The 144,179-nt window shown below is 40.3% G+C and overlaps 2 protein-coding genes and 1 long non-coding RNA gene across 8 annotated transcripts; 1 reads left to right on the forward strand and 2 right to left on the reverse strand.

Annotated features, from left to right (window-relative positions):
- Nucleotides 1-5,433: 5,433 nt before the first annotated feature.
- LOC134212658 (protein borderless) lies at nucleotides 5,434-60,903 on the forward strand. Of its 6 annotated transcripts, none has more exons than XM_062690698.1 (9): nucleotides 5,434-5,854; nucleotides 18,166-18,602; nucleotides 58,535-58,757; nucleotides 58,819-59,103; nucleotides 59,162-59,310; nucleotides 59,363-59,623; nucleotides 59,688-60,123; nucleotides 60,184-60,411; nucleotides 60,473-60,903. In XM_062690698.1, exons 2-9 carry the CDS (start codon nucleotides 18,342-18,344, stop codon nucleotides 60,709-60,711), a joined length of 2,082 nt encoding a protein of 693 aa, XP_062546682.1. In that variant the 5' UTR covers nucleotides 5,434-5,854; nucleotides 18,166-18,341; the 3' UTR covers nucleotides 60,712-60,903. The 6 variants fall into 6 exon arrangements, with proteins under 6 accessions (XP_062546682.1, XP_062546683.1, XP_062546686.1 ...); XM_062690699.1 differs by having other exon boundaries at nucleotides 5,434-5,836; XM_062690702.1 differs by having other exon boundaries at nucleotides 5,434-5,836; nucleotides 18,260-18,602.
- Nucleotides 60,904-79,154: 18,251 nt separating this feature from the next.
- LOC134216788 (uncharacterized) lies at nucleotides 79,155-79,767 on the reverse strand. The gene is made up of 3 exons (XR_009980825.1): nucleotides 79,704-79,767; nucleotides 79,363-79,434; nucleotides 79,155-79,303 (listed from the first exon to the last, which is right to left on the reverse strand). It is a non-coding gene; the product is annotated as an uncharacterized LOC134216788 (long non-coding RNA).
- Nucleotides 79,768-124,692: 44,925 nt separating this feature from the next.
- Nucleotides 124,693-126,114, reverse strand: LOC134209884 (uncharacterized). The gene has a single exon (XM_062685907.1). The coding sequence runs from the start codon at nucleotides 126,112-126,114 to the stop codon at nucleotides 124,693-124,695; it is 1,422 nt and encodes a 473-aa protein (XP_062541891.1).
- Nucleotides 126,115-144,179: the final 18,065 nt, after the last annotated feature.

Below are 144,179 nucleotides of genomic sequence, written 5' to 3' on the forward strand. Positions count from 1 at the left end.
ATTCGCAATATTCTTGCATATATGAAATATTGCATTAGCCTCAGATCCCTCCTACCTACACCCAAGTTGTATTCGGCAACATTGTTCAGGCTGTCTAGCACTACAAAGCGGTGCTCAATATAATGAGCACTTCTTCCCATTTTTTAAGTTGTGCTATAAGAATATTTACAGTGAGGAGAATTCTATATATCGGAATATCTTGAGTAGTCTGAAAGAATGAATTCAAATATACCACCACCTGGCGACCAAGTTTTAAACTAATCAACGCCTCATGCCAAAGCACATGCCTTCTGCATAACCTTTTTGAAAAAGGTGCAGTTCAAAATGGGTAGGATTTTCGGATATAAGTAAAACAATCATGAAAAATCACTGTTTTGTACCCTTGTTCACTAAAACCTCTCCCGCGATGTACCCGCCCACTTTTAGTCAATCTTTGGTAACGACCTGAAAGATGATTAAATTATCTTTCGAAACTGCCCAAAAAAATAAAAAAATTGGTCAAACAATGAAAAGTTATAGCAATTTCAATTTGGGATCAATTTGACCCCAGAGCACAGACAACGTAAGTTTTTTTGAGCACAGACAGAAGGTTAAAGTAACCCGTAGCATGTTTCGGTGGAACGTCAAGAATCCGGAATACAGGCCATATTTTGGACCGATCAAATTCCTGATCAAATTTGGCATAGCTTATGCGTCGTTTCCAATCAAAATATCTGAAATAATCATTTCCCAAGTATGCGTTCTGGGAAATGGCCAAAAGCTAACACCCATTTTAAATATGGAATAACATCGGAACCAAGTTGCCAAACCTGGAAATCCATAAAACTCTTAAAACTTAAATAAATTCTGCTTCTTTTGATGAAATAAAAATGAAATAAAAAATGTTGAAAGACAAAAAGTTACAGCCAAAAAGATTTTTCTTTTCGTTTTCTAAAAGGGGATTGGGTAAGGGTTATAGACCATTGAGGATTGAGGAAGACTATTGGCACTGATGTGTAAAACAATATCAAATTCATCATCACCACCGGTCCCCTCGCATTTGGTGCATTTTCGAAGAAATTTATCGTTGAGCGTACTCCCCCCCCCCCCATATAAGGCTATCTGACGTTTAATCATCTTTCTCTTGCACGCGCACGGGAAGGATAGGATTTGTTTTCATACGGAAACGCTTCGGAAGCGTTTCCGTATGAAAACAAACCCTATCTCGTCTGTGCGCGTGCAAGAGAAAGATGATAAACGTCAGATAGCCTTATATTCATTTTTATATCGGTTTGTGATAAATGCCCATCACAATGTGCTTCTTGTCGTGTATGCGTGTACAGAAATTGCAAATGGGGAATTTTTCCTATTCGGATTCTATCAAAAATCCTATTTCATTATCCTTACTAATGATATCCTCACTAAATAATATCCACACTAAAAGATAGGGTTTGTTTACGCTGAAGCATACTCTTATATCGTGCTATCGTTGTAGTTTTGAACTGTTTCAAAATCATCAGATGAATTTATTTATTTCTTTTTTTTTTCAACTGGTGGGATTCTTTTTTAGATCATCCGCGATTTCCACATCTGCCAGACGTGTACGTAAACAGAAAATTGATAATAGCAAGCATAGGCCCACTTGAGGAATCCTCTGGCCATTCAAAACCGCATGAAGATAAAATCGGATTGTAATCCGAATGTTATGGCACTAGTTCGCCGGTTTGAAGGGAATCCAAGAATTCCTTCGATTAGAAGCCTTAAGGTGGAGGACCAACGCGCACTGGGAGTTTTTGAAAGGAAAGTGTTGCGTACCATCTATGGTGGGGTGCAGATGGCGGACGGTACGTGGAGGAGGCGAATGCATCAGCTGTTGGGAGAACCATCCATTGTTCACACCGCGAAAATCGGAAGACTGCGGTGGGCCAGGCACGTAGCCAGAATGTCGGACAGTAATCCGGTGAAAATGGTTCTCGACAACGATTCGACGAGAACAAGAAGGCGAGGTGCACAGCGGGCAAGGTGGATCGATCAGGTGGAGGACGATTTGCGGACCCTCCGCAGACTGCGTGGTTGGCGAAGTGCAGCCATGGGCCGAGCTGAATGGAGAAGTCTTTTATGTGCGGCACAGGCCACTCCGGCCTTAGTCTGATAATAAATAAATAAGAAGCCTTAAGGTCTTTACGCGTCACGAAAGATCTATTCTTGTTTAACTTTTCAAAAGGAACTACGTAACATTTTTTCATGAATTAATTTGATTACTGCAATCAAAAGCTTTCATATTGGTCTGTTGATTGCACTATTCAAATTAATTCGTGAAAAAATGTTACTTAGATCCTTCTTAAAAGGTCAGCGAGTTTGCACCTTTCAAAAATGAAACTCTTATTGATCATTTGAAGATTTGAATCAAATAGGATTTGATTTCATATTTAACGCTTATCCAATTTGATTCTATATATCACAAAGATGGTTCTATAGAACTTGAAGCATCTACTCCAGGGAAATCTGCGATGTGCTGGAACGGAATTGTCTTCGAAAGCGTCTCCAATTTGGTTTCATGGATCGAAAAGGCATGAACTATATAAAAAAAGAAAAGAAAACAGCCCTTTGGTTTTGCATGTAGACCTTGAGGCAAACTGTGCTCGGATGATCTGGAATGGAATAATTGTTGAAGCAGTATCCAATTGGGTTCTATGTTCTATGTGTCCAATAGAGCATGAACCATTTTAAAACCTATAATCTAGGGAATTCTCGGATGAGCTAGAATGGAACAATTGTGGGAGCGAAAAATCTACCAATTTCTTTGGGTTTCTATGTTTGCCTTCTTATATTGAATTATGTTTCAAAATCTGTTTACGTTACGTGCCGTAATTAAAAGGCCGTAAAGTGGAGTAACGTATAAAGGGGTGCCGTATAGAGTTTCCATCCCGGGACAAAAATTCCCGGGATTTAGGAAAATTCGGGATTTCCCGATTCCCGGGATATTATTTTTTGAAATCCCGAAAATCTCGAAAATCCCGAAAAAATGTGTTAATTAATTTAATTACCCGCACAATGCAGAGCCAAATATCTCAATGATCGTGCGATCGTTCTGCTTATTAGAAGAAACACGATCGGACGCGCACCAATATTTCATTTGCTAATTAATTAATGAACCTATACAAAGCAGAACAAAATATTTCGAAGATCGCGTGATCATGCTGAGTTTGTAAATTAAATTACTCGTTCGCACAACACAGAACAAAACAATTTGGTGATCGTTCTGAGCGCTAGATATCCCTACTATTAGGGGATGGTCCCCCAGTGCACATAAGCGAAAAACTCTCACGCAAACCAAGTGAAAAAAGTGTGTGTAGAATGGTTATTATTTTCGTGTGGATTTATCAATCGAATCATAGAGAAGGAAACGAAAAAAAGATAGTAAAAAGTAAATCAAACACCAATGATGTTTGAGAACATTGATTTGAATAGTATTATTAATTGTTTAATGTATGTATGTATTTATACCGAATATTGAGCATAACTGTGATTAAAACTTTTTATGATTCTTTAATTGTTCATCCATCGCGATGATAAACAATCAATCGCTCAAAGTGAGCTAGTGTTGCTACTAGAGACCAAGAATACCTCTGCATCTCCACAATTTACCACGGAAAGGAAGTTGCATTAATTGGGTCGGGCAATCAATAACATAGATCGGGATTCACCATGGAAAGTGATATGACCTATGCAACTTTTATACAAAAGTATTAGCATTTCCCTATCTTGTTCAATTGTTCATCCCTCGAGAGGACAAACAATCAACCGCTCAAAACGAGCGATTGGTCATTTTAATTTTGGATCAAGAGCCAGCGTTATCATTTCTTTAACGTAAGGAAAGTAGAAAAAAGTGGGATTGAAATTGAAAATAAGGAATTATTCACGATTGCTCAACCACATCGATAGTAATCTTGATTGGTTTTGGATAGTAATCTTGATTGGCTAGTTATTACTGTAAACAAGACTTGAATCTTTGTTTTTATTGGTACTGTTAATTGGTACTGAACATATTTTTATTTCCAAGCGTTTATATTTATGTACAATGGGTCTGGGGGTGAGAATGAGTCAGCGCTCTCACCGGCAGTCTGGAGGTCGTAGAGCAAAATCGTTCAAAAAGGTCTTTTATATTTTAGTCATCCCGCCCTCAGATACATTAAATCTATTCTACAAGCATTCTAAGTAGTTGAAACAGTGTCTCACTCCCACCCCCATTTGACCTGAATAGAGGACGAGGTTAGTTCACCAATTCATTGAGAGTATTTTTTCTCGGTGCTAGAATGCATTAATGCAGGTCGCTGCATCAAATATTGTTTTAGAGCTTTCTAAAACATGAACTTCACCCCTGAACATTGAATAAAATCGTTTTTAAATCAAAAATAAGTTTTCTAAGGAATCATCGAAAATCTCAGGATCCTGGATTTCCCGGGATGTATGAAAAAGTTCATCCTGAATCCCGGGACAGGAAAATGGTCTTGAAATGGAAACTCTAGTGCCGTAAAAAGAGGATTGAGTTTTTATAAAAATACAGCAATAATAGAACGTAGTTGCCTACTATTGAGGTATTTTCCGATGCTCAGTCCTATTCAGTGCTGAAAAAATGTCAATTAATTAATCAAACATTTTCCTTGAAGGTCTTATATTCGTTTGCTGATATTTCGACAAATGTATAATACATGAACGGTTTATCAATTTAATCCTCTAAATATTTTTGCACTAAAATTAGGAAAAGCACTGTGAACTTGCTTTCAACAAGTCGTTCCAACAAGAAATATTTATGAAAGATCATTCTTTTTTCCATCATTTTTACGAAATCATCATAAGTTTTAGCACGGTGGAACACCACATGTTGTTAGGACAAAATGTTATTGAAGTCTTCATTGCTAGCTTTGCTTCGTGAAGTCCTTTTCTAAGCTAATCAATCAATATAATTGAACCATTTTGTTAGCGTTATTTATGAATCATTTGTTCCTTTTGTATTTGATCCAAGCATCACAACTGCTTGACATTGTAGATCAAACTCAAATTTGTGAAAACTATAAGCAATTGCTTTGTTCAATTGAAATGATCTCAACTCAGTCAAATTGTAGTTGTCAGCTAGGTATGAAGCAACCACCATCACCTACATGTTTGAACCCAATAATTAAAATTATTAGATCCGCTGTGTTCTGCCATCTGTCCGAGCTATCATCGTCGGGATCATAGTCGCTCTGGTCCGTGTCACTCTGGATAACTGCTATATGCCTACATATGCGTCAAACATCATCTTGCCGTAAAGAATCTTCGCTTGTACCCCCGTTTATGGGGCTGCGAATATGCCGTCTACTACACTATTAGACCGGTACGATCGCTTGTTTAGTGGTTGTGATTATACAATTTAGTACGAGCATCATCTCTCGGTGGCACAGCTGACCCGAACAGACGACGGTGGATAACCCGTCCCAGTAGATGATCAGCCGCGACACTTGAAGCATCCCACTGCAAAACGGGAGCGATTCCGACGAAAACGACGACGTCGCGACGGACGTTTTGGAAAGAAGTCATTCTCGGGACTTTCGAGAGTTCGTTGCGGTGCAACATGAACGAAGGATATCCACAACTAGCTGACGATCGTTAACATATGCTGGACATATGCTTAGTGGGAGTTCAGTCGGTGATTTGTGAAGAAAGCATCAGCAAGTGACAAATTTATTGCGTAGTTTTAGCTAAACAACGAAGGGAGAAGAAACAAGTGGATAGTGAACATCACTATGATTTGCATAACGAGAGCAAGTGATTGAATACCAACAATAGAACGGTACGGGAAGTCAAACAAACGATAGTGAGCAAAGCTACGGAAGTAAAGCAATCTGAATAGCACCGACGCACAGCGGAAAAACGAATAATCAAGTGCCGAACAAAACCTAAAAATATGCGTTTTAGTTAACTAGCAGGTTCGATATAGAGTATTCAAAAAGAAAATAATTCGATATTACGAAACAAAAAAATGATTTAATTTCAACTATGTGAAGTGTGAAGCAAAAATTATGTACCGCCGGTCGGCTTTCATTAAAAGGTATCCAAGCTCGAACCTAATCATTGGTCTTTTCTGCCCCTTTCGTGCAAAAATGTTTTCTAGTAGTTATGGTTCATATGCAAAAATGTGATTTGAAGTTAGACGGCACAATTTATAGGCCTTGATAGCGATCTAGCGTGTAACGAAGTCATCAATATATCAATCAACTGAGGGAAAGCTCTAGTTTCTGTAAAACATCGATATTTCTCTCATGTGAAAAATACAAGCGACCTAAAAATTGCATTTTTGACATGCTTTCAAATCATTCGGATTATCTCCGGTATCCGGTAATCTAATTCGACCAAGTTTCCTAAAACTACATGAATTTCCCATCGAACCATGGAAGAACTAAAGAAATCATATGTGAATATGTACATTATGTGGAAAATTTTGATTTGAAAAATGTATAAAAATGTATCAGTACGCTAGACCAACTTTAACCATCGAAGGAAAGTGGTTACCTCCAATACATTTTTCAAATCAAAATCTACATAATGTACATATTCATATCAGAGTTTTCAGAACATTGTAAAATTGATGTCCAAGTCCCGGAAATAGGCAATTAACATTGATTGAACTAAAGAAATCGGTTGATATTTCACAGAGATATGGTCATTTGAATTTTGATAAAATTTTGCCTGTACCGATCATTCTGTCCAACTTCTGTATACATCAAAATGTTGAACAATTTCAATAAGTTTCTGCCATACGCTTATTGGGTGTATATTTGTAATTAACTAGAAAGGGTTTTTTTTCGGTCTGCAGTCTTCGAGAATAGCTAAACGATTCTTATAAAATCATCGCCAACGTTTCGGTGATTGATTCACACCTTCTAAAAAGTTTGAGTTAAATCCATTGGAAGTTGCGAACAAATCGGTTAGGAATAAGTGCATGCAAATACGTGATAATTTTGTACGTGTTTTACACATATACACACTAGGGCAGTTCAAATTTAAAAAATGTTCAAAAATTCCAACTCCCATGTGTCTATTAGCATCATTTTGATAATGTAGGAGTCCTGGCAAAATTTCAGGCAATTCGGTGGCCATTTAGAGGTGGCGCGAAGTCAATTTATGTTTATATGGAAATTTGTATGGGAAAAACTTAAAATTTATTCAAGTCTCCCTACAACTGTCAAATCGTGATGAATTTAAATAAACATCCCCAACCACCCTTTTTGGAATCTATATAAATGAGACCTCTGGATAACACATTAGTTATGAGTGGATTGAACGGTTCTATTGACAGTGTGAATATGTGATAAATGGCTAAAATGGTGTAATTAGCCTCAACGTAGCAGTGGAAATATAAATCAAAATTAATGAGTTACCCACTGGTTGAGCTCAAATAGATTCCAAAAATAGAGGTTGGGGATGTTTATTGGACTTCATCACGATTTAAGAGTTGTAGGGGGATTTGAATTAATTTTAAGTTTTTCCCATACAAATTTCCATATAAACATAAATTGACTTCGCGCCACCCCTAAATGGCCACCGAATTGCCTGAAATTTTGCCAGGACTCCTATATTATCAAAATGATGCTAATAGACATATGGGAGTTGAAATTTTCGAACATTTTTGAAATTTGAACTGCCCTAATACACACATACGTACAAACACGCAAAAACATACATCATTATAGCCTGTAAGTCTAATTATTCCTCTAAAAAGTTCATCTTTGGGGCGAACATATAGACTTTACATACACTTAGTATTCGAGAAGGCAAAATCAGCCCTTGCCTAGCTATTACAAGAATTCCTTGGGACCTATTCAGTTAATCCAACGGAATTATTCAAAAAAGATAGTCAGAGCAATTACCGTTTTGATTTTAATTTTATGTCACTACTCATCACAATTGAAAGTCAAGATAACTTGGGTTTTCCACTTACCCCGTTCCACTGGGGGCTTACCCCATTCCACTGGGGGCTTACCTCATTCCATTCCAGCCCCAATACAACCATAGTATTGAAATCTAGCAAATTTGTATTAATTTAATACAGTATTTATATAAAAAAGCTTTCACTTTTTGGTTTTTTAAAAACTTGTAGTATGGTATAATATACCATTGGTAAATTTATGTCAATATTTTAAACAATAATGGTAATATTTTTTTTACCGACGGGTGACTAACATTATTTACTTTTGAGCGTATTAATGGTAACCGCTATCTGCTTAGCCTTACTCGTGTTTTCAGCCTGATGTAACTTTTTCCATTTTCAATTTAATCAAATCCACTTTATATTTCCGTCCGAAATTCTTAAAAGAGTTTATCTTAAAATTTCTCCAGGCATTTAAACCAGGAATTCCTTCGAGATTTTTTCAGGAATTTCTTCAGAAAATCCCCCACGAAATGCTTTGGGAACTGCTTCGGATAATTCCATAAAACAATTTTATCCGAAAGTTTTTCAGAAAAAGGAATTTACTATAGCAGTACCTGGTGGATTTTTTTTTCGGAATAGCTTAAGGAAAATCCTTGAGGGTTTGCGGATGAATTTCTGAAGAAATTTCGAGGAGGAATTTCTAGAAGACTTCCGGCAGAACCATCCGGGGAATTTCGTAAATAATTTTCAGAAGAACTGCAAGGGGGTTTTAGGAGGAATTCATAAGAGGTTCTTGAAGAAATTTCCGGAAGAAATAGCTAGATGAATTTGCTGATGATTTTTTTTAGAATTTTTTAGAAGAATTCCTGAAAGAAAAAAAAATCCTAAATTATCTTGTCATAAGTCGAGTTCGTATAATTCCATTTAATTTTTGATTGACCTCAACAGTAAAGTCGAGTCAAGTACAAAACACTGAAGACGGCCTTACTGTTGAGGTAGGAATACGTATCTGTCAATGGTACAATCCAATGGAAGAAATCAATGGAATTGCACGAACTTGTCTTATGACATGTAAAGACATTCCGCTCAAAATAATTTTATTATCTGAATGATCTTCCGGGAGGTTCCTTGAAGGAACTTCCGGAAGAATTCAATGGCACGTGGGTGGGAGGTGGCTTTATAGAAATTCCGTGAGTTTCGAGGAAATTCGATAAGAGTTCTCGAGGTAATTTCTGTAGGGTTCTCGAATAATTTTATGAAGATTTTTTTTCCGGAGTATTTTTGCAATATTTCCTGGAGAAATTATTGAAGAAAGTTCGATAGGAATAATCGTTGGAATTTTTGGAAAAAATAACGAGGAATTTTCTAGATTATTCCTATTGGAGTTTCTGTATACAAGGAATTTCGGAAGATTTTCCGAAAGAATGCCTGGAGAAACCTGGAATTCCTGGAGAAGCTGCTGGAAGAATTCTTGGAGGAGCTTGCGGAGGAATTCCTGACCGAACCTCCGGAGGAATTCCTGAACAAATCTCTGGAGTAGGGAAATACTTCGAGGTAATTCCGTTGAAACTTCCGGAGTAATTCCTGGAGGAACTGTCGAAGCAATTCCTGGAGGAACTTCTGGAAGAATACCAGGAGGAACTTGTGGAGGAATTCTTTGAGGAATTTTGAGAAACAAAGTATCACTTCCGACTTTTGGAGGAATTCATGGAAGAATTTTTCGAAAAAGAAATAGGAAAATGGCTAATGCTTGACATTAGTTCTCATCGATCCACACCGCTGCCGCTGGCTGACAATGAACTATCACGCCGCCGCCGATAATTTGTCACAACCTGCGATTTAAACTAAGATCTGACTGAATGTTGAAGAACCAGATACTTGGGAATACTTCTGGGTGCTGCAAGCGCCCACTTTTCTACTTATCTGGAAAGACTTCTGGTCAGGAGAATGCTGATGTTTTATATGTCACATGATAAGAACCCAATTCCCAGGAGAAATTCTCACCGTGACCAATGTCAAAAGCAATTTTGGTGAATATGCTTTGTAAACTTGAAGATACATCGTAGGGTGTTTTTCACAGCTAATTGAAAACTGGCCATTTCCTTTTTGCCTTTCTCGTACATCGGCAGCATAATAAAATTTCCATTAAAAATTAGAAATTTTCCATAAACAATTAGGAAATTGCCAATAAAGAAATCAGGGTATGAGCAATAAATAAATATAAAATTTCCACAAATAAAACAAAATTTCCATAAACAATTAAGAATTTTCTACAAAATAAAAATAAATAAGCACTTTTAAAAGCAAAAATAGCAATTATAAAAGAAAAATTTTCCATAAAGAAATGAAAATGTTCCAAAATTTGTACAAAATTTCCATTAATAAATCAATATTAACAAAAAACAATTACAAAATTTTCCACAAAACAAACATTTTTTTTTCAAAAAAAAATTAAAAAAATTTCATAAATTAATCAAGAAAGAGCAATGAAAAATAAGAAAATTTCCATAAAAAAAATACAAGAAAGCAATAAAGCTGATGAAATTTTACATGAACTTTAAACGCTTTTAAAGAACGGATCATCTATGGAGAAAAAAGGATTGTATGTCATACCCCAGAAACCCATTGCCCAGAAAGTGATTCCCCAGAAATTAATTCCCCTGAATGCACTACTCCCCAGAAAACCATTCCCCAGAATACCACAATCCCCCGAAAGACATTTCCCAAAATGCCTCTATCCCCTGAAAGACATTCCCCAGAATGTCCTAATCCCCAGAATACCATACCCCAGAATGCACCATTTCCTAGCTTAGACTGAATACTTCGTAATTGCTTCATCCCGGGCAAATGCGTACTTTTAAAGAAGGAGTCATTTACTTTTCTGCTTTTTTCCATGCTTTTGAAGAAGTAGTTATCTACTCGTTTGCCTTTTTCCGGGCAAACGCATACTTTTAAAGAAGAAGTCATCTGCTCTTTTGCATTATCCCGGGCAAATGCGTACTTTCAAAGAAGGAGTCATCTACTCTTTTGCATTATCCCGGGCAAATGCGTACTTTAAAAAAATGAGTGATTTACTCTTTTACCTTTTTCGGGCAAATGCATACTTTTGAAGAAGTAATTATCTACTCGTTTGCCTTTTTCCGGGCAAACGCATACTTTCAAAGAAGGAGTCATCTACTCTTTTGTCTTATTCCAGGTAAATACATACTTTTAAAAATGGAAATCATATATTCTTACGACCCATTGAATTTCATACTCTTTTCAACGATTATGCCAAATGGTCATTATGCCAAATGGCATTATGCCATATGGGCTTCCCCCAATATGAACAAAGAGTATAATGAATCTATATTCTTCGTATTATATGTGGGCCCTAACAAACATATCAAATGGGCTCCATTCCGGGCAAATGCGTGCTTTAAAATAGGGCAGCATATGTCGTTTTGCCTTATTCCGGGCAAATGCGTACTTCAATATAAGTATTTTTGCATAGAAATGTAGTATCTAGTATTTTTAATTTATAGAAATGACAGTGAAAAACATAGTTTCTTAGACTGATACCTTTTTCTGGGGAACGGGTCATTCTGGGTTTTTGGTTTCTGGGGAATGGGTCATTCGGGCTTTTTTCTTCTGGGGAATGGGTCATTCTGGGGATTTATTTTCGGGGATTTTCATTCTGGAATATCATTCTGGAGAATTGGTCGTTCTGGGAAATGGAATTCTGGGAAATACCATTCTGGGTAACTGATTCTGGGGATTGGTATTCTGGGCATTGACATACAACCGAAAAAAGCACAGTTTGATTGCTTTTTTATATTTCTTTATGGAATTTTTTTTATTGCTCTTTATTGATCATTTTGTGGAAAATTTTGTAATTTTTTAATGCTAATATTGATTTATTTATGGAAATTTTGTTTTTTTTTTCGTGGAACATTTTTTTTTATGGAAGATTCTTCTTATATAATTGCAATTTTGCTTTTAAAAGTGCTTATTTATTTTTGTTTTGTGGAAATTTTTTAATTGTTTATGGAATTTTTGTTTTATTTGTGGAAATTTTATATTTATTTATTGCTCATACCCTGATTTCTTTATTGGCAATTTTCTATTTTTTTATGGGAATTTTCTAATTTTTTAGGGGGAGTATTTATTTTAGTCCTCGTACAACTAAGTTACTAAATGCAACTAAGTAACTAAATGCGAGGAAGGCACCACCAACGCTAGGTGGATTAATCTGGGTTTTTTTTAAACTTTATTAATGTGTTTTTTTAACGTTACATTAAGTTCAACACGGGGGCCAATTCCTTGAGAAAATCAGGTTTTTGTGAACAGTTGTACCAAATACTGGACAGAAGTTCCCTGTCTAAGTAAATTCGTGAAACTATACAGCCTCTTGAACGAAGGATTTTGAGCCTCTTGAAGGGAGGCTTCCGGGCCTCTTGAAAGGAGGATTCCGGGACTTTTTAAAGGAGGCTCTCGAACACCGGGCCTCTTGAAAGAGGATGTCCATAAACCACGTAGACTCTTTTGGGGGGAGGAGTTTTTGTAAGACTGCAATTGCAAGACAAGACGGGAGTTTTTTTTTTAATTTGTCCAGAAAAATCTAATGAATTTCACGAAAACTGGGGTAATATGCACCCTCGGGGCAAAACGACCCTTTGGCGTGTTTGAATATTTTTTCAGCAGTTTTTCAGGAGTATTTACTACAGTGAATGTAGTTCGGATCTTGAACTACCAATCCAGTAGTAAACATTCTTGAACATATTCCTGGAACACCGATAAAATCGCCAAAAGATAGCAAAAAAAAAAAAATAAAAAAAAAATAAAAAAGGACAGATAAAGCTCCACTGGTACTGTGCTTAATTTTTTTACAAACACTTTCCAATCGGCTATATTGTGCTGTAACCAGCTGAAAAAAATATGAAGGAAACTCAAGAAAAAAGAAACAATTTAAATGGATATAGGTAATGTTACTAAAAACTCGCAAATAGTCTTTTGTTCAACTTGATTTCTGGAATTATAAATGCTCACCTTCTTGGAGGTTCCAAAAAAAGTTTCGGAAGCGTCTATTGTTAACAAAAGACAAAAGACTTTCATATGTACACTCAACAAGCGGATGGCAGATTTTAATATTTTTCTGTATAAGATCCTTGCAAAATCTGAAGAAAAAAAATTGGATATCTTAGGTAGATCTTACATTAATTTGTATTAGGGGGAAAGACAGCTTTGGCAGGTTTTGTTCTATTATTGGCAGGGGGGTTTTTGTCGACCAAATTTTATGAAATTTGGCCACAATATTCTTTGATATGCAAAGAATGTTTAGGCCAAATTTGAGCCTAGTCAGTCATAAAAAACCCCCCTGCCAATAATAGAACAAAACCTGCCAAAGCCGTCATTCCCCCTATGTAAGCATATGCGGTATTTCGAAAAATTTCGTTTCAGGTGGTTCGAAACGAAATTCCGCCGAATTTCGCGGAATTTGAGCATGGCGAAATCTGATTTCTTGGTTTTGTTTCGTTACTAAATTACAAACATTTAGCTAGAAAAACTAACCTCTGACGAAATATAACGGAATTCCGCGGAATTTCGGAACAAATTTAAACTTAAGCCATAATTTATATTATCAAAATTTTTGGCTGCGCCGCTAAACAAAATCATGAAGCTGTTTTTAAATCGTTCTCTGTTAGCGCTTACTGTCTAATGTCGATTGTCGACAAATACGTATCTATTTTTCTTTTTTAAAACGTATTCAGTGGTTTGTTAGAAATATCTAACAGAAATCGAAAAGTGTTTAACTCCTATTTTTTTACAAAAGTTGTACGACTCAATGTGTAAATGTGATAAGATATGAATCAGATCAGTATAACTTTGTCAAAAAAGCAAAGCCGTGGCATGGAATCGAGGCCCCTCGTGAAGTCTTTTTGAACGACTCTTTCTTGTTAGAGGCCGATTTCTTCACCTTCGCTTAATCTGCCCTTGTACGCATAATTGTTCCTTGTTAATTTTTGTGGATTTTGACTTTCCACCATAGAGCATTCTATTTTGATGAATACTTCTAGAAAACTCTAACAGATTTTGAACTTTGTTCGGAAAATCATTGAAAACAACATCCAGTCTATTTGTCCCATTGCTTAATTTGTACGCATAATTGTCTCGCGGTGATTAAATTCATCATTATGGCGGATTCTGTTATTTTATGTAGCAACACACATTGAAATAGCATTTTCTGTTTAGATTTTCCAAACTTATCCTGTTGCCCTGGTTTAATGGGAGCAATTTGTACAATACTCGTTCTAAGCGACATAATCACTTTAACCACGTGGATGGTTCACTTCCATAGATAAAGCATGTGGAGATATATATCAATCGCAGTAGTCATTCCCAAAATCATGCACTGAACGGGGCTGATATGCGTAGAAATCACAAAAGAAGTGCTCTATTTCTCAGCTTAACTGTCCCGCTAAACTATTTTCATGATCGTTGTCGCAAATTATATTTGTGAGTAAAAAAAAGAATGATTTCAATGAAATTAAGTCTTCTGAATGGTTCTGTGGTGTAATAATCTTATATTTCATTATATATCAGCAATGGAATTATTATGTGTCAATATGAACAATTATGAACATGATGAACAATTATATGTCAGCAATGGAAATTAGTGTTCAAATTCAAATGTCATTTTCTCATTTGTCGTTTTTTGAATTGGGTACAAGCATGCGTAGAACGGCAGACTTAGACCTCAAACCAGGCTTAAGAGCATGGGAAAGCACCGCTTTAGCGTTAGGAAGGCCCTAAGGCAAACAAAATGCAACATTTTACGTTCAAACAACAATTTGAATCTTACCTAAAAGTAAGAATAAAAAGTTCAGAGGATTGAAGATACTCACCAGTCAATATTCGGCGAATCATCAAAATATACATACAGCTCCCAAGATTTAAATTAACATTTTGTGATATTACCGTGCACGCACCATACTTTGCGCAGTTAAGGAAATTCAAAATTTAATCAACTCGCACAACTTACAAAAAGTAGCTATCCACCTGAAATAGTTTCCATGCTGTTGTATTATTATCATATTAATGTTCGAGAACTAAATTTGGTACAAAAATTTGTAATAAATAGTAAATTGAACTTCAAAGCAAACCCCTTATTATATGCCTAACTTTGCGCACATAGCTTGGAAAATTTCTAACACGAAGCAAGCGTCTATCATAGAATTTTTCAACCAAATTTTATTTTTTCAACTAATACTACTATTACAAATCATGTTCATTCTATTTGTAGGCATATATGAGCATATTTAAGAAAATGAGGATGCTCGGCATCATTTTCTCATGATTCGACATACTTAGTATGTTTTCACGTCTGTTGGTGTATGTACAGCCTCATTTATGTACATTGACCACAGCTAACAAAAGTACTTTTCTGTTCAAACTCTTTTCCGATGAGGTATATCATAAATGTTGAAAATATCGAAGAAATACGAGTTGTGCGCAATATTAGGTACACTGTATTAAAAAACGGTTCCTAACATTGCGCATAATATATTTTAACGAAAAATATAAATAACAAACCAAATTCTCATTAGATGGCTTTAACAATATTATAATTATTCGATCCATGTGTAATAAGATGTCACCGAATGTAAAAATTAACAAAAATACAATTTTTCGGGTAGACCCGAAGTGTCCAATTATGCTAAGAACACGCCATTTTGATCATTTTCACTGTTTTCAGTAAAAAATTTCAACTATTAAAATAAAAAATCTGTCTTTTAACAGCGGCAAAATGCATGCGCTGTTATAATTACATGTATATTGTGCTGACTAGTTGTAATTATATTTCGAAATTCAATTTAAACGCATTCTATATCAAAAATAACCGCAAAATGCGCAAAGTTAGGAGCTGCGCAAAGTTAGGTGCGTGCACGGTATTTGACTATTTGCACAATATGAGTGCGAAATCTATCATGTTGCTGCTGGTGGGACGCAGATAATCCGAGAGAACGCGAACTTCGTTCACAATACATATTTAGTCGCCAAATTTTAGTTGAAGCCAAAGTTGCTAAATATGTTAGAACATATTTAGTTGAAGCCAAAGTTGCTTTACATAAATTACCTTTTAAACTAACCAACGATTCCTTTCCCGTGGCGCTCACAGAGATGCAGAGCATTCCTCGGTCTCTTATAACAATGAGTATCAAATTTCATGCTAAATTGACTGTGAGGACGTGACCAGCATCGTTATTGGTCATGAATTGGAAACTCCGAAGCAAGTACAATGAGAATAATTTTTATTTAACCCAAGAAGATTATTCAATTCAGGGTTGGTAGCGATAAATGCCGTTCAAAATAGTGACTTTAGTGACCAACAATGACGAAAAAAGTGACCAAATAGTGACTTACAGTTACAGCAAAATTGATCAAATAGTGTCTTTTGTACGAAGTATAGACAGGTACTGAGTATAAAATTGCATTAGCATTATTACGGTGTAGTTCATACATTGGAGACTAGTAGTACTCATATTTTCTTTCTATATCCTTACCGAGAATGCTATCAGAAATCAAGAAAAGACAAATATAACAAAATCATGAGGATTTCTATTCCTGGGCACACTGATATTCTTCCCTCCCCCTTCATACGGGAGTTTGGCAGAAGGAAGGTCGTGCGATATGTGCCATCACAAATATTGCCCTCCGCTCGCTTTCAAATAGACTTCTATAAAAAAACATTCTTCATGCCTGCCGTACCCTAACGGAACCATCAATTCTATACTTTCGCCTCTAATTCCATCATGAACATTTACGTCTAAGTTTGGAAGCTGATATTAGCATTTCCATGTCATTTTAAATCATTTAACTTCACGTAGAAGTAATACACTCAAATCATTAAATAGAATCATTAATAATTATAAAGTGTTCCGTCATCGATTTGTTATAGCTGATTATTCTTCCTGACGTAGAGAAACCTCGCTCGATGTCGGCATTGTTGCATCAAGTAGCTAAAGCAGTTTTTTTTATCTTTGTCACAGGAGGATATTTAGACCTACCTACAACCGTTCTCTTAATTAATAAAAATTGTTTCAATACTCCTCAATTCAGTATTGTGTATTCGAGGTCAGTACTTTGCATTTTAACAAGACTCATTCGTAAAAATGAAAATCATAGTTGACCTAGCGATTTTCACTATACATATGGACCTTTTATGGTATACTCACCAAGATTTTTTTTTGGTTTCTCAAATTTCATATATTACTATCAGATTTACAGTTGATTTGGTTGTCAATAATAGTACCTAAGTAAAAATGATTTTTAAAAAAATTGTTTGCAATCGTCGGTGCGAAAATAGTGACTTTAGTGAGCTGCACAGAAAAAAATAATGAAAAGTAAACAGCGCGTAAAACTTGACATGCGGAAATTTACGCTATTCTTCGCTGAAATGGTCCTCTTCCTAACAAGATTGCTTACAACTTGTGTGCAATATTGACGATTCACGTCAAAAATTGTATACATTTAGGCTGTATCCCGCGTGGAATTACGCCAACAATGGTGTTCCATTTATGTGCATGATTTTTGGCGTAAGTTTCAGTGGATTTTTCTATCTGTGTGTTGCTCGACCAATCATGATGAGCAACTACGATGTGTACAGTTGATCAAGCTAACCTGACCAGTAGATAGTAACAGATTTATATCAGACCTTGTTATTCTGTTACAACAATTTTTTATAACAGCGGTTGTTATAAAACATGTACCATTAGTAGTTAAAATAACAAAAATCGTAACAAAATCCCTTCTATGCTTAACAAAATTATTACTAAATATGTTATTAATTGAACAAAAATATAACTTGTTGTGTTACATAAAAAGTGGTGGAAACCCGACTAGTTAGTCCTAACAAATTTTTATCACAATTATATCAATATGTGTTACAAATAACAAAATTTGCAATAATTTTGTTATAAATTCTCTGCCAAAGATGGAGGTATAACTTGAATCTACATTCAAAGTTGAACCAGCTGGACAAACTTAATTGCCTACATTATGGATAATCATAATCTTTTCAGGAACATAATTCACCCGGTGGTTCTGATGCCCGGTAGTTCATATCCAAGAAATAATGTCGAATAATAAATAAATGACAGATAAACTTTAATTGAAAGTGGTTTTGTTCGGATTTTTTTTCCACTGTGCGACGAGTATACAGACAACATTCAGACTGCTCTGCCAGAGAAAAATAAAGCGCAAACTAATTACCCAATTTGAATAATTCCACGCAGCGGAAGTGAAACTTGCTCGGAGTCGGTTTCATCGCTGTTTGTCGACAAACGGTGCAACAGGTTGTTCATATTGTTTCATGCTTAATCCGATCAGTGTTCAAAGTTTGACCGAGAATGCGCAATTAAATTGAAGTGTATCACCAGACGGCAGTGTGTTCAAAGTGTAAAATAGTTTCATGATTGTTCAATTAGTTCGCCGCAGTATCAGTCCCACGATGGAACGAACCGCCCATGTGCTAACGAATTCACGAAGGATGACCCTTTCGGCGGTGGTAGTACTAATCGCTCTCGCAGTAGTACCACAAAGTTCAGCATACCTGGAGGACCGGCCACCTGTCTATCTGGAGGCCAAAGTTGGATCCTACGTCATTTTAAACTGCCCAGTGGATTTCCCGAAAAACGATCCCATCCCATATGTGCTGCACTGGAACAAGGATGTAAGTTTGCGGAAAATCACAAAATCACCACTAACTATGATAAACGCCCTGCTGTATTAGGTAATTATGTATTCAGAAAATTTTCTGCCGGTTTGTCTAGCTGACTACCACGCCAGAGCGTTTATGGTATTTAAATGTGTACGATTGATGTCCTTCTCATATCTGTAGGAATTTCGGTTCACTGCAAAGAATGAATATATAATATCAGAGTTGTCTAGCATTAAGAAATTAAATTTTATTGGATGTTGTTTTGTGTGATTAGCAAAAAAAAAATCATACCTATTACTCTAAGCATTTGGATCAGTGAGAAGCAATGAAGCTCTACGTGATGGATTGTTTAAATACAAAAGCATATGAACTTATGGTAGATATTCAAATCAATAATAAAATTGTAATTGTTATATGGGGTAATACAACATGCTGAGCACGAACAGCACAAGTTGTATTGATTGAACCTCTTTGTGTACCCCGTGGGGAGGCACTGAGCATGTCATCGGTGAATTCTTCCTGCTATGTAGTGCAAAACCGCTAATGCAGTTACAGTGCGGTTGGGATCATGTGTTGCATAAGTGAACCGGTCAGTTGGATGATGGATGCACTAACATAGAGACAAGACCAACTTACCGTGTCAAGCTTAGCGTGTATAATGCGGCATATCGTATCACGTTGTAATAACCCTGACACACGGGACAGTATGGTAGAGTTTAAGGTCGAATCTATTATGGGATTTACGGTGGATATTGTTTTATCCGCAATGCCCTCACATATGGCGACATGTATGATGTGTGCATACATCGTTCTTTGTTTGATGGAATGCATGGTGGTGCGTATCGAGTGCATCTTCTAGAGCTGATAGTTACTCAATTACTTGCTTGTGAATTTTTTGGATTAATATATTACACCAAGAGCCGTAGCGTGGACTCTCAGCGCCCTTGGCGAAACCATTGTTATGCGCCCTTTATTTACAAAAAAATATCAATTTTTTATATTTGTATCGATTGTAACAATTGGCAATAGCTTAAAATTCCTAAAAAAATAACTCTTGATATTTTTTACAAATTTCTCAAAGATTTAAAAACCATACGCAAAGAAAGAGATTTCGTGTCGATAAAATCCAATTCGGAAATGCATGGATCGAATCGCTAATGGACTCGACTCATTCCAGCTAAGAAAAAAAAAAACAACTCTAGACCTTTAGGCCTATTCGAAGTTTTGAACCACTATTGGACCTAGTTGGGCCAATAAAATCCAACTCTGAAGTGAGATGGTTGATGCATGATGGTAAGAGTTGTTATTAGACCTAGCCGGATCAAAAACCCTGTGGCCGGAACCGCCAGCGAACCTATTCAGATCGAGAAAAATCCAAAGCCGGTCGGATGGTTTGAAGGAATTACTGGACTTCGTTGCGTCAAAATAATCCTACTCTGACATGAGTCGATGAAAGGAACCACAATAACCCAGTTACCCGTCCCTGGAATGGGTTAGTTATTTCAATGAAATCCAGCTGTGAAGTGAGAAGATCGATGATCGGAAAGTCGATTTGGATTAAGGAGGCACTACTGGTCTCTGGAAATAGTTGGGTTAAGGAAATTCAGCTCTCAAGTGAGTAGGTTGATGGTCGGAGTTGCTATCGGTAGCAGCAGGGCACATAACTTTCTAATCATCTAATACCAGCCAACAATTTTACAAAACAAATATTTTGTTGACGAAATCCTTCGCTTCGATCTTTTTTGATGTTTCTATAACCACTAGTTCAAATACGCATTCTCGTTTTAAGCTTTTTAACTCTTATTGGCCCCAATGAAGAAGTCAAATTCTAACTATCACTGCTAATCTAATATTCAACGGCTTTGCTTTGTTTTTCTACCGCCGCGCTAGTTCGTCGGTGGTGCTAGTACAAGTTTCTGGTTTGCTGGGGTCCAAAAAGTCGAAAAGTCAAATGCCCCCGAAATGATCAATTTTCGGATCACTTAAAGATTTTCTGAATTAAAAAAAAAAAACAAACTTATCTTGAATCAGACATGAGCAGGCCTAATTCTGGTAGTCTCTATAATAAACGTTTCCTGGTATTAGCTATTAGAGCAAAATGATCCTTTAGAATTTGGTTAACCAGCTGATCATTGGGGTGTAGTCCCTAAAAATCTACTGAGAAAATATGAGTTATCTCAAACCAAATCTATATAATAAAAATGAAATGGTCTGTGTTCGTATCCGCATAACTCGAAAACGGCTGGATGGATTTTCTTCATTAGAGAATAAATTCTTCTCACTGCTGCATTATACCTATTACGGTTTAAGAGCTCCCGGGTAATATTGGCAAAAATGGAACTAATCCGATCACGCATATGGGTATCAAACTTCAATTAAAACTTAAAAATCCACTACATATGACATGTGGAAGTGGAATAGATGAAATGTTTTTGTTTGTTCTACATTACTCAAAATATCTCTTCTATAGATCTGTGGACTAAACCGTTTTTTTTTTATTTTTTTGGCCCTTAAATTCATACAACTGTTTTCTTTTCATAGGGTGATTCTTGATTTTGGCGCCCCCTTAAGGCTGGCGCCCTTGGCGGGGGCCAACCTGGCCAACCGCACGCTACGGCGCTGATTACACCGTTTTGGTTCATATTTTGAACAGATATTTCATATTTCTACAATTGATTTTTGTACCGTTTACATGAGTTCTGGAATGTTTTACGTGAGTTCTGAATATGATGATACCTAACTGGGTATGTGGAAGGCTACAGCGTCGTTACACATACGGTTCTGGACAAAACATATGCAACTAATATCAACTTAAAATAATCTACAAAACTTTTATTTTCAATAAACTAAATATAGTTTTACATCAATAATTTTGTATTTCCGCTATCTCCTACCATTGAAAACAGTTAAAGATTTATTCTAAATGCTGCCATTTACAAAATTTTGCTGGTGAAACGTCAGTTTTGGATTTAAAATTTAAAAGAGAGTTATGAATCAGAGAGGTGAGAAACCAAATTCCACCACTGCTAGAGAGGGCGCTTTGATGGTTCTGCTTAGTGATAAATCAAAGTTCATCATGATTGGAAGCGACGGGAAACCTCGTATGCAAAGAGCCATCAGAAAATGTTTGATTCTTTGATACTGTCGGAAGATCGTCAAACACGTGGAAGCAATTGTATGTTCTAAGGATGTTTTTTTCTAATGGCCCTGATTCCATTCGTCAAATTGTGGAATTTAGGAGTCGACTTATGCGATATGTCGATAAATCATAATGGAGTCATAAATAAGGATCAATTATTTTAGCACATTCAAAAGATTGCAAGCATACTCAGAAATTATCATTAGCAACCTGAGAGAGTCTCTGTCACAATGCAGTTCTCGGAAACAATTGATTATCTACTAAATATCAAAGAGAAGGCAATTTTTAATATACGATGTACAAATTCGCATTTGTTTTGTTCATGAAGAAATTGTATTCTTCGAAGTTTCAATGATTCAATTCCGTTTTATTCATTGTCTCTAGATCTGCTCAACCCATAGTTGAAGGTGAACAAAATAGAGAGAAAACATATAAACCCATACTTACTTGATACTTGATGGGCTACAGCTCTTCGATGAACCTACGCCGAATGGAGTATCCTTCTCCACTGGACTCGATCCTGGGCCAATGAAATCGTTTCCAGTCGCCCTGAACATTGAGCGCCCTCAGGTCCTCTTCAACTGCAAAAAGCCATCGTGTACGCGGCCTTCCACGGATTATTTACTAAACATTATCTTTGCTTGACGTTCTTCCGGCATACGAACAACGTATCCAGCCCACCGTAGTCTACCGTGTTGTATAAGCTTAATAATATCCAGCCCTTTATATACCTCGTAAAACTCGCGATTCATGCGACGCCGCCAGATACCGTTCTCCTGTTTACCGCCGAGTATTGTCCGCAGCAACTTACGCTCAAACACTCCAAAAGTTCTTCGATCAGCCTCCTTGAAACCCCATGTTTCATGGCCATATAAAGCCACCGGAAGAATCAGAGTAGTTTACAACTCACTACGGGACTACGGGACTCAAACTGGTTACGAAGCTGCATCTCCCTCTTGAAAGGCGCAAAAGCCTCTTCCACGGCACGGCGATCAATCCCGATAATATCGATATCGTCCGCCAATCCCGAAGCATATGCGATCTTGTGATAATGGTACCGCTTCTTTGCACACCAGCTCTCCTAATCGCACCCTCGAGCGCTATATTGTACATATAAGGTTTTTTTTTTGTTTAGGCCTAGAACCACTGCGTCCATTGAGTTGAACTTTTGTGGTATACCCCTGATTACTCTTAACTATGTATTCGCATCTTGTAGGTTGATCACCATTTGTCAAGTAAACAAGTAAACAACCTAAGACGCGTCTTTTCCCAGTCCGGTATAATTGAGTTAATAAAACCCACTACCTTTCCAGGATTTGCAGTCCAAATATCTCCTGGTTGCATAAAGCCACTATTTAGAAATTTAGATCTACCCTTGTACAATGCATCGCAACTGCAAAGCGTTCCATGTTACAAAAACGACAGATATCATTCTGAATCTGGCCAATATTTTTCAAGTGATATCTGCTCGGGCAGTGTCCGGTTATTAGGCCAGTGAAGGTGCAAAGAGCTCTCTTGCTGAGCTCCAAGAGCTTTTCGGTTACTTTAACATTGGGAATTATGAATCTCTTTGATTGAGCACACTTTTCGGCAGCCAACCAGTTGGTCATCAACCTTTGTGCTTCCCAGGATTTCAATTCCATTTTTATAGTACAGTATGATATACCGCAGAAAGGTTCTGGGCCAATAAACTGTGTGTTTGAACCTCGTTTTGCAAACTCGTCTGCCTTTTCATTACCTTCAATGCCACAGTGTCCTGGAACCCAGTACAGATTTACGGAGTTCTCTTGGCACACTTTTCGCAATGAAAGAATGCAGTCCCAGACAAGTTTTGATGTACATTTAAAGCTACTCAATGCTTTGAGTGCCGCTTGATTATCTGTGAAGATACAAATATTTGCATATCTATATTTCTTCTCTACACAGATATTAGCACATTTCATTTTAGCAAAAATCTCCGCTTGGAACACAGTTGGATAGTTTCCCATTGCCACTGAGATCGATATCCCAGGGCCGAAGATTCCTGCTCCCGTTTTTGTTCCTATTTTTGAGCCATCTGTGTAGAATTTTATGGAACCGTCCCGAACAGTGGGACCTCCGACTTCCCAGTCCATACGTGATGGCTCACGTATGTAATAAGGAATGTCATAGTTCTCCACAGGTTTCATCCAGTCTCCACTCATATTCATCACTGGCCCATATTGAAAATTTTGTGAGATACTCAAGTGGCCCACTAAATCGCCTGACTTGAATAACTTCTATCGTTTAAGTTTTAGCATATTCCTTTCCGCTTCTAACTGCACGAATTCATACAATGGTAGCAGATTTAGAATTGCATCTAACGATTTTGAAGGAGTGCTACGCATCGCTCCCGTTGTAGCAATGGACACTAACCTTTGCAGTTTTGTCAGCTTCTTCTGTGCAGTAGCCTCTTTTGTTTTTGGCCATCATACAAGAGCAGCATATGTCAGTTTTGGACGAATAATGGAAGTATAAATCCACTTTATCATTTTTGGTCTTAAGCCCCATTTTCTTCCAAATGTTTTAGAGCATATCCAGGAGGCACAAGTTGCCTTTCCGATCGCACACTCAATATGAGCATTCCAGTTTAGTTTAGAATCCAGAATGACTCCCAGGTATTTGACCTGTTCACTAAGCTGAATTTCTAGTCCTCCAAGCTTTAGAGCTTTTAGATCAAGTTTCCTTTTCCTAGTGAATGGTACAATTACAATTTTTGACGGATTAATGCTAAGGCCTTCCTGAATACACCACGATTGGGTAAAATTTAGAGCCCATTGCATTCTTTCAGAAATGATATTGTCGAATTTCCCCCTCACTATGATCACAATATCGTCAGCAAAGCCTACAACCTCGAAACCTTTTTCTTCTAAGCTTCCTAGAAGATCGTCTACAACTAAGGACCACATTAGTGGTGAGAGGACCCCTCCTTGAGGGCAACCTTTTGTTGCCCATACTGTAAGAGACGAACTTCCCAGCTCTGAAGAGATTTCTCTTTTTGCAAGCATGGTGTGAATCCATTTGATAATGTTCGTGTCGAAGTTTCTTTTCTTCATGGCACGATCCATTGACGAATAAGAAGCGTTATCGAAAGCTCCTTCAATGTCCAAGAAAGAACAAAGTGCTATTTCTTCTACCGAAAGCGCTATTTCCACCTTAGATACCACTGTATGAAGTGCCGTAATTGTTGACTTACCGGACTGGTAAGCAAACTGGAACTTAGACAGTGGATGTTTAATCATGTAATTTGAGTTGATATAATCACTCAACACCTTTTCCATAGTTTTCAACAGAACTGATGAAAGACTAATGGGCCTGAATGATTTAGGATGCGTCTTATCTCGCTTTCCTACTTTTGGTATGAAAATAACTTTTACTTTCCTCCATGAAGATGGAATATAATTGAGTCTTAGACTTGCCTTGAAAATCTCAATTAACGGCGGAATCAGCACCGTTTTAAAGTATTGCTGGAATTATTCCGTCCGGTCCGGCAGATTTATAAGGCTCAAAAGATCTCACTGCATTCTCTACCCTGGCTTTCGTAAAGATATCGTCAGCCAAGGCTTGTGCAACATTTTTCGCATCATCAGACATTTTAGTTGTTCTTGCTGAACATCTATGACTTTCAAACAAACCACTTGTTGTTGGGTCTACACACATAATCGATCCAGGAAAATGGGTTTCCATAATCAAATATAAGGTTACAAATGATGTCGATATTTCCTCCGCAACCCTTACACTTGATTTCGATCCGTCCAACGTTATGCGTTTCGCCGGAAAACCATGTTCTAGCATAATTTGCCATAATTCATTCCGTTTCACTGAATCGTACGCCGCCTTGAAATCAATGAACAGATGATGTGTCTGCAAGTTGTTCTTCCGGAATTTATCAAGGATTCGTCCCAGGGTAAACAGTTGATCGGCCCTCACGAAAACCATCTTGGTAGGCCGACGAAGGACTCTTCAAGGGGTCTCAATCTGTTGAACAGAATACGGGACATACTTTTGTACGCCGAATCAGGGAGGATTATTCCTCGGTAATTGGCGCACTCCAGTCTGTGCCGTTTCTCAAAGAAAGGGCAAATGAGGCCGTCGAACCAGCTAGCAGGCAATTCCTCGTCTTCCCATATTTTCGACATAATATGGTGCAGAACTTCATAAAGCAGCTCACTGCCATGTTTGAGAAGTTCAGCCGGGAGCTGATCCTTCCCCGCAGCCTTATTGTTTTTCAGCTCTTTAATAGATTTTCTAACCTCATCTAGTGTAGGCGACTCCACAGCTTGTCCATCGTCGCTAATATTTATTCTGTTCATCGATGAACCGTCACTTCCACTATTCAACAAAGTCTCGAAGTGTTGCTTCAACCTGGCAGCCACTTCGATTTTATCTGTCAGCAAATTCCCATCTTGGTCGTTGCACATGATGGGAGATGGCGCTGTTTTTCTCCGCACGCCATTGACAGTCTCATGGAACCTCTGCTTATCGAATTTTACTGACAACGAGGTAGTGATCAGAGTCAATGTTCGGACTTCTGAATGTCCGCACATCGATAGCATCCGAGAAATGGCGCCCATCTACCAGAACATGGTCTATCTGGTTGCAAGTTTCACTATTTGGGTGTCTCCTGGTATGCTTTCGGATTTTCTTTCGTACAAAGTAGGTGCTACTGAAGTCCATCCCTCTAGCAGCAGCCGTAGGCCGTTGTAATTGGCCATCACTCCAACCTTCTGCAATTCACTGCAATCTCAATTTTCGTGGTATTTGAGAGGCTTCAGTAAGCGTTACCTACATCGCGCTGGTGGGGCTGCCACCTTAGGTATAGCTGGCGCGATACAGCATTTCGTTAATCAGCCGCTGGATATCAGGCAGACCTTGTTTGAGCCGCACCTCCTGGTGAACAGACGCTCGAGACGTACCTTCTCACTCTAGTTGATGTCAGAAGGGCAACAGTCAGTGCCCAGGCTGCACTACCAGTTAAGTACAAAATCCTTAGCTGGCAGTCTTTTGTCATCGGACGACCCGTGGAAGCGTGAGATAGGAACTTGTGGGACCAGAGCTATGTTGGGCGCTCCTTCCTAGATGTCAACCCACCATTTTGCAGCCCAAGAACATTGATAAGCCCGCCATCGCATAAATGCATCGACATCTCTTGCTAATATTGACTTATGCAAACAGATAGCAATAGTAAAGAGGAGCCAACAAAATTTCACCGTCAAGACGGCTGACAGACCTTATCACCTTATATGGCATCTCAATTTCGTCGTCATTCTGCATTCAAAGCTCTAATTTATAAGGTCTTTTCCATCAAATACAATGAAAACTTTCTGAGGTGAAAAATCAAAAATAAATCCTCCTTTTATTTCAAAAAGGAAGATTCGTCAACGTAAACTTTTATGCGCCTTTTGACCTATTTTCAGAAAAAGCTTGAATTTTGACAACTGATGAACTTCCGTGCAAGGGCTCTCAATTTCAACGAAGAACTATCAATTAGATGATTGCAAAATCCAACCAGCGGATGGCAGATGTTAATGCAGTTCTGTATTAAAACCTAGCATAATATGTAATCATTGCATTTAAATCTTACAATTTCGTATGAGAGTAATAAAGTATCTGTATAAAAAGCTTAACATTTTTGTATCAAAACCTTGCAAAATTGTACATGCAAAAATGTACATGTACATGTTGTATAAAATTATACAATTGTGAGATTTGTTTTATGCGTGAGATGTAAAAAGCGTTTTCTCATGCAATTGATGTTGTCACTTCAAAATGTTAATACAATAAAGGCTAAGATGGATTATGGTCAATAGGCAGAATGAGAAGGGAGAATTTGAAAAAATGCGAAGTAAGAAGTCAGTTCTTCCCTCTTCCGTCGCACTTGTTCCTTTTTTCTTTTTCCTTCTTCCAACTTTATTCTTCCTTTTTTCTTCTTCTTGCTTTCATCTGTTTTCTTTCATCTTCTATCTCTCTCTTTTCTTTTTAATTTTTCCTTATTCATTCTATCTTCTTACTTCTTCCTTTTCCTTCTTACTTACTATTTCTTCCTACACTCTTGTTGAAACATCAATCAGAATGGGTTAATCTTGAACGTCACTTTCATGCAAGTTTTATGTAGCTAAGGCTCCAACACGGTGTATAACAGTTAGCATGACGTTTACGAATATTTCGCCTGATAAAACTAGCAACCAGGATACAAAAAGACCGTTGGACGTTCCTTTACTCGCCGTCCCAGTTAGTTCATAATTAGTAGTGCAGTTGAGCAGAACGGAGAAATAAAACTAAGTGTTGATAGTAAGACTAAGTGTTTGAAGATTAATAAAATAAGTGCATGAATTCAAGTCTTACCTGTGTTCTAAACGTCCGCGTATCGAAACTTACCTGTGGATCCACCGTTGTCCCGGTACTGTGCCTCCGTCGTCCGTTGATGCTCCGTTGCTGCTGCTGCTACCTGCGAAAGAAAAGGGAAACCCAGACCCCCCTGCTGCATACACTACTACCGACCGGCAGAAGTGTCGGAAATTGAATTAGAAAAGACACAACGTAGGACTCATTCGGGTAAGCGCCCTACATAAAAAGTGGTGTGGTGACCAGGATTCGTCGACACCGTCCGGGATTCAACATCCGTGAAGCACGTGGGACGATCCCACTGGGCGCTGCCATTTTGTTTTCGCCATACTTTGGAATCGAAGTTATTAGATTCAAGGCTCGTTATATCGGGCCACAGGTAATTACCTGTCCGATTAAGTTGCGGGGTCTCGCAGGTGCCCTCTAGATTCCTGTTTTTTCTTTGCATGTTTTCTGTCGACGGCGGACGCGCTATTTTCCGGTCGAAGTGCATCAAAGGACGACGTGTCATCGTAGGGCGATCGCCCTTCTCTCTCGGCCATTGTATTCCATTGAAGAAATACTGCTCAAACCACAGCATTCCGTCATTGTACTTGGCAGGATTCTGGAAGAATCAACGCATTGCTCAGCGATCTTTCGGCATTGTCCTCGATCCACATCATCCACCAGTGACTGCCACCAGCCGGCATCTGATCTAGCGCCATTTTGCTGCGCCATCGACTCGGATTAACACAGACGCTGCCGTGATTTGTCACAGGTTCCAGATCTCAAAAAAAAAAAAAATACAAAGCATTGTTTTGCCTTGGAATAGGTGAGTACCTTTCCAAGCGCTTATATTCTCTCTCTCCGGATCTACTGTGGTCGTTTTTGTTCAACAGATCCCTCGTTGTCTGGAAACACAAGCCGTATGCCATTCTGTGCATCGAAGATGGCGCTTCCGCAGCACATTCCAACGTTGATGTCGAGGAGGACTACCGTGATCGATGCTTTGGGTCGGGCAGAGGCTTTCATCGCATCATACGACGAGCAACGCGACCAGGCCCAGGTGCCAATTCGCCTGGAATATTTCAACAGCATGTGGGCGACTCTGGAGGAGGTTCAGGGGCAGCTGGAGGATCTGGAAATGGCTGAAGAAGGTAGGCAAGCCCATCGTGACGTCCGTTCCAACTTCGAAGCAAGGCTATTCGCAATAAAAGCCGCTCTACTTTCTAAACTTCCTGTTATTACTTAACCTGCTCGCATCCCTGAATCTGGTTTTCAAGCTTCCGCTCTCTCTGGGTTAAAACTGCCGACTATTTCGCTTCCTGAGTTTGATGGCGATTACATGGAGTGGCTGGGGTTTCATGATACATTCTTGGCATTGATTCATTCGAACTCGGAGGTACCAGCGATCCAGAAATTCCACTACCTAAGGGCAGCACTAAAGGGTGAAGCGGCACAGCTGATTGAATCCATAGGGATCAGCCCCATCAACTACAACTTGGCCTGGCAAACTCTCGTCGACAGATACGCTAACGACTATCTGCTGAAAAAGCGGCATCTTCAAGCATTGTTCGTGGAAACCGCTGCATCGCTGCATTCACTCGTGGACGAATTCCAGCGGCACACGAAAATCCGCTGGTAGTTAGGAGAACCTACAGCTTCCTGGAGCATCTTCTCTGCACGAAGCTTCCGGATGATACCATCAAGGCCTGCGAGGACTACGCGTCAACCAACAACCAACCGAACTATGATTGTTTGATTGAATTCCTGCAGCCACGGATGCTTGTATTGGAATCTATTCAGGTGAACCATCAGCAACCATCCTCGGTGCCATCTGGATCTGCTTCGAACCCCAATAAACAGTCACACTTCCGCTTTTTATCCTACGCATCGACAGCTGGATCGAGCAGCAGTAAGTGTCCAGTTTGCCATCAGGAACATATCTTAATGAAGTGCCCGAAATTCAACCGTTTATCAGCTTCCGAACGTCATCAGCTCGTCTCAAGCAAGCGCTTGTGCCACAACTGCTTGAAAGGTGACCACATTGCCCGTAAATGCTCATCAAATTTCAACTGCAAGCATTGCAACCAACGCCATCACAGCATGTTACATTTTGGTGACACTTCTAGTTCTGCCAACGACGGCTTTCCAGCTCGTGTTTCCGCTTCGCCTCGAGCCGCACAGGCCACTGCTCGCTCAACGATAGAACACATCTCCTCAATCAACCGTTTCAGCTACTCAAGTCGTCCCTCGTGTCGTTGTCGCTGCATCTGCTCCACAGTCTCGTGAGGACGTACTTCTCCTGACAGTGTTAGTGAAGGTTATCGATGCTTATGGTCAGGACCATTTAGCTCGTGCCCTACTCGATAGCGCCTCTCAACCAAATCTCATAACCAATCGTTTTGCACGCAGGCTGCATCTGAAGAGAAACCCCGTCAACGTTACCACTCAGGGGGCTGGAAGTATGTCCAAAAGGGTTCGTGAATCAATTTTTGCTCGCATTAAATCAAGGAATGACAATTTTGAATGCGGCGTAGAATTCCTGTTGATGGATACCGTTACTGCAGATCTGCCCACACAAGACATCTCAGTGAAGGATTGGTGTATTCTGCAGAATCTAAATTTGGCTGACCCCTCATTCAACAAGAGTCAACAAATCGACATGGTCCTGGGCGCCAAGCACTTTCACTCGTTTTTCCCTAGCACTGCTCGTCTTCAGGTGACCAACAACCTTCCAATCATGGTGGACAACGTATTCCGCTGGGTCGTCACGGGGTCTGCTAACACAGTTCATCCTGCTCAGTCGGCCGCTCCCAGCATTGTTGCTGTTTCGATGATGACACTCGAAGAGAATTAGGAGCGGTTCTGGAAGACAGAGGAATTAACCATAGGTGATAATTACTCCGTGGAAGAGCGACGCTGCGAGGAGGTCTACGTAAATACTACGTCTAGAGATTATACAGGCTGCTACATCTTGCGTCTGCCACGGAAACCAGACTTCGATGCTATGCTCGGAGAGTCCAAGGTTAGCGCCCTCCGACGGTACGAGCAACTCGAACGCAGACTGGATCGAAATCCACAATTGAAGGAAGATTACAACAACTTTATGAAAGAGTATCTCTCCCTCGGCCATATGCAACTGGCCGACACGGACGATGGAACGATCTCACAAGCGTATTACCCTCCGCACCACCCCGTCATGAAGGAAGAAAGTACGACCACCAAGATCCGAGTTGTTTTCGACGGTTCGGCTCGTACTTCAACTGGCTTCTCGCTGAATGAAGCTCTATGCGTGGGTCCAGTGGTGCAGAATGATCTTCTTTCAATTATCCTACGATTTCGGACCTATCAAGTGGCACTCGTTAGAGATATCGCCAAAATGTATAGGCAGGTGCTGCTACACCCCGATGACCGTCCTCTGCAGCGCATCATGTTTCGTTTCACAAAAAACACTCCGGTTCAGACGTACGAACTGCGTACAGTAACTTATGGACTAGCTCCATCCTCCTTTCTCGCTACTCGCACACTTCAGCAGCTTGCGACAGATGAAGGCGATGCATACCCTTTGGCTGGGCCATCGTTAAGCAAGAATTTCTATGTTGACGACTTTATTGGAGGGGCCAATTCAGTTGAGGAACCTATCCAACTTCGAGAGGAGCTATCTGAGTTACTCACCAAAGGAGGTTTTGAGCTGAGGAAGTGGACCTCGAATCGTTTAGAAACTCTGCATGGGCTAGATGATGATCAGATTGGAACGCAATCAACCTTGCAGTTTAGTCCCAACGAAACCATCAAGGCACTGGGCGTTAGTTGGAAGCCAGAAATGGATCAACTACGTTTTGACTCGCAACTTCAAGCACGCGATGATCCTCCTACGAAGAGATCTATTCTATCTGACATTGCCAAGCTTTTTGACCCCCTTGGTTTAGTTGCACCAGTTGTCGTAACTGCGAAAATTCTCATGCAGGAGTTATGGTCGTTGGCCTGCGGATGGGACGACCCGGTCCCGGCTGCTACTCGAATAAAGTGGGAACAGTTCCGCAATGAGCTACCGAAGATTTCCGTTTACAGAGTTGACCGTTGCACACTTCTTCCAGAATCCAACGTAGAACTCCATACCTTCGCCGACGCTTCAACAGCTGCCTATGGAGCATGCACTTATGTTCGCTGTTCAAATGCCAGGGGAACTGTGAAAATCACCTTACTGGCTTCAAAAAGCAAGATCGCACCCTTGAAACGTCTGTCCATCGCTCGCTTAGAACTGTGTGCCTGCGTACTGGCGGCGCATCTCCACCATCGCGTGAAGGAATCTATCGGCGTAAACGTGTCGGCATCGTTCTTCTGGTCCGATTCAGCAGTATGTTTGCACTGGCTTCACGCATCATCGAGCACATGGAAGACGTTTGTAGCCAACAGAGTCTCTGAAGTCAAATATTATATATTAACAATATAGTCCACTCTTGTTAAAAACAGGCGCTCTAACGAATGGCGGTCGAACTATCGAATCAAAGCAACGCGTGGAGGAAAATCATTGCTTCTATATCAACGAATAGAAGCGTTTCACTGCTTCCAAAGCAATAAAAACAAAACAAAATGTTAAACGTCATGCCAAACATTCGATTATCCAGAGCCACCGTGAGTAGTTCGTGAGCTCCCTCTTCCCAACTAACATGATCCGGTCATCATCCCGGCAGGTTTTATCAAATGTGTTTGCTGAGGAATCAGTTTCATATGCGAACATTTGATACTGTCGAATATGAAAATGCCCGTAATAATGGTCCAGTGCCCAAATGAACTCAATGACGTTTGAGCGGTGCCGTGATTACTAAAAATGAAAACTTTTTCATGCATCGAGTTAATTTCAAATGAATTTCGGCAAAGCCCAAACGTCAAATAATAGGCTATAACCTTTTGACCAGCTCATGGAGCAACTATCCAACAACATGTAAGTAATAGACAAAACAAAAATGAAACGTAGGTGAACCCTCGGGTGAACCAACAGGCATCCAGATAATTCCAATATTACCCAGCAGAATGATTAAATATTACACAACACAGCAGCATAATCTTAAATATATATATTTATTCATTCATACTTAAAAATAACTAGGAAAGCATTGGTAGTTATCGAGTTTCTCTGGTTCGTTTCTGATTCAGGCCCATCCGTTTTCGGGTTCTAGCTAGCGAGGGTAAGCCCGCGATATCTTACCAGATCATCATCTGTTAGATTTTTGTAATCCCTCCTCAAAACGAGGCAATTGCATATAGCACTAGGAACACCAGAATCGTCGAAACATTTGCTCAGGACACCACATTTCCAAGGGTTCTGGAGGCCGAGGCACCCACCTGTTCTACCGGGGTTTCAAGGAATACGTTTTTTGCACAGAAACCATTCTAGGGTGACAAAAGACCAAATCGTTAGAAACAATACCGAATCGGAGGAACTGCTCCCACCAACAAGCTTGAAAAGTGAGTTTATTATGAAGCAATGACATTCCATTAATAATTGAAATTCAGAGGTTGCTTGATAGTTTTTACTAAAATGGTCTGACTTTTCACCACCAGTATGCGCTGCTATAATAAAAAAGATGTTCGCTAATGGCATGTATGTGATATTGAAGAGTGGACTATCTTGTACTTTAAAATCTTTGCTGAAGTGCAGCATTACACCCGCGGTGGAAACTGGAATCACGTATCCGGATCAGAAAACCCAGCAGATCTTGTTTCTCGAGGGATGCCAATTGCGGAATTCATTAATAGCGCCGTATGGAAGCATGGTCCTGGCTGGTTAGTTCAATCTCAACAATAATGGCCGATTTCTAACCCGGTAGTCGTTCCAGAAGATGAATTAGAAGAAAGGTCCGTCGTCGTATCAGTGCAAACCGCACGCTGCATCAATCCGTGGTTCCTAAGATGGTCATCGTACGCACGATTGCTTCATACCGTTGCTTACTGCCTTCGCTTCGCTGCCAAAGCTCGTTCGAAAGCCAGAACTCAGCCACATGCAACACCTGAAGAGAGGGAGATAAATTCAAAGGCATTAACCGTCGAAGAACTTGTCAATGCGAACACAATCTTAGTCCGTTTTGCCCAACAAGATGCGTTCAAGGAAGAACTCAGAAAACTGCTTCGAGGAAAACCAATCCCAAAGCATTCGTTCACTCGGCGTCTACACCCGTTCATCGACCCAATGGGAATCATGCGAGCAGGTGGTCGGCTTAATCTATCTCAGCTGCCTTACCAATCGAAACACCCTGTCCTCCTCCCTAAGAACCATCCGTTGTCCCAGCTCATCGGCGAGCGTTTTCACCGCCAATTGCGTCACGGCGGCGGGCGTCTTCTGCTGTCCACGATCCGTGAGAAATATTGGCCACTTAATGGCAGGAACCTTGTCAAAAGCATCGTCCGGAACTGCTTCCGCTGTACACGTCATCGGCCGGTCCTAGCACGGCAACAAATCGGTCAATTACCATCCTCGAGGGTTACCCAAAGTCGTCCATTCTCAGTAACAGGTGTGGATTACGCAGGACCAATTTATCTGAAGCTCCACACAAGCGTGCTGCCCCTGCCAAAAGCACACTTTTGTGCGTTTTTGTTCGCTTCGCCACCAAGGCCGTGCACTTGGAATTAGTGGGGGACCTCTCAACTCCAGGGTTTTTGGCTGCCCTACGCAGGTTTATTTCTAGAAGGGGAGTCCCAAACCACATCCATTCGGACAATTGAAAGAATTTCGAGGGCGCAAAGGGGGAGCTCGCAGAAATGTTCGGCCGATTCCGCAGCGAAAGGGATCAAGTAGAAATTACCTCCGCCTGCGCCCTAAGAGGGATCACGTGGCACTTGACACCCCCAAAGGCACCGCATTTTGGTGGCCTTTGGGAAGCCGCGGTCAAAAGTGCCAAAAAACATTTATTCAGACAACTCGGTAGTACTCGTCTCACATTCGAGGGCTATTACACGGTACTAACACAAATAGAAGCCATGATGAATTCTCGTCCTCTGCTGCCCATCTCCGACGACCCGAACAATCTGGCTGCGCTGACACCGGCGCACTTCCTCATCGGAACATCGTCCACCGCCTTGCCCGACCCAGATTATCAGCATCTCCCGACTGGCTTGCTCGGAACGTATCAAAACTGGCAGCAGCTCGTCCAAAAATTCTGGGTCCATTGGAAGAGAGAATATCTGCAGGAGCTGATGCGCGACACAAAATATGCAGCTGGCAACAATCAAATTCAGCCTGGTCGCCTGGTCATCGTTGCGGATGACTCACTACCAGCAATCCGTTGGCCACTTGCCCGCATCGTCGCCGTACATCCTGGAAGAGACGATTTATGTCGCGTCGTTAGTCTCCGAACAGCGAAGGGAATAATAAAACACACCATCAACAAAATATGCCTCTTGCCGCTTGCTGATAATCCCGACGAAGTTCAACGAAGCGAAACATCATGCCTGGTACCGCAATCCGCAACAGTTTTCGATGATTTCCAACGATGTAGCACCAGAAATTCAACCAACAATCCACATGCCAGCGATTTGTGAATATTTGTACCTAAAATTATAAGAAAAACAAACAAAATAGTTAAGATAATCATACTTACCTGTAACGCGAAATTAGCTAGACTATTTATTATTGTTATGATCACTGAATTTGTAATTGACGTTTGTTGAACGACACAATCATTCAAGGCGGCGGGTATGTTGAAACATCAATTGACGATTAAAGGTTGCATGAAGAAGAAGAAGTCGAAGAATGATATTAGAAAAATATTGCACGGGGAAGCATACGGGAAGTTTTTTAAAACTCTTCTCAAAAATTCTAGGAGCAATTTAATTAAAAACGGTTAACAGTACGGGGTTGGACTTTCATTCTACTGCATAATAAACGCAATTTTTCGATTTTAAATTTTATTTTATGATATCACACTTAGAACACAGTATAAGAAAAGTCCAACCCCGTACTGCTTTCCGTTTTTAATTAAATCGCTTCTAGAATTTTTGAGAAGAGTTTTAAAAAAATTCCGTATGCTCCCCGTGCAATATTTTTCTAATATCATCCTTCGACTTCTTCTTCTTCATGCAACCTTTAATCGCCAATCAGAATGGGTTAATCCTGAACGACACTTTCATGCGTTGAACGTTCCTTTACTCGCCGTCCCAGTTAGTTCATAATTAGTAGTGCAGTTGAGCAGAACGGAGAAATAAAACTAAGTGTTGATAGTAAGACTAAGTGTTTGAAGATAAATAAAATAAGTGCATGAATTCAAGTCTTACCTGTGTTCTAAACGTCCGCGTATCGAAACTTACCTGTGGATCCACCGTTGTCCCGGTACTGTGCCTCCGTCGTCCGTTGATGCTCAGTTGCTGCTGCTGCTACCTGCGAAACAAAAGGGAAACCCAGACCCTCCTGCTGCATACACTACTACCAACTGGCAGAAGTGTCGGAAATTGAATTAGAAAAGACACAACGTAGGACTCATTCGGGTAAGCGCCCTACAACTCTTCTTTCTTTTTTATTTCTTCTTCTTTCTTATACCTTTTTCCTTCTATCTTCTTCTTTCTTTATTCTTTCTACTTCTTTTTTTCTATCGTTATTCTCCTTTCTTTATTCTCCCTTTTTTCGTTCATCAGGCCGAATGAGGAGTGATAGTTCAGTTCCTATTTCTGCATTCTGCTTCTCCCTTCTTGCTTGCTTCTCATTTTTTATACCTTGTTTTTTCTACCTAATTACTTCTTCATTTTTTCAAGACTTTTTTTTTACTCCTACTTTCCTTTCCCTTTTTGTTCCTCCCTCCTCCTTTGTTGCTCCTTCATTTCTTCTTCTTACTTCTTCCTTCCCACTTCGTCATTCTCCATTTTCCATTCATCAATTCCTCTTTCAAACCCCCTAAATTTCCGGATGACCATTTTTCCTAATTTCCGGTGGACCATGGTGAACAGTTTCACTTAAGAGTTCCTCGCTGGCACTCGGACGATGATCAGCCGTCCCTAACATGGAGAACGCTCAGTAAGATTTGCACCTTCGAAGAAGAGCAAACCCCCCTTCCCTGTCAGCATACGACCAGAGTTTCCACCGGGGTTTATTAACCGATCTTCCCTAAGGTTACTCGTATCCCGGCCAGCGCCACGAGGAGGTAGGGATAGGAGTTGCTGGGTAAGAGGGTAAGGACCGCAAGATGGGGTCTATTTTATTCCTTCAGGTACGTGAAGTACCAATGGTACGCTTTACCCAGCATTTGCCAACCTTCCATTTGTGTAATAATATTAAAAATCGGTGGTTGCAAACCAAGCGGAAAAAATAGTTTTCAAAAATAAATCCAAATTTATAATGGCTGCCTCCATTTTTATCATCATAAATTGAGGACACACTCTTCCTCTTCCCAACGATATGCTGATCTCTAAGATCGGTTGAGAAACGTTGGAGTTATGACAGTTTTGGTGAGTCAAGAATTGACAAAAATCGAGGGGTCCATAAAAGTGTTTTGTTGTATAACTAACGAGGGGTCCATCTTTCAGAAGAATTTAACTCGGATCCCTAATATACTCGCCGAAAGCTTTCGAATGAACATAAATTTAGGCTTTTTTAAGAACCTCGTGCAAAATGTGGCCTGGTTTCAGCGAGAATTACTCAACTTCGTAATCGGTGACGAACCGTCAACCCGTGCTTATTCTGTTCGAGATCTTGGAGTCGTTCTCGATGCCAAGCTGACGTTCAAGAAACACCAAGAGGAAACCCTCAAGCGAGTCAATCATTAACTCTCTAAAAAAAACCCGGATTAATCCACCTAGCGGTGATGATGCCTTTCTCGTGCGGTGAAAAATAGTATTTTGGCCATAACTACCAAGCCTATTGTCCGATCCGTCCAATTTTCAATAGGAAACAATGGGGCAGTATACTGCGTCGAATGCAGCCTGTTGTGAGGGAATCCGTTCAAGGTAAGTGCATTAAAATGAGCTAGACTTTTTTACGCGCTTTTTTATGAGAAAAAGTATTTTGGCCATAACTACCAAACCCATTGTCCGATCCGTCCAATTTTCAATAGGAAACAATGGAGTAAGATACTGCGTCGAATGCAGCCTGTTGTGAGGGAATCCGTTTAGGGTAAGTGCATTAAAAGTGAGCTAGACTTTTTTACGCGCTTTTTTATGAGGAAAAATATTTTGGCCATAACTTCCAAGCCCATAGTCCGATCCGGCCAATTTTCAATAGGAAACAATGGGGCAGTATAATGCGTCGAATGCAACCTGTAAATTGGTTGCGAGTAAATTGGTTGAGGGTAAGTGCAAAAAAGTGAGCTAAACTTTTTGCTCTTTTGGTGCGCACATACACACACACACACACACATACACACACACACACACACACACACACACATACACACACACACACACACACACACACACACACGCACACACACACAGACATCACCTCAATTCGTCGAGCTGAGTCGATTGGTATATAACACTATGGGTCTCCGAGCCTTCTATAAAAAGTTTGTTTTTGGAGTGAATATATAGCCTTTACGTATACTTAGTATACGAGAAAGGCAAAAATAGTGACAAATTTACGCAAAAGTCCATGTACATTGCGTTGGTCCGTTTTTAAACAGCCTCGTTGGTATGGGATTCCTATCAAGCAATAATGATTAAAAGATTTGAATGGGTGCAACTAAAATTCATAAGAAACGCCCTACGTTTTCTGTTCTGGAATGACCCATCCGCCGTATGCAGTCAGCTGTCAATTGTTTAGCATCGAAACTCTGAAGCAGCGTAGAAAAGACGCGAAAGCGAAATTTGTTGCCAAGGTTCTGGTTGGTATGCTCTAAATGGATATTTGCTTTAACCCAGTCTCTCTTCCTATACACAAGCGTGAACATCACAGCACCAACTCCCTCTCCCCTGAGTTGTCCGTATGATAGGGGAACTCATCCCATCTCGTTCCAAAATTCATCACACCTCGAATCAAAGAAATAAAGTACTGATGCCATCATTTCTCGCTTAACTTTTCAAAACGACCTAAGTAAAACTTTTTTCATGTATTAATTTGAATAGCGCAATCGAAAGCTTTCATGTTGTTCTGTTGATTGCGCTATTCAAATTAATTCATGAAAAAAATGTTACTTAAGCCCTTTTGAAAAGTTAAGCGTGATCTATTTTTCTACATGCGTGCTCACCGCTGAAAAAAAAAATCACAAAAATGAAAAACAAATTGATATGAATTTCATTCCTATGTTTGAGATAAATGTATACACAAATATAGTAGCTATGAGATGAATGATAGGAACAGTTACCCTATATAGACGCATTAAGCATTACCTTTTCACTATCTACGGGCTAATCTCTAAGAAAGGTTAAAATACTGGACCCTGAAAACAATGTTCGTTGTGCATATACCTCTCATGCATTCAGCCATTACCCAAATTGGAGTCAATTTGTTGCAAGCCTTCCAATGAATTTATTGTCCATACAGTTACTTAGCAAAATTAGAAGTTATTGCTCTGTGCTCGAAGCTCCGAACTTGCTCGTTGTCATCGTCTACAATTTTACGCTAATTGATGACGGAACATATCGTCACCTCCAACCAGCGGTTCCGACAAATATCCAACATGTTTTTCCCAGCGATATCAATTATCCCCATCTATACAGCCAAATAAAGGTTTAACATGATGCAAACACACCGTAGCTGGTCAACGACAGCGCGACTACGGCAGGGTGGTATGATGTAGTGCAATATTGCAGCGCTTTCCCAACTGATCGCGATATAGGATAAATTAATTGGAACTGTCATCGTGATAAATTCACCCCCTACAGCGTGAAGTATAAAGCATGGCCCGTCCTTGTACTAATCCTGTAGTGCAGCGCGTTTACATTCACCGTACTGCAACCATATTTGAAAGCTTCGACGCGGTTTCGCTGGTTCGGCCATCCTCCACCTTCGCTCACTCGCATCCTCTAAATTGACGTATTAGTATAACTCTTTAATTACAGTCACTGCCCCTTGCCCTACGTGATGAAGTCGTGGGTGGTGAGAGAGCGCTTGGTCGTTCGTTTGATAGCGCAGACAGTTATGATGCAGCGTAACTCGGTGATGTTCATAACAACTTGTGGATATTAGCAGCCACTAGATGAGACATGATGAATCATCCCAACTTTATGGTGGAATTTAACAAGGGAAATTATTGGTATTTTATGTTCTCTGCTCTGCGGTGAATAATGTTGAGGTGCCAATTTTGTACTTTTATGCCTGCGAAATGCTGTTAAAGTTTTTGACAAAATATGTTTTTCGCAGTAAGAAAAGCAGCTATAAAATTTGCTTGTTAAATGTTGAAAATTATAACAAAAGTCCTTCTACATCATACAGCGTAAGAATCATAATTACAATAGAGGATAATATTTTATATCCATATTTTTACAAAACTTTTATGTAATCATTCACGATGTATTTTGAGATGTCTTGTGTTTTCGCCTTTCTCGTACAACAAAGTTGTACCGAAAGGCTATTATTTCACTCCGAAAGCAAACTTTTTGTAGAAGGCTCGCAGACCCATAGTGTTATATACCAATCGATTCAGCTCAACGAACTGAGCAAATGTCTACCCATCCGTGCATTTGTGCACAAAAGATGAAGAAATTTGTAACCAACTTTTCATATAGCAATCCTAAACCGATTTGCTCGCAACAAGTTGCATTCGAATGATGGTAAAGTCTTATTGATCGCTATTGAATTCGATACCAATCAGTCATTATGTTCAAATATTTGTTTTAGGAAATTGTGAACCAAACCGAAAATTTTGGTGTCTTGGCTAGATGCGAGAAAGGCAGTACCAATATCAGGTGGTTTAATATGGTTTTTAAATATCTAACTTCTAACATCTAACTTTTTGACTGTTTTTTTACATTTGTTACATTTTTCCATGACTTTTGATTCGGGTTGGCATGATATAAAAAATCAGATAATCAGAACAGCCTGAATCTATAAAGGTATTTTCCTAGCCTTAGGTAATATTGGAAATTCGCACAAATTCGTAGACGGCACAAGCATAGTTTATTGTATGAGAGTAGGGTAAAAGTTCCGATAGTCGTGGGTGTTCCTATAGTTGCGGTAGTACGGTTTGTAGGGAATCAACAAATTCAACGCAGTAACCCACATTACCAGTCAATAAGTTGACCTGTCATAACACGATAGAGACAAAAACAACATTGGAATTCCATTTAAACTGGTAAAGTATCTTTAAAATACTTTATTTTTTTCTCTCCCTTGCGCCAATAGTTGCGGTAGTGTTCCAATAGTTGCGAATCCCATATAAAACTCATGAGATTCGCAACTATAGGGACACGAATAACAAAATACCACAACTATTGGAACACGGCACCAATAATTGGAGGATTAATTTCAGATAACCAGAAAGTATTTTGATACAATTATGGCAAGCTCTGGATAAAATTGAAATAACGAGCTTTCGGATGCACTCTCAAGGTAAGGGCGATGAAATATAGATTAGAAGTAACCGAGAAATTAGTGTTGGAACGTGCTTAGTTCCCCCACTATTGGGCCTTTTACCCTAGCATTATCTCCATACGTTAGCACAGATAGTGATTTGGGACTAATCACAATCTCTCAGATGGTCATCGGGGGCAGCAGGGACTATGTCCAAGGGCTTGACGGTCTCTCCCCAGGCCAACTGCGAAATGTGGTGCCTGTTTAAGATGTGATAGGGTTTGACAGTGCAAATATTGAATCCGATCTGCGGTATGCATGCGCTTAAAACTCTCGATGGTGTACAGCACGTGCCGAAGTAAAATGCCGCGTCTTAACATTGCACAGTGGCTAATATCGTTTGACTGATCAATCCTGATCAATCAACAGTGAGCCGAAAAAAATATATTTTCCACTTGGAGTCAACATTTTAAAGTTTGATAAAAATTTCATAAAAGTTGTAACAAAAGCATTTCTACATTTTTTGTATGTTCTAGAAAGTTCTAGATAATACTAAAATGTGACTTAAAAATTTGAAAAATAAAAAAGTTAAAACTGTTGTATTGGATTTTTTAGTCATTGTTTGCTTTAACTGCCACTTTACAACGGGCAAATTGTGGCACACAATCTCATACACACAACAAAGTACAAGTTGGTGCGAGGTGCGCAGTGAGCAAGGTGGATCGATCAGGTGGAAGACGATTTGAACCAACCGCAGACTGCGTGGTTGGCGACGTGCAGCCATAGACCGAGCTAAATGGAGATGACTTTTATGTACTGCACAGGTAGGGTGACCATATGGTATCCTAAAGGAGGATATGTCCTGCTTTTTCGATGAAAATTGGATGTCCTCCTTGCGTCAAAATGTCCTCCTTTTTGCATACTTTCATGAAATTATTAATAAAACAGGACAACGATTTCTGATTAGTGTTTTACTTTATCTTGCTCAATAAAATATTAAAACAAAGATAGATGCACATTTGCTTTCTAATCAGAGGCATTCGCATTGAGTTTTCAAATAAAATCAATGTAAATAACGAACATCCAATGAGTCAATTAGAAAACCTCAAAAGAATATCCGGCAAGTTGATTTGAAACAATCGTTTGATATTTTCTCGGACGGTACGTTCCCTCGCATACCCACCTGGTTGGCTACAGCGTCGATACACCTATGCCTCGCGTATTGTAGAGCTCCATAACGGTCGGTCTCGGGCGATGTTCCTCCAGTTTCCCCGAACGTTTAGGGTCCCCAAGTCCGATTCCACCGTGTGCAGCCAGTGTGTTCGTGGCCTTCCACGAAGTCACCGGCATCTATCTGGTTCTCTGTTGAATGTTGTTCTCGCTATTCTTTTTTCCGACATTCGCACCTGCTCACTGAAGTCTGCCGTATTTTATATGATTCACAATATTTTCTTATTTGTATACTTGATACAGCTCATGATTCAAGCGTCTGTATCACACACCATTTTCTAGTTTCCCTCCGAGTATTGTACGCAACACTTTTCGCTCGAAAACCTTGAAAGCTCTCCGGTTCGCCTCTTTCAACGTCCATGTTTCATATCCATAAAGGGCCACTGGTAGAATCAGAGTTTTGTGTAGAGCAAATTTCGATTCCGTCTGCATGTTGCGGGACCTCAGCTGGTTACGTAATCCGTAAAAGACCCTATTTGCAGCAGAAATACGTCTTTTCACTTCACGAAAAACGTCATTATCACAACAAGCACCAACACCACTAGGTCTTCCTCTATCTCTACCTGCCACCATGTACTTGATCTTGGTAGAGTTGATGCTCAAGCCTATCCTCGCTGTCTCCCTCTTTAGTAAGACAAAAGCTCCCACTACTGCTCTGCGGTCGATCCCAATGAGGTCGATGTCGTCCGCAAAGCCCAGGAGCATATGCGACCGTGATATGAATGCGGCGCCGGGAGTGGGTAGGACAAGTAGGACATGTCCTACGCATGAATGTTCCTGGGTAGGACATTCAAGGCATTGTCCTACCCATGATTATGGTAAGAACATATCATCTAGATAATTATTTCAGTTGCAATACTGTCTGATAGGTCTCCTTGTTAGGTCTACACAAATATCATCAAATATTCTGTATTGTCATTGCCTAACTATATCCATGCGTTACCAATGAGGTTAAAACACTAATAATAAAGGTTTTTGGGATTAAAGAAGAAACATTCTAGTAATTACTCGGTTTTTTATATAGTCGCAAGGCCCGAAAGACTAGGCCCAAATTATATACCGCAGGCATCTGTTGATGAACACCTGCAGTCGCGATACACTACCATCCCAGCCAAACTACTATCCTTTTCTTTCCTTACCCTACATTGTTTGCGAACAGTATCGTTTCGACAAAAAGAGCAAGCACGAAATGAACATTCATTCTAGTTTCTACCCGGAAGGTCTTTTGAAGTACAAATATTTTTGATTTGCACGGATTTCTCAACATCTGATTTTTTACCCTAATCGGCGTTTCCCCTATTTGTCCTACCCACGACTTGGAACGTGGATGCGCCTCTGGATATGATAGTGCGGTTCCTCTGCACGCCAGATCTGTTAATAGCGCGCTCGAGCGAGACAATAATTTCGAAAATGCATGACCCTGCTTCAATCCGTCTAAGGTCACAAATGAGGTTGACACTTCGTCTGCAATTCGAATACTTGATTTCGAGCCATCCAGCGTTCCACGTATCAATCTAATCAGTTTCGCCAGAAACCATGTTTGGACATTATCTGCCACAGCTAATTTCTTTTCATTGAATCGTACGCTGCTTTGAAATCAATGAAAGGATGGTGAGTGTGCAAGTTGTACTTCCGGAATTATTCAAGGATCATTCGCAGGTTAAACGTCTGATCCGTCGTTGATTGGTCCTCACAAAAACCTGCCTGGTATTCGCCGACAAAGGACTCATCAAGCGATCTCAGTATGTTGAACAGGATACGCGACAGGATTCTGTACGCCGAGTTGTGATCCCTCTGTGATTGGCACACTCTAGTCTGTGCCCTTTTACATAGATTGGGCATATGAGGCCATCCAACCAGCCGGCAAGTAGTTCAACCTCCCATATATTTTCTAGATAATGTGGTGGACGGATTGATGCAGCTGCTCACTTCCCTGTTTGAGAAGCTCGACCGGGATCTCGTCCTTTCTAGCAGCTTCACTGTTTTTCAGCTCGTTTAGAGCTTTCTTCATCTCGTCCATCGTTGGTGGTTCCACAGCTTGACCGTCGCCCACTATGTCTATCCTGCTCCTCAATACATCTTCATTTTCATCGTTCAACAAATCTTCGAAGTGCTTCTTCCACCTGGCTGCCACCATAGCCTTGTCTGCTAGCAACTTCCTCGCTTGGTCACATGGCGGGCACAGGCGTAGTCTTATGCCATTTACAGTTGCGTAAAACCTCCGCATATCGTTTCTATCCATGTTCTCCTGCCCTTCAGCTCTCACACTCTCTTCGTGTTGCCTTTTTTCTGCGATGGATTCGTTTCTCTTATGCAGGGCTGGTAGCAAGTCACTTTTTAGTGACTTGGTCACTATTTTGAGCCTAGTCACTAAAAAGTCACTATTTGCATCCAAAAGTCACTAAAGTCACTATTTTTCGAAAAATGGTCACTAAAGTCACTATTTTCGCACCACCGTTTGCAAAAAAAAAGTTCAAAATAAAAATCATTTGTACCTACCATTATCATCAACCAAATCAAATGTAAATCTGTTAGCAAAAAATATAAAGTTTGAGAAATTGCTCCAAGGCCGTCTTATGAAAGCAGAGTGGGTTCGAACCATGGACTTCGGGATCAAGAGGCCTGTATGCAGACCACACAGCAAAGCTTGGGCTTACGTTTAGGCAACTCCGTTTATAAAGCGCAGGATTGTTACGACTACGTGGATTTCGCGATTTTCACTGTTTTTGCCGTTTTCGCGGATTTGATGCGGATTTACATAACGGTTTTGAGGCTTCGCGCGGATTTAGTTTTGGGTGGAAATTTAATAAATAAGGAGCGAATGCTTTTGTTTTCGATAGCAAAATGTTGTTGAGAAGGGACTCCACATTTGATGTCTATGCTTACCCAACGACGAACCAAACAGCATGACTCTACGACGAACCACACAGCATGATATTGTCGGCGTAGCACCACATTAGAATTCGGAAGTCGGGACTTCGGGATCGTAGCGCTGACCGCAAAATCTTTGTGTAAAATTCCGCCTTGAATTTGGTAAATAATTTTTGGAAGGTTTTACTTAGGAATTCACCAAACAATATCTACAGGAATTCCCAAAAAGATTTCTACCGGAATTCATGAAAAAATCCGCTTGTATTTGAAGAAGTTTTTTTTTCAAGGATTCGCGGAGAAGTTTTTACAATAATTTACGTGCAGTTCCCGCGGAAATTTCTGAAAGACAGCAGGAATGTCTACAAAATATTCTGCCTTGAATTTCTGGTATGAAAGAATTTCCGGAAGTTTTTGTGCTGAAATTCCTTCAGTTTCTGTTGGAATTTCCGTTTGAACTCCTGGAGAAAGATTTCACAAGAATTTTCCGCACAATTTCTAAAAAAAATCTTCACATTTTCCGCACAATTTCTGAAAAAAAAAAATCCTAGAAATTTCCACAAGGCTTTCCACAAAAAAACAACTTCCGCTGAAATTTCTGAAAAAAAATCAGAGTTTTCCAAAGCAATTTTTGCATCAAATTCAAGATTTTGGATCACATTTTACGAAACTTGAAATTTAGGAAACTTAGGTGTGGTAAAATTCATGTTATATATGAGTTCTGGTTAATGTTTTTAATATAACCGAGATCAGGGTCTCGAAAAAACAAATGGCAAATGGACTATGTATGTATTTGAATTTGTTACGATTAAAAATTATTAAAAATTAAAAATCCTATTTTAAAAATGTCATCATAATTTTTAATTCTTTAAGTTTTTTTTAAACAATTCGTCCTAATAAAGATTCATAAGCTTTGTGATTCCAAATAATTCTCTGTCTAGTAATTGATTAGATCTTTTTTTTTTTTACCGACGAATCGTGCTAATTTTTCAACGTGCCAAAACGATTGTTCACACGTCTAACTACATAAAAATAAAGGAAAGCCTTTTGGATTGGGCTTCGTTCTAGCACTCTTTCACACTGTCTTGCAGCTGAATAATTTATATATGGTGAAACTTTTGGGAATATATTTTGACGAGACAATGTTTTTTGAACGGTAGTAAAAGACAGCTTAAAATTTGTTATATTTCATTCTGCCTTTTTCATACACAAACTGCAGTTTCACGAAAAACTTCGAGCTCATGTTAAACTTCATTACCACAATGCTGTAGAACTTGATTTACCCGTGACGCTAGGTAAATACCATTACGTGGTGTGTTACGGAATAAGGTTTACTATGGTCATATTGCTAGCCTCTGGATGTCCCAACTTATATCTTCCTCAATATTCAACTTCGTGATATTTATGATTGTGTCGCCAAGTCGGTTGTCCCCTGCTAAGATCCATCATATCCCTAGTTACGGTGAAAATGCACACGGCCAGCAGTAGTAATCCTCCTGCTTTTGTAATTTTTGTCTTTTCTTGATTTCTGATAGCATTTTAATAAGGATTTGAAAAAAATATGATATCCCTATTTCCCGATCTACTACGAGTTACACAGTGATAATACGAATGCACCTCAGCTCATACAAACATCACTATTTGGTCACTTTTTCTGCTTCTGAAAGTCACTATTTGGTCACTTTTTTCGTCATCGTTAGTCACTAAGTCACTATTTTGAACGGCATTTATCGCTACCAGCCCTGCTTATGCCTTTGCTACACTGTACCGCTCTGTTGGAACGGGTACGAGCCACTAAGCATATGCGGTATTTCGAAAAAAAAAATGGTTTTAGGGCATTCGAAACGAAATTCCGCGGAATATGAGTATGGCGAAATCTGTTTTTCTGATTTCGTTTCGTATCGTTAAATTTCAAAAATTTCGACTGAAAAATCGTTCTTTTAACGAAATTAAACGGAATTTCGCGGAATTTTGAAATTATTTTTTAATATTTCCAATTTCCATAAAAAAAAAAAAAAAATCGGCTGCGCCGCTGAATAAAGCCATTCAAATTCTACTCAATATTTTATACATATAAATTCTTTCACTAAATCTCACTACGTAATATAATTCTGTATCTTCATCAGAAACGTATTTAGTTTTCCATTTGTTAATTTAAATAATATTGTTCAGTGAAGCAAAATAATTTGTAGATCTCATCGTTTTGGTATGCTATATTTTTATTTAAATTAACTGATTTGTGTATGAAATATATAATGTATTATGAGGCGTTTGTTCGATTTGTGCTCTTCTAGTTGTGGAAACTCTTCGATAAGCGAAATAATCCTCACTGGACTAAAGTACACCGGGGCAAGTTGAAATGGAAGCTGTAATTAAGATTGGAAATGACCGAATGATCTGATTATTTTTTTCAACATACTACTCTCCTAAACGCATCTTCTGACTACCATTCCCGGAAGATTGCAGCTTTCAAAAGCAATCCCTGCCAATGTTTATTTTTCGCCCTTTGCAAAATCCAAACCAACTATTTGACGAGCCAATGAAACAGGTCTCAAAACGATGGTTGGAAGAGTTTTTTCATCAAATTTTCACGGTGGGTAATCTTTCATTTCAAGCATAATGATTATGAAAAATCGATGAAAGACCTGTTTTAATTTTTGTATTTTGGTTGATTGCTATTGCTTCACATGTTCAACTCATCGGGGCAAATAGAAATGCGTGATGCGAGACATGTTGAAACAACAATACAAAACGCCCCCCTCGTAATTAAAAGTAATATTTTTTCAAAATTCAACATGGTCCATAAATACATGCGGAAAACATATATTTATAAAAACATGCAATCTTCTGGAAATAAATTTAATACATTTCCGCCTATTTCGTCATACTTAAATGCAACCTTTCATGTTTAAACTGCAGTTTTGAGATTCTTAATCTACTGAGCACTCTCACTCTCAGAAAAATAAAACTCACTCTACTCACTCTCAGAAAAATAAAACATAGAGTATGTAAACATTTCGTTAACTCCACCTTTCACTTCCCCAGCTGTCCATTTCTCTAATCTAAGAGTTTATGAGAGATAAGCCGGCTGGTTAATTAATGGCGAATTAATCAAGTGCACAATATACAAGTGAACCAAATAGTCAACCATCCTGAATAGTAATCTAAGTGGTCACTAGTAGGAGGAAATCAATTTGATAAATTTATACGCTAAAATACGCTTGTGACTTTGTTGTACACTGCTCTTATTCGCATAAGAGTCCCATGTCATTTTCTCCGACTTGAGTAATTTGCCTTTGAATTTTTCAAGCTTGTTTTACATGGAAAAATACGAAAAAATCTAAAAAAAATTAAAAAAATTGCAATCAAAAATTTGCCATAATATTCTTTATCTGTATTTATTGCTGTGGGACAATTAAATAGATCATACCTAAGTTTATTTCTTGGGTTAAAGAATTCCGTCCACTTCGTAAGATATCACTAAATTAAAAGAGGTTTAAGGGAATACATTTATAAATCATTTATCTTATCCTGATATTATACTTGACAGTAAGCTTTCTGGCCGTTGAAATGGAAATTATGCTTTGAAATTAAAATATCACAATTGAAAAACAAATCGCCACCCAGAAAACGCAAAGTTTCTGGCGCCATTTTGTCGCGTACCAAATATAATTTTACCATAATTAAAAGTGACTGTGTTTGAATTGCAAATTGCAATTAATAGAGTCAGATCAGCAGAATACAAATCAAAGGGGTCGTTTCTCAAGATGTGTATTGAATTGGTAGTCTGGTCAATCGGTCTGCTTTAAATTAGGTATTTAGTTAGAAAATAGCTGTACGGATTATGATCCTAAGATTCGAAATCCGTCCACGGTATCAAAATCTGGAATGTGATTTATATGCGAGTAAATATCAAGATAAGAAAACAAAAGTGGGATTTGTTTTCAAATTTCTAGAACAAAGCCCACTATTTTATCAGTTTTTCTTAAACAGGAGACAATTTTAAGCTAATTTCTGAAAGAAAATCAAAATCGCCAAAAACCCATTGGCGTAACTAATGAAAAATTCTAGGGGGGGCTAACTTTTTTTAAAACTTTTCCATTTTAACACTAATAACACAGAAAGTTTACCATTTTCGCTCGATTCAACTGATGTATATTGTTGGTCTACCAGATATCAATGGACGACTTAAATATTTCAAATGCATCGACGCTCAGCCCTGTTACAAAAATATTTATTCATTTATTTAGTTTACATCTAAACAGATAACACTGAATCAACAATTTGACGCCACAATACACGATTCGAGGCCGCATCTCTCCATCCTCGGATGCGCCCCACGCTCGCCAAGTCGTTTTGCACCTGGTCTGCCCATCTCGCTCGCTGCGCTCCACGCCGTCTCGTACCTGCCGGATCGGAAGCGAACACCATCTTTGCAGGGTTGCTGTCCGGCATTCTTGCAACATGTCCTGCTCATCGTACCCGTACAAAAATATAGAAAGCTCGTAGGATTCCCAAAATCCTTGATAGGTTCAGAAAACCATAGGTGTTGCGCTCGCCGTAAATAAAATGTGAAGCACAATCCTGATTTTTGAAGGATTTTTTGATTTGCTTCGAACCTAGAATACATTATAAATTAAATATTGGATAAATTAGTTAGTTAAACTCCTTTCGCCAGCTTTCAATTCAGTGGCCTGACAATTCCTACGAGCTTTCAAACGGCGATCTGACCACAACAAACTAACCTTTCTTTTCTGTTAGAATAACTTCTAGGATGATTTAAAAAAATCAGTTTTACATCCCAATACAACTTATTGGTCGTTAATTTTCAATTTAGTTAAAAAAATGCAACAAATTAACTTATAGGAGCATTTGTCAACACATACACTGAGGAAAATGGACGTATGATTTTCAATCAAACGCCTTATGAAAATTTGCCACAAGGAATCGGTATGAATTTCAATATGATGCCTTATGAATGATGATTTTCATTTGAAAAAAAGTGAAGTGTGGCAGACTGGGTTCGGACCATGGACGTCGGGGTCGGGAGGCCGGTATGTAGACCACACGCCCATCGGCGCTTGATTACTCGGGAAGGTAACTGCGTATAAGAATCACTACTGGTGGAATAATCGGTCGAAGATTCATAAGGCGCCAGTTATGAATTTCGATAGTTCAGTTCGCTGAGTGTAGGAACAATTAACACATCTTTTATCTCTGTAGATCTGTTTCACGCCTACTGAGACATTTTCACTGGTTTCATTGCTGCAGCGACAACAGGAGTTTAGAAAATTAAATAGTATGCAGAGTTTTTTAAAACCATCCGAAAGAATACAAAGGTCTTTCTTATTCAACTTTTAGTTACCTATACTTGAAATCTAAGAGTTTTACCGAATTTTTCTCAAAAAGCCTACAGTGATAATTAAAATGCGCTGCAGCTTTTAGGATTGGTATTAGTTAGGAAGGTTAAGATCATACGCTCAATCTAGATAACAATTACTTACAAAACCCTGGAAAAACTAGAAAATCTCAAGGAATTGTCTATTATCCATTAAGTACTTATAATACTAATAAATAATTGATGAGGTATTTCCTTTGGTATTTCATAAGTGTTTGAAGGTGTTTTGAGGGGTCCAGATTTTGTCGTGAGCAAGCCCTTATAACAATTGCTCGAAATTCAAAAACTTGAGGGAATAGATTCAACTTGCTGTAGTGTTTCGAAGAGAGGGATTGGGTAATGAAGTCAATCCTTTCTCTGCATTTACCCCCTAGACTTGATATGTGCAATACTTATACAAAGTAACAAATTTTCTAGGGGGGGCTAGCCAGATCCTAGGTGGGGCTATAGCCCCCCCTAGCCCCCCTGTAGTTACGCCAATGCAAAAACCTACATGGGACTCTTATACGAATCCTGGCAGCATTATAGTTACTGTTACAACTTCGTGCTTCTTAAGCTTCACTGAGTACATACATTTTGTTATTAATACGGTAGAATTAGCTTATGTCTGTATATAACGCAGTGTTTCAACTTGCCCCGATACGCAAGTTGAAACGATGCATATAAAAAATAATTCAAATATACAAAATATTTATAGAAAAGTTTGTTAAGGTTTCTTATTTTTTATGTATAATCTTTTGAGAAAACAAATTTGTGTTCGAAATGTGAAAACCATGTTTCTTTTGGATTTCCTAGTGATTTTCTCCCAAATTATCAGTTTCTTCAAATTCAAATTACAATTAAGTTAAGTCGAGTATCTGCTTTGAAGTGTGTGAAAGTGTGAAAGATATTTGTGAAACTTTGGAATTATGGAATGTTGAACGAGTTTACTTCGGAGCTTTGGTGTAATAATGCACTACTCGCCTCATTACGCTGTTTCAAATACGGAGCTGACGCCGAACATCTTTTGCAAAGGAGGATATGCAAGGGTTCAGGAAAGAATTAAATCTTATCAAGACAAATTTGTTGTTCCGGTTGAAGAAGGTTGAAGTCGGAAAACGATGAATTATCCAATTACAAACGGCCAAACAGGTTTCTCGGAATAGGATCACGGTGAGCTCTTTCCAATTTGTTTCCTACTGCAGTTTTTCAAACAGAATTTTAATAAAAAGTGAAAATACGCGACCGACACAAGATCGTGCATGCTGGCGGTGGATGTGCGGGGTGGAGACGATTTAAGATCGAACTTCCATTCGTTTCGTAAACTTGCGCGCTATGATATGCGATCTTGTATTTGCTGGGGACTTATACTTAAACATTTCTATTTCTTATACTTAACTTAAACTTAAACTTATACTTAAACATTTCTATTTCTTAACATTTCTATTTCTATTAATGTACAGTTACTGCCGTTACGGACTGATTGTCCTGTACCGTTTTTCTGTGTTGGTTTTATCGCTACACCGTAGAGGGGGCAGTTATGCCCTTTCTCAAAGAAAATACGAAAGAGATTGACCGGATGCCAGAAATAGTATACCCGAGCAACACACATGTTGTACATCAGTCTATTATACTCACATACGACTAAATTTGGTCATACATGAGTTATTTCAACCAAATCAACGTGAATTGTGCTGCTAGGGTAAGATATCACATAATCGTTTATTTCCGTGATTACTAATATAACCTAATTTTGCGTAGTGGAGATTTCCTTTGCTACTTCACTGTAATTCGGCTGCCGGTGTGTATCGAAGTTGAACAACAGTCGATCGCGTTTGAATCACAAACATGTGCTTCTGCCTGTCGTATTGAGGCGGGCTTGCTTCTGCTACGACAATAGAGGCTTGTTTGCAGCCGTTTGATCATTTATTCATCCATTTAGAATTCATTTGTTGATCAAAATCATTATCATATCAGGGGGGAAGGGGAATTTAATTTTTTTTTTGCTCTTTTTTCGTTTCAGAGAGCGAGCAAAGGCGCTTAAACCTAGGCTATTAGCCAGGGCAAGGCTAATACCTTCGCCCCATCCGAGGAAAATCGTCGGCAAGGATAATGGAGTGACATAAATTTCTTAGCAAAGTCACTCCCAACGTATTTCCACAAATTTTCTATCATTTGCTTATAATGATACTCCTAAACCACATACCTTACCCACCATCCAATTCCTTGACATCTATGAGGGCGTCGGTGAGTCGCTGGCCTCTCGTTAAGTAGATGTCATATCATCATTTCCTTTCCTTTCCTAGTAACGGAGAAGATGGGCGTGGCCGGCAATGATAGCTTTCATGTTTTATCATTTTGGACCCCCAATTGGATTTCCATTGAATCCCAAATGGAAATCCATAAGCAATTGGGGTAAGAAAGGTAAAGAATATACATGACAACTATCAGTATGCAATCTACGAAATACTCCGTTACAACGCAACGCAACGCAACGCAACGCAACGCTTATTTTTTATGTATAATCTTTTTCCCGAACTAGCAAACACCGCAAACGGATTCAAAATATATCAAAGGGTGATTTTTTTACAGCACTTCGAATTTCAACTTTTAAAAAACCGTTTCAACTTGCCCGGTGTACCTTATTGAGTATTGTCCGTTTTCCGTTATCTTTTGAAAGTATTCAGTTTAAACAATCATTGTTTGAAAGCAATGAAATGGAGATGGTGACGTTTCATAAATTTTCCTGATTTAGTTAGATTGTTAGATATTTGCAGATTTAGGAATGCTCCAGATTTGAGACATTCTCTGATATTTAATTTATTTCGGATTCTGGTACTGATTCATATCTTTCCGATTGAGATCATTGTCATGACCTAAACTTCTACCTTTAGATATTTTTGATTCCGTACATTATGGAAATCTATAATTTTCTCACATTTTCTAGATTCTTCAGATCCAGATTATTCAAGTGTTTCAAAATCGTTCCGATTTTCTGTCACAATCGTGCCGGTGCGGTGCGTTTTCCGAAGGGCAGTTTGTTGTTAGTTTGGACGTGCTGCTGCTTTTAACAATTAATATTTAGCAATAATCTGGTCTGCGTTCGAATTATTGGCATAAAATGAGTAATGGCCAAAATACTTTTTTTTGTACAAAAAGCGCATAAATAGTTCAGCCTTTTTTTGGACTTATTCTCAACCAGCAAGTTGCATTCAAATGGAAATCCTGTCTTATCATTTCATATTGAAAGTTGGCTGGATCGGACTATGCACTAAAAAGTTATGGCAAAAATACTATTTTTCCATAATACACCAGAAAGTCACCGATGCCGCAGGTGGATTGTTCAGGGTTTTTTTTCTAAATAATTTTTGACTACACCACTGCAAGTAAAATAAAACATAGTTTTTTTAATTGCAGATTCAATTTTTTTACGGTTATTCGATTATCCGGAGTGAAAATAGAATCGATACTCCGGATAATCGAGTCCGACCTGTATTTGGAAGATTCTGTGTCAAATTAATTAGATTACACTGGCGATCACCTCTTCAGAGCTACCGACTGAATAGTAACAAGGCAGTCTCAATTGAATTTTTATATCATGTCCTAGCTTTCATTTTATTGCTAAAATCAGCAAATAACCGTATTTTTTACGGAAATTTCCTCTTTATTTTGCTGAGCTGCAGAAATAACGGCTTTACAGATTCATCATGGAATTCTGAACTTTTCCAGGGCACCAGGAAATGCGAGACAAGTAAACTGTTCCACATAATCCGGGACGCTTAGCCACTGTAAGCTAAGGCCTGTATGCAGATAGCGTGAAAGTGTTGCTAGAGTCAGCGCATCCCACGAACCAAAGAATTTGTGAAAAAGTCATGAAACAAAAAAAGGTTTTCATCTAGCAGTCACGATTTTCGTTTATCTTTCAAGGCTAACTCCATAAAAAAGTGATGGATGAAAAATGGCCCTTATTATAAAAAACTCACAACTTAAAAACATTACTTTAAATTAAAAAAATAATATTTCCAACAGACCTTAGTAAAAAAATTGAAAAAGTCGAGTTTTGTATTGCAACCAACTGACCATTTTGAAAAGTTTTACAGATTCAATAAATCTTCATGATTTTGGTCGAAAATTTACCTGGAAACATTATTTGAGATGTTAATTGAAATGGAGGGGTGGCACTTGGAATCTGTAGTACTTTTCAAAATGGTGAACAGAATTCAGTTTCATTACAAATGTTCGACCACTATTCTAGTTTAAATCTGGAGCAAAAAGACTCGCTCGTTTCCCCAGCAGTCTTCCATCCATGTTTTTAAAATTTTCAATTTAATGAAATGATATGATATTTAATGATAAAATGACGCATTCCTACACCAAAACAATTGAAAAATATTTGAATCTTGTGATTCATTCGTGGTTCAAATCTGCAGAAAATAGAACTAAGCGTTATACCAGTTTTATTTTTTTGACAGTTGACTCATATAAAAAATGAATCTAGAACAGCTGCTGGGAAAATTAATGTTTCAAATTCATATTTCAACTGACAGTCCTGAACGATTTGAATCACTGATAATTTTACTATAAGGCCGTTACATTTAATAAAAAACTATGTTCTACTGATGCCGGAAAGGTCAAGGGGGAGAGGTAATAAAAGATAAATATTAAAATGAAAAAAAAAAAAATAATCAAAAACCTCCTTGGATTTGTTGAAGAATGTTTTGGAAATCCTAATAATTTTCCAAATTTTTTAATGTTGTCAAATCAAAATTTTATTTTAGGGTAAAAAATCTATGACCTTGACTCTAAAAATATTAAGGTGATTATAGAATGAAGTCCGTGTTGAATTTCAAATTCACCACACGTTTATCTACATACATTTCCAAAAGCCCAAATCTGGCGTAATAGTTTTCATACAGTGCCGAAACTCAAATTATGATTGTTCAGCATAACTAAGCAAACGATCTACAATTATTTTAGCACAATACGCGTTAAGGTTCTTTCATCTAGTGCTCTTGAAAACAATATTGGAAAAGCACGTAGTTTACAAAATGGCCGATATCTGGCTTTGTTGTATAATCACCTTAACAACAAACAACAAAATTATTTTCTCCGCGGATTTTTTTACTCTTATTTATATAATGCTAAAAAAACTATTTAATTAAAATTTCGCGGACAAAAATTAAATTTCGTTTCGTTTCGTAAAATTTTGAATCAAATGGACCCGGATTTCGTTTCGTTTCGAAGTTTCAGAAGAAAATTTGAATTTCGTTTCGTTTCGTTCCGATCCAACAGTTGCATTTCTATTTTCGTTTCGTTTCGTTTCGTCAGGAAAATTTGTGTTATCGCATACCCTTACGAGCCACTAGCTTTCGACACCTAGCAACATTTTTCTTGCTGGCACTCCTCATCAAACCTAACACTTCCGGCGCTGTTGTAGTCACAGCTTCGTGGATATTTTCCCACAATCTGTTAACGTCGCCGTAATTCAACAATTTGTAGAGTTAGAATATCATGAATTAGAATCCATCTCCTATTCGTTTGAGAACCACTGATAAGAACGCAGTTTGCAATATTTGATTGTTAGCTAATTATTGCGTTATCAGCTCTTTCGTCAGATCCCTTTGATCTTTCCTTTGTACTTTTTCGATAGCTATAGAGTCTAGACCGGTCACCCTCGTTCTGTGCAATAAAGTTCTGAAGTTTGTATATCGTGCTTTGCCTTGGTTCAATAAATTGATAGTTTAATTGACTCCCAAATCCACGTCCTGTGTTAAAGTGAATTTTTCCGAAAGTAAGCTCGTCATTCGATACCCTGACGTAACAACATCCCCAATGACAATCTTAACATCGTGTGTTGGGCACTCTCCGTAAGCTCTCATAGAACTCATCATTCACGTTATCAGGCTTATTATAGTTGAAGAACGTGCCCTTCATTCTCAACACGCAAATGCGGCTTCCACCGGATAACACACTTCATCTGCTTCCCGATCACCATGAAGCCAACTCCTCGTTCTGCTCTATCTCCGCTCCTATAGTAGATGTGGTACTTGAATGAAGTGTTCGCTATGGGATCCACGGCCCGGAATTTACTATCTCCAGTTCTGGGCCACCGTATTTCCTGCTTCCACGCTCACGCCGACCTTCTGCAGCTTACGAGCCAGGAGCCCAACACGTACGGGTTTATTCAAAGTTCTCACGTTCCAAGATCCGACTTTCCAATCGTTGTCCTTTATTCGTTGCCGGGTCTGTTGCCGATGAATCAATCCGTTTGCTCTACTTTTGCCTTTCTTGGTAACTGTAGAATCTTCGGTAGGCTACCTTACCAGGGTTGCGCTACCTACATCGCGCGTTGAAGGGGCTGCCTTCTCGATGCTGACACGATGCAGCATGATGTGCATAGTTTAGTTTAAAGTCCCTCGCTGGCATTCGGGCGATGATCAGTCGCCCCTAACACGGAGAACAGACGCTGTTGTCAGCCGCTCCTATCATTGAGAACAGACGCTCGATCATATTTGCACCTCTGGAGAGGAGCAAATCCCCCCTTCCCTGTCAGCATACGACCATAGCTCCCACCGGGGTTAGTTTATCCGATCTTCCCTAAGGTTGTTCGTATCCGGCCAGCGACACGAGGAGATAGGGATAGGAGTTGCTGGGTAAGAGGCTAAGGACCACGAAATGGGGTTTATTTTATTCCTTCAGGTACGCGAAGTACCAATGGTACGTTTTACCCAGCATTTGCCGTGCCATACAGTCAGTATACAGTGGCGGGGGTGGTTTTGGACAAAATTTTTAGAAGACATTTTTTTTCGAACCCTCTCATATAAAAGAAAAGTTTTTTAACAACCCCCCCCCCCCCTCACCCCCCCAGACCTATTTTCTGGCTACGCAAGTGACAGTATACAATAAGGTTTTAAAACACAATTGTAAGGATTCAATACAACAGTTGTATTGAAATCTTCCAAATTTGTATATGCCAAATTTTATACCAATTAATCAGCAATACGGGTTGCTGGCTGCTTTAAATTAGTAGATAATAAAACTACCCAACCGCAACTATATGAACAACCACGACTATCGGAACGTTGACCTTACCGCAAATTGTTCGTATTCAAAATAAATCAAATGCCCACAATTCACGTTATTCTGCAAATACCATACATTGCCTTGTTACACACACCCAAGCTGTGACGACGACGCCACAACGGATATACATGATGAACGGCGGTCAGAAGGCGCACAAATAACCAACACGTGACCGTCAGTGACATTTTCGGAATGAATTATTTGCATACCTCTGTGTACATCGTAAACAGCATAAACATATTGGGGTCAGCATCCATTCATTATTTGTGTCTGCTGCTGTTGATTCTCCCGGATCCTGATGTGACGAAGAAACGCCTTCCAAACTAAGGATGTGTGGATGCTAGCTATGTAGTTTTGAGATCAAACCAATGCTTCTTGGAGTCAATTTAATTCTTCTTGTCGTTATAAAGTTGTTTTCAAATTATGGAATCTAATAAATTTCGTTATTTGTTTTACTTCCCACTTAGAACAAACCCGTCTTCACGCTATACGATGGCATTCTCAACACGTACGAAACCTACATCGGTCGAGTGACCCTATTGAACAACGATCTTGTCTATGGAAAGGCATCCCTCAACCTGACATCAATACGGGAAAGCGATAACGGTTGGTATGAATGCAAAGTAATCTTCCCAAATCGGGTTCCAAACAAGCGAAACAATGGAACTTGGTTTCATATTTCTGTATTAGGTAAGTATTACTACAGATATGGTTTTGGGTTGTTTACGAAACAGTTTCTTCAAATCTGTAGGAGGCACGTTGCTCAAAATACCTCCGGTTAATTCGACGGTTTTGGAAGGAGATCCAGCCTTCTTCCACTGCACAGCTCAGAACCCTGAAACAATGTTTGTTGAGTGGTTCAAAGATGGCACACCGCTGCTGGAAATGTTCGATTTGATTAACAGATCTACCTTCGGACCGGATGGAAGTCTTACAATTCTTCCGACTCAGATGAGCGACTTGGGGTACTACATGTGCCTAGTTCGTAATAAAGCGAATGACACTCAGGATGCGAGTGCTTTTTTGAATGTTCAATGTAAGTCATACGAATAGGTCCTTGTTGTGATGAACTTGATTCTAATTTCTTCCTCCAGATGCTGCGAAAGTAATATTTGCGCCCAAAGAAGTTTACCTACCATTTGGACAACCGGCTGTGCTGGATTGTCACTTTAGGTCGAATCCACCGTTGACGAATCTGCGCTGGGAAAAGGACGGCTTCCTGTTCGATCCATACAACGTCCAGGTATACCATTTGACGTTCGGGAGCATGACCGAAAACTGAATTTATATTTCAGGGTGTATTTTACAAGCGAAATGGAAGTATTTACTTCGAAAGAGTTGATGACTCGCATGCAGGTCGCTATTCTTGCACACCGTACAACGATTTGGGAACTGACGGTTCATCCCCAATGATCAATGTTATTGTGCAGAAACCGCCAGCCTTCGTCTTGAAGCCCAAGATCCTTTACGTGACCAAAATAGGAGGCACCGTGGAAATGCACTGCGATGCTCGAGATCAAGACGGTACGCATACTCCGCAGATTAATTGGATTAAGGTATCGGTGCTGTGAACGTTTTGATTTTGTTCATTCTGATTACTAACTTCTAGTACAATTTTAGAGAGACGGTAGTCTTCTTCCACATGGACGATATCAGATAAGCGGAGCAAATCTCACCATTGAAGACATCATTGAGTCGGATCGAGGTATCTACGCCTGTCAGGCAACGAACGAAGCAGCGACCATTTCGGCTGATGCGGAGATCATGATCGAAAATGTATCCCCGAGAGCACCGTACAACTTGACCGGTAATAGTTCCGACACGGCCATTACATTACGATGGGCTCCAGGCTACATTCGACAGTATCTGGAATACATTATTTGGTACCGGTTAGCTGATGCACAGGAATGGAGGACGTTCAAGGTGAACAACAAACATATTTTAGAAGCAACGATTACAAATCTGTTGCCTGCCAAAGAGTACGAGTTCATGGTGCTTTGCCAAGATAGCTATGGGGATGGAATGTTCAGCAAGGCGTTCCGATATTTCACAAAACGTTAGTATTGTTTGTAAATATTAGTTAAATGCTTTACCATAAGTTGTGATTGTTTTCCAGCTAAGGAATTTGAACAACCGGAGACTTTCCAAGACACGCTACTGCAGTTCAACCAAATTGGATCGCCAATAAATCTTACCATAGAGAAGCGCCACAGCAATTACGAGGCGCGCTGGAAACCGCCGGAATTAGGTCTTGATCAACTACGTTACTACATTCTACGGTGGTGGGTGGAACCACAACATAAGTTGCACGGCAGCCGAACAACTCCCGAGACAAACTATATTCGTATGTATCGGTCGTGTTACTCTCATTATGGACTTCACGTCAACTCTTTATCAATTTACAGTCGATGAGCTGAACGAGGACGAGTTGTACACGTTTCAGGTGTTTGCCATGTCCACAACCAACTACACCAGTGGCAGTAACGAGGTCGAAATTTACATTCATCCTTATCAGAAGGTCAAAGTCATGACTATTGCAGGGGTCCTTCTGCTACTTGTCTCCCTGGCGGTTATAAGTATGCTTCTGTACGTGAAAAGAAATCGGATAAGAAAATTACGGGAGGCGGAGAATGTGAAGATTTGAGCAAATTTGGTTTCCAGTCAACGCGAATATGGTTGACGGCGTTGATGTAATTTCGAGATAGCATAAGATTGCATAGTATTATTGTAGATTATATCGAGCCTAACTCATCTGTTCATAGGATTAATGAAACATGTCTGATTGATAGGATAAGAACTACTGTAGAGGTATGCTTAATAAACAGTTGCAATATTAGTTCGATGAAAATGTAAAAAGTTGTCACAATCCTTACGCTGGATTGGAAAATCCGGAAGTTTGTTTATGGATCCATTATCCAAAGGAAAATGACCTCCTGCTGGCCATGTAATACCAGATAGTCTGAAATGGATCATTGGAGCTGCAGTAGACCTAGCGCTCATGCACTTCTTCTAGAATTCCAGCCCCTAGCTTATGCCAGATCACCGACTGACTGGTTGATCCACTGTTCCGCTGTAACGTTGTCTCGATCCCTCAAATCCTCCTGATTCTCTCCGGCGTCGAGGGTGGTTCACCAGTGAAGAAAACTTCCGCACTGATGGTGCCCCAGCTACCGGCGGCTATCGCAGGGGACGCTTTCGCACATTACGCTGCCTTCGGGTTGCAGAGGTGGTCCGACAGTTCCGATGGTGGATGACGTCCGCAACCCGAGAAGCTTCCTTCTTTTTTTCTTCGTTTTTCCGCAGGTTGGCTGTTCGAGTGCCTAGGTCGGTCCCACGATTCCGTGTGGCAGAAGACTCCTGGAGGTGGAGAGCACTGCTCACTGTCCTGCACTCTCGAGACTACGCTTATTCACTGGTCACTTCTCCATCTATGCTGCTGCTCCGACAGTATTTGCGTCACGACTTTGCTGACCGCATTCCACGTGCCTTCTTCGTGATATATTTGCTCTACGATGTTTCCGCCCGTAGGGCAGGAAACGTACTTCCATGTACGTACTTCCGCAACGTGAAGACCGCTAGTGACACGTCGTCTGCAAAACCCACGATTTTCACTTTCCTGGGTAGCTGCAATGTCAACACTCCGTCATACATCCCATTCCAAAGAGTTGGACCGAGCATGGAGCCCTCGGGAACTCCCGCTGTAACGCGCATCGATTTATGTCCTTTGTTCGTGTCGTACATCAGAACTCTACCCTGAAAATAACTTTTTAGGATATTGCACAGATAGTTGGGGACTGGCGCTGTTGAACGCGTTCTTCACGTCAATCGTGACCACTGCGCATTGCGCAGTACCGATGTCCTCGTCTGTTCTGCTTGGGCGCCTTGTCAGCACTCTCGAGCACTGTTCGAATTGTATCCACCGTCGATACTGCTTTACGTTCTGCCCTTTCGCCAGCCTATTAAGGCTGATTTTTTCCAGTAGCTTCCCGAGCGTGTCTAACAGGCAAATAGGCCTGTACGCAGCCGGATGGCCAGGTGACTTTCCTGGCTTTGGCAGCAACACCAGCTTCTGGATCTTCCACATTTCTGGAAAATTGCCTTCGTCTAGTCACTTTTACAGCGCCTTTTTGAACATTTCCAAGTATGCCAGAATCGCAGCTTTTAACGCAACTTTCGGTATTCCATCCGGGCCGGGGGCTTTCTTCGCTTTCAGGCGTTTCGTCGCTACTGCAAGCTCGGTATTGGACACTTGTCGCTCTACGGGGTTTGCTTCTCCTTCTTCGCCGTACGGTACTGGCGGCCACATGGTCGGGTTATGTTTCAGGAAAAGACCTTTCCCGTCAAAATTTGTATCTCGTTTTATTGTCTCAGTTTTTGGTTTATTTAAGGTCAACTTTCCCAAAGAACTCATATTTTTTTAAGCCTCTAGCTATTTTTAAAATCGAAAACAAAAACCAAAAAGTGCTGCACGTGTGAACCGGGCGGAAAAATTCACCCGATGTTTGTTCAAAATCAACAACGATCCGACGGGAACAAGAAGGCGAGGTGCACAGCGGGCAAGGTGGATCGATCAGGTGGAGGACGATTTGCGAACCCTCCGCAGACTGCGTGGTTGGCGAAGTGCAGCCATGGACCGAGCTGAATGGAGAAGCCTTTTATGTGCAGCACAGGCCACTCCGGCCTTAGTCTGATAATGAATAAATAATTGTTCAAAATCAGGCCAATCTTAAAAAAACAGCACTTTTTCGATTTTTTTTAAATTTCAAAGATACTATAAGGCGTAAAAAATATGGGTTCTTTGGGAAAGTTGACCTTAACCACAGATAACAGATATTAGGGCTAGAACAAATTTTATTGAAAAACCTGTGTAAGCTTTTGAGTTGATATACGTTGGCCCACTACTGCAATCTACACAACTGATTGCGGAAGTAGATACGGACGCAGCTAATTAGTAACCGTCGAACTCAGCCAATGCATTCGACAGCCGCATTCGGGCTGCGTTTTCCATAACAATGATCCTTGCGCCATCTTCAATCGATTGCCAAACGCGGTCCAAATTTAAAATACATTTGAATTAACTATTGTGGATATTTACACACGTATCGGATACCAGCCTCAATATCTGTTATCTGTGCCTTATCCCTTTCAGGACGGATGGGTCATATATGCCCAGTAGAGTGATTCAAATTTTGACTTTTTCGCTCCCCTGTGCTTAAACGATTGTTTTTGCTGTTTTAATTTCATTCATTTATTTAGTTAACATCTAAACAGATAACACTGAATCAACAATTTGACGCCACAATACACGGTTCGAGGCCGCATCTCTCCATCCTCGGATACGCCCCACGCTCGCCAAGTCGTTCTGCACCTGATCTGCCCATCTCGCTCGCTGCGCTCCACGCCGTCTCGTACCTGCTGTTTTAATAGTCCTCCCAAATTTGTAGCTGATTTGGATGTAATTTGATTGTGCACGTGCCATTTGAAGGTTATATAAAAAATACTATGAGAAATGCCACTTATGTAAAGGATCGTTTCGTGAAGTAGCCCAGAATATATTTGAATATATTTAACACATCGCTATCATAGAATAGATCCTAAGCTGAAGGTCAGTTGTCGCGAAGCAATCTGACTTGTGAGCAAAATTATAAAGAAAACAGAAATGCTCATTATTGATATTGATGTTATTCTTTTACGTGTTAAATTGAATTTCCCACAATTCAGTATTTCCCTTTCGTTTAGCAATAACGACGATATTTTCCTTTGTTAAATTTCCCATGTTGCTAACGTAATCATACATTTTTACAGCTTAAGGTCACTCCTGACGGAATCCAATTTTCAAAGTACTCGCGTTTTCAAGGGCACACCATTCGATACGGAAGCAACGCACAACAGTCATTTTTATTTTTTCAGCTTTGCTGCGTCGAGTCAAGTACAAGACACTGAAGACGACCACACAGTTGTGGTCGAAATACGTATCTGCAAAGATAACGAAAATTAACTGGTGGAATTAAATGGACAGTACTTAATTCGCCTGCTGTGATGTTTAGCGCTTAACGAATAAATCGTTCAGGGCTTGGTTGATCGGATAGATCACATATTTTGAACTCCCGGACGTTTTGGTGAGCCAGAAACGCATGTAGTAGTTTGTAAAAGTAATGAGTGAAATCGTATCGGCTCAATGGACCTGCCGGGATGTTTATCGCTGCATGCATACATCGTTCAGGGCTGTGTAGATCTTATGTTCTGAACTCCAGGTCGTTTTGAAGACCTTGAAATAGGTTACGTTAGTTCAAAACTCGATAATTTCATGTTTTATGATCCAATAGACAATTTTGAACATAATCTCAGCTTTGGACATTTTGTTTCTAGAGATATCTTCTGATGCATTCCAGGATATGTACTCTAGAACAGTTCGACAGCCTAGGAGATCCGAAAAAAAAATGTGTACACCTTTTTGGTCCTTTCTATACTAGTTTTAGCAGGATCGGGCTGAAAAATCCAAATCTGTATGTTAAATCCATGTAAAAAAAGTCACCCTGAAAGGGTTAAGTAAGCCAAAGAATCGATTGAGCGAATACATTTTTTTGACGGGAAAGGTCAATTGTTTTCAACTGGGCACATTTCAGTTGGCGTCGACGGGTCATTGATCTTCGCCATCACAACCCGATACGCGTCATCCCAGGGGTTGGCGACTGCTTCTTGGCACAGCTCCCTGTAGCACTCTGACTTGCTAAATTGGATAACCCGTTTCAAATCGGTCCTAGCTTCACGGAACGCCGCTTTGCGTTTTCTCTCTCTGAATCTGTCCTTGCTCTCTGTGCCCGCCTCCGAGATTTGAGGCAAGCAGCGCGTAGCATACTTAGCCTGTCGTTCCACCGGTAAGCAGGACGCTGATTACTTCTTGGTTCTAGTTTTCTGGGCATTGCAGCGTCGCAAGCCGTAACCATCATTCTTGTTAGCTCGGCCGCATCAATGATTGAAGTGCCTCAACGAATAGGTCTTTGTTGAAGGCTTTTGTTTTCCACCTCCGTTAACTGATAATCCTTCTTCATGTTGTACCAGGGTTTCGTTGGCCAATACGGTAGCGAATCGCTTGGTGGTCGCTATCTTGCTAACTCTCCAGTTCATACTTGCCGTCAACGAAGGAGTGCAGAGCGTGGTGCCAATGATAGACTCTCTCCCATCTCTTCGAAATGTGCTCGCCAAGCCTTCATTGGACAATGGTACATCTAGCTTCGCTAGAGCTTCCTGCAGAATATATCCTTTTGTTTTGGTCACTCGACTGCCACATATCACGGCCCAGGCATTAGAGTCACCTCCTATGGCTACCGGCCTTTGTCCGATCAGCTTGTCGGTTAACTGATCCAATATCTTATTGCTTCACGGCCCACCTTGGAAGTGCATAGCAGCTGCATATGAAGACGCCGTTGATTTTGGCAATCACGATGCCTTCGCATGAACTCTCCACCACTTCTTGAATAGGGAATTCGCCCATAACTTGTATCGCAGCCATACCCGTTTTATCTGTCACCCAGTTGCCGTTATCAGGGGGAACTCGATACGGCTCTGCAATTATCGCGACATCACACATCGTTTCTGCTGTAGACTGTTGCTGTGCGGCTTCACAATGATTCACATTAATCAGAATTATCTCCACTACTGGTGGCCTGCGATCACATTCTTTTAGGGTGGGCTTTTGTAGCCACCCGTCTGATGGTCATTTCCGTCCTCTATAGTGCAAATCATACACTTCGGTCTTTGTGTGCAGTCTCTCGCAAGATGACCTGTTTCCCAACATTTCCAGAACATGTTCTATCTGTCTGGGCCTTTACAAGCTCCTGCTCGGTGTCCAAAGCACAAACACTTTAAGCATCTCTCCGCAAATTTGCTCACTTCTGGGGCCGCTTTCAATGGGCATTTCGACCATCCAACCATCAGTTTGCCTACTTCCAGTTCCTTATGAGTAACGATTACTGGCAGACGAATCATCGCTATCTGTGTGCCTCCGTATGCCTTCCTAATCAGGATCGACATTTGCACCTCGCCTAGATTGCACTGCGCCTGTAGTGCACCCCGCAGCTCTTCTTCCGACGTGATGTCGTCTAGGTCTCTGCACAAAATTACCATCTTTGGAGTTAAGACTTCGACTTCCGCCTCTCATTCCACGTCGAGCATCCGAGCGAGACGGTTGTAAGTCCGCGTACGGTCTGCTTCTCTTTTGGTTTTTTTTCCTGAAGTACAGGTAGAGGTTTTTTTTCCGAAAGTGTTTTGAAGCATAGTGCTTGAGTGGAAGTGGTGCTTAGCTGAAGCAGTTAAGTAGCCATTTCGTTGCGTTTGCAAGACAACGCAAAGTTTTGCAGTTTCTTCGGCGTCCATCGCAGGCGCAGGCATCATCGCCCCACGCCGACAGTCATCATCCATCGTGCGTCTCCACCAACACAGACGCTACCGTCCTGCCGCCATCCATCCACCCAGTTGCAGTGTTGTCTGCGGCAAGAACACCAACAACAGCGTGGTTCGCTTCGACCGCATCACCGCCCCGTCGATTGTCCATCCAGCCAGTGTGTGCTGCCAGAACCGTTAGCCGGCGACACAGCAGTGTGAACGCAAGTATTTACTTGAGCTCCCTCTCGTTGTTCCCCTCTCTTCTCCATCTTATTGGAATAGTTTTTTTTCCTGTTTCTTTAACTCGTCTTCCCCTCTCATTGATTTGTGTGTGTGTGTGTGTGTTTTTTTTTTTGCAAGTGTTAAAGGCCATCAAAAATCTGCGCGACAGACACCTCGAGCATCCACACTATGCTCGAAGGCGAACAGGGATGGGCTGCTCCCGACCTGCTAAAAATGAATGTGCCTCCCGGATAAACCGGGTCCCTTATCCTCCTTGCCTCGATCCCCCCGGGACCACTGGATGCTGCGACTACTTCGGGGGGGGGCTGTGCTCATGCACTTCTTCTAAAATTCCGGCCCCTAGCTTAGGCTAGTTCGCCGACTGGCTTGCTGAGATCCACTGCTACGTCTCGATCCCTCGGCGGTTGTGCCGCAAACCTCCTCACTCGAATCCTCCTGACCTCCCCCGGCGTCGAGGGTGGTCCACCAGTTCCGGTGAAGGAAACTTCCGCACTGATGGTGCCCCGACTACCGGCGGCTATCGCAGGGGACGCTTTCGCGCATTGCGCCGACTTCGTCTTCGGGTTGCAGAGGTGGTCCGACAGTTCCGGTGGTGGATAACGTCCGCACTGGCGGTGCCCTACATACCCGAAGCACTTACTTCTTCTTTCTTCTTTCTTCAGCAGGTTGACGGTTCGAGTGCCGAGGTCGGTCCGACGATTCCGGTTGGCAGAAGACTTCCGGTTCGCTGGCGCCCCGACGACTCGAGACCCAACACTGCTCACTGTGCTGGATTTTGCTCCAAACCGACGCTTACTTGCTGGTCCCTTCTCCATCGACGCTGCAGCTCTGACATTATTTGTGTCACGACTCTGGTTACCGCATGCCACGTACCTTCATCGCGACACATTCGCTCTGCGATGTTGTCCGCCCTTATGGCAGGCATTCTCCTACGTGCCTCCGCAAACCTCGGGCAGTCGAATATCACGTGCTCTGCAGTCTCCTCTACGTCGATACACGCCGGGCAGAATGGCGATGACGCATGGCCACACCGGTGCAAATATTGGCGGAAACAACCGTGTCCGGACAGGAACTGTGTGAGGTAAAAGTTCACCTCACCATGCTCCCTGTTCACCCACGTCGACACATTGGGGATGAGCCGATGAGTCCGCATTGTCCCACTCCTGCTGCCACTTCACCATAGAGTCCAGTCTCACCGCCTTCCTCACATTTCTGGTATCCCTCCGTTGGTAGCACTCGATGTCCTCTGCTAGGGTTATGCAGACTGGAATCATCCCTGCGATAACGCAAACTGCCTCCGACGAAATAGTTCGGTACGCACTCGCGACTCGAATGGCCATTAGACGAAACACGCTATTCAGCTTCCTCTGGTTACGTTTCGTCTTGAGCGCAGCTCCCCAGGCTGGAACTCCATACCTTAGTATCGAGGATGATACTGACGCAAGAAGACGCCTACTGCTGCCTTTCGGACCGCCGACGTTCGGCATGATCCTTGCTAACGCACTGATCATTTGAGCCGCCTTTTCACAGGAATAGTCCACGTGGGTGTTGAAGTTCAACCGGTCATCAATCATCACACCTAGATGTCTCAGAGTCCGCACCGACGCTGGATTACTTTGCAGTTGCTGACCAGCATCACTTCCGTTTTGTGATGAGCCAGCTGCAGCTTGACTCCATCCATCCAGGTTTCTACTGCGTCGGTCGCTTCCGCCACCAGCATTTCCACCTCCTCCAGTGACTCACCGGTAATCGTTAGGACGACATCATCCGCGAATCCGTAAATCTTTACACCTTTGGGCAACTTCAGCATCAGCACCCCGTTGTACATCACATTCCATAACGTCGGGCCTAGTATGGACCCTTGTGGAACGCCCGCCGTAACCCTGATCGACTTCTGCCCCGAGTTCGTGTCGTAAACCAGAATCCGGTTCAGGAAGTAGCTCCTAAGGATCTTACACAGGAAGTCGGGGATTCGCATTCCATGCAGCGCTGCGGCGATGGCCTCCCAGCTGGCACTATTGAACGCGTTTTTGACGTCAATCGTCACTACCGCGCAGAACCGATTGCCGCTCCTCTTCTTCTTGGACGCCCTCTCTGCATCTTCAATGACTGACCTGATTGCATCCACAGTCGATCTGCCCTTGCGGAATCCGAACTGTTTTCCGATAAGCCAGTCTCACCCTCCGTGAACTGTGTAAGCCTATTAAGGATAACCCTTTCCAGAAGCTTCCCCAGTGTATCCAGCAGACATATGGGCCTATACGATGCTGGATTCCCGGCGGTTTTCCTGGTTTCAGCAGCAGCACCAGTTTCTGGATCTTCCACGTGTCCGGAAAATTACCGTCTACTAAACACTTCTGCAGCACCATCCTGAACAGATCCGGGAACGCCAAAATCGCGGATTTAAGAGCCACATTTGGAATTCCATCCGGACCCGGAGCTTTTTTCAACTTCAAACCTTTCGCCACTGATAATAGCTCGCCATTGGTGACTTGCATACCTGCAGCGGTTACTCGGTCTTCATCTTCGTACGGCGTACGCGGCCACGTCGTAGAACCATGCTGCGGGAAAAGACCGTCCACGATGATCTTCAGCTTGTCTGGACACATTTCGGCTGGCGTCGCTGGACCCCTAATCTTCTTTGTCACAACTCGATAAGCGTTACCCCAAGGATCAGCGTCAGCTTCCTGGCACAACTCCTTGAAGCAGTTAGACTTGCTGATTTGGATCGCCCGTTTGAATGCCGCTCTAGCTTCACGGAAAACTATCTTTCGCTCCTCTCTGACCATTTCAGACCGTGCCCTCTGAACGTGTCTCCTAGCTCTGAGACAGGCAGCGCGAAGGTTAGCAAGATTTTCGTTCCACCAGTAACTTGGCCGTCGGCTATTCGTTGGCTCAATTTCCTCGGCATCGTCGCATCGCAAGCCCTCGCTAGCGTTTCCGTCAGTTGGTCTGCGTCAAGGTTTGTAGCGTCGCTGTTCACTCGAAGTACTTCGATAAAAGATCCTTATCGAAGTCCTTCGTCTTCCATCTTCGCCAACTAGACCTTGTCTCCCGTCGTACCGTCGGCGTTCGCGTTCCAACACTATATCGGATCGCCTGGTGATCGCTATGGGTATATTCTTCACAAACTCTCCAGTTCATGTTCCTCGCCATCGACGGACTGCAGAACGTGACATCGATGATGGACTCCCTGCCATCTCTGCGGAATGTACTAACGGTACCTTCGTTGCACAATCTTACTTCCAGCTTAGCCAGCGCCTCCAGCAAACTGTAACCTCTGGCGTTAGTCAGTCTGCTTCCCCAATCCACTGCCCAAGCATTGAAATCGCCTCCGATGATCACTGGATTTCGGCCGATCAGCTTCTCCGTGAGTGAGTCCAGCATCCGGTTATACTGCTCCAAAGTCCACCTTGGGTGTGTGTGTGTGTGTGTTTGTGTTTTTTTTCTGTCCTTGTGATAATTGTTTAGTTTTAAAATAGATTGTGCCGCGCTGCAGCGGCGCATTTCGTGTCCGCAATGCGCAAAGGCGAAGTTGGCGGGGGTACTTCGTATTCCATGTCAGATGTTTCGTTGCATTCGGGTGTTCCAAACCAAAACGAAATGGACACCAGGAACGCTAAAATTTCCTCTACGAGCCCCCGTCCCTGTTGGAATAACAGGTAGTGTGCGACGCTTCGCTTTAGATCGAAGATGGATAAGAAGCGGGCGCCGGTTAGTTGTAGTTGCTCTTTGGTATAGATTAAGGAAATTTGTTATGGATTATTGTATATACCTGTTGTTGAAATAAAGAGAGCTGCAGCTGCTGGCAGAAGTATCAGTCAGTAGCCTGCCGTGGTGTAGAGAGGGAACTCTAGTATTGTTTTGTTCTTCGTGAGGTGGTTCCCTTCTCTTGGCCAACAGGTTATGGGCCCAGGAACGATCGGCCGCATAAGTCGCGTGGCGCAGTGGGATCATGGATCAGCCACGTAAGTCTTGGGTAGCGCCGGACTGAATTCATCAGGAGGTTGGAACGTTCGGTAGGATGCTGGCTGGTCAGCAGAACTCCAGGAGGAGCGTCGGAACATTCAGGAGATGGTCAACAGAGGGTGCTGTGTAATGTCCGTATGTTGTTTTCTTTCGACCCAAAGGCAAACGTTTGAATATCAGCCAGATCAGCAAAGATCTGGAAAAGCGATTTTCGTCTGTCACGACCATTGACATGGTTGGGTCCAGTACGCTTCGCGTCACGGTCAGTGATCGCAAACAGGCCAACGAGATTGCCACCTGCGAGCTTTTCACTCTCGAATATAAGGTGTATTTACCGTCAGCAGTGTGTGAGATCGCGGGGGTGGTGACGGAGGGAAGCATGACATGCGACGATTTGAAACAAGGTTTCGGTCGTTTCAAGAACGTTTCTTTGCCTCCTGTTGTAAAACTGTAATCATTATCTGCCCATTCTCTGCCTGTCTGTCTGTCTGTCGTACCCCATATCGAACGTCTTCCTCTTGTTGTTCATTTCCATGTCTGTCGTTAATCCGTTCCGTATGTTTTCCTCTCGTCGTTGTCTCCCAAAAAAGTTTGTTTGTCCCGTCACAGATGTAAAAATGCGAGGAATGTCAACTTTGTGAACATCAGCATCGTAAATACTTAAGCACCCTAAAATCCTTTCCTTTCCTACTGTATTATTGTATTCCCTAACCTCGACTAAACCGCGAGTCTTTCGTTTCCCCAAAACTAACACTATGTATAAGAATCAAGAAATGTATTGTTAAACTTGATTTCGGCTCCGTAACGCTTCACGGCAAATGAGCCTTCCAAATAAACGAAAGATTAAAAAAAAAACTTCCGCCTCTGAGCCTAACGATTTCGCAATACGCTCCTGCATAATCCAGCTATCCTTCTTTAAATCGAAGAGCATCCCGGATAAAAATTTACAGTAACTTGTATGACATAACCCATTGAAATACAATAGATTGTGTGGCAAACAATACAAACTATTGTATGCTTATTGTAAAATGTTCACGGTTGTAAAAGATCTTTATTGTACGTACATTAAAATAACAATATATTTAAATGTTTCCGATATAATCTGTTTGGATGATCTGAAAATCCGTCTAATGTTATTGAATTAATATAATTTTGGAATATTTCATGGATTTATTATATTGATGAAATAACAATTGAAAACAATAAAATTACAATAGCTTTGTTTGTTAAATAAATAAAAATGTTATACCGATTCTCAAGTATATATTTTCATATTGCAGGTCTAGAAATGTTATGCAATACAAATTTGATTAAAAAAAAATGAAAGGGAATAAAAACTTTTACTTATCATTTTACTCGGAGAATGGCTGGATTCATTTGAGCGTGTACAGTTTTGTTTATAATTAGTGAAGACATGAAAATAATGAAATTACAGTTATTACAGATTCTGCTGCTGGGCAAGCGGTAGACCACTATGGCTTCTGTCCCGTGGTAAGTATCTAAAGTGTTGAAGCGCGTTACAGCATCATTACTGGGCGCGAGAATTTTGATCACCCTCACTGTACTGTCATTTAAGATTAGTCACTCTTTTTCGCATCGGTCACTATTTTCGGTTATCATTTTGGTGGCTGCATTCCGTATCGGTGACGTTCGACGTTTGATAGTTCATCAAATAGTAGCGCTGTTATTCGGTCGATTTGGTCACCTGTCAGTTGCGCTACTGTTTTAACAGCGCGTTTAGTAGCGACCGATAAAGTGTCAAGTAATGATACTGCGCTGACAAACGGTTTATACGCACCACCGGTAAATCGTTATCTTATACTACAAAAGTTCAATGTACATAATGAACGCAGTGGTTCATCCCGAACAAAAAATAAATGAAAATTTTATCATCATAATACCTGATGACATGCCTGGTAACATGTACCTTTGTTCCTTTACAGAAATGAAGCTTATGGTAAATAAAATACTGCTGCTTGCTGGTCACTGATTCAAGATCGTTCAGTGGCTTCCATTGGCCAATCTCACCAACGGGAAGAATTATGAAGAAAAACGGAAAACCAATAAGAACTGATGCAGGTATTTTCTTCTTTTCTTCTCGACGTATTTTTTCTAATAAAACTGACATTCTTTTATAATTTACATTTTTCACAGGTTTATATCTATATGTACACCCAGGTTTTTTTTACACGTTTTGGTTTTGGTCGTTTAAGACCTTCAGCTTCAATGAAGCAATGAGTTAACCGCACGAAAAAATTCACAAAAAACCAAAGAAAATTCTGGGGGTAGGGTAAATCACTACTTGGGCCTATGGACCCGGTTCCCGGCTCACTGCACAGAAAACTAATGATTTAAACTGTTTGGAAGTCGTAGGTTTATGGTTGATAATTTTTAAAAAGTCTCCCATTTATTTTTCACAATACTCAATATTTTTCTATCACTTGTTTTACTCCTAATTGATTCAATTGTAGAAAATGTAGAATTCAAAATTTCACTCTCCGATGCCACACCACTGAGCCGGAGTGATTCTTTCCACTTTTACAAAACGGTATAATCGAATAAACACCTACCTGAAAATCGTCACAGTGCTCGATACAACCATTGCATGAAGCTGTTAATCACCACACCATAATTCTAAACACCCACACTTCAATTATTCTTATTTGTTCGTTTCACTAGAACTTATTTAAACATACTAGAATACATTTTAAAATGTATTCACAAACCGAACAAAATTCACCTCGGCCCAAGAACTTCTAGCCGCACCGTGCTGCCAAAAGGCCAGGATTATAAGAATGATCCTTCATCGTTAATAGGAAAATTGTCTAATATGTTGACGTTATCATGTTATTTATAGTTCTCTCGATTTTAAAAGGTGAAATAAATATTGTTTTAAAGTATTTGGAAGAAATTTGGATGAGTTTATATATCTTCTCAACCAAATAAAAATGATTATGAATAATACCATCTGGCATCTTGTTGTCGTGGAACGTGCATATTTTTGTTTACATCGCATTTTCTACCGTCCCGAGAGAGAATGAGAGTAAAATGTTGAGAGATTGAGTGAAATTTTGCTTAGGCCGGGAACTGGTTTTTTTGTATGCCGAATTGGGAATCACTATGACTGAAATGAGTGCTGCACCTCGTTCATTTAAATCAAATAAAAGCTTCTTTGAATGATATTTAGCACGAATAGCTATTTTTTAAGCAGAAGTGAACCCCAATGCAGTATTATACAGCCTACAAACTTTAGAAAAAGTTGCTTCCTGTCATAAATATCAATTAAATAATGCAGTCGTACGCATGTTAGGCCGGGAATGGGGTAAGAAACCCTATTTACAAAGCTGTGAAAGTTCCGGTTAACCGAGAAATTAATGAATTCCAACCGTGTAAAAAAAAACCTGGGTGTATTGTCTATTCGGAACAAAGTTAGTACGCTTTTTAAACCGATGTTGGATTTTTCTCCAGATACAGGCAACCCACTTAACTTTGGAAGTAGTGCGCTGGATTCGTCTAAAGATATGCTAAACAACCGGAAGAAAATAAAATAATTAGTAAAACAATTAATTGTATTGTATTTTTATTGTAATACTGGAGTATAATGTATTCTAAATCCTGTTGTATTTCTATTGTAAAACAATAGAAACAGTAATTGAAAACATTTAAAACACAATGTTTTCTATTGTTTTGTCGCTCGAAATCATCCCATTGAAGAACCGTAAAATCAATTGTTTTGCTCCGAATTTTGTATGGAAAATTTTCGTTTTTTTTATTGTAAAGATACATAACAACCCCCCTTTTTAATTGTAAAAGTCCCATTTACCATTCATTTTATCGTGGAAAACCATTATTTCTTATGTGATTTTATTGTCAAAATTCCATTATATTCAATGGTAAAAATTATGTTTTAAATGGTGTTGTAACAATAAAATTTATGATATTTTAATGATATTTTTTATCCGGGATCTCTTCGGTTTGTGTGCGCCTGGTCCTTATCACGTTTTTACTCAAGTCTCTCAACTCAGAATCTTCTCTAACTTTTGCGTATGTGAAGCGCTGCATACGTCGTAGCGTCGTTAGCTTTGACTAGTACAGCTTCCCCCTTCAGCGTCTTCATACGAGATGGAGGCTTTTCTTTCCTGTTCTACTCAATTTTCCTTGCAACTTTTCGCTTCAGCTGTTTCTCCTGCAGCTGCAGTTGTTCCTGTTTCTTCTGCTCCTTTTCTCCTGCTTCTGATGCTGTTGCTGCTGTAGCAATACAAGCACTCCCCCAGGGCTGCAATCAATCAATACTTCAGGGTGCACATTTGTTGTAGGATATCCTTAGTTATGGGGTAATGGAAAACCAATACGATTTATAATCAATTAAATTTGTTAAGCGAAAGCTTGGGTAGAAAATGGGTAATTTTTTTTAATGCTTGTTGCGATACTTTTTTTTATCTATATTAACGAGACTTTCATCCCAGGGCTGGTTCGTCTCGTTGCGTTGGTGCGATACTTTAATTACTGCTTTGGTGAATAGGAGCATAGGAGTTCATGATCCGTTTTACCTCGTGTCAGACCAGCTTCCCGAGCAGCACAAGTCAGACATAAATTGTTGCAGAAACTTAATTGTTACTAAATCATGTGTGCTGCTCGGGTTATCATTTGGGAGCAAGTTCTAAACCAGTTTTCCTATCCAGTTCAGAATTTATTTTTAAATTCTGTTTTCCCTTCCGTGAGAGTAAATTCTTCGTACGTATTTATTCGCTTAAACAAGCGTTTGAAATAAAAACACGATTTCCAAAGTTCCAAGCAGCACCCACTCGTACGGATACACTAACCAACTCACAAGTAGAGGAAATCCACCCAACTTTGCAATATGTTTCCTTCGGATTGCACACACAGCTCAGTATCCGCTTGTTTTGTGCATTTTTCTCGACATCCGGGTGGTACCTACCTATAATACGTGCTACTGCTTTTCAATTGATCCTACTTTTGTGTGCTGTGCTGCCTTTTTATGTCGCCGGAACTGGGGTGAATTGATGAGGCGCAGAGGTTGGCCTCCCTGCTGCTGGGGTGGGTTTGTATGTGCGGTAACTACATGCTCGTGCTGTGCATAAATGAATAGGTTACAAACGGTAGTTTACAGCAGCATTATTTATTTCTGGCTTTGTACTGTTAACATCCAGTCAACGGTTTAGAATGATGTATAGGTTGCTGTTGAGAGTTAACCATGTTCACACTTCTGCTAGGCAGTCAGTCATTATGAAATAATAGTTAGAGGTACAGTTTAGACTTTTCAAGACAAAGAGAAATAACATTACTTACACATTAATTGGTGTAATTGACTGAAATGGTCTGACAAGTGACTTTTTTCTAGAATAAGTCATAATTGGGAAGTTTATTATTTGCATTTTTCTAATTTTCTTATCTAAATTACAATTTAACGCACCGAAGCTTCATTATATGTTTCCAAATCTAACCAGTTTGGAATTGGTTTATTTTTGTAACAACAAATGTGACAATGGAAATGGAACGATCCTCTAATATCCTTCCTGCTATTCCCATGTCCGGTTTCTAAGGAAAAAAAAACATTGACGTTCTGCGTGTATTCAACATGACTGTAAAATCGCATATTGACTCAGAATAAGCTACCGAAGCGAGGATGCCCCTGGCTGGAAAATGGGAAACACGTTCTTATTTAACGGAACGGATTTTCCGAAATCCCAAATAATGCGTCACATGTTACATATGGAACAGGAAATACAAAGGGAGAACAGAACAATCGACCCATTTTTAATTGGCACCGCGTGGGATTGACAGGAAGCCGTCTTCTTCGTGGCTTTGGAGATATGGATTATGAATTTCCAGTTCGTGACTGCCGCTGAATTGATTGCCAAGTTTCAGTAGCGAAGCGCGAACAAAAAAAGAAGCGGAGGTGAAATCGAAAAATTGAAATCATTTCATTCGGAATCGGATTCATATGACGGTGGCAGCGTGCCGGCTGGCAAACTTCCGATGAGAAAAGCTTTCCCCGGAATGGAACCGCGACGCGAACAGCTCCCGGCATGGAAGCCATAGGATCGATACTGCTCATTTTTATCTTTTATTGCGGAAACGAGCCGGAGTTATGTGCTCGGAAAATCTGACAGGGCCTCCAGGTGTGATGGGAATTGATTGCCGGTCGCTGATGCAGCAGTCGACCAGTTTGGAATGTGGTTCCAGGTAAATCATTCTTTATTGTTTTCCATTGCCATCTAGTATGACAGCTTAATTTAATACAGAGGGTATAAGCTTAGTTTGATGATAATTACCTGTAGTAATAGAGTGACAATTTTTTCTTGGGATTCCATGCGCCGTGAATCGTAAGTCAGTCCCATCTGTATATGGACGCCATATACAGATGGGAGTGACTTGCGATTCACGGCAGCACACAGGTTGTGTATTAAGGACCATGCCAGTGTTCTCCTGTATAGTAAGATTGTTTTCAAGTGGTTTTGTTTTTTATTATGACAATTAGTTTCAGTGTGCCTAAAATACTCTCATTTTCTTTTTTTGAAAACCTGAAGAATTAATTCATTGTGGTTGTAGATCTTATTTCTTGATTTATAAAATGTAGTATTTTTGTACTGTGAGAAATAATGCATTTGGATAAAACATTCATTTATTTATAATCGAACTTATACCGAAGTCACCTTCTTCTTCTTCTTCTTCTTCTTATTGGCATTACATCCCCACACTGGGACAGAGCCGTCTTGCAGCTAAGTATTAATTGAGCACTTCCACAGTTATTAACTGCGAGGTTTCTAAGCCAAGTTACCATTTTTGCATTCGTATATCATCAGGCTAACACGATGATACTTTTATGCCCAGGGAAGTCGAGACAATTTCCAATCCGAAAATTGCCTAGACCGGCACCGGGAATCGAACCCAACCACCCTCAGCATGGTCTTGCTTTGTAGCCGCGCGTCTTACCGCACGGCTAAGGAGGGCCCCAACCGAAGTCAGAGTCTATTATATAGAGTTGCGCAAAGAGGATCTTCTTACTCTTATTCTGAATAATGCTCTTGTTATTATGTTGAAAACTTTCATTTTTGTTCAACCCTTCAAGTGACTTCACGGGAGTGATCACTTCTAAAGCTTTTTAATTCGATAACCAAAGTCACCTACAGAGTACAAACACGTGAGTTTCTTGTTGCAACTTTATTGGGGGGTGTATTGAAGTTTTTTGAAGCTGTTTCTAGAACAAATCTAATACATTTCAATTCATGAGTTTTAATTCGCCATAATAATCATCAGGCGATAACAATACTTCCGCCTCACCAACAAACATTTGTTTACTTTGCTCGATAGGTAGACGGTTTGACAGTTCAATAGGTAGATTTGGCTTCACTCTTTGCGTAACTCTTTATATAATAGACTCTGACCGAAGTCACCTATGAAACATGTTAGGGTTGTCTTCATTCGGTCGGAACTGCTCCTGGACTTCATCTCATGGCTTCGATGTTCATCAAACATAAAGCAACGGAAAGGTATTTGATTTGTTTATTATTCTTGAGATTTCAGAAATGAGCACATCGTGCCGTATTTTTTTGTTTCACGATGAGATGAATATATATTCAGTGAGATGGAGATTAGAATAGTTCCCCTATGTGTACTAAGGTCAGTCATCCATATTTTACCAGATTGATTCACTTTGCCAGCTAGGGTTTCGGAAGATATTTACGTCTGAGTTTACCGTTGAAACTCCGAAATTTTTTTGATGAGAATTGAGAAGAATTTCCCGTTGAGATTCCAAAGAATTTCCTGTTTAAAATTAATTTTTTTAATGGAAATTTAAAATAATATGATGCATGAATTAAAAAAAAAACAATGTCTGTCCTGGGATTTTTTAGAGGAAATTGGGAAGGATTCCAGAAAATTAATAAAGTGGTGGTTATTCCGAATAACTCTCCACGAAATTCAAAAACATTTTTTATGGCATTCTATTTCTGTGTGTACGTGACAATCAAAATACATGAGATTTTAAAACAATATTCATCCATTCTTATAGCTCAATTTGATCTTAGTTGTATTATCAAACTACTTTTGCAGAATGTATTTTAAAAAAATGCCATTTTGCCAACATCCTACCATTATGCTCATGTATTCATGCTACTATTTAGTTGGAATGGAAGCAGCTGCCATAACAACCAGCCGTTAGGCAGCCTTTTCTGATCCAGCCAGGCCAAGGCCAAGTCGTCCCATTATAAATTCTACTGATGTAGAGTCAATTTATAAATTTTAATGAACACACTTGGGATGGGCTGAAGTTCTGTCTGCTTCCTCCCACACTCTCGCAGAATACAAAACAACATGGCATAAATAGCAATGCGAACCACCTTCGTTCCCAACGATCACATGTCGTCTTCATCTTAGCTGATGCGGTATACCCGTCGTAGTTTTTGCTGTACCAGATGTTGCTTTCATGCACCTAAGTGGCAAGGATATGTTCCAATTTAAGCCTAACGCCTCCCGTAGCAACAAAAATAACAGTTCTGTCTTTTATTTCGCCAAATGATGTCTCGACGTTTTATTTTCTGGTGTGCTTCGGTGGGGTCTAACAGATGATACGAAAATAGCTTCAACGGGGCTTGTGGAGGAAAAACACGGATAATCTGGAAAAATAACAAATTTAAACATGGAAATATTTATTTATTAGTACACCATCTTCGACCATGTCGCACAGATTGCTTCCTTAATAGCTAAATTCTTGATATTGCTGCATAACGTTATTGTGTGGTGAAAACTGCGGAATATGTACAACTTTAATTTATCAAGTCAATTTATACACTTAACGGGGGTAACTTGCCCCAGTGTACCTCATGAATTCTAAAAACTAATGTGTGTATAAATTAGGCAAGTAATGTAGTGTAAGAAGATTGGAACATCCTCACCGGCTTATCCTGAGCAATGCTGATTGTAGATCAGTCTGTAGTGTGCCGAGTAAAATGCATTTGATTTTTGGCGCCTCACAAGCGCATTCAACACGGCATCCGTTCAATTACACTTACTAACATTGCATTTTTCTGTAAAGTCCGCGTTTTTTTAACGTTTTCATATGTGCACAAATTGAATTCTGTATTGCTGTTCCAGAGAAAGCTTTCCATTTTCCGGTTCAATTTATAAACTACCGCATCTGTCACTTCATACATTTTCTCCGTCGTTTCGCATCGCATACTACGATGACAACAACAAATATCTGCTTCTTGTTTCAGTGATTCGAAGGTTTTCAAGCCTGCGGAAGAACTTTGACAGCTGCGGAAGAACTTTACGGAATCCGCAGAATGGAAAATTTTCAAAAGATCCGCAATATTACTCGCGTAACCATATGCCGGATGGATGGCACTAGTAAAAATGCCAGCAAAAACTTCAGCAGAAAAAAATTTGCCAAAAAATCAAAACTTCTTCCGTTTATAATCACGGCCTACTTCGAACTCAGCCTGGTGACGAGCTTCATCATGTAGACTCATATGCTATTATTCATTAATCTAAGTTTAAAAACGAGCAATGGGTAATGTTTTTAACATAACTGCGAGTAGACGTAGGACTTGTATAAAAGTAACGTATTTACATTTAACTATTAACTTTTGGATTTATGGAATTTGATCAAAGGTATTACCATGTTTAAATGTGCGTTCTGTTTAGCACCAAGCACAACTTAACAGATGGTCAGTCATATGCAATGACACATACCCATCCCGGTATCATGTAATGTGGAGTATGAAACCAATCAGTTTCAGTGAATGAACAGACCAAATCTCTATGTGTTAATTTTATTCTTCTTCATCCGCCACCGCTGGCTGCCATCTCTGCCTCAGCCATCATCGGCCTCTAGCCGCGAACTCCGAGCGATGCAATGGACGATTGCATCCATCGCAACCTATACCACTGCATCCGACTATGATAAAAAAAAAGTCCTCTTCTTTCATGCATATTCGCAGACCCACCACCCACCGGCAGCTCTCCCGCTGGCGACTGCATGCAGTGTAGGTGAACACAGCGAACGAGCGAACGAAACGAAAAATGCGCGAGCAAAAAGCACGTCAGTACGCCCTGCTGTCACGAATTGTAATGACTCGCACACGGCACGCACTGCTTCTTTTATACACAAAAAGTTGCGGTGGACCCGAAGGCCCGTGACTCAGCGCATTCTGATGTCCGTGTTAGGAATGCACGAGCTTAGTCACATATGAATTTTCTACAGGCTTTGACAAGAATTGAAATTTTCAATAGCTTATCGTTTATAACCTTAAGTTTCAATGAAATTGGCAAATTGCTGGAGAGTGTCCGAGTCGATTGATATATAAATCTTCAAAATCCATCCAAAGATAAAGGCGCTAGTAACGTTAGAAATCTTCCCTTTCAGCGTAACGCTCTCGATTTCCAAAAATCTAAATGACACCCAGTATAGTAAAGAAAGACGTAAGTCCTACGTCAAAACTAAGGCATACTCTATGTATATAACGTATATCACATTGAACTGTACTTCTTTGTAGTTTTCTTCCCGAGCCAATCTTTTCATTCCCGCTATTTAGTGGCCACCCGTTATGTTCAGCTCAGAAAGAATACCCGGAGCATCGAGCTCGCCTCTCAGTACTTTACCGATAAAGGCGGCTTGCATTGCAGATCTTCTATTTTCCAGCGTATCGAGGCCAATTAAGATACACCGGTGTTCGTACGGAGGAAGACGCACAGGATCACGCCAAGGAAGGTCCCGAAGTGCCAGTCGAACAAATTTCCTTTGAACGGCCTCTATACGGTCAATCCAGTTCCTGTTGTATGGGCACTAGGGCAGTTCAAATTTCAAAAATGTTCGAAAATTCCAACTCCCATATGTCTATTAGCATCATTTTGATAATATAGGAGTCCTGGCAAAATTTCAGGCGATTCGGTGGCCATTTAGAGGTGGCGCGAAGTCAATTTATGTTTATATGGAAATTTGTATGGGAAAAACGTAAAATTTATTCAAGTCTCCCTACAGCTGTCAAATCGTGATGAATTCAAATAAACATTCCCAACCTCCATTTTTAGAATCTATTTGAGCTCAACCAGTGGGTAACTCATTAATTTTGATTTATATTTCCACTGCTACGTTGAGGCTAATTACACCATTTTAGCCATTTATCCCATATTCACACTGTCAATAGAACCGTTCAATCCACTCATAACTTATGTGTTATCCGGAGGTCTCATTTATATAGATTCCAAAAAGGGAGGTTGGGGATGTTTAGTTGACTTCATCACGATTTGACAGCTGTAGGAAGACTTGAATAAATTTTACGTTTTTCCCATACAAATTTCCATATAAACATAAATTGACTTCGCGCCACCCCTAAATGGCCACCGAATTGCCTGAATTTTGCCAGGACTCCTATATTATCAAAATGATGCTAATAGACATATGGGAGTTGGAATTTTCGAACATTTTTGAAATTTGAACTGCCCTAATGGGCACCATACCAGCACGGAAGATTCCAGAATAGAGTGAACCAATGCATAGTAGAGTGATTTGAAATCTTAAACATAAAACTAAGCTGCTTGTTTGCTTTTGAAATCTTCAGAAATCTTAAACATAAAGCCAAGCTGCTTGTTTGCTTTTGAAATCGCATTTTTACAGTGAGACCATGTTACCGACGATAACAATTTTCAACGATTATCCGCCAGAATGCACTAAACGGTACGTCTTATTAACCAAACACTAAAAACAAAATATTGAGGCTTTGCATGAAGCACCTAAGTTAGCGAATAGGCACATAACTAAAATAGTTATGTGGCTATTCCGGCTTGACCGTGTACCCGACTATCGCCACTGGTTCACATCTTCAATGCAGCGACGGCGAAATAGAAATACATCCGGAGCGAATTGACAACCGAAGGAGAAAAAACGTATTCGCGAAGTCGAAGCTCCCGTGCATACATACACACATGAAATTCAAGATGTAGCAGAATAGAAAATTAAATTTAAAATACTTCCAAAAAAATTGTAAAACTTTTTAATTAAAAACTAATTAACTTTTGGTAGTAGAAATTTAATAATCTACTGAATAAGCACTTTTACATGAAATTTTGTAATTTTCATATTATTATGTTTATTGTGCAGCTTATTAAGAGTCTAATCTAGAATACCAAATAGTTTTTAATTAAATATTGTTTAGAATTTTGAAAATGCATTTTAAATTTCATTTCCTATATATTCCGTGTTGAATTTCCATCATCGTCACTCATACTCTAAACTTTTTCCAGATGTCGCATCGGAGCTTCGATTGCCCGGATGGGGAAACGGGATGGGGGTAAAAAGGTGGAAAAAGAAAAAGAATGAAGCAGCAAGGTAGTCGACGCTAGGCCAGTAAGGAGAAAAGGTCGAAAACTAGAGACTTTCCGCGTGTATATTTCTCGAGATCCAAGATCACGATCTAGCCGCCGACGTTTAACCGGAAAAAGGTGAGGACCCCGTTTGTCAAGGTCGAAATAGAGGTCAAGGCACGCGGTGTAAAATAGCAATGTTTTGAGGTTTATTGAGCCCGCTTGGGCAGTAGTGAAGCTGTGGAAGACCGCAACCCTTCCCGCCAGTCGGTCCTGCGCCGACAAGTCGCTGGTGGCTAGAAGCGTGTACCACCCCAGCAGGAGTGCAAAGGAGCCCAAAACGATCCCTTTGGCAGCTAAAGGAAGCCACACTCCAAATTGTGGATTCCTTTTGGTCGGCAAGCCGCCGATGAGCAAGCAGCGCCACGGGTAACCTACAAGTCAGTCATCAGCCAACACGAGGTTTTCAGCCAGGCGAGGCCAGCTGTGAACAAACAGGTCCAACTATAGACCGCTCCGTGCGCCGAGGATCGCTCTTACCTGTCATCGTCCCGATCGACCGAAGGGTGTTGGAGCAGGCTCGATACGCCCAAGCCGGAACATCAGTCACCATCGAAACATCGATCCACCGCTGTGGCTAGGCTCGCTCTCGCAGAGGCCGCCCGAAGGCCCTAGTACCAGCCCAGTGTCGCCATCCGGGTGACGTAGATCGCCTTTCTTCGCTCCATGACCTTCTGAACGAAGAGGCTTCTCCGGTTCTCTATGATCATCATCATTGATCCAACACTTCAAAGGGTCCAGCTCCAAGAACTCCGACGATACCAAACGAACGCTTTAGCATTGTCCCGTTTCTGCCACAGAACAATCACTAAGACTCCGGTAATGACCATCCCCTTCCCCCATCCCGGAAAAGGTATGTTTAAACGCCCACCTACCCTACCTGTAGCATGCCACCCATGGGCTCCAGCTACACCGATCGGCCGCAACGTCACTAACATTTAATTCTAACCCACGATTTAACTTTAAATAAAACAAAATGAAATAGAATGTATCTGTCCGTCTTTTCAATTACGGAAGCTATCCCTGTGCTATTTTCTATTCGTTGTTTCGTCTACCTGGGAGGTTGCGTGTGCCCCTTAAGCAGGAAGTTAGTCGACCCTGAGAGAACCACAAGGTGAGCTAATTAGGGACGTCAGGACGTCCACTCCACAGACGTGAGGACGTCAAGGGAGACTGTTGCAACCTAAATGTTTATTGCTGGTCCATTATAACACCAAGATCCATGACTTCATTCTTCCGCTGTAATATTTCACCAGACAAGGAGTAGTCGAATAAAATATAGTCGATGCACTCTACAGAAAGTGATTGTGTTGCATTTATCAACACAGAGCTCCAAACTGTTCCTTATGCTCCAGCTTGCAAAAGAATCTAACGTAGCCTGCAATTCCAAGCAATCATCTCTGTTGGTCACGATCATATAGATTTTTACGTCATCCGCATAAAACACTCGCCTACCGTGAGGCAATACGAACGCTGCATCATTAATAAATAATGAAAAAAGCAGTGGTCCTAGATTAGGTACTTCCTTGCGGAACTCCCGAAGCGATTCGAAAAGAATTTGAATATTCCAACCCAATTCTCACTTTCATGCATCGGTCTGATAGGTATGATTCGAGCCAGCGTGCTATTTTTATAGCAGGGACGATGGAATGCCGTCTGGTCCGGGCGACATGGAGTACTTGAGCTTTCGCAATGCCTGTAGTACGTGGCCTTCAGAAATTTCAAAAATCCAAACTCGAAGCGGTTCACTGGAGTATCTTGGAGAGCTTCGTCTATTCGAGGTGGGAGAAGTTCGTGAAGACCTTTTTGAAGTGGTGAGCAAATAAGACACACTTTTCGGATGCAATATCGGCAGATGAATCAGTTTGAACAAAAGACCATAATCGTTTAGGATGCAATCGTAGATTCCTCTGCGTTATATCAATATACCGTGCGTACGATAGATGATTATAGCTTGTATATCTGTTGCTAGTAAATACAAAGCAGCGCTTGAAGTACGGATTGCGATTGTGTCGGTATTTTCGAAGAGCGGAGTCTAGAACAGCTAGTATCAATCTTGAAACCGCCGTCCTCGGAGCAAGTCCACTACATTTCGGGGTGGTTGTCACCCAGAAGAAGAGCAAAGTCGTTTTGTTTTAGGCCAGACATGATAGATTCGATGGAGTCAATATGCGTTTGGATAAGGTGCAGATCGCCTTTCCAATCGGGAAGTAAATATAGTACTCCAACACTCACAGCACAGTCAGTTAGTTTGATTTTCACCCACAGTTGTTCAAGACATCCGCTAACTGGAGTAGGATCAACACAGGAACGCTGTTGTTGAGTGATTTTTCATAAATCCATGCTGACAACTCGAGATAATCAGTGTAGCGGCTCTATACAATCGTGCGTAGAACAGCTTTTCGAAAACCTTGCTTAAACAGCAGCCCAAGTAACACATGCAACTTCATAGCATTGAAAAAATATAAAAATGTGTTGTAAATGCGTTGTATCTAGGTTGGTTGCCAACCATAAGTTATAAATTAGTGATAGTGTTGCTTCCCATGTTTTTCTTCTCCATGTTATATATATATATATATATATATATATATATATATATATATATATATATTTCAATATTACCTTAGAAAAACATTTTGTAGTAGTTTAACTATAATGCAACGGATAAAAAACTCCAGAAAATAGTCCTATGTTACTATTATGTCAGTTTGAAACCACTTTATTACTGACGAGTTGAAGAGAAAGACAAGACGGGTTGTTCCTCCTTTATTCAATAATATTAATTTATGCAATAATTATTATTTGTGGTCGTGTTAACACTAGGTCGGATATTATACCAAATATTATTTATTCTTGGTTTTGACTGTATGCACACTAAAAATACGAAACGATGTAACAAGAAATAGGACAGTTTCTGAGGGGATTGAAATCCAGCGAGAGGGCCATAATCCTGCGCATTTCCATAGAATTCCAGCAACTTTCACTTGGATGATCTCACTCGAATGGTTTCCCGATTATGCCCTGGTTATGATTCCGGTGGTTTTGGCGATATTATCCGGGGTCCATCAACACCCTCACCTGAATATTTCATAGCCAGTTAGATTCACTCGCTAAGAATTATTCTATTATATTACTCACCTTCATCCTTGGCTTCATCTACTGAAAGAATAACAGGATAACTATAAATATCTATGTTTCATCATTTGTTCAATCAAAAGATGAGATGAAATAAAACTGGAGTGAAATAAATTCGGTTGCGAATTTATTATTGTTGCATTGAAACTCAGTTATGCCTTATCTAATACATCAGAATTGACATTAGCTCAATGTTATTACAAAGTTGCTTTAGTTACTCATATAGAACAAAACGAGAGCAATATGGATAGAGTTCCCATTTTCATTTATTCGCTTGATTGTATATAGATTATTAATTTTAGAAAGAAAAATCAAGAAGTAATCTTATTTGATCCATATAACAAAAAATGCCGATTTGCTAATTTAATGCGAATTTTAAGAGCAATTTATATAGAATATGAGAATTTCAGAGATAAGTAGACTAAATTTCTACTAAGGGATGAAAATTTCACGAGGCGTGAGCAAAATTTATAGGCAATTAATACAAAATGCGTAATGAAGGGTAGGGGCGTAGGGAGCGGGACCATTTGGGCAGCACCCCGTATTCCCGTCCGCAACGTTAGTAACTCGACCACGTTTCAACCAAATGGTTTGATGTTTTGTACATTACTAGATGTCGACAGAAACTAACCATGTACTAAAAAACAAGTAACTCGGTTGTAATCCGATCGAGTAATGAACGTTGTGGACGGGAATAGGGGGTACTACCCAAATGGTTTTCTACCCTATGTCGAAAATGACAGACCTTACTTTGCACCTATAAATGTGCAAAGACGATCCATGAAAATGAAAAACGATCCGTAACTAACACCTGATTGCTTCGTAAAACGCTACCATAAATCTATAGAATAGTGCGAGAACCACTATAAAGAATAATTTTAAGATCCATAACTACGCTAAAATTTAGCAATTAATAGGAACAATGAACTTTAGACATGGTGAAGAAAAACAATGAAATTCTTGCTATATATTTATTGTGTATATGGAAAAGTATGTTTTGCCATAAAAAATTACCATCATTAGCATGATGTACTTTATGGATCTTCCCCAACACTATTCAGTGGAATTCTCCGTAGACCTGCGCTGAATGTGATCGGGTGAGTTTGATTGAATGGCAATAAACTTGCTTTCAGCATTTGGAAAATTAAACATTTGTGCTTTTTTATTAATAATGAAAAAAAAACTAAATGCTGTGATCCTTATTGCCTTTAGATTACGCCATTGATAATAATAAACATCATTTTTTTAAATAATTCCTTTGATTTCCTGTTTTTAATTCAAAATTCCAATTTGAGTGGAAAATGAAAACATTAAGAAACAATCATGAATTATCAAGAATTCTTTTTTAAAAATCCAGGACTTTTTATATCATTCGTTTTAATATTCTAATATGATTTTTTTTCACTTCATTCGTTTTATTATTTTTCTCATCTCCACACAAGAGCACAATGACATATTTATGTAATAATATGTCTGACGGCGTTCCATCATCGACATATTCAATCTAGACTCTTACCATTAATAGCATTTACATACAGTAGGTATATACAGAGCAAAGTTTCTAGGATATGTGAATCTGAATCAGAATGATTATGTAAAGATCTTACTTTTTTTACTTCAACGCGAATACACATATGGTAACCCTAGACTTGGTTGGTTGGAGGAGAATATGGCGAAAATTTCAGGAATAAATTGTATAATTTTATGCGATGATTTATTATTTTTCAGTAGGCGCGTACGAAATATAGAACTTTCATACACATGTTTACCACAAATTCGAAGCCGCAATTAAGAGCCAGTTCGCGAGAAGCGCGACCCCCTTTCCAAGGGAGGTTGCAACGATGTTCTCCGATTTGAATGAAATTTTCAGGGTTTGTTCATATATGTAAGAAAAGGCATTTTGCAAATTTTCATTGAGGGGAAGTGGGGTAAAACGGCCCTTCAAAAATTATTGTTCAAAAATCGCCAAAAACAAAAAAATGCAATAACTTTGGCAATGAGTGACCGATTTTGTTTAAATTTTGCACGTTTTTTCTACTCAATTAGTACTTTGTACCAAGTGGGTTATACAGTTGTTTACTTTAGGAGAAAATTGACTTTTTCGATAAAAAATGGTCGTTTTTCCAAAGGGAATATTTTTCAGGATTTCAGATTTCAGGATTTTCTAGGATAAAAAACTAAACCCGTAAGGCAATTAAGGAACTAAAGAGCATTCATCTCATATATAATTCAGAAGCGCCAACTCAAGAATTTCTTAGAAAATCGCAATTTTCTGCAACACTGTTTATTCTTAAGAAAGTTCGCACAAATTTCGACCCTACTTATGTTGATGTTTTCCGATCTGGTGAAAAATGTCCAAACTTTTTTGTCTCAGTTGAAATTAAAAATAAGAATTTTCTATTAGGGGAGTGTAGGGTAAAATAGTCCTTTAAAAATAAATGTCAAAAAAATACATCATTTTTTATGTGAGTTCTAGCAGAAAATACATAAGTTTAAAAAAACTGTTTCTTCTTTCTTTCAATTCATCTATATTTTTCGTATCAATAGATACGTATATCCTTCGCTGATCTATATTAGATAGCAAACTATTTGCACAACAATTTTCAACAGAAGTAAAATAGGACCAAAATAAGTGCCTTAAACATTAGAACGTCTTTCGCAAACTGAAACAAAAATGAACGATTCCGGCGAACGTGCTTGTGATATTTTTTTGAATCAGCTACAATTAATGTGGGTACCGGTAGTGATGTTGCTTTTACATCTATGCGAACAAAAAACAATTATTCTTAACGACAATTGAGCAATTTCGGTAAATTGGGTAAAATAACCTTGTAAAAATAAAATGTCAAAAATTCATAAATTTTTCTATGTGAGCTCAAGCAGAATATACATCAAACTTATTGAAACTTATTTCAGTGCGCCGACTTAAGAATAATCAATCAAATTATGAATTTCTGCACATTGCACTGTTTGTTTGCAAGCCAGTTTGTGAGAATCGCAACTCCATTTTATCGATGTTTCAGCATCTGGCTGAAACTCACAAGGTTTATTTCTATATGTAGATGAAACTATTTGGCAAAATGTTGGGATGGGGAGAGAGGGGTAAAATAAATCTCCAAATATAAATAATGTTACGAAACAAGATAATCGTAACCACACTTCTTAGATTTGATTATTCCGACCCAACTGGCAACTAATCTAGTGATTTTACTAGTTTGCTTCGAAATTCTTCCAAGCTTAGTATTTTTATGGTTTTCTATCTGTCAACAATTAAATCCTTCACAATCTCTCAATCTCAAAAAATAACGTGAGCTAGTCAACTAGTCATGTCATTTCTATAATATTCCGGAGGAGGTATTGTAAACTTTGCGCCGTCTTAAACTTCCGTTCAAAAATATTGATCCACCAAAATATATTCCCACCAGTTCCTCCATGGTGACGTCTTAATTGCAAGAACGATGCATGGTTCAAGAACGACGTAAAGCAAAATCCAATGCTTTAGCTAGTTTCCATCCATTCGGAAGTGAGAACATTTGTTTTGGTACTTTGTTTGTTACATTGGTACTCCAACACGGTAGTCTATTTCTCGGTGAAAAAAGCAATAGATAGATTTCTCAAAAAGTATTGCAAGCTGTTACTACCCAAGTACTACTTCTTAGCAAACCACACCTTATGGTTTGTTGGAAATATGTTCATATAAGGTTAGCAAAGATTTCAAGAGAAAAGGCTGATATTTAAGGCACCTTTTTTACAATCAACTACACAGTTTTGTTGAGGTACTCAAGCACTTTCAGGTGGTGTAAATTAAGCCGAGAATAAAACAGTTTTGCTTTGTAATCTTTAAATTAATTGATTAAGCGATCTACAATTTACATACTTTATCTATGAGTGTAGAAACGTGTATCCTAATATTTGAAGTATTTTCATAAGGGGTGTGTTTTCAAATCGTCAGACAATTGATACACTATCCTATTCAATAGTATACACATTACATTGTTACGCTCTCCTTGTAAAAAATCAGCTCGTTGTAGAAAAAAAAGGTTTCTCCCGTATTGTGCAAAATGAATGCAACTTTGTTAAACTTTGGAGTGTTTTTTACACAGTTGTGTAAACATAGAATCGAGGGTATTCCATTACCTATGAGATAAAATTGTCCAACTCTTGAAAATATATACACCCGATTAGAACTGGTATAGTCCATTCAGTCAAACATTTGGTTTAGATTGTATCTCTGTAATATTAGCTAGCAGTTTGAAGGTTAGTAATTCGAAATGTATGAATGGTACACGGTTTGACGTTTTTGCACAATAAACTTGCAGAATTTGGTTTAAATTGATAATGATGGAGGATGAAAGAGAGTTATGAATACCACACAATCGTTACAAGCTACAAAAACAAGCCTATGGTAACCTGATGCAAGTAGGTACAAAAAAAAAAAAAAATCTGAGAAGCAGCTCCACCAACAAGCTACACAGATAAAAATATGTTGTGATTTTAAATGTTTTTCCATGCACATATTTGGAGCATGCAAATAAACGCAACATTCAATCGATCTTACTATTCTTTTAAATAGAAATAAATTTAAACGGTGCTTGCTTGCAAAGTTCAATCAAATTGAATTAAATATCGAATGTTAATTCGTTTGATGGGTTCAGCTGCAATTTTACACGTCGTTGAATTTTCAAAATTATTTGCTGTGTATGTTTAAACGTTACGAAATTGCTCATTTGCCGTTAAGAATAATTGTTTTTTGTTCGCATAGCTGTAAAAGCAACATCAAAACCGGTACCCACAGTAATTGTAGCTGATTCAAAAAAAAATATCAACAAGCACTTTCGTTGAATCCGTTCATTTTTGTTTCAGTTTGCGAAGAACGTGCTAATGTTTAAGGAACTTATTTTGGTCCTATTTTACTTCTGTTGAAAATTGTTCTGCAAATAATTTGCTATCTAATATAGATCAGCGAAGGATATACGTATCTATTGATACGAAAAATATAGATGAATTGAAAGGAAGAAGAAACAGTTTTTTAAAACGTATTTTCTGCTAGAACTCACATAAAAAAATGATGTATTTTTTGACATTTATTTTTAAAGGACTATTTTACCCTACACTCCCCTAATGAAAAATTCTGATTTTTAATTTCAACTTAGACAAAAAAGTTTGGACAGTTTCCCCCAGATCGGAAAACATCAACATAAGTAGGGTCAAAATTTGTGCGAACTTTCTTTTGAATAAACAGTGTTGCAGAAAATTGCGATTTTCTTAGAAATTCTTGAGTTGGCGCTTCTACATTATATATGAGATGAAAGCTCTTTAGTTCCTTAATTGCCTTACGGGTTTAGTTTTTATCCTAGATCTGTTGGTGAAAAATATTCCCTTTGGAAAAACGACCATTTTTTATCGAAAATGTCAATTTTCTCCTAAAGTAAACAACTTTATAACCCTATTAACCACTTGGTACAAAGTACTAATTGAGTAGAAAAAACGTGCAAAATTTAAACAAAATCGGTCACTCATTGCCAAAGTTATTGCATTTTTTTGTTTTTGGCGATTTTTGAACAATAATTTTTGAAGGGCCGTTTTACCCCACTTCCCCTTAATGAAAAAATCTGAAAATTTGCAAAATGTCTTCTCTTACATATATGAACAAACCCTGAAAATTTCATCCAAATCGGAGAATATCGATACAAGAGGGGGTCGCGCTTCTCGCGAACTGGCTCTTAAATACTTCGATAATTTAGCTCAATATCAGCATATCAAAAATGCTAATTGATTTTATTTCATATCATGGAGCTCTTATCTGACACGGGAACAAATTCAACTTTTCAATTAGCGACAGATTAGTTCATTTTCGTTTTGCTATATGTTGTATATTAATCATAATTGTGTTCCAAAAAAATATCAAATACAACATGTTTATGTTATATATTGACTCCACCTCTTGCGCTTTTTCCGTTTTAAATGGGTTATAAAAAAGAGATAAAACCAAAAATCTGGCAATTGAAATTGTTCTAAATAAATCACAGAAACTTATTTATAAATTTATGTGTTGCTTGGGAGAGGATGGATATTCCGCGATAGTTGGTGATACAATTTCGACCTCCAGATTTATGCATCCGTATTATGGACGCGGTTTTCCAAGCACATGGAAACACTCTGTCTTGGAGCGAGGTTGAACACTGCAGCAATTGGGGTCGCTAACGTAGTGGTGCAATTCTTTAAAACAAATGCAGGAGGAAGATGGTCTGTTCCTGAACATTTAGATGTGTTAAGGTCACTCCTGACGGAATCCAATTTTCAAAGTACTCGCGTTTTGAAGGGGACACCATTCGATACGCAAGCAACGCATGCTGCGACGCAGCAAAGCTGAAGAAATAAAAATAACAGTTGTGCGTTGCTTCCGTATCGAATGGTGTGCCCTTGAAAACGCGAGTACTTTGAAAATTGGATTCCGTCAGGAGTGACCTTAAGATCATCCAGAGCTGTTAGAATCTCATCAGGAGAGAATTGAAAGCATGGCAAGCTGATGTAGTAGGAAGATACTTGACCTAAACAATTCTGGCGACGGACAGGAGATGCACTACGGAAAATTCTTTCGAAGTAGGCTAGGATAGGATGTGCCAAGTAGGCAGTAAAAATTGCACCGATTTGCTGTCACAATCGTACCGGGTGCTGATTGGTTGAAAATGACAATCGATTACTTCGATTGGTGGCGGCGCGTTTTTCGTAGGGCAGCATGTTGTTAGTTTGGCCGTGTTGCAAGTTTGTAAAGTTTATATCAAGCAAAATACGTAAATGTTTGAGTTTCAGTTTTTTGGTAAAAAATAAATTTATATTGAACTGCAAACGCCATATTAATTATTCTCAAGGGTTGTGAAGGTTTAAAACTTTCCAGTGAATTTATGACTGCGGCCAAAACGCCTTCACCTCGTGAATGATAACTGGTTAAATCATTGCGATCAAATCGAAAAATGTATAATGGGAAGAAATTTCACTACTTTCGATATCTGCTCGTAGCCACGTTTCCGTGAAAACGAGCACGTCATAGCCACAGATGAATAACGCCAAACGAAGCTGACTAATTTTTGTGCGCAATCTTCTCACTTCTTCTTTGAGGAATGCCGAGCGCTGGTAGGCGTTACTGGCAGAGGCAGCGAATCGTAGTTTGGTGGCTTGCTGACCTGAAGTTCTCCAGTCACACTGCGGCTGGAATCACGTGAGATGTCAGGCAGTGAGCCGATCCTACTAAGAGCGTTCTTGCCTGAAGATGGTTGCCGGAAGACCATCTCTCCTGATTCATACATAGGACCGGGACGGCTGATGAACGTAGACTGGAATGACTCTACTGTGATGAACGGATTCTTTTATGTAATTCTATCAATTTGATCGTATTCTGACAGGTACGAGTATTTCGACATTTTCTGTTTACTGTTTTGTACGAAACAAAAGATATGAAAAAATAAATTAAAATTTCACAAACTTAGTGGAGACGCGTGGTGCTTCATGGACTATGGTATCGCAAAGGGGGTTTGCCTAATTAAATCGTTCAAAACAGTTTACAGTTGAAGATTGCAAACTCAAGGCCCATGGTTCGATTTCCGATTGAGTTTTGTGAATTTTTGCTTTTATTGTACACTATTTTTATTGAATGCCGATTGGAGTCGTTTTCGGCGGTCACCAGTATACGAACTCTTCAACCAGCTTGATTTCACATCCACCATCACAAACTCGTGGTAGGTTACTCACGTTGTTCTCTTTTGGGCTTTTTTCTTTCATGTACCTAGTCTTCATCGCGTTGATCACTTATCCAAATCGCTTAGCTTTCTTCCTAATTCTGATGTAGGCTGCCTCCATCGTCTCAAAGCTGCGTGTCAGAATATCAATGTCGTCGGAGAAATCAAATTTCAGCTTTTTTCAGCGAACTTTGTAAAAGTTGTACCACTCGTGTCAATCCCTGCCCTTCGTATTGACTCATCCTAAACGATGTTGGATGGCAGACACGAAAGACCAGCACCTAGCAGGGTCCCTCTGCGCAACTGAAACTCGGAAAACGCCCGAAAATCACAAAAAAAAAGATTTTCCGTCCCTTTGACCAATCGCGTCAGTTTATGTGTTCACTGTTCGTGCATAAACTGATATAACTGGTAACTTCCCATTGCATTAAGGCTATATGCCTGTCTTACAATGGTTTATTAAAAAAAAAGAATTTTGCTCAATATTGCAGTTTTCAGCACTTTTTTTATAGTTTTCATCATATAATTGCCGGGAACTACACTCGAACGGGTGAATCACGTGAAGGATTTGGGTGTGGTTTTAGACTCAAAACTGACATTTTCACACCACCTTTCATACGTTGTCAACAAAGCGTCTAGAACCCTGGGCTTTGTCATGAAAACAGCGAAAAATTTTACGAACGTCTATTGTCTGAAATCGCTGTACTGTTCTTTGGTGTGCTCTACATTAGAGTATTGTTCGTCAGTATGGAGCCCGTATTACAACAACGGCGTAGAACGTATTGAATCTATTCAACGGCGTTTCCTGCGGTTTGCGCTTCGAAGACTAAACTGGAGAGACCCGTTGCATCTTCCTAGTTACGAAGATCGATGTCGCTTGATTGCCTTAGAGCCACTGTTTATCCGCCGGGATGTGGGCAGAGCCCTATGTGTAGCTGATGCACTTCAAGGAAAAATAGATTGCGAAAGAATTTTACAACAAGTCAACATGAACGTTCAACCAAGACCGCTGCGAAACAATTCGATGCTGAGGCTTCCCCCTTCGTCGCACTAACTACGGTGCAGAAACTGTAATCTACGGCCTTCAGAGAACGTTTAATAGAGTTTCTTCCATGTTCGACTTCAACTTGACGCGGAATGTTCTTCGTCGTAGATTTTCTGAATTATTTCGTTGATTGTATGTGATAAGGCTGCATTTTATTTGTTTTATTTTTTTATCTTGACAATGCTACTATGTTATATTTTCTTGACTATGTGCGTTTCTTAGTATTAATTAATATTTACATACATAATTAGGGCCAATTGTAGTCTGTTGATGAAATCACACAATAAACGAATATAATTCATTACCGTGAATTCTTTATAATTTTGTAAAAAAATATTAGCCTTTCCAATTATGTATATTTTTCTTCATTTTTCTTTTCAAATTATTTATACAATCATCAAGTTTATTGAGGAGTGTCAGCCCCATCATCAACCCTCAGTCTTCACATTGGAAAATATTTTTCTCGTATAAATTCGATCACACGCATATTAGTTGGTGAACACAAAGAATTGGACCGATTAGTGATTTGCCAGAAGTTAGAATTCTGATAAATTACAACATCATGATTCGATTTGCATATAAAACAACTCCCTTCAAGCGAAACACTTCCCGGCATCGAAACTTTAATAAATTAAATTTATGATTGTTTGTAACCAATTCCGGTTATTTCCTGATTGCTCAAAGTTCGTCCAGTTCTCCGAATCAACACCACCCCCATTTTAGAGAATCCAAGAAGGGGTTGGCGAGTGTGGGACAGTACAGCGTAACTCTGCCAACCACGCCAAAGCCAAAGAAGCCAAAAACAATATTCTCGTTTCCGACCTAGTGGTAGGTACAGTGTTCTGCACTGGTTCGGGGTTTATCAAGCGGAAGTGGGAGAAGGCAAAAACATATTGGAATACAATAAAACTTTTCCAAACTCGTAGTTTTTATGCTCCGGCCGTTTCGGGTGATGGTTTGCGGGAATCGAGGTGGTGCTGATCAGACTTCGGTACAATTGCATAAAGCTTTGCGTGGTTTCTGTTTGAACTAGCAATTTGCGGTTGAGGGGCGTTGTTAGAGGGTGCTTGAACAAGGCGAACAAAATTGGAAGTGCTGAACCAGACTTAGCAGTGTGTGCTTAAATCAAGTAGGTCGCTGGGGTTGGCTGAGGCTGGGTGGCTGCAATGTTGGGCTGGAGTGCGAACAATAAGATAAATTTAACAAATTAAACCTGATCTGCTTGGTTGTTATTAAGCAGCAAAAGTTACACGCTAGCAATAGTCTAATTCTTCTGGTTGGGATTAGCTGAATGGCGCAAATAATGAAAGGGGAAGAATGAGGTAAATGTATCAAGTTTAGTGTTTGTATTCGTGTTTTGAATAAATTCGCGATATTTTGACTTTTAAAAAAGCTAACAAATCTTGAGCGCCAGCTTTTCTTGGTTATTTTTATTTTCAAAAGTTGAAATGCTCTTGAAGCAAGTACTTTAGTGCCGGTAATAAGAGGTAACGCATAAAAACAAACTATGATTTTCTAATAATGAATATTTGTTAATCGTTGTTCTGAAAATAACAGCCGAAATTTAATCGGAGACAGGAGATACAGAAGTTTTAAGTTCATTCATTTTCACTTTTGTTTTCGCAATCCTTGTGATCCGATCTAGTGATGTAGGTAATTTATATTTCGTTTTGCTTGAGTGCAGACAGCAAAATAAGCTATTCAGCAGTAATGATGTGTTGAACTTCAATAGCTATTTAATGTTGTTTAACTTTACTTAAATCAAATAACAAAGCACTATAGTTCAAGTTATATATTCGTGATGCAAATATAATTAAATCAATTATTTAACTTTGATTGTAACGATAAAAAGCGAATCAAAACTAAAAACACTCAGTTCCAACAAGACATACGTACGTACATACAATACTGCTCCACTCTCCACTATAGCACGAAGATATGTTCAAAGAGCGGTCTAATCTTTCTTACCACACTCTCACGCTCTATAGCCCTCACTCGATACAATATGGCTGAAGGAGTATTCCAAAGTCAGATAAGAAAATGCGGTGTTTCACCATTATAGCATTTATGTGCTAGTGCTGCACTTTTGCCTTTTTGGCGTTCATTGGCTTACCCCCACACCAACAGTCGGGGATGCCTTTCATTGCTTGCTGTTGAGGTTTTCGTTGCTTTTGCATTGCCGAAGGAACCGCGCGGTAGCAGCCCTTTCGTGTTTTCAGCTTGGCGGCGCGTTCGAATCTGGTAGTCCCAAGATGCCTTTCCTTCGATAGAAGCGTTTCATTGTCTCAGTGATTAATGTTTCCGATCCAACCCAATCCTATTATAATTTGTGCCACATTCTTCGACTGCGAAAAGACCCGCTGTTTTGTTCCTATGTTGCAATGTTGAATTGGAAAAGTTTTCCATGGTTTCAAAGCCTCCACTTTGATTTCAATTTATTTGCATCTAACAATGTGCGTAGGTAATGCAAAGGCTTAGGTGCTACTAAGCAGTTGCGCCGTAAACATTAAAATAATCTTTTGTGAATATTATAGAATTTGTAGAAGCTTAACAGTAGTGATATAACCAAATGACCGATTTCAATTTCAATCTTTATTATATTAAAATTTAAAGAATAAATATGCTAAGTATGTCGTATGCCCCTGCACAGTTTTGTTGCCACTGCTGTAGATCCGTATCAAGTAAAAACCAACAGAAAACTTTCTCCTCCAACTGACGAAGCTGTTGAGACAATACACCATTCTCGTTTGTTTTATCATTCACTAAGCGATGGAGTAGGAACATCTGGGGGTTTCTTTGAAAAGTTAGTTGGTGACGTAGACGTAGGTAAGCATATTGTTAAATATTTTGGTATTACATACTTCTTTGTAACTTTTATTGTGTGTGAGTATAATGCTTGTTTTTGGTGACTTTTAATGACAAAGATACGAAAGATTTTTTATTTCGCTTTCTAAAATGTTTTGTAGGCAAAATTTTGGTTCTATGCTATTCTTGTCTCTAAGCTTAACAAAACAAAACAAAACAAAACAAAACAAAACAAAACAAAACAAAACAAAACAAAACAAAACAAAACAAAACAAAACAAAACAAAACAAAACAAAACAAAACAAAACAAAACAAAACAAAACAAAACAAAACAAAACAAAACAAAACAAAACAAAACAAAACAAAACAAAACAAAACAAAACAAAACAAAACAAAACAAAACAAAACAAAACAAAACAAAAACAAAACAACACAAAAAAAACAAAACAAAACAAAACAAAACAAAACAAAACAAACAACACAAAAAAACAACAACACACAACACAAAACAAAACAAAAAACCCAACAAAAAAAACAACCAAACAAAACAACACAAAACAAACAAAACAAAACAAAACACAAAACAAAACAAAACAAACAAAACAAAACAAAACAAAACAAAACAAAACAAACAAACAAAACAAAACAAAACAAACAAACAAACAAAACAAAACAAACAAAACAAAACAAAACAAAACAAAACAAACAAAACAAAACAAAACAAAACAAACAAAACTAAACAAAACAAACAAAACTAAACTAAACTAAACTAAACTAAACCAAACTAAACTAAACCAAACTAAACTAAACTAAACCAAACCAAACTAAACCAAACTAAACCAAACTAAACCAAACTAAACCAAACCAAACCAAACTAAACCAAACCAAACCTAAACCAAACTAAACCAAACTAAACTAAACCAAACCAAACCAAACCAAACCAAACCAAACCAAAGCAAACCAAACCAAACCAAACCAAACCAAAGCTAAACCAAACCAAACCAAACCAAACCAAACCAAACCAAACCAAACCAAACCAAACCAAACCAAACCAAACCAAACCAAACCAAACCAAACCAAACCAAACCAAACCAAACCAAACCAAACCAAACCAAACCAAACCAAACCTAAACCAAAGCTAAACCAAACCAAACCAAACCAAACCAAACCAAACTAAACCAAACCAAACTAAACTAAACCAAACTAAACCAAACCAAACCAAACCAAACCAAACTAAACCAAACTAAACTAAACTAAACTAAACTAAACTAAACTAAACCAAACTAAACTAAACTAAACTAAACTAAACTAAACTAAACTAAACTAAACTAAACTAAACTAAACTAAACTAAACTAAACTAAACTAAACTAAACTAAACTAAACTAAACTAAACTAAACTAAACTAAACTAAACTAAACTAAACTAAACTAAACTAAACTAAACTAAGCTAAAATAAACTGAACATAACCTAACTAATCTAAACTAAACTAAAATAAGCTAAATCAAACTAAATTAAACTAAACTAAAATAATTTTACTCGTGTTTTCAAGGGCATTACGCTCAGTATGGAAGCAATTCACAACTGTACTTTTTCTAATTTCAAGTCAAGTTACGATGTGGCGCAGCAAAACTCAGTTGTGACAGTTGTGCTTTGCTTCCGTATTGAGTGGTGTCAACTCAAGAAACAAAGTTCAAGGCGTTCATTGTAGATTGAGCACACATCTGAGTCCATAAGGGCGGACTAAACATATTACCAGCTACTTTTCTTTTCCCCTCTTCCGGTGTTGAACTTAATCTAGAATTAAAAAACACCTAAATAAAGATTAACAAGACGAGCCAGTCTGGTTACACACTTAAAATAAATCGCCGAATTCGGTAAAATTTTACCGAAATCTCAACAGCAGAACTGTTCGGTAAATAATTTTACTGATTTTCGGTGATTTTGACAGTTGAGCAATGGAAAAAATTACAAAAAATCTGTAAAAAAATTACCGAACAGTTCTGCTGTTGAGATTTCGGTAAAATTTACCGAATACTGTAAAATGAGTTATGTGTGTATATCTGGTTATAGACGAACCTGAAAGTCTCGCCAATAAAGACAAAGAAAAAGAAAAGAATTTTTGTGAATATGAAGTCTTGAAAATAAAAAATATCCCGATACAGCTTGTTGATCGTCTTCTAACCGCGACCCTCACGACCAACGGTCTAGTGGTTTGCTCTTGATAACGCGAGTGGATTTCAATTTGGATTCCGGGAGGCTTGTCCTTAGGCCTCCTTTCCTCATTTCGCACTTCTCACTGTGAAAAGTTAATAGTGCGGAATGATTAGTGAGACACTCACCTCGCGCTTCTCACCAAGTGAGACGTCTCACTTCTCACTCCTCATTTCTTACTTCTCGCTGTCCAAAGGAAGAAGAGAAAAATGAAGAGATAGAAATGAGACGTCTCACTTCTCACTCTTCATTTCTCACCTCTCGCTGTAAAAAATGAGTAGTGAGACGTCTCACTACTCACTTCGCGCTTCTCACTGTGAAAAGTGAGTAGTGCGAAGTGGGTAGTGAGATGTCTCTCTTCTCATTCCTAATTTCTCACTGTTCAATAAACTATTCGGCTAAATGACCTATTCGGCCAAAAGACTCATTCGTCCAAACGACCCTTTCGGTCAAACGACCCTTTCAGCCAAACGACCCTTTCGGTCAAACGATCCTTTCGGCCAAATTACACTTTCGGCCAAACGACCCATTCGGTCAAACGACCCTTTCGACCAAATGACCCTTTCGACCAAACGACCCTTTCGGCCAAATGACCCTTTCGGCCAAATGACCCTTTCTGCCGAATAACCCTTTCGGCCAAATGACCCTTTCGGCCAACAACCCTTTCGGCCAAACGATCCATTCGGTCAAACAACCCTTTCGGCCAAACAACCCTTTCGGCAAAATAACCCATTCGGCCAAATGATTTTCGGCCTAATGGCCGTTTGGCCAAACAGCTTTCAGGATTGTATAACATTTCACCGAAAACTATTTCGCGGAATTCATTTTCGCGGTTGAACATTTCGCGGAATAACATTTGGCGGTTTGTAACTTTTCGCAGTACGACATTTGGCGGTTTGTACCTTTTCGCCGAATGACTTTTGGCGGAATGTATCATTTCGCGGAATGCACCATTTCGCGGAATATTAATAATAATAGTCTTTGTTCATTCAGCATTCCCACAATTATTACCTGCGAGGTTTCTAAGCCAATATACCATTGTTTTTGCATTCGTTGAACACGAGATTAACACGTTGAAACTTTTATACCTAAAAAGCTGATTTTTTTTGGATAATTTTCCTAGATCGGGCCAGAAGTTGAACCCAACCTCCTTCAGCATAGTCTTGCTTGGCAGCATCGCATCTTCCCGCACAGCTAAGGAAGGCCTCCCAGAATATTTAGAAGTTGTTTTCAAAATTTCAATTGCCCCTTATACCGCGCAGATACATCCATTTAAAGAAGACGTTACCCCTCCCTTCGCCTTATACCGGGCAGACGCGTTCTCTTAAAGAAGGCATTATCAACTCCTTTCGCCTCATACCGGGCAGATGCATCCATTTAAAGAAGGCGTTACCCCTTCTTTCGCCTTATACCGGGCTGACGCGTTCATTTAAATAAGGCATTATCATCTCCTTTCGCGTTCTTTTAAAGAAGGCAATATCAACTCCTTTCGCTCTATACCGGGCAAATGCATCTATTTAAAAAAGGCGTTACCTATCCCTTCCCCTTATACCGGGCAGACGCGTTCTTTTAAAGAAGGCATTATCAATTCCTTTCGCCTTATACCGGCCAGATGCACCAATTTAAAGAAGGCGTTACCCCTCCTTTTGCCTTATACCAGGCAGACGCGTGCTTTTAAAAAAGGTATTATCAACTCCCTTTGCCTTATATTGGGCAGACGCGTTCTTTTAAAGAAGGCATTATCAACTCCTTTCGCCTTATACTGGGCAGATGCATCCGTTTGAAGAGGGCGTTACCTCTCCATTCGCCTTATACCGGGCAGATGTATCCATTTAAAGAAGGTGTTACTCCTCCCTTCGCCTTATACCGGGAAGACGTGCTCTTTGAAAGAAGACATTATCAACTCCTTTCGCCTTATACCGGGCAGTAGATATGGTGGGGTTTCAGGTTTTAAAACCCGCAAACCGAATCAAACCCGGGTTCGGGTTTGAAAAATTAGTACAATATCGGGTTCGGGTCGGGTTAGGGTTTGTGAGATAAAAAAAATCGGGAGCGGGTCGGGTACAAGTTTAAAAAATAAAATACTGAAAATTATTCTATTCAGTTTTGTTAATTGTGAGGCTAGTTCGTTGTTTGGGCTTACATTTTTCAATTCAAGGAGAACCAGAAAATATCTAGTATTTTCCGGGGAAACCTTTTGTGCGAGCTTAAATAATTAAATTATGTCGGGTTCGGATCGAGTACGGGTTTACGAATGCAAAAATTCTCGGGTACGGGTCGGACTGGGTTTGCATTAAATCCCAAAAAAATAGCCCAGAATTCTGCCAAATGGCATTCCACGAAATGATTTTCGGTGGAAAGGTACATTCCGCGAAATGTCTTTCGGAAAAAATGTGCGAAATGTGTTTCGGAGAGTTGATACACTCCGCGGAATGTCGTACCGCGAAAAAAAATTCCGCGGAATGTTTTTCGGCGAAATAGTATACAACCATTTTCAGCCTAGTGGCATTCGGCCAAATGGTATATTCGGCCAAACAACTTTCGGTCAAATGGCTTTCGGCCGAATGGATTTCGGCCAAATGACCCTTCCCCTCGCAAATCTCAGAAACATAAGTGATCTTGTGATAATGGTACCGCTTCTTTGCACACCAGCTCTCCAAATCGCTCCCTCGAGCGCTATATTGAACAGTAGATTCGAGAGTGCATCACCCTGCTACAATCCATCTAAGGTAACAAACCATGTTCGAGCATAATTTGCCATAATTCATTCCGTTTCACTGAATCGTACGCCGCCTTGAAATCAATAAACAGATGTTGTGTCTGCAAGTTGTACTCCCGGAATTTATCAAGGATTTGTCTCAGGGTAAACATTTGATCCGTCGTTGATTGGCCCTCACGAAAACCTGCATGGTATTCAATGACGAAGGACTCTTCAAGCTGTCTCAACCTGTTGAACAAAATACAGGACATAATTTTGTACCCCATATTAAGGAGGGTTATTCCTCGGTAATTGGCGCACTCCAGTCTGTGGCCATTCTTAAAGAGAGGGTAAATGAAGCTTTTCAACCAGTTAGCAGGCAATTCCTCGTCTTTCCATATTTTCGACATAATATGGTGCAGAACTTCATAAAGCTGCTCACTGCCATGTTTGAGAAGTTCAGCCGGGAACTGGTCCTTTCCCGCAGCCTTGTTGTTTTTCAGCTCTTTAATAGCTATTCTAACCTCATCTAGTGTAGGCGACTCCACAGCTTGTCCATCGTCGCTAATATTTATTCTGTTCACCGATGCACCGTCAATCCCACTATTCAACAAAGTTTCAAAGTGTTGCTTCCACCTGGCAGCCACTTCGGTTTTATCTGTCAGCAAATTCCTTTCTTGGTCGTTGTACATGACGAGAGATGGCGCTGTCTTTCTCTTAAACACTGGTTATTGAACCAGTCCGGAAAATGTTCAACACACCAGGAACACGCGTAACATATCACCCACACTCGAATTGTCTAACCCACGATACTGACAGTCACACTCTCACAACCCTGACCAACAAACCCCAGCACACTCCCAAATCCTATCACGTGTCCACAGTAGAAAGATATCATCACGGGTAACAATCTTCGCGCCCCATCTTTCCTTCTCACTTCGAAAGACGAGCAAATCGGATCAATCCGCGTATACCGGACAAAAAATAACGTGAAATGCCCCTCGGACTTTATCAATCACATCTGTAACTAATTTTTAACAATGATTAACAACAACATAAGATACATATTTTTATTGAGAACATCATTACAATTGGCGTTTTATTACGGATTACGTTGGCCGGCCTAACTAGCTCCCCTCAACTTCCCTAGCTTGTGCTGTCTTGAAACACTTCATCTACTCCTAGCGATTTTCGGTGTCACTTGTCATACCACGTCTATTCTACTTAGCTATTTGGCCACTGCAAGAGACTCCGACGAGAGTTTACGGTGCTTCGCCTATTCTACCTGCGGCAGCATACACGGAACCGCGAACGGGTCCGGAAAAATGGTTTTGGAAAAACTCGATCGGCCGGGATTTGACTGGGGTTCGCCGGTTGGAGTGCAGTATGGACGGTTGCTACTCCCTTCCGCCTTCGTCAAGGCGGGAAACCTGGAGCCCAGAGCGTGGCAAGGGCTGACGATGGCGACGAGCGATGGTGCAAGCGGTAATTTTGTCGTATACCTACCTGGATACCTGGTTGGCTACAGCGTCGATATACCTATGCCTGGCGTATTGTAGAGCTCCATAATCATCGGTCTTGGGCGATGTTCCTCCAGTTTCCCCGAACGTTCAGGGTCCCCAGTCACCGGCCCCTATCTGGTTCTCTGTGACCAGCCCACTGAAGTGTGCCGTATTTTATACGATTCACAATATTTTCTTCTTTGTATACTTGATACAGCTCATGATTCATGCGTCAGTGCCACATACTATTTTCTAGTTTCCCTCTGATTATTGTACTCAGCATTTTCCGCTCAAAAACCCCGAAAGCTTTCCGGTTCGCCTCTTTTAATGCTCATGCTTCATGTCCTTAAATTGTCACTGGTAGAATCAGAGATTTGTATAGAGCAAATTTCGTTTCCATCTGCATGTTGCGGGACCTAAGCTGGTTACGTAATCCGTAAAAGGCCCTATTCGCAGCAGCAATACGTCTTTTCTTTTCACGAGAAACGTCATTGTCACATGCCAAAAGCGTTCCAAGGTAAACAAATACTTCAACAACTTCAAACACATCCCCATCAAGCACTGCCACAGCACCAACACCACTAAGTCTTCCCCTATCTCTACATGCCACCATGTACTGTATCTTCACTGGGACAAAGGTCTCCACTACTGCTCTGCGATCGATTCCAATAAGGTCGATGTAGTCCGCAAAACCCAGGAGCATATGCGACCGTGTGATGATAATGCCGTTCCTCTGCACGCCAGATCTCCTAATAGCGCCTTCGAGTGATTTTGTCGCCTAGGCTGTTCAAAATAAAGACAGCAAAGGTCGTTGACCGCGCAGACAGGTCATTGGCACAATTATACTACACTAATGACACTTAATTCTTGGTCTGGTTACCTTTACTATACAAAACAGTCGAACAGCTTACATAGACTTCACCGCACAATTTACAAATAAGCTAACCTACACGGGGAACACAGAAAAGATTAATTAGCCTGTCGAACACTTCACGTTTAAAATCACGAACCTAAAGGATCTATAGGATCGCACCAAGATGAATACACTACTAGGTGCTCCAATCTGCCAAGTAAATGGAAGAGAAGAAGGCGGGGGTGAAATATTCATTTTCAGTGCAAAACGAAAATAAACCGGCTGGCTCTCCCATACTAAAATCCAAGATGGCAGAATCGTGAATTTGGCAGATTGGAACACCTAGTGATGTATTTATCTTGGCGCGATCCTTTAGATCCTTTAGGTTCGTGATTTTAAACGTGAAGTGTTCGACAGGCTAATTAATATTTTCTGTGTTCCCCGTGTAGTATAATTGTGCCAATGACCTGTCTGCGCGGTCAACGACCTTTGCTGTCTTTATTTTGAACAGCCTAGACGACAAAACCACTCGAAGGCGCTATTAGGAGATCTGGCGTGCAGAGGAACGGCACTATCATCACACGGTCGTATATGCTCCTGGGTTTTGCAGACGACATCGACCTTATTGGAATCGATCGCAGAGCAGTAGTGGAGACTTTTGTCCCACTGAAGAGAGAGAGAGGGCGAGGATAGGCTTAACCATTAACTCTACCAAGACAAAGTACATGGTGGCAGGTAGAGATAGGGGAGGACCTAGTGGTGTTGGTGCAGAGGAAGTGCTTGATGGGGATGTGTTTGAAGTTGGATCGCTCCCTTCTTTCACCACGGTCAGGATCAAAGTGAACGAGTCGATTGCAAGTAGTTCTCAGATTAACGTTCTTTGACAATGTAACCGGAAATAGAAGCGCGACGGATTTCGTTGATCCTGATTGTAAGAGCTAGATTGTAAACATTTCCCTCCCATTCGAAGCGATCTGGTCCTGGTCGAATTTTATGTAACGGTGTCACGAATGGTGATCCGCTTCAAAAGCGCTTATGTGTGTCAGTGCCTACCACTTCTCGTGCTGTTGTGCTCAGCCGATACCAATCTTTCCGCCGACAATCGCTGGATATTGTAAAGCATCGTTCGCGTTACAACCATTTGACAACCGTGATCGAATTTTACTGACAACGAGGTAGTTATCAGAGTCAATGTTCGGACCTCTGAATGCCCGCACATCGATAACATCCGAGAAATGCTACTTGTGTGATATTCTCAATTGATAAAGTGGTACCATTAAGGTAACTCCTGACGGAATCCAAGTTTCAAAGTCCTCGCGTTTTCGGGGGCACACCACTCGATACGGAGGCGGCGCACAACTGTCATTTTTGTTGATTTAGTTATGCTGCGTCGCAGCATGCGTGAAACAGTAAAAATGACAGTTGTGCATTGCTTCCGTATCGAGTGGTGTGCCCCCGAAAACTCGAGCAATTTGAAACTTGAATTCCGTCAGGAGTGGCCCTAACAATATTGTAGTATTCATAGTTGATGGCGAACGATTTTAGTTTATAATCACTGTTTTTAGATTCAATCATATAATGTGATTCTGTGGTTGCGGATAGCATATAAAATATTAGGAAACAGTCATTCCAATTTAATGAAGCTATGTTCCATGAGCCCCAATTTACCGTTCATAATAACCAATAATTCGAACTCTCCTTCGTTTATGCGAGAGAAAATGAATCGTTGGCTTATGAGAGGCTGGGAGAGGTTGCGCGGCAGGGAACTGAGTGCTAGCGCATCGATGCCGACGCCGGACGTGATGGTAGTGGTGTCAGTGGTGTGGTCATGAGATTGAGTAGCGACGGCGAGGACTGCACCGTCAGTTTGTTGTCGAATTTAGAGACGAAGTGTCGCACCGCTATTCAAAAGCGGATTCCATTTAGCCGTTTTCGGCTGGAATACGACATGACGCAGTCGGTAGAAATTGTGTTTGATTTTATAACTAGCACATGATAATGGTGCTTGCCACATCCATTAATGTGCTAGTTACTCGGTAAGTATGCCCAAATAATATTGTGAATGTTTGTATTGAAAAAAAATAAAGCATTTCGGAGCGAGCAGGTCTCCGAAATTGAAAAAAAAAAATGATAACGAAGCGAGCAGGTCTTCGAAAAATAAAAAAAATTATAATCCCGGAGCGAGCAGGTCTCCCGAGGATATGAAAAAGATGCCGGAGCGAGCAGGTCCCCGAGCACATTTTTGTTTATTCCGGAGCGAGCAGGTCTCCGAGGCATTTTTTTTCTGTTTATTCCGGAGCGAGCAGGTCTCCGAGGCAATTTTTTTTCTGTTTATTCCGGAGTGAGTATGACTCCGAGGTTTTTTTTTGTGTTTATTCCGGAGCGAGCAGGTCTCCGAGGCATTTTTTTTCTGTTTGTTCCGGAGTGAGTGAACCCCGAGGCTTTTTTTTCTGTTTACCCCGGAGTGTGTGAACCCCGATGAATTTTTTTTCTGTTTATTCCGGAGTGAGTGGAGCTCCGAGGCATTTTTTTCCGTAGTACGTGGGACTCCGAGGCATTTTGACGTAGGATTGCGTCTGTGTTTTCATTAGCATACTTTGTGAATATGGAAATCAAAAAGATTATGAAAATATGCTGCGCTGAGAGGAAATGTTTATATAGGCTGTTTTGATATTTAATATGGAGGTTGAAATTGCAGTTTTTTTAGAGAGATCATGTCTTCAGTTGGATTCGGTGAGATTTGCTGATCCGAATTGATGGATTTGGAGATCGTCTTGCGAGCTTAGACCTGGAACTGTGAAGTTTGATATAGAGATTGATTTTGGAAGAGAATTTTAATGGAATTTTGGTTCTATTTGGTTGGATTTGGCGATTTTATTTGGAAAATGTATGTGGATGTTAGACTCGAAGTAAATCAAGTGATATGATTCAAAGACTGAAATTGAACAATTAATTATAGAACCAGTTTCTAAGAATTTATTTAAAAAATATATTTTCGTTGGAGTTTATTTTGGTTTTATAAAGAAATGGATATTGAATATTATCGTTAGGTTGTATTTAAAGAATAAATTTTGCAGTCTAGAGGATTTGAAGAAAAAATATGAAGTCGTTTTTTTATCAAAATTAAAAATTAGAACGGAAATTGGAAGTAAGATTTGTAGTTAAATTTTAGATTTTAATCAAAATAGAATTTCTGCACCATTTGGATTGAATTTAGAGATAAAGATACCTTGGTAGATACCCTTGGTCAATATGTTTGGATATTGGATTGAATACAAATTTATATATTGGAATATGAAATCAGATTAACTATGATGTGGAAATAGTCTTGAAGGTTAGAAGAAAGTTTGATTCAACTGGATTTGAAAATTACATTCGGTGACTGAAAATAAAGATTCAATTGACATTGAAACTGATTTGGAGTTTGAAATCAGATGGTGAGTTCGATGGAAGAAATATTGATTATGGATTTGATGCAATATTGTATCGACAGATTTGTTACGCAATTTGAATTTGAAGTTCGGGTTTTGGAATAAGTATATAGTGGAATTGAGGAAATGAAATTCAACGATAGATGTAAATTAAATTGAATGTTACTTATGCAAAAATAAAATTTGTTTCAATTCATTAGAACCAATTTAGGTAAGAAATTTAATTTGAATTTGAAATATTATCTAAGTGAAAGTTTTATTCATTCAAAGAACAGGAGTAGAGAAGGAGAAAGATGTAGTATTCATAGTTGATGGCGAACGATTTTAGTTTATAATCACTGTTTTTAGATTCAATCATATAATGTGATTCTGTGGTTGCGGATAGCATATAAAATATTAGGAAACAGTCATTCCAATTTAATGAAGCTCTGTTCCATGAGCCCCAATTTACCGTTCATAATAACCAATAATTCGAACTCTCCTTCGTTTATGCGAGAGAAAATGAATCGTTGGCTTATGAGAGGCTGGGAGAGGTTGCGCGGCAGGGAACTGAGTGCTAGCGCATCGATGCCGACGCCGGACGTGATGGTAGTGGTGTCAGTGGTGTGGTCATGAGATTGAGTAGCGACGGCGAGGACTGCACCGTCAGTTTGTTGTCGAATTTAGAGACGAAGTGTCGCACCGCTATTCAAAAGCGGATTTAGAGATGTCGTAAAATCCCGATTAATCGATTAGTTACTAATCGATTACCCTTGATTCTTGTCGATTATTGAATCGATTAATCATTGTATAGTAATCGATTCAAAATTAATCGATTATCACAACGATGAATCGATTAATCGAAATAATCAATTAATTTTCGACATCCTTATGATGTCGTAAAATTCTGATTAATCGATTAGTAACTAATCGATTACTCACGATTCATCTCGATTATTGAATCGATTAATCGTTGGGTAATAATCGATTCAAAATTAATCGATTATCACAACGATGAATCGATTAATCGAAGTAATCGATTAATTTGCGACATCTCTAAGCGGATTCCATTTAGCCGTTTTCGGCTGGAATACGACAAATATGTGAATAAATATATCGATATGCTGAAAGCAAGCAATCTTCTTTTGGGGTGTAAAAACTTAAATCTATTAAAATTGTCCTAACTATGTTTGCTCATTACGAATCATTTGAATTTAATTAGCTTAATTGATAAACGATTATTCAACATCCTTTCAGCATGTCAGGAAAACGAAGCAATTGTAAAAACTTGCCTCGAAATCCGGATATACAGAAAATGTAATAAAAATTATAATGCTATAAATTTCAAAGCAATTTCTCTGATTCATAACAAAGATTGCCATCACACTATGCTAATAAATCAATCATACCCCTTGCAAATGATAGACTAGGTATAGAAAATATGAGCTTAATTTTGTAATGTTAGGCATCCTAAGCGAAACGAAATTTACGGTTGAATATGATCAGCCTTCAATTTTAACCTCTAACTTAGGGGAACTGTTCCGTTTTCCATCTCACTGAACATATATTTATCACATCGCAAAACAGAGAAATACAGCACCAATCGTGTAGCTTCTTTTTGCTTTTTGCTCACTGCTGAAAAAAATCACAAAAATAAAAAACAAATCAAATGGAAGCTATGAGATGAAGTGCCGAACCGTTCCCCTATAAGTTTTTACCACAGATCATTCATGACTTACATTTGTTAAAATTGTTTCAAGGCTATGAATCGTTCCCTGCATTGATAATTCAAGAAATACTTGTTGAAATGGTAAATAAAGTCGAATATTGACCGGCTTGCGAAGCATCCGGAAATTCGAAGCAAAACGATATGATTTCAATTAAACTCTTTACCGCGAATATTTTTTCTCGACACTGACTGGCATGGATTGCAATCTATGAAACGCATGAATGAATATTTTCAGTTGTAATTAACATTGCATAAGAATATTAAAAAAACATTTACAAAAACTTTCCAAATAATAGAAAGGATTCATAAACCATTATTGTTATTAAAAAGCAGCATTAAAAATGACACTTAAAACTTGCTGGAGCATAAATTGAAAAACTTTACAAAGGAAATGGAATGTCTTCCTGCGAGCGGTTTTCCGTTGCTGGCCATTTTTTCCCTTTCCGCCAAAGGATGGGGATTTGCTTCTGTGATATGTAGGTAGTACTGCGATAGACAACCTTCAGAACGACAACGAGTTTGAAATAAAAACACAGAACGGAAAAAGAGCAGTGCAGATAATGCAGAAGCACTTTTACCACCGCACCAAGCGTCCTGTTTACCGCGCAACTACAGCAATATAAACCCTTGAAGTTCTCGGTGGATTTGGATTCATAATTTGTTTATGCAAGAAATGTCTGTTTTCTGTTCCTCTGGTTGTGATGATTATGCTGTTTCCGGATTCCAACCAGTACACTCAAGACACTATCTGATTACTTACTGCTTATTTATATTTCTTGGAAAAGTGGCGCAAAATGTATAGAAACACTATCGTTTAGATACAGCTTCAGATATATCCTTTCATTCATCCGTTTTTCCGTACTCCGCTTTCACATATTTCTGACTACTCTTTCAATTACTATCAATTCATCGAAAATTAATTCCACATTCAATTCGCACCGAAAACTCGTAATGCACATGCCATTTTTCGAGTCGAAAATCTGCATACCACCCCGACTGGTCTGGCGCTGGCATCTATTTTTAATCAGTGACCATTAATATTGAAGCAGCGTCAATTTATGGCTCTGAATAAATCATAAACCATAATTAAAAGTATGAATAATAGCCCTGATGGCAGGCGACGGTAGTCCGTCCCAACCGTTTCCCGGAGGTAAATCACGTTGCATTTCCCACGCAATGACTTTCCCACCACCATCACCGTAACGACGACAACTCAACCGTCGTAACGAAAAATTGCACCCGGGTAATCCACGTGAAGAGCGGACACGGGAGAAGCTCGACGCCGACTGATTGTGGGGCATTGTATTTTATGTTTTTGGACGGGCAGCAGTTCTATGATTCACTATTAATCGTGGCAGATTGAAACGTTTTATCGGAATATAATGAGTTAGTGCCTGTTTTTGCTATGTTTTGCAAAATTGTGGAAAAATCCTTTTCAAGTACTGTAGAAAAGTTCACATTTCCCGAATTTTATTGATTATTTGGTAACCTTCAACTATGAAGAAAACGTCATAGATGTTGCCAATTACAATCCCGATTGCTCTATCAAAATACTGTTTCTGCAAACAAAGGCTGTGAAATAAAATCACCATGAAGAAAGGTAGGAAAGACCGTCGTCGGGTCAAATGGGGGTGAGAATGCGGGTCACTGTTTCAACTACTTAGAATGCTTGTAGAATGGATTGAATGTGTGTGAGGGCAAGAAGACTAAAATATAAAAGACGTTTTTGAACAATTTTGCTGTACGACCTCCAGGCTTCCGGTGAGAGCGATGACCCATTCTCACCGCCAGACCCATTGTCACCCCCGATGGCGGGACGTAAAACAAAAACCTAAAATTCTTAAACTTGATAGAATTTTCTGTTTTTTTTTTACAGAAATCAGCAATATCATTTAGACGCGATACCATCTTTCACAATATTATTCAAGATATCATCCTCTACGGATCAATTATTCGTTGAATGCGTCAACCGATCTTGAACAAGTTAATTTGCTTGCGATGGGCGCAGCTTGACTGTGAAATAAAAGTTGCTATTGCCAAAATCACTATCTATTGAACAATGAACACCCATTTGACTCCGTTCAGATTACGAGCTATATCACTTGATGTAGACTGTAGAGAGTTTTGATATGGAAGGTTAAATGCATAATTTGGTGGAAAACATGATAACAACCAAGATTTGAAATTTATTTCGGTTACCAAAATTGCCTAGTTTTTGGTGGCTGGAAGCGGAAAGGCCGACAAAGATGTACTGACTGAGACTTTCTCCTTCCTTAGAGGAGCAACTGCGGTAGGCCTGTACAGTAGCGATTGACCTCGCCTTGGGGTCAGAGAGCAACGGACTACGCCAAACCTAAAAGGCTCAAGTAACAATCCGGCGACGAGGTGGATTGCAAAGCCAAACGACACGTGACCTAAAAATCCAAACGTTGCTTGGACGCTGCAAAACGTGGTGCAGTGAGGTCCGAGAGGTGTCCACCCAAGAAGGCGACTTTTCGGCTTAGAAAAGGGCAAAATACAGCAACGTGACGTGAGTCACTGGTCATCAATAGGACGCGCCATCATCGGCACAACGGATCGAAAATCCCTGGCAGCTGGTAAGTAGGACAGTCAAATGCATCCCTTTCTGTAAAGAAACTTGAATGGACGAGCCGAGGCCTTGTTGGTTAAAACCGACAAAAAAGGTACGCTGCAGTTCTGAGGTCGATGCGAGTTGACGATATACTTTCGGCACTGGGCGAGGACGTGTGAAGCGTCAGACCCACCAAGGCCGGGGAACTGAGTGACAGCGTTGAGTTGAGGTCATTGGGTGCTGAAGTAATCCTCCAGCAGCAGTCAGCAAGCATTAATCTACTAGTTATTGGTTATTTAGAGTGGAAAGGTGAGTGCGTAGTCGGATTAATTGGCCTCTCCCGGTAGTAATGCCGAAAAGCGGTACCAAGGAGCTTGAAAAGCCAATGCCAGGGTGGGTTTAGCGGGTCGGTGTTCCAGCCCCGATTGCCTATTACAGGTGTCTGTTTGCACATTCTCATTCAATTGCAAAAAAAAACAGAGGAATTGTGAACAAGACACGACCGCAAGGTAGACTGGTCTGGACAACATAAAGATATCGTTGCAATTGATTTTTCTACCGTAACTAAGCGACTGTGTTTTGTACATTAAAGAAATTTCTTCTTAGATCAACTTTTGGATAGAAACCCGACCATTATAAGATGGTAGCAGATTTATATCAGAACTTAATATTCTGTTACAGCATTTTTTATAACAGAGGTTGTTATAAAATATGTACCATAATTAGTTCATTCATTTGTTTAGTCTACATATAAACAGATAACACTGAATCAACAATTTGACGCAACAATACACGATTCGAGGCTGCATCTTTCCATCCTCGAATACGCCCCACGCTCGCCAAGTCGTTTTGCACCTGGTCTGCCCATCTCGCTTGCTGCGCTCCACGCCGTCTCGTACCTGCCAGATCGGAAGCGAACACCATCTTTGCAAGGTTGCTGTCCGGCATTCTTGCAACATGTCCTGCCCATCGTACCCTTCCGGCTTTAGCTACCTTCTGGATACTGGGTTCGCCGTAGAGTTGGGCGAGCTCATGGTTCATTCTTCGCCGCAACACACCGTCTTCTTGCACACCGCCAAAAATGGTCCTAAGCACCCGTCTCTCGAATACTCCGAGTGCTTGCAAGTCCTCCTCGAGCATTGTTCATGTTTCATGTCCGTAGAGGACAACCAGTCTTATTAGCGTCTTGTACATGACACATTTGGTGCGATGGCGAATCTTTTTTGACCGCAGTTTCCTTTGGAGCCCGTAGTAGGCCCGACTTCCACAGATGATGCGCCTTCGTATTTCACGACTAACATTGTTATCAGCCGTTAGCAAGGATCCAAGGTAGACGAATTCCTTGACCACCTCAAAGGTATCCCCGTCTATCGTAACACTGCTTCCCAGGCGGGCCTGTCGCGCTCGGTTCCGCCCACAAGCATGTAATTTGTCTTTGACGCATTCACCACCAGTCCAACTTCAGTTGCTTCACGTTTCAGGCGGGTGTACAATGCTGCCACCTTTGCAAATGTTCGGCCGACTCCATGTCATGTCCATGTCATTCGCGAAACAAATAAATTGACTGGATCTGTTGAAAATCGTAACCCGGCTGTTACACCCGGCTCTCCGCATGACACCTTCTAGTGCAATGTTGAACAACAGGCACGAACGTCCATCACCTTGTCTTAGTTCCCGACGCGATTCGAAAGAACTGGAGTGTTCGCCCGAAATCTTCTCACAGTTTTGCACACCATCCACCGTTGCTTTGATCAGTCTGGTAAGCTTCCCAGGGAAGCTGTTTTCGTCCATAATTTTCCATGGCTCTACGCGTCTATACTGTCGTATGCCGCCTTGAAATCAATGAACAGATGGTACGTGGGGACCTGGCATGTATGGCATTTTTGAAGGATTTGCCGTACAGTAAAGCCGAAGCCGGCTTGATAACTTCCCACGAACTCATTCACTAATGGTGACAGACGACGGAAGATGATCTGGGATATCACTTTGTAGCCTGTCGCCTTTCTTGTAGATGGGGCATATAACCCCTTCCTTCCATTCCTCCTGTAGCTGTTCAGTTCTTCAGATTCTGACTATCAGTTTGTGCAGGCAAGTGGCTAGCTTTTCCGGGCGCATCTTGATGGCTCCGATACCATCATTACCAGCTGCTTTATTGGTCTTTAGCTGTTGGATGGCATCCTTAAAGCTATGTCCATTTAGAATCCGGAATAAGAAAATCATTTGCATCTCGGTAACGGATTGACGTAAAAAGAAGGTTAATACATCAAAACAAGGGTAATTCACTGTACTTTAAGGAAAAATTATTGATACAAATAATTTCTTCTTGTTTATAGTGAAAATTCGCACCTTCTTCTTTATTCCTCTCATCAAAAGTTGCACACCTCCGGAGTCAACTTCCTTGGCACATGTGTTCCACATTTTGGTCATCTGATTCGCGACCCGAGCGACCCGCTTCATTACTGCCCAAAATGTCTCGATGGGCCGAAGCTGTGGGCAGTTGCGTGGATTTATGTTTTTATCGATGGAATCTTCGTTATTATCGCGGTACCACTGGATGACTTCTCGGCTGTAGCGGCAACTCGCCAAATCTGGCCAAAACTTCACGGGACCTTTATGGGCTTTATGGAAGGTTGATCGCAGTATTTTTAAGACATTCCTCCTTGTACAGCTTCGAGTCCATCGTCTTATTTGTCACAAACACTTAGGTCTTTGCCCCACAGTTGCATATCCCTTGACAAAATCATCCGTTTTTTTTTCCAAGTTTGTCCAAAAATCAAAGTTAAACTTCGCAGGATGCTCGTGCCGTCACCATGTAGAATTTCTGGCTAGGAAGCTGTCTGAAATCCATTTTGACGTAGGTTCCATCGTCGATGAGCAGGAATTTCAACGTGGTTGTGCAGACTCTTTCCTTTCCTTTCGGCTTCCATCTGGAATAATTTTTGACACGCTGCACGAAACTTCGTGAAATTTATACCACAGCAAGTGGGCGCCTAGGTAGACAAACCGCTGTGAAAGAATTCTTGCAGCGGTCACTTTCAGTGCCGCTGCAATACAATAAATGATTCCGGATTCTAAATGGACATAGCTTTAACTTCCATCAAGGTGGGGGCTGGTTGGCTTTCATCGTCCGTTAAACGGACGTAGTCATCTCCTCCGCTGCCTTGACTTTCACTGCCTTTATTCTCAGCGCCATTCAAATGTTCCTCGTAGTGCTGCTTCCACCTGTCGATCACCACACGTTCGTCCATCAGGATGCCATCTTATCCCGGCACATTTTGGCTCGCGGCACGAAGCCTTTGCGGGATGCGCTGAGCTCCTGGTAGAACTTGCGTGTTTCTTGAAAACGGCACAGCTGTTCCATCTCCTCGCACTTCGCTTCTTCCAGGCGGCGTTTCTTCTCCTGAAAAAGGCGGTTCTGCTTTCTCCGCTTCCGTCTATAACGTTTGGCGTGCTGCCGGGTACCTTGCTGCAGCGCGACTGCGCGCGCTGCGTCCTTCTCCTCCAGAATCTGTCTGCACTCTTCGTCGAACCAATCGTTCCGTTGACTTCGTCCCATATACCCGACGTTGTTCTCCGCTGCGTCGTTAATGGCTGCTTTGACTGTATTCCAGCAGTCCGGAGAGGGGCCCCATCGAGCTCACCCTCTTCCGGCAACGTTGCCTCGAGATGCTGCGCGTATGCAGTGACGACATCAGGTTGCTTCAGTCGCTCTAGGTCGTACCGCGGCGGTCGTCGGTACCGAACATTGTTGATGACGGATAGTTTTGGGCGCAGTTTCACCATCACCAGATAGTGGTCAGAGTCGATGTTAGCGCCACGATATGTCCTGACGTCGATAATGTCGGAGAAGTGCCGTCCATCAATCAGAACGTGATCGATTTGTGATTCTGTCTGCAGTGGTGATCTCCAGGTGTACCGATACGGGAGGCTGTGTTGGAAGTAGGTGCTGCGAATGGCCATATTCTTGGAGGTGGCGAAATCAATTAGTCGTAGGCCGTTTTCGTTCGTCAGCCGGTGAGCACTGAACTTCCCAATAGTCGGTCTAAACTTCTCCTCTTGGCCAACCTGAGCGTTCAAATCTCCTATGATGATTTTGACGTCGTGGCTTGGGCAGCTGTCGTACTCACGTTCCAGCTGTGCGTAGAATGCGTCCTTATCATCATCAGTGCTTCTTCAATCTGCACATTCTTTCATTGATCGGCCACCACTCGATCACGCGCCTTTGCATATCGCCCATCTCTATGAAAGCTGTTCCCAGCTCGTGTGTGTTGCTGCAGTTCGCACCATTGATCCCTTCCAACAAACCTTCTGCAGCGCTACGATGCCGAATCCACGGTCTTTGAGCACATCGACGAGTATGCGTGTGCTCCCGATGAAGTTGAGAGATTTGCAGTTCCACGAACCGAGTTTCCAATCGCTAGTCGTTTTTCGTCGCGGTGGTCTTTGCCGATGGTTCCGGTCCGTACTCTCTTGTTGATTGTTCGTTGCTTATGTTTTTTAAATGCTGGGCCTGACACCAAACCCCCAACATTTTCGGAGGACCATTCCTCCTTATTCCCGGTGGACCATGGTGCACAGTTTCACTTAGAGTCCCTCGCTGGCACTCGGACGATGATAAGCCGCCCCTAACATGGAGAACAGACGCTGTTGTGAGCCGATCCTGACATGGAGAACAGACGCTCAGTAAGATTTGGACCTCCGGAGAGGAGCAAACCTCCTCTTCCCTGTCAGCATACGACCGGGGTTGGTTACCCGATCTTCCCTTGGGCTGCTTGTATCCCGGCCAGCACCACGAGGAGGTAGGGATAGGAGTTGCTGGCTAGGAGTTACAGGGTAAGAGGCTAAGGACCGCGAGATGGGGTCTATTTTATTCCTTCAGGTACGCGAAGTACCAATGGTACGCTTTACCCAGCATTTACCGTGCCTAAGCATAGCTCATTTTTGCGAATAAACTGTATCATGCACAAAAACTGTGGTGCTCGAGGCAAACGAAAGCAGAATTTTGTAACACAAATCTCGCTTAACTTTTCAAGAGGACCTAAGTTACATTTTTTTCATGAAATAATTTGAATAGCGCAATCAACAGAACAACATGAAAGGTTTTGATTGCAGTACTCAAATTAATTCATGACAAAAATGTTACTTAGGTCCTTTTGAAAAGTTAAGCGATAAATATTTCCCAATCGGGAAAGGGAACGAACTCTTTCACTTTCAACATGGTATGCTTCGTAACCGAGCATCTCACATTGATTGTCTGTTGCGTTGGTATGGAATCGTTCATGGACCTTAAACCAAAGAAGAATGAATCTTTCGCAGTTAGGGGCACGGCAGGTATTTCCATCCATGGTCTAATTCCCGACATAGGCGCTAAAAGCAATGAAAGTAACGTCCATTTGCTGTAATTCCATTGTAGCAGAATAATTCTCCTGAACCTATGCTTTGATACGAATGAGATTATGACGGGAATTAAAACGCAGACGAAAATACCTGCCATAACCCTACCATACAGATCCATTCACATCCATGCAGAACGAAAAACACCTAATCCATCGAGTTGAATGGAAAGAATGGACATCATTCCCTGCGTCAAAAACAGCAAACCTAATTACGATCGGCAGTGAAAGATAAAAGCTCCGGAAAACAAAAGGGGCAAAAAGCACCATCCATACATTGTTATCCTGCGGACAGCGACCAATGAAGGCATACGGGAGAAGGTGCGACCAGCACTCATCACTGGTTCTACTTTCAGTTCCGACCGGACTAAGAAAGGGTTCCGACAGACAACAATTCTTTGTGTATTTTGTGAGCACTGATTGCCAAGTGTAGATCCCAAATCCTTAGCCTGAGGTGGGGTCAACTTTGATGTGCGGGACACCAGTTACAGTAACATACTGAGAGAATTGACATCCAATTGGCTATAAAAGGTCAATCTTGAAATGAAAACTCGATTCGGTTGTGCTTTATTTAGGGCTACTTGCTTTATTTAGGACTAAAGATTTCAGAAATCAATCAGGAGATAACTACAAAGACCAAATAAAGGAGCAGCTCGAGATTATACCCACTTAAATCCAATTTTCGCTAGCGAGTTTTACGAGCCACATTGCAACAGCAAAACGCAATTTTGTTAGAAGGTGAAGTGGTTCCACATCTAGTCTCGAAGCACTACTTCAATTTTCCTGTGAAAAGGAGGGAGAAATCATATTTTCGAGTTTAATGAAATGCAATATAGAAAGCAATTTACATCAGGTAATTTAGGTAATAGAATCAAATAGAGTAGTGCAAACTTGTCCGATCACTTAGTGATTATATATGATGCATAAAAGACTGGAACATGATCACCAGTTTCATTCGTGTGTTTGTTGTCTATTATCAATCAGCCGCAGGTTAATTTCCCTTTTTGTTTTGTCATTCATCTAAATCGAAGTCGTAGTTTGTGTATCCACAGTAAAGTATTGCTACCGGATGAGAAATTATTTGTAATGTCCGGGACCCAACTTACAAATATGGCTTATAGACTTGTAAATATTTTATTCTAAATAAGCCTCAAAGAATGTTAAAACTAATGGATCCAACATATAATCTTTTTCGAAGCTCATATTACATACTTCGATTAGTAGCACGTGGATTTGCGAAACACTGTTTCCAATCCAACCAGGGCATTCGGTTAGAATGAGAAAACCACACAAGAGCAAAAAGTCATTAAAACCTATTTGTGCAATAAAATAATTTCATTAAACTCGAAACACATCTCTACATCGCATTGAATAGAAGTGTCTCAGGATCAGGTTCTGGCATTGCGCTATCGCTGCTGGCTGTTGGTGATGGCGTTGCTACTGCTACCGTGCTGTGGTCAGTTAGCTCCCTTTGGCCAGCACCCTCACAGTCGATGCTTCCGCTGCTGGCGCTGGCTGGCATATAATCTCTGAGTAAAAAATTAAATTCACTGATTGTTTCGGTTGTGGCTATTGGGGCAGACTCCTTCCTTCGCTACCTAACTTTAGTTCTGGTTCCATCCTATCGATATTATCGTTACCGTTATTACAGCCGCCACCAAAATTACTGTAATCTTGCAAAGTGACGTAAATGCATATATTCATTTTATACATTTCTGAGAAAACAATAATAAACAGTTTTTGAACAAATTGGCACCGAATCTTTTTATTTTTGGACGATTTTGGACGCAATTTCTCGGTTCATTTGGTTTTTATTACTCTTCCTAAAGGAAATATTGTATGGTGCATTAAGGCACATACGTCACTTCTCCAGTTAAGGAAATACAGCAGTTGTTAGTGATGCTGTTGGTGCTGCTAACAGTTCAGTAGCGCAAAATTGTTCCTGTTGTTGCTACCAGTAGTGATTTGTGTCTTTCGGCGTTGTACCGTCGTTGTCCTCGCTGTAAAACGTTTTTCCCGTCGACATCAGCCTCTTTCATCTCGCGGGGCCCACTCACTGATCCTTCGTCTCACAACCGCTACTACGCCCTACGTACGAGTATTGATGGCTTCGCCGGCAAGTTTTGATGCTACTGCGGTAGTTGGATCGCACCACCATTGCTGGGTTTGCTTTTGCAATACTTGAGCCTGCGGGGGCTCCAACTGTGCAGTTGCATGTGCCCAAATAAATTGCTAATTGAGAGGAGATAGAAACTCATGGCTATAACGCAATTTCGGTGTATGCAGTTGTTACATTGTTCGGAAACCAATCAAAACGAATGTCACAAAAAGTGATTTTCAGCTACACTAAAAAGAATCTAATTTGATTCAATTTAATCATGTTGCCGCTTTCTATATGGCATACAGATATGTCTTCCCTGTGCAGCATTTTAATTTGGAATTCACATATGCCAATACATGGATTGTTCCACGTTCGTAGACGTAACTAGGAAGTTCAGCTGGTAGAAAAAAATATTTCAAGAACGGTGTCGTGTATCGAGGTGGAAGATTTTCAGTTTTCGGTTAGTTTAGTTGACAATCCTCATACAGTCAGATCTGGCCAGGGCTGACAATAGTCATCGTCGCAGCACGAAATGCCACAGTAGCAACGAGTTGTTGTGTGTTCATTGCGCAGGACGCTAGCTTTCGTCGTACAAGCAAATCGTCATGCCGACATCGAAGAACTAAGACTTCATACCATTATTCATCAACCGGCGACTGTCATGCGAAGATTTTTGTTAATAGGTACTTTGTCAGATAGCCACCCAGAAGCCTGGAAAACTCGCGTCGGATTGAAATTCGTATCGCCCCATCGCGATGTTGTCTCGTCTTCGGAAGCTGTTGGAGAAGATGATTCTCTTCCGGCTAGACGAATGGATTGAATTGAATGGTTTGTTGTCAGATACGCAATTTGGTTTCCGCAGGGGCAGGTTTCGGGGCCAACCGCAAGGACCAACTGCAAGGACCGTTGTAAGATAATCTGGACAATTTGTCTACTTGGGCTTAAAAGCTGGGTATCGCATTCTCTCCGGAGAAAACTGAGACGGATGTCTTTTCAAAAAAACATAAGCCGGCAAAGTTCCCGCTCCAACTGATGGGTAAGGCAATCACTCATAGCATGTCTTCTAAATACCTCGGGATCTGGTTCGACTCGAAATGTACCTTTGGGAAGCACATTGTGTATCTGACATAAAAATGCCAGAAAAGAATCAACTTCATGCGAACGATAACGGGAACTTGGTGGGGAGCGTATCACGAAGATCTTATCACGTTGTATCGAACAACCATTCTGTCGGTTCTCGAATACGGTAGTTTCTGCTTCCAGTCCACGGCTAAAACACACATGCTGAAGCTTCAACGGATTCAGTACCGCTGTCTCCGTATCGCGTTGGGTTGTATGAATTCGACTCAAACGATGAGTCTGGAAGTACTTGCGGGAGTACTGCCTCTGGCAGATCGTTTTGCGGAATTATCGCTCCGGTTCCTCATCCGCTGTGAGGTTCTCAATCCATTGGTCATTGACAACTTCGAGAAGCTGCTTGAACAAAACTCTCAATCTCGATTCATGAGTATTTACCAGTGGTATATGACGCTGGAGGTAAGCCCATCCTCGGTTAACACCAATCGTGCTAATTTTTTTAGACTCTTACAGTTCCTCTGTTACTTTTGATCTGTCCATGAAGCCCTCCTTAGCCGTGCGGTAAGACGCGCGGCTACAAAGCAAGACCATGCTGAGGGTTGCTGGGTTCGATTCCCAGTGCCGGTCTAGGCAATTTTCGGATTGGAAATTGTCTCGACTTCCCTGGGCATAAAAGTATCATCGTGCTAGCCTCATGATATACGAATGCAAAAATGGTAACCTGGCTTAGAAACCTCACAGTTAATAACTGTGGAAGTGCTTAATGAACACTAAGCTGCGAGGAGGCTCTGTCCCAGTGTGGGGATGTAATGCCAATAAGAAGAATAAGAAGAAGAATGAAACAGGAGGTTCATGGAATACCAGACTTTCTTCGTGCGGAGGTCATACCTCCATTATTTGCAAGCAAATACGGGCATGCCAGCGACGAGAGAAGCTTTTTAACAGACTGGTCAAAAATGGATGACTCCACTGGTTTCGGTGTTTTTAAGTTCCATGTATACTGCTGAGCTAGCTACTGTACACTATTCGCTTGAACATATTGCATCCCTACCTCCTGACCACTTCTTTATCTTCACCGACAGTCTAAGTACCCTGGAGGCTGTTCGGTCAATGAAACCTGTAAAGCACTCAGCGTATCTTCTAACAGGGATACGGAAAGCTTTGAGTGCTTTATCAAAACGGTCATTCACAATCACCATGGCTTGGGTCCCTTCCTATTGCTCGATCCCGGGAAAAGAGAAAGCGGACTCTTTGGCTAAGGTGGGCGCCGTGGAAGGTGATATTTACGATCGGCAAATCACCTTCGATGAATTTTTCTCATTACACCCAGGTTTTTTTTTACACGGTTGGAATTCTTTAATTTCTCGGTCAACCCGAACTTTCACAGCTTTTTAAATACCACCTGAATTTTCTTTGATTTTTTGTGAATTTTTTCGTGGGGTTAGCTCATTGTTTCATTGATGCTGAAGGTCTTAAACGACTAAAACCAAACCGTGTAAAAAAAACCTGGGTGTAGTTCGTCAGGAAACCTTGATCAGCTGGCAGTAGAAATGGACAAATGGGGAACTGTGTAGATGGCTGTATTCAATTCGCCCGCAGGCGTCCATGGTTCAAAATATTGGATATGGGACGAGACTTCATTTGAACCATGTGTCGTCTAATCTCCAATCACTACACTTTAAAAGCACATCTTTTCAGAGTGGGGCTCTCGGAAAGCAACTCGGTGTTTGCGGCGAGGATTATCAGGACATTGATCATGTTGTGTGGGCGTACAAGGAGAATCGCGGCCCCAGATCTGCATTAACTGAACATCTCCGAGGAAAACAATGGAAGCCTATTAGAGAAGTGTTGGTGGGCCTTGATCTCGAATACATGTCCCTCGTCCACCAATTTGTGAAAGTTGCTGATGTAAGATTGTGATCTTTGTCTGCCCACCCTCTTGTCTGTCGTACCCCATATCGAATGTCTTCCTCTTGTTGTCCATTTTAAGGTCTGTCGTAAACCCCTTTCGTATGTCTTCCTTTCATTGTTGTCTCCCAAAAAAATTGTTGTCCCGTTACAGATGTGAAACATCGCCAAGAATATCAACTATGTGAACATCAGCAACCTAATTACTTAAGCACCCTAAATTCCCTTCTTTCTCTACTATATTATTTTATTCCTTAACCTCGACCAAACCGCGAGTCTTTCGGTTCCCCAAAACTAACATTATGTATAAGATTTAATAAATTAATTGTTAAACTTGATTTTGGCTTCGTAACGCTCCACGGCAATTGAGCCTCCAAAATAAATGAAAGATTAATAAAAAATATATGAAAAAAGATACTTTGTAATAATGCATTTGAAGTAACGAATGAAGGCTTTATAAGTTTTTTTAACACTTTATTAATGTGTCGGCGTTATAAGTGTTATCGATACATTTAGGTTTCCAAAGTTCTTATTATTTGTTTACAGTAAACTCTCCCTTACTCGATACTCAAGGGACCAACGAGTTAGGGGGTATCGAAATAGAGAAAACATTTATATTTTTCTTCCAAAATATCAAATAATTTTCATAACATGTAGAAATATGGTTGAGAGTCATTCGACAGAATGCCATTTAGCCGAATAGTTAAAATGGATTTCCTGATTAAGGGAAGTGAGGAGTGAGATGTTCGAAATGAATAGTGAATAGAGAATTGAGAAGTGAGAAATGAAATGTTCGGAATCAGCACTTCTCACTTTTTACCTTTCGCTTCTCATTTTTCACTTCTCACTTTGCAGCTCTTACTTCACAAGTTTTTCACTTCTATTTTCTCAAGAAACCAGGAAGGAAGGAGAAGGAATAAAGATTAAGTTGAAAAAATCCAATTTACACCTCACTTTTTACTTCTCAATACTTGGTCCTCTTACTTCTCAGTAGGGCTTCCATTCCCGGAAACGATTCCCGATTCCCGGGATGCTCACTTTAGTTTCCCGAATTTTACGGGAAATTATTGTTCTCTAATAATGAAACTTTTATTCAGTAGTATATTTCGCTTTCAAAGTAGATTACTTGTTGCGACAGGTGATGAGATTTCGGACCATCCGTTTAGCAAAACTCTTCTTCTGTTGAGTTGAGTTTGCTTTTAGCTGTAAATTCATTTATTTTAATTAGTTTTAGGTTACATTTTTCATAGGTTTAAGTTTTAGCACATAGTTCATTGGCTCAATAAATTCAACTAGCCGTAAACACTAGTAATTAGCATATAAATCTATGTCCTGTCCAACAAGTGTTTTTCGTGTATTTTTGTCACAAATTGTGTCCAACAAAGTAATTTCTCCGTTTTGTCTTTCTACGTCTGCTGTCTAACAATGCTGAATTCTATACTGTTTACGTGTTTCTGCTATTCTTCATATCTGCGGCGACGGTTGTCGACACTCATCAGTTGGTACTTCTGGCCCCACAGAGAAATTTTTGGGTGATAGGGTACCGTCCTGAACATTCCCCGACCCGTATTGCTCCGTGTCCTCACGAGCAGTATCCGCCACTTCAAGGACGGCCAATTTTACAACTGGACGCCGTAGAATGCCTGTAGATGTTTTGACGTTGGCACTTCGACATCTGCCATCCCTGCCAGGGAACACTCGCAGAATGCGACCTCTGATCCACCCATTCCGAAGTCGGTCATCTACGATCATCACCAAATCTCCGGCCTCCACCGGTTTGGTGTCTGCGAACCATTTGGTTCGTTTGGTAATAGTGAGAAGATATTCCCTTATCCAGCGCGTCCAGAACTGGTCCAAGAGCCGCTGATATAAGAACCAGTTGGAACGCAATGATAGCTTATCGTTGATCAGTTCGGATGAAGGTTGATTCACTCCGCTAGTGCTTAACAAGAGGAAACAGTTTGGCGTTAGCGACTCGTGTTCCTCAGTCTCGAGGGGCATGTAGGTCAATGGCCTCGAGTTCACCACAGATTCTGCTTCGACCAGCAATGTAACCAAAGTTTCTTCGTTTGGCTTACGCTCAACAGACAGCGCAGCTAAAGCACATTTTACGGACCGAACCATACGTTCCCAAGACCCCCCCATGTGCGGTGAAGCTGGTGGGTTGAACCGCCATTGAGTCGTAGTATTGGTGAACGTTGAGGCCAAATCGTTGTTAATACCTTTTATCTGCTCCCTTAATTCGCCGCTGACTCCGACAAAGTTGGTTCCCCGATCACTATATATCTCCGAAGGTGCCCCTCTCCGTGCTACGAATCTCCGTATCGCCATTTTGCAACATTCTGTTGTCAAGCTTGTAACAAGCTCGAGATGTATTGCTCTGATAGTCAAGCAAGTGAAGAGCGCGACCCACCGCTTGACCTCCTGTCTGCCTTGTACGATTAACAGCGGACCAAAGTAGTCAATTCCTACGAAACTGAAAGGTCTCACGTAGGGAGTAGCTCGGGCAGCTGGTAAAGGTGCCATCCTTGGAGCTGCTGGAGTCGCCTTGTACACCCTGCACCAATAACAGCGCTTCCGAGTCCTTCGAAATGCCGCCCTCATTTCCGACAAGTGGAATTTCTGTCGCATTTCATTAACCGCTGTCTCTGAGTTGATATGGTTGAACCGCCTATGGTACGAATCAACAATCAATGAAGTTACAATATGGTCCTTTGGCAGCACTACGGGATACTTGTACTCGAAAGATGCTTCAGGATAGCCGGCAATCCGACCCTCCATTCGAACAACTCCGCGGTCGTCTAGAAAAGGCGATAACTTGTACAGTTTACTTGTCCTATCCAGGCATCGGCGTTGATGCGGAGGTAGCTGTTGATTTTTAATCATCGTGGTTATCTCTTCTCCAAAGGCTTCGACCTGGGCTAATCTGCAAATTGTGCGCTCTGCATATTGAAGTTCGTCTCGAGAAAGTATTGGCGATGTATTAGTAATCTCATTGCGCCTCTTTCGCTTCAGTTGTTCGACAAATCGGTGAACGTATGCAATCGTTCGCAAACAGCGTTCCCACTTAGAAAATCTGGAGAACTGCACTATTTGTTTTATTTACGCTTGTTAGGTGAACTTGTACCGGGCGAAGTTCCTCTGTGGTATGACAAGGAAATGTTGTAGATTGGGGCCAGGAATCTGAAGTTTCGTACAAGAAGCTTGGACCCCGAAACCAACGGTGATGGATGTTGATTTGTAGGCCTTCCTTCCACTTGGTAGCATCATCGGCGACATTCAAGCGAGAGGGAACGTGATGCCATTCTTCTACTTTTGATGAGTCCAAAATTTCCGACACCCGACACGCTACGAATTGTCGGTATTTGCGTTGATCTGAATGCAACCAGGATAGAACAGTGGAAGAATCACTCCAGAAGAACCGTTAATGAATGCAAAGAGTATGGTTCTCTGCCACAGACTTCGCCAATCTGGATCCTAGCAATGCCGCTTGTAGCTCGAGACGGGGTATTGATAGAGGTTTCAACGGCGACACTTTAGTTTTAGAAGACACCAGAACACAGCGCACTTGGCTTCGATCTATGATCCGGAAGTATGCCGCAGCCACATATGCTTCCTCGCTAGCGTCGACAAAGACATGCAGTTCCAGAGTATTGAAGCTTTCTGGAAGATATCCAGGGAAATAGCATCTTGGTATGCGAATTGCGTCCAGTTGTCCTAACAGACGGATCCACCGATGCCATTCCTGGAACATTTCGCTTAATATTTCTCCGTCCCAATCGATTTTTGCACGCCACACGTTTTGTATGAGAATTTTCCCATGCACCACAACAAGAGAAACCAGTCCAAGGGGATCAAAAATGCTCATGACCACCCTCAGTAATTGCCGTTTTGTGGGTATACGCTGTTCCTGAATTAATGGCATCAACTCTTCCCGGAAAAGAATACTGAAAGCGAATTCATCTGAATCAGGATACCAACTCATTCCTAGAACACGTTCTGAAGGTGAAGATGTATGCGCTTTGAAGCACTTCACTGTTTCTTCCGCGGATTCCCCGACCCGTGATAGAACTTTTTTAGAGCTAGACATCCAGTTTCGTAGGTGAAACCCAGCTTTTGCATGGACCATCTTTATCTGCAAAGCTAGATTAATGGCCTCTTCTGGAGTGTCTAGGCTGTCCAAGTAATCGTCCACGTAGTGGTTGTGGATGATAGCGGCAGCTGCTTTAGGGAACTCGGACTCGAAATCTTTAGCAATTAGATTCTTAATGAACTGCGCGGCAGAGGGCGAGCATGTCACACCAAACGTCGCGACATCCATGACGTACGTATCCGGTGATTTGGAGAGGTCGCTCCGGAACAAGAACCGTTGTGCTTGCCGGTCTTCTGGTCTTATCTGGAACTGATGAAACATTTGTTGTATATCACCACTAATGGCGACTTGCCGTTGTCGGTATCTGGAGAGAACTGATGGAAGGGACGTCAGCAAATCTGGCCCTGCGAGTAAAACGGAATTTAGCGATTGACCCCGTACCGTCGCAGCTGCGTCCCAGATCATGCGGACTTTCCCTGGTTTTCTAGGATGTACCACTACCCCTAGTGGAAGATACCACACCCTTTTAGGATCCGATGAATACAATTCTTCATTCGTAATTTTGTGTGCAAATCCTTTCTCCTGATATTCATCCATTTGTTGCTTGAGATTTTCGAAAAGCTCAGGTTTCCGCATCAGCCGACGTTCTAAAGAGCTGAGCACAATGGATACGTTTGCGTGCGTTTTGACAGTTTCACCATGGGAAAACTGTCAAAACGTACGCAAACGTATCCATTCTGCTCAGCTCTTAAGGATCTCAAACGACTCTCTGCCATGGGCTTGCTGTCTGGAAAGTCGATGTAATCATGTTTCCACAATAGTCCTGTCTGAAACCTTCCGGATGGCAATCGCGAAGTAGTTTCTTCCAGAATTTTCTTTGAACGCATTTCATCGGAGCCTTCCAGCAATGGTGCTATGGCAACGCCAACGTTTTCTATCGAAAAAAAAGTCCTTCACTAGATCATGTAATTCATCGTCAGCACTGCGAACTTCTTGGTAGAGATGGATGTGACACTGTTTCATTGAGAAATCTTCGTCAGAAATGGGACCGTAAACAGTCCAACCCAGTCGAGTTTTTGCTGCAGCCGGTTGGCCGATCCTACCTTCCCGAATTTTAAGTGGAATTTTTAGATTCACGTTGTCCAAGCCAATGAGGATAGTTGGAGTTGCGTTGCAATATCCTTCGATGGGTAGACCGCGAAGATAAGGAAATCGATTAGATAGCTGATCAACTGACAAACTTTGCGAGGGAAGGCGCAGCTTTTCGACGGTGTGTATGGCTTTCAGTACGTACCGCTTATCAGCACCACGGCCTGAGATTTCGAGACGTATTAGCCGAGAATTCTCCTCGGAACGTTCCACATCATTGGTCCACTGCAAACAAAGCGGATACACCTTGCCTGTCACTCCTAACTCACGAGCGACTGTCGCTTCGACCAGTGTTGATGAAGACCCTTCGTCCAAAAACGCAAAGGTGTGGATGGATCTATTGTTCCCGAAGAGCGTCACTGGGACGATGCGAAATAACGTAGCGACTTTCAGGGCGTTATGAACATTAATTCGTTTGTTCACTTTCGGAGACTCAATTGGTACTGCAGACTATGGCTTGCCCGGGTGCAATAGTTTGTGGTGCCGTTTTTCACATCCATCCATTCCACACATCATCGCCTTACAAGGAAACTTCCCATGCGCTACTAGGCACCGTCTACATAAATGGTTCTCTTGCGTCCGCTTCCAACGGTTCTCTAAATTGTAGTTCTTGAACACGCCACAATCCCGAACTTTGTGTCCAGGTTTGCAACAAATCGTGCACGGCTTCGGCTGGGTATGCTTGTCTCCGCAATAGCTGGGTTGATGTTGTTTATAGGCAACCTCCGATGGATACCCGGTTGAATGGGTGTTAACGTACAACTTCTCTTTCGTCTTCTGTTTGCCGGAATAAGAACGAGGCTCTTCAAGCAGTGGAAAGGGTGTAACATCACTTGCAGCTACCACTAGTTGCGCCATGTAGTTCCCAAATACGCCTAGATCAACCACAGGACACTTTTGCTTGAAGAGGGCCCAATCTAGTTTCAAATTCGCCGGAAGTTTATTCACCAACTCTTGGAGTAAAGCTGGGTTAGAAAAGTGGGCCTCCTGTCCAGCAGCGCGAAGATGACCGCAAAGATTCTGACAGACAAGTCCAAAAGATATTAAGGATTCTAGCTTATCTGGTTTTGGAGACGGTGTAGTACGAACTTTTTGCAATAGAGAATTGATTACTAGATCGGATCGTCCGTAGAGTGTATACAACGTAGCAATGATCATGGGAACCGATGAGGGCTCCAACAGAAAACTACGTACTGCTTCTAGTGCATTTCCTTTAAGACTCCGTTGTAATCGCATCAAATTTTCCCCATGAGAGAAACCACATAACTGAGTCGTGTTCTGATAGCAACTTATGAGCAACGACCACTCGACTGGATCGCCCGAAAAGATGGGAAGTTCTCTGGAAACGATGTGTCTGGCAGCGATTTGTTGAGCAGTGGGAGCGTTAATCCAAGATGGAGTCATTGGTGCGGGGACAAACAAGTCACCGGGCGGAAGTATTGTCGATGCACCGTTGTTGACTGCAACTGATGATACAATGGGTAACGAATTGCTTTGGATTGTTCGCACATCGGACGGTATCGGCAAACCGGACGACGACGCAGGAAGGCAGTCAGCAAAATGCACGGAGGGGGCAGTTGTATTTCGAACGTATGGGGTACGTTTGTGTGTTGGTAGAAAAACAGATGGATTGTTTGGGGGGGGGGGGGACTGAATGGCGCGGTCGAGAAAAAAGAAGGGGGTTGAATGAAAGATGACACTTTTGGTATGTCAAATGTTTCATTGTTTTGCAATGGTCTAGTTTGTAATGCAATCTGATCAGAACACTTTTGACTCACCGAAGTAATTGTTGCAGACAAACGGTGTCCAATGGACGATTCGAGGCCAGACATCAACGGTGCTGAAGTGGCGAGGATCTGCTGCTGCATTGTACATTCCTCACTAACCTTGCTATGCTGTACCAACGATTCCCGCGCTGGCAACGAATGCTGGATAGTAGCACCCACCGAAACTGGATTCTGTTGAGCAGGACGCAACTGTACTCCACAAAACTTACGTTGAATTTCCTGCAAATCCACCGCGTATCGAGCTTTCGGAAGAGGTTTCGGTGTTGCTGGCGGATCCCAAGTTAGACTCCAGTCCAACGGATCTTGAACTTCGAGCAATGCTTGTTGGTGACAACTCGATTGCTGAGAATGCCACCTAGGTTCTTCTTGAGTAAGCGGCTGACTCGGATTGAGACCAAAGGTAAACTCCGCTTGTTTACCGGACATTGGTGTCGAATTTGCCGCTACTGTCGTGGGCACTGACTGTCTTGGCTTGTGGACTGTCCCTGTTTGTGATGATGGATCGGCGGGGATTTCATTGCACCCGATGCCAGAGCCGATGAGATCGTTCTGAAGCCACTGTTGAACTATCTGCACACCTGACAGCGAACTACGACTTCTTACACTGTTTACTTCTTCTTCTTCGTCTATCTGAGCCTGCATCAGTTCGAACTTTTTCGCTAGAAATTCCTTCTCCCTTCTTAGCTTTTCTTCCGCAGCCTTCTCTTGGGGTGTATTCTCCTCTTCAGGACGCTGCATGTCTAGATGGATCTTTGCGCGAGCTAGAGCTAGTCGATCAGCTAGGCGATCGTGCCGGATGAACATTGCGTTCAAAACATTGAACACACATATCACACTGGCCATCAATTTAACGAACAACTGCAGCGGAGTCGTTATGCATACATTGCAAACACTCACGGCACCTTTTTATTATTTCTTCGGGGTTGAATGGTCGGCCGCACAAACAATTGTGTCTGTTTGCCATTGTGTTAATAAAACCGCGTGGCGTGATGTAAAGCCTCTTAGAGCAACCCCGTCTTTGTAGATAAAAATCTAAAAGTTTTGTTGCGACAGGTGATGAGATTTCGGACCATCCGTTTAGCAAAACTCTTCTTCTGTTGAGTTGAGTTTGCTTTTAGCTGTAAATTCATTTATTTTAATTAGTTTTAGGTTACATTTTTCATAGGTTTATGTTTTAGCACAAAGTTCATAGGCTCAATAAATTCAACTAGCCGTAAACATTAGTAATTAGCATATAAATCTATGTCTTACATTTTTAGTCTTTTTGCGTCGCAAGTCCTGTCCAACAAGTGTTTTTCGTGTATTTTTGTCACAAATTGTGTCCAACAAAGTAATTTCTCCGTTTTGTCTTTCTACGTCTGCTGTCTAACAATGCTGAATTCTATACTGTTTACGTGTTTCTGCTATTCTTCATATCTGCGGCGACGGTTGTCGACACTCATCAGTTGGTACTTCTGGCCCCACAGAGAAATTTTTGGGTGATAGGGTACCGTCCTGAACACATAGTATAAAAATATTGCTTGAATCTGTAGATGCTACAGTATTGTACGGTTCAACCCTAATACGTGTTCAAAGGAGGCAAAGCAAAGCATAAGTTTCCATCGGTCGTTCATTTATTTAGTAGCCCCAATCACCGGTAAGCGTTACGAAGTCGACATAAAAATCTAGTGTTTGATGAAATTTCTCAACAGCCAGAACAAAACTTCTCCAGATCGCAGATATTTAGGCAAGGACAGAGACGGCGTTGGTAGTTTTATTGTCAGAGGTTAAAGACCTTCATTTTTGACTCACCCCGATTCATGTCCCAAACAGACTCATGTTCCATTTTTGTTTTGAGTTATGTCTTTCTTTTTCAAAATTACAATGAACTATTAGGAATTTACTGTCTGGACATGTCAGAGTATAAAAGTCAACATATTTAGTTCTTTACTATAAGGTCATTGCAGCAGTCTAATAACAAAAACTCGCCAAACTTATGCAATTTTATGCGTTTCTGGTGCTGCACGGAATTTCAAATAAAGTTTGACAAAAAGAATCATTCAATATTGATAGTTAGGATTTGTAAGGTACAATCATAAAACGCTTTTGAAAAAACATTTTATTTTTGAATATATTTTCATTCATATGCTCTAATACCTCAAATTTAATAGCGAAATGTGCTCAAGTGTTCGATTCAAGGTTCGTATTATAATTCAAATTCGACAATAACATTGTTTGTATTAATAAAATATACGGACGAGTACCAGGACAGGATGGTTGATGTTAGAAACCATCCGGCAATAACAGAACAAATCCTGTCAAAGCCGTCTTCTCCTCCATATCAAGGAAAAATGCTAACATTATGGAAATGTAGCACGCTTTTCGAACTAAACAGAGAAAATTCTCAGACTTTTTCCAACATTTTTAATTATTTTAACACAATATAGCAAGTATCAATCCCTTGAGGTCGAGATTATATTTTTATCCTAAGTTATTATTCCACGTTACGATTTTGAGTTTCGCATGATTGATTTATTTCTTGGGATCCCGGGAAATCCCGGGAAGGTAACATTTTATTTCCCGTTTCCCGGGAAGTTGATTCCCGGGAAAAAAAGGAATCCCTACTTATCAGTTCTCACTTTACTTTTCTCACTTTTCAACTCTCACTACTCACTTTGTACTTCTCATTTCTAACCATTCCCTACGCACTTCTCGCTCCTCACTTTTCCTTTCTCACTTTTCACTTCTCACATTTCACTTCTAACTTCTGACCTCTAACTATTCACTTCTCAATTCTTACTTCTCACTTCAAACTTCTTTCTTTTCACTTCCCACTTTTCACAATTTATTTTTACTTGCTTTTCTTTTCTCACTTTTCGTTTCTCACATCTCACTTCACAATTCTCACTTCGAATTTGTCACTTCTCACTTCTTATCTTTAACTTATTACTTCTTACTTTTCACTTGTCACTCCTCACTTCTCAAATTTCTCACTTCTCACTTTTTACTTTTCACTTCTCAATTCTTACTTCATTTTTCTTGCTTCTAACTTCTCACTTTTCATAATTTTCTTTTCATTTCTCACTTTGAATACTTCTACTTCTAACTCTTAATTTTTCACTTCTCATTACTCACTTCTCGCTACACACTTTATGTAATTCCCACTTCTCATTTCTCACAATATAAGTTGTTTACCTTTACATACGGCATTCGGCAAAATGGCCTGACATCATATATATGTATTGTGCGTGTGAACTGATTCTGATAACATCGCGTTAGCGAGGTGAAAATGCTTTCGGAAACAATTTCGACTTAGAGAATATCGAGTAAGGGAGATATCGACTTACGGAGGTAACGCAGTATGCAACACTCAAGGGACTTTAAATTTAATGAGTGAAAGAAAATATCGAGTTAGAGAGAGTTCACTGTATTTCAAACGCCATCATGCTTTTAAACAGTCCGTCTATAGTGATCTGCAATAAATTGTGTGAAGAATTTATTTATTTTTTTGACAAATGTTTTCAATTGGCACACACTTAAAATAGATTTCGCTGTTCGGTAATTTTTTTGACGAAAAGCTTCGGTAAACATGATAAATTACAGTACGTTCGGTTAACATGATTAAATTTACCGGATTTCGGTAAAATTTTACCGAACAAACCGTAATTCCAAAATGATTTGACAGACTTCGGTAATTAAACTTACAGTTCGTTCTGTAAAATCGGATAATCACCGTACATTGTAAAATAAATACCAAACAAACTGCAAAACTAATTCTGTTTTACAGTATTCCGGTAAATCGTTGAAAGGCGGTTGAACTGGCAAACTGTCATATTCAGTTTTGTTGAATCTATATGTAGCAAGCGGCTGTTTCAAAGCTGAAAGAAACGGTAAATAATTTTTCATTGGATTTATCACGGAAAAACTAAACTGATAAAAGGAGAAATGATAACAGGTATGTTACGTTCATAATCAAGTAATTTGTTTTTCTCCGCAATATTTTTTTCAGCTTTGGAGCACTGACTTGGGCACTTGGACTGAAAAATTGAAGCATCTTCTAGTTTTCTCCAAAGTAAAGCGGAATATATAATTATAAATATTCATTTGATTTACGTTCATCGTTTTCCGTATAGAGAAGCAGAACCTGATTTCCTCTAAATCCCATTTTACTAAAAAAAAACAATTAAATAAAGAAGTCATGCGTTTAAACTACAAGCCTGTTTTTGCCTTTCTCGTACAACTAAGTTGTACCGAAAGGCTATCATTTCACTCCGAAAACGAACTTTTGATAGAAGCCTCTGAGACCCATAGTATTATATACCAATCGACTCAGTTCGACGAGCTGAGCACATGTCTGTCTGTCCGTGTGTATGTATGTGTGTATGTGTGTGCGTATGTGTGTGCACAAAAGCTATGAAAAACATTAGACAACTTTTCGTATAGTAATCCTTAACCGATTTTCTCGCAACAAGTTTCATTCGACAGGGGACAAAGCCTTGTTGATCACTATTGAATTTTATAACGATCGGTCATTGCGTTTGAAAGTTATGAAGAAAATGGTACATCGGACCATATATACTCCATATAATGCGAGAAAGGCACCACCAACGCTAGGTGGATTAATCTGGGTTTTTATTTGATAACAACTAAAAGCATCAGTTTTATTTTCCCCATTCAAAGCGAAAAAAACAACCGAATCGTACGGTAATTTTGTTTTTCGAATTACCGAACAGTACGGTACTTGTTGACAGATCATCAAAAACTAAAACTACCGAACGATTGGTAATCTTTTCATTTACCGAACTGATTACCGAACGTTCAGCTGTTGAAAGTTCGGTAAAAAATTACCGTACACTGTAAAATATTCTAAGTGTGATACTTTCAAGATAAACGGAAAAACGCCAGAGTTGTTCCAATTTTGAAGCCGGAGCTGAGGCTTCTAGTTATCGTCCAATCAGTTTGCTTTCTTCAATAAGCAAACTGTTTGAAAAGATTTCAAATAGAATGATGGTTCATATTAATGACAATTCTATTCTTGCTGATGAGCAATTTGGTTTTCGCCATTGGAATTCAACCAGTCAGTTATTAAGAGCTATGATAATTCGACTCACAAATCTGAAGGATAGCACTGCAGCTCACTGCAATTAAAATGAAAATCAGTACGATAAGCACATGCGCGTTTTAACCCATCCACTGGCGCATCTCACCCCGCATGGTTTCAAAATCATTTTTTTTCGGGTGCTTTTTAAAAATCAAATTTCTGTGCAATAAAATGGACAATTAGATATCTGTTATCGGTAGTCAGTCGCAGATATGCTGTTCTTCAGTATGCGCTGATGAAAACTGGCTGAAATGGTGGTTTTCATTGATAAAAATGGCATTTTCCTTAACGTGGGCGTCCTACCCCCAGTTCCCCTATCTGTCAAACTACATCAACATGCAGTACTCTATTCTGCGTCTGCCCTTGGCTGATTATCCCGAATAACTTATCAAATTTTAAATCCAATAATCTATACCTTTCAAACTTACTTACTTGTGTCAATACAAGATATATATGACAACTATGTGCTACTGCATAAATATACATATATACAAGCAAGTGATGCTTTAGATCACGTATCAGTTGGATCTGAATGCAATAACAGTTACGTTGCTACACATTGAGTGGCCAATCAAGACCGAGCTCAAACACAGATCCATGAATCTATGATTCCCAGCTCTTGCAATCCCGTGCATAATCCCCGGTTACACCAGTGTCTAAATTTCAATGCTTTTCCTACTCGTTGCTCTCATATGGTCAAAGCCATTTTGATTCCCTATAGAGAGAAAACTCTTTGCAGAAACCATTTAAATCCCTTGGTCCACATAATAGCCACCATGAGATGGTATTTCTATTTTCGGAACTGCAACTTCCCAGTAGAGCTCCCGAGACCGAGACAACCCCGGGAAATGGTCTGCACTCCTGGACATACACAACACACGTACAATCGTTGTTCCATCCAGCTGCACTATGTACCCCTCCGCTGGGTTTCTATTATATCCTACACCTTACGATGCGGTTTAGTCACTGCTGACCAAAGTCCCGTCCGCCACAAGAATGGGTACATCGCAGCGAGGAGAATATGGTCCATGCATAGACCGACTGTGCATGGCAATAATTTATTTATTTAGTGCTTACATTGTGGGATATTTATTGATTTTCAGTTCAGTTTTAGAATCGAACGTGACCAAGGAAATTAGGAATAATATTGGAAGAATAAAAATTATCGACAGTTAATTCTAAGACAATTTTCGCGGCAACTGTGGACGTAGAAGTTCCAAATATTAATAGCTTTGGCAATTTCAACAAGAAAAAAGTATATTTAAATCAAAAAAATTCAGAAAAAATATTTTAAACTCTTTTTAGTGGAATGTATTCAACCGTCTAAGACGAGCTTAGAACTTTTCATTTAATTCCACTACGTTTTGTTATCTTTGCAGATACGTATTTTGACCTCAACTGTGAGGCCGTCTTCAATGTCTCGTACTTGACTCGACTTTGTCTTGGGGTCCTCCTTAGCCTAGCGATAAGATGCGCGGCTATAAAGCAAGACCATGCTGAGGGTGGCTGGGTTCGAATCCCGGTGCCGGTCTAGGCAATTTTCGATTTGGAAATTGTCTCGACTTGCCTGGGCATTAGCCTATACTTATGGTATATATTCTTTCACTTGACTTGATTGGGATAAAGTTTTTATGAATAAGCTGAGATTGTGGGTTTTGTTAGGGTAAAGATTAATGTTATTCCTAATCGAAGTGCACTTTAAAGATTTTAAATTTTGAGTATTTGAAGACTGTTCTGATCGCCAGTTCGCTAGTTCGATTTTGATTGAGGTTGTAAAGGTGTTGCTACAACAAAAGCAGTGAATAAAATGTCTAAGTGTTCAGAATATTGACAATGACAATTGACAATGATTCAGTCCATGAAATTTGTAACCCATTGAGTATTATTTGATACCAGGTATTTTTCAGAATCTATATTATGGCGCAACAGCACAAACGTTGTCAATCTTGCTCAATGCACATATTATCAAAGAATGTTCCATTCCACGGTGCAGAAAGGACCCAAACTTGCGACAAACCGGCGTATCAGTTCACCCGGAAGGAAGCTTTAGGTGCTCAATCACCATCGTTGTTAGAGGAACAAACTCCATCTCTGTTTCTCCTAAGGGAAGTTCATTTTCCGCAATAGCAAGCAATTCCGCTGTCTGCAGCTATAAACTAAATAAAACCCATTCCGTTATGACTGGAAGCAATTCGTATTTTTTTGTGTATCTTGTGTTTCCCTGTCATTCGAACTAATATCGCTTTATTGGACACCGTAGCAATTCCGGTCGATACAAACCGGGTGATGCAATACCTCAGAAAACAGCACATCTGAAACCTACGAGCATCGAAAAAGAGAGCCAGCATTCTAACGACATATCCAACAATTTCGTATCGAATTGTTCCACTTGATTCCACCCTTTCGGCAATAGAATGCAACGCAAGTATCGTGCCGTACATGTGTCGGAATGTTTTCCGCTAGAAGAGCTTCAACTCCAATCATGTCTTGATCAATTATGGTGCTTAAACCGTTCTAAGGCAGTGGCCACTAAATTGCATCGGATATTTCTTTGAGAGCGGAAATGTTCATTAGAGGATATCAGTTTTTTTTTCTAAATCGAAAATCGGCAAATATTTTGATCCATGGGCTGAATTGGCAGTTGACACCCTAACATGTTTTAAATCCACCAAATTAGAAAAAAATAGTTACAGCATCTATATTGAAATTTAAAAAATGCCTTCTTGTGATTAAATCCAAGTCATCGTTTCTTCAAGGTTCTACTAAGGATAAGTTATCGAAAAGTTGTCTTTAACTCGATTTTCGTTTGAAAACACACACATTTTAATACTAATTTTGTCAGCAGGCCTAAGCCCGCCCATCAGTAATGCTTGACTGTGGCAGCTATAGTTTAATAAGAAAAGCAAGAACTGTCGCCCAGTGGCAGTCGCGTGTGTTTAGAGAAACTTCGCTTCTGCAATAATTTTTAGTTGATTTTTTGGTATTTAGGATCATAGGTGTTCGCGTGAGTGAGTATTTTTTCCCAGGGTAGTTAACGTTGGAATGCCTGTTCGCGTTATACTCATAAAGCTTCTATTCCTTCTAATAAATTAACAAGGCAGAAACCCAAAAGTCGTACACATACTGAGTTGAACGCAATATTCCTAATCTACCTCAAAACTTATTCCCTCAATAATTGGATACATACAAGATCACGTCCCATCTCGCTACCACCTTATCGCTCCGTTCGGCAGATGCCTTCTTCATCTTGGAACAGGTAGGAAAACGTACCCAACGGCACAACATCGATTTCTAATTCCGTTCATAATTGATGAGGTAAACTTTTCTGCCATTTGCAGTCTATGTGACACACCAGAAAAAGGCACACATGTGTAGGCAGCTCAGCTATGACGACTGAATCGTATATGAAGGACACATGTCGTTTCGATTAGTTACCTGGCCCGCGAAGTCTATGGGACACATCCATTGGACGGAAAACAAAAATCGTCCGACGTCGACTGTAACAATTCCCTTTCAGGAAGTCTTCAAATGGAGCGCAGATACGGGTGATTGATGGCTAAAGCCTGCGCTGCTGTCCCCGTTAATGCTGACAGAAGCAGAATTGCTTTCCCCACACACTGCGACGACGGCACAAACATCCAATCCAAACACCGAGTCGGACCGAGCACTGACTGAGCACACCACAGCAGAACTAACCCGCTAAATGTTGGGACATGTTCCGGTGGGGTTCGCTTCTCCATTGCACTGCGGTAGATTTATGGGGAAGGCAACAAAACATTTACTGATGGGACGAACGTACAACGGTCCTTGCTCTCGATGCACACGACGCTGATGTCGTTCGCGCGTCACAAAGTTGTTACAAACAAAGAAAGAAAGCCCTTTTTCCCGAGCATAAAATATGCATGAGACAGTGAAATAAATGCCGCATTCCGGTTAAGTAGCTACATCATCACAGTTGGCCCCTGCAGCCAAGTACATGTACAGGGCAGGGCTTTCTACTGTCTTCTTCTACTTCATGTTAAGTTTACATCCGAAGTTTAGTTTAGGATGGTAATAATCCAAGAAAAGTGATCGAGTGGGTACAACATTTATAACCCGTCAGAAGGTTTTGGCAGGTAAAACTTGACTGCAGTTCAACATTTCAAAGATGTATAACAAGTAATTGTTAAATTATTATTCAGATATCATAATCGAAGGTGACAAAGGATCTACGGGGTGAGGATGGGATCGCTCTCACTGACAGTCTGCAGGTCGGATAACAGAATCGTTCAAAATATTTTTTTATAATTTAATTATTTAAGGGCAAGACACCTTAAATACATGCAATCTATTTCACAAGCATTCTAAGTAGTTCTTCTTTTTCTTCTTCTGTCCTGGACGTTTCTCGCAATCCACTTTAGTAAAGGGCTAGGTCCTGCTACTATATGCCCTAAGTAGTTGAAACATTGACCTTAAAGTGCACTAACCTACGAAGTACCGCGCGCCTCCAGCACTTCCCTTACTTCCACATCAAAAAGAAGAAAACGAGACATGCCAGGCAATTGGCGTTTGACCAACAACCAATATGATATGAACGACTTTTTGTGGTTTTTATTTCGCATGCTATGAACGATAATGAAATCGATTAACAGTACGTAATTTTTGAACGTTTTGGTACAATAACATTTTCGCGAACAATTAGAATTTAAATTTTTCTTCTGTACCAACGACGTGGAATTCGTTTTTTTGTCTAGAAATCAAGAAAATAGTATAGATTCAGTGGCGCAGTCAGAGCCAAATGCAATAACCTTCATCTTTCTAAAATTCCCCATGCAAATAGGTAATTAAAATGGCTATCAATTTATAAATAATCTCCCTATACGGCGGTTTGGCGTAATATAGTGCTTTTGAAAACTTGGGCGATTACTCGAGTCTAGTAGGAGTCATTCAAGAAGAGCATTTCTTTAACACTTTCAATCCCAAATTTTTCTAAGCGCTCCCGAATAAAAGTATAGTTTAGATGAGCCAGAATATCCATAACTATCTTACGTTATCTATAAGGCTTCCAGAAGACGCAATGGATATAGTTGAATACGTATCAAAAGTTTGAGTAGTAGAAAAAACACTGCTACAACTGCTGATTGCACATCAAGGATAGTTTGGATGACCCATCTGGCTATGTATGTTATACTTCCTGGAGATATAATGGGTGTGGTTGAAACACGTATCAACATTTTGTGCTAGGAAAAAAAGCTACGGTCAACTGTTGATCGAAAGTCACGAGCTCGAGAACAGTTTGGATTACTCAGACTATCCCAGAACGATCTAGAGGTATTTTTTTACTTCCATCAAATGTGATAAACAGGTTTGAACATTTTTCGAGGCATTGAGTGACAAGAAGCACTACTTTGAAAGCTTAAGATTGTAAATTCTGAGCTAAAAAACAGTTTGGATGACCTAAAATATTCAAAAACTATCCCCCCCACCTTAGAAAATTTAGAAAAATAATTTCAATTTGGTCAATTTTAATTTCATTTACATATTTCCTACATATTTATAATTTTGGTCCAAAGCATCAAAATTGTTGTTGCAAAATATGAATTCCTAGTAGGGTAACCAAATTGACCTGTCATAAGACGAGTTTATACAATCCCATTGAATTCCACCACTTAATTGTATCTTGAAAGATACGTATTTCGACCTCAAAAGTAAGGCCGTCTTCAGTGTCTCGTACTTGACTCGTACTTGTCTTGTACTTGACTCGAAGTCCATCAGAAAACATTTCTCTTGCAGCACAATTCAGATCAATTTGGTTGATTCTCATGTCTAACAGTCTCTTTGATTTTTGCAACAAAAATCGCTTGCCCCAACAAACAATTTTTGCTGAATAAGCTAGTTTTCTAGCTGAAGAAGACTATTAAGTTTGTTAGATCACCTTTCAGAAAACCATAATTTCCAACATTTAGGCAAATTTTAGCCGCTTCCTAACGCGAGCAACAACAGAATATCGGCGTCAGGACATTAGGCCAAAGGTCATTAGGCCGAATGAGAAGTAGAAAGAAAAACCCAAAAAATGATAAGTTTTCCTTCTTCCTTCTTCCTTTTATCTTCTTCCTTACTTCTTCTCCTTTCTTTGTTCTTCGCTGTTTATTCTTTCTCATTCACTCTAGTTTCCTCCTTATTCCTTATTTTTACATTTTCTTCTTTGTTTTTCCTTTTTTCTTCCTTCTTTCTTTTTTCTTCTTTGTTTTATTTTTTCCTTCTCTTTCTTCCTTCATCTTTCTTTTATCTCTCTTCTTCTTTTTTCTTTCTTCATTCTTTCTTCTTCTATCTCTCTTCTTCATTCTGCTATTTTCTTTCTTCTTCATTCTTCCTTCTTCTTTCTTCCTTGTTCCTTATTCCCTCTTCCTTCTTCCTTTTTCCTTCCTTATTCCTGCTTTCTGCTTTCTTCTTCATTCGTTCTTCTTCTTTCTCCATTCTTCCTACTTCCCTCTTCCTTTTTCTTTCTTCCTTCTTCTTTCATTTCCTTCTTCTTTCTTACTTCTTCTTTCTTCCTTCTTCTTTCTTTCTTCTTCTTTCTTCATTCTTCTTCCATTTCCTTCTTCTTTCTTCCTTTTTCCTTCTTCCTTCTACCTTATTTCTTCTTATTTTTTCATTCTTCTTTTTTCCTTCTTCCGTTTCCCTTTTTCCATATTCATTCTTCTTTCATTTCCTTCTTATCTCTTCCTTCTTCCGTCTGTCTTCTTCCTTCTCCCTTCCTCTATCTTTTTTCTTCCTTCTCCTTTCTTTTCTTCTTTTTTCCTTCTTCCGTTTCCCTTTTTCCATATTCCTTCTTATTTCTTCCTTCTTCCTTCTCCCATCTGTCTTCTTTCTTCTTCTTTTTTTCCTTCTCCCTTCCTCTATATTTTTTCTTCCTTCTCCTTTCTTCCTTCCTTCCTCATTCTTCCTTCTTTCTTCTTCCTTCTCCTTCCTTCCTTCTTCCTTCTTTCTTTTTCCTTCTTCCTTCTTCTTTCTTCATTCTTCCTTGTTCCTTATTTTCCTTTTTTCTTTTTTCTTCATCTACTTCCTTTTTTCTTCTTCTTTTTTTTCTTTCTTCCTTCTTCCTCCTTCCGTCTTCCTTACTTCTTCCTTACTTCTTCCTTCTTACTATTTACTTCTTCCTTCTTCCTTTTTTCTGTTCCCTTCTCCATTCTTTATTCTTCCTTATTATTTATTCCTTCTTTTTTCTTCCTTCTTCACTCCTCACTCCCCACTTCTCATTCGGCATAATGACCATTCGGCCTAATGACCATTTGGTTTAATGACCCAGCATCCAGAATATCCATTCTGAATTTTTTGTTCATCGGCACTTAATTATTTCAAAACTTTTTCGAACGTTATTCCCAGGAAGGTACCTATTGCAAATGCATACTTATATTGATTATGACGAAATTTCATGGAATTATTTCACATCTAAAGAGTTTCAAACAATTTCAAGCTAAATTCGAAAACTTTATGCATTAAGTAATCATGGAAAAGCAGGAAAATTTTCAGAAATACACTCATATCAAATTCCATTTATAGACAATGCGAAAAGGATTCTTCAATCATAGAATACACATTTATCCACAGTTAGTTATACAGAGAAGATAAGTTGACACAGATACAGCCAGCGTTTTGAAGTAGGACGAATGAGCGATAAGCTTATTCAAATAATTTCTATGCAACCCATCCGCACAGTGCTTTACATCGTCTTAGAAAAAAACATCCCACTGTAGTTACGCCTATGTGTTTAAGTGAAGAAACGCCCACTATTTCCATACCATCGAAATGAGTGCTTTAATAATCATTATAGCATTCAAGTGAGTTGCATAATAGTAGTTTGTGCAACAAGTTTCAAAAAGATGATTTTTTCAGCACGAGTTGTACGTTTATCCAACGAGGCTTGCCAAGTTGGATAAATACTACGAGTGCAGAAAAAATCGAGTTTTGCAACGAGTTTCACACGCTATTTTTTGCAATGACGAAAAATGCACTTTAATTTGATAAATCTGTGCCAAAGTTGTAGTCTAATCTAGACATCTCTCCCTATACCGACGGTTTGCTCGGTCCCTTCAATCTACGTACATTTAACCTCCCTAAAACTGGCAACTCTGTTACTGGTTACTAAGTGCGATTTCTACCGGCTCTCGAAGTTCTTAAACTAATCTCCGTGAAAGTGAATTATAAATTCGCGAGTGACAAGTGTACTTAACTTTCAAGTGCTAGGAATCATACTTTGTATTGATCAACGCAACAATGAGTGCATCAAAAATGGAAATCGACAGAGAAAGGGAAGACGAGATTCTACAGCTTCAAGGCGATTCAGTCGAAGATGCACTTTCCTGTTCATCGTCCATTCTGAACACGGATAATGATGGTGCCGAAGACGCTGATGATTACAATGATGATGATGACTTTGAAGATGGCATCAACGTAACATTATTGTCTTCACCACCACCAATTATTGTCCCAAATACCTCCGATGGGCAGAAAAATACACCATCTCAGGACAACGGCAGAACAACAAAAAAACTGAGCGGTGCTGGACAAAAGCGCCTAAAAAAACTGTTGGATCGTGGGATTAGCTATGAGGAAGCTTACCGTCTGGCTGAAAAACCACCTCAATCATCGGATCCCTCCAAGCGCCCAAGACAAATGGACTTGAATGGATCAAATACAAGCGGAAATCCAACACCCGCTAAAATTGCTCGTCGAAACAAGGGCAGTAGAACCCAAGCCAAGACCAGCTCAGTGCAACATAGAATCGACACGGCTCAGACAGGACACTCGGCACCTACAAGAAATTCCGAGGGTAAAGTCAAGCCGTCATATAGAGATGTTG

This window comes from Armigeres subalbatus, chromosome 2 (assembly GCF_024139115.2).
Source record: "Armigeres subalbatus isolate Guangzhou_Male chromosome 2, GZ_Asu_2, whole genome shotgun sequence".
Taxonomy (NCBI): Eukaryota; Metazoa; Arthropoda; class Insecta; order Diptera; family Culicidae; genus Armigeres; species Armigeres subalbatus.

Excerpts from the sequence above, each read along its gene's own strand:
- LOC134212658 (XM_062690698.1), top strand. The coding sequence starts at position 18,342 with ATGATTGTTCAATTAGTTCGCCGCAGTATCAGTCCCACGATGGAACGA. Across the intron at positions 59,104-59,161 it reads TGCTTTTTTGAATGTTCAAT|ATGCTGCGAAAGTAATATTT; the intron begins GTAAGTCATACG and ends TTCTTCCTCCAG. Across the intron at positions 59,311-59,362 it reads TCGATCCATACAACGTCCAG|GGTGTATTTTACAAGCGAAA; the intron begins GTATACCATTTG and ends TTTATATTTCAG.
- LOC134209884 (XM_062685907.1), bottom strand. The coding sequence starts at position 126,114 with ATGATTAAAAATCAACAGCTACCTCCGCATCAACGCCGATGCCTGGAT.